Source organism: Heptranchias perlo, chromosome 9, assembly GCF_035084215.1.
Source record: "Heptranchias perlo isolate sHepPer1 chromosome 9, sHepPer1.hap1, whole genome shotgun sequence".
In the NCBI taxonomy this organism is placed as follows: Eukaryota; Metazoa; Chordata; class Chondrichthyes; order Hexanchiformes; family Hexanchidae; genus Heptranchias; species Heptranchias perlo.
This window is the reverse complement of record NC_090333.1, coordinates 56,723,674-56,854,630: the sequence shown is the minus strand read 5'-3', so window position 1 is coordinate 56,854,630 and position 130,957 is coordinate 56,723,674. Positions and strand designations below refer to the sequence as shown.

The 130,957-nt window shown below is 41.5% G+C and overlaps 1 protein-coding gene across 2 annotated transcripts; it reads left to right on the top strand.

Moving 5' to 3' along the window:
* Positions 1–11,848: 11,848 nt before the first annotated feature.
* On the top strand, positions 11,849–124,796 carry abl2 (c-abl oncogene 2, non-receptor tyrosine kinase). 2 transcript variants are annotated; one of them, XM_067990514.1, is made up of 12 exons: positions 11,849–12,443; positions 97,276–97,446; positions 101,872–102,167; positions 106,853–107,125; positions 109,932–110,016; positions 111,030–111,207; positions 111,481–111,665; positions 113,867–114,019; positions 114,729–114,818; positions 115,520–115,681; positions 116,523–116,756; positions 117,051–124,796. In XM_067990514.1, exons 1-12 carry the CDS (start codon positions 12,266–12,268, stop codon positions 118,241–118,243), a joined length of 3,198 nt encoding a protein of 1,065 aa, XP_067846615.1. In that variant the 5' UTR covers positions 11,849–12,265; the 3' UTR covers positions 118,244–124,796. The 2 variants fall into 2 exon arrangements, with proteins under 2 accessions (XP_067846615.1, XP_067846614.1); XM_067990513.1 differs by having other exon boundaries at positions 116,523–124,796.
* The last annotated feature ends 6,161 nt before the right edge of the window (positions 124,797–130,957 follow it).

The window sequence follows — 130,957 nt, the reverse complement described above, 5'->3', positions numbered from 1 at the left end:
GTGCATCCTGTGGATGGTACACACTGCAGCCACGGTGCGCCGGTGGTGAAGGGAGTGAAGGTTTAGGGTGGTGGATGGGGTGCCAATCAAGCGGGCTGCTTTGTCCTGGATGGTGTCAAGCTTCTTGAGTGTTGTTGGAGCTGCACTCATCCAGGCAAGTGGAGAGTATTCCATCACACTCCTGACTTGTGCCTTGTAGACGGTGGAAAGGCTTTGAGGAGTCAGGAGGTGAGTCATTCACCGCAGAATACCCAGTCTCTGACCTGTTCTTGTAAACAATTTTACAACACCAAGTTATAGTCCAACAATTTTTATTTGAAATCTACAAGCTTTCGGAGGCTTCCTCCTTCCTCAGGTAAATGAAGGAGGAAGGAGGAAGCCTCCGAAAGCTTGTAGATTTCAAATAAAAATTGTTGGACTATAACTTGGTGTTGTAAAATTGTTTACAATTGTCAACCCCAGTCCATCACCGGCATCTCCACATCTGTTCTTGTAGCCACTGTATTTATGTGGCTGGTCCAGTTAAGTTTCTGGTCAATGGTGACCCCCAGGATGTTGATGGTGGGGGATTCAGCGATGGTAATGCCGTTGAATGTCAAGGGGAGGTGGTTAGACTCTCTCTTGTTTGAGATGGTCTTTGCCTGGCACTTGTCTGGCACGAATGTTACTTGCCACTTATCAGCCCAAGCCTGGATGTTGTCCAGGTCTTGCTGCAAGTGGGCACGGACTGCTTCATTATCTGAGGGGTTGTGAATGGAACTGAACACTGTGTAATCACCAGTGAACATCCCCATTTCTGACCTTATGATGGAGGGAAGGTCATTAATGAAGCAGCTGAAGATGGTTGGGCCAAGGACACTGCCCTGAGGAACTCCTGCAGCAATGTCCTGGGGCTGAGATGATTGGCCTCCAACAACTATTACTACCTTCCTTTGTGCTAGCTATGACTCCAGCCACTGGAGAGTTTTCCCCCTGATTCCCATTGACTTCAATTTTACTCGGGCTCCTTGGTGCCACACTCGGTCAAATGCTGCCTTGATGTCAAGGGCAGTCACTCTCACCTCACCTCTGGAATTCAGCTCTTTTGTCCATGTTTGGACCAAGGCTGTAATAAGGTCTGGAGCCGAGTGGGCCTGGCGGAACCCAAACTGAGCATCCGGGAACAGGTTATTGGAGAGTAAGTGCCGCTTGATAGCACTGTCGATGACACCTTCCATCACTTTGCCGATGATTGAGAATAGACTGATAGGGCGGTAATAAGCTGGATTGGATTTGTCCTGCTTTTTGTGGACAGGACATACCTGGAACATGGCTGATCTTCTACCTCAATTCCACTTTCCCAGCCTATCCCCATATCCCTTGATTCTCTTCGTGTCCAAAAATCTATCAATCTCAGTCTTGAATATACTCAACGCAGAGTATCCACAGCCTTCTGGGGTGGAGAATTCCAAAGATTCACAACCCTCTGAGTGAAGAAATGTTTCCCCATCTCAGTCCTACATGGCCAACCCTTTATCTTGTGACTATGACCTGCCAGTTCTAGACTCTAGCCAGAGGAAACAGCCTCTCTGCATCTACCCGGTCAAGGCCTCCAAGAATTTTATAAGTCTTAATGAGATCACGATGCTTACACAACCGTGGTGACATTTCAGTGCATTGGGTGGGTCCTGACATCTATATTCAATGTACAAATCAACACAGAGCAATGTTGCCATGTTAGGTGCATGCCTCTTGGAGCCAGCTTTTAGATCTAATCTTTAGAATGGATGCCTTAAATCCCTGCAGAAAAAATTCACAGTTGTAAACATTGTATATGCCTAGCTACCCCTGTACCCTGTTCAGACAAGCCAAACCTACATGCAAACAGGGGGGAAAAAAATCTATTTTGCATCCTGATATGGATGAACTGTGTGTCTTGCTTAATCAAATTTTTTTCTTGTTTCTTATGCTGCTGGCAGAAAAGAGAAAAGACAGGAAAGTGCTTAATCAGTTTTTTTTCTGTCCTAAATCTCTGTCTGTTGCCAATATTTTTCTTTTGCCTTCTTCCCTCTGGCTATTTCAATTACTGTTTCTGTCTATCTCGCTCGTTATATCTGTAACTCTGACTCACTGTGTTGGATTCAGTCTTTCAGTCTCAAATATTCAGAGATTAATTTATAAGACAGGGAGACTGGCATGTGCCAGGCAGTGTGAACAGATGTGCCCTAAGGAACGAATTACCAGCTAGAAGAGTTTCAGGAAGGTGATGGGCAAGAACCAAATAGAGCAACAACTGCATCTCAAGAGATGGGTCCATGTCAAGTAAGTATTTGACCAGATGGCTAACCAAAGAGTGGGTAAGACAGGTGGAGAATATTTGGGCAGAAAAGCCAGTAATCAGAGGAGAGAAGCAGAGATCTGATACCATTGGAAGCCCAAAAGCTTGGAAGTTGGTAGTTGGTGCCACCCCCAGCATTTTTCCCTTCAATGTGTAATTGCCTTTTCAAAGTTCCTATGGAATCTGCTTCCACCACCCTTTCAGGTAGTGCGTTCCAGATCTTAAATAACCCTCTGTGCAAAAATATTTCTCCTATTTCCCCTCTAGTTCTTTTGCCAATTATTTTAAATCTATCACCTCTGGTTACTGACCAACTTGCCAGTGGAAACAGTTTCTCTACATTTGCTCTATCAAAACCCCTCAGTATTTTGAATACCTCTATTAGGTCTCCCCTTAAACTTCTCTGCTGTAAGAAATAGGATCAGGAGTAGGTCATACAGCCCCTCGAGCCTGCTCCGCCATTCAATAAGATCATGGCTGATCTTCGACCTCAACTCCACTTTCCCGCCCGATTTCCATATCTCCTGATTCCCCTAGAGTCCAAAAATCTATCGCTCTCAGTCTTGAAGGCCTTGACATCCTTCCTAAAGTGTGGTACCCAGAATTGTACACAATACTCCAGCTGGGGCCTAACTAGTGATTTGTAAAGGTGTAGCATGTCTTCCTTGTTTTTGTAGTCAATGCCCCTATTTACAAAGCCAAGTATCCTATACACTTTCTTAACCACCTTATCAACTTGTCTTCTGCTCTTGCACCCCCTTCAAAATAGTACCATTCAGATTTTACTGCCTCTCCATGTTTCCCCCACAGTGCATCAGTTCACTCTTACTGCATTAAATTGCATCTGCCATGTGTCTGCTCATTTCACCAGTCTGTCTGTGTCCTCCTGAAGTCTGCTACTACCCTCCTCATTATATACTGCATTGGCAAGTTTTGTATCATCTGCAAACTTTGAAATTGTACTCCCTATACCCAAATCCAGGTCATTTATATATAACACGAAAAGCAATGGTCCTAATACCGATCCCTGGGGGATCCCACTGCACATTTCTCTCCAGTCAGAAAAACATCCGATCACATCTACTCTCTGCCTCCTATCCCTTAGCCAATTACGTACCCACATTACCACCGTCCCTTTAATCCCACGTGCTTCTATTTTCCAAATAAGTCTGTTATGTGGTACTTTATCAAATGCCTTTTGAAAGTCCATATATACATCTACTGCACTTCTTCATCATTGGAATCAGGTGGAAGTAAAATCTGGTGTTTGGTTCATTGGGCACTGCCAGAAACTTGGGGACCAAGTTGCTCACGTGCATGTGTTGCCAATAGGATCTTTTCTATTGTCTTTAAATAGTTTGTTCATTGCTGCTAGGCCAAACATCTGCTGCTAATAGAAAATAGATAAAGGATAAAGTATATTGGGTCAAATCTTTCTGGAAAAATAACAGCGAGTTCACAATGCACACCGTTATTAATGCGCAAACCAGCCAGCAAGCTCAGCCAAAGAAGAGATGCGCCGTACGTTGTGCATCTCCAGAACTTGCTGGTCGATTTGCTTTGCGCAAATGGCATCTCGCTCTCAATCTCCCCATTATTTTTAAGAACTTGCTGGATTTGCACATTAATTGTCCATTAAACTTGCCGCAGAAAGTAAGGGCTCATACTTAACAGTGTAAGTACCATCTTAACAATGTGATAATTATTAATGCAATACCAATCAACCTCTCCGTCCCAGAAAGGGAACAATTTAAACTGTTGAGTCTCATTCCTGCATGTAGTAAATTCTTCTTAGAGATTAAAAAAATTTCTAATTTAGATTTTTTTTCTTACTTTTCCTTTCTGTTTCTTTTTTCTCTCACTCTTAATCCAATCTTTCCCTCTCTTTATTTCTCTTTCTGTACCTGATTTGACTCTAATTCACCATCCTTCTCAGTCATTCGTGTTTCTTTCTTAATCCTTAGATCTCATTGATTAAGCAGACACTGTTGGTCCTGTCATTCACTAAGGTCCCAGATGACCTTGCATCGTTATCAGCTCACACTTCCAACAATTTATGGTGCAAATCATAGTCGAGCTGGAGGATGCAGGAAAAGTCTAACAGTGCACATTAGATAATCTGAAACTATATACCTTTTTTACTGATATTTGGAGCTTGCTTTGGACTCCAGATAGGCCAGTTCCAACCTCTGCTTACCTTTCTAAGTGGGGGAATTGATTTTTTTTCTTTTTCAGTTTTCTCCCCTATTCATCTGAAGGTGCTGAATCATACTGGGGTATGGTTCCATAGGCACTGGTAGTCACTCAGGTACCATGTCCAAATAGTCATTGTTCATGTGTGAGCCTGGACAGTATCAGCTATGGCATCACTGCCAAGCCCAATCTTGTTTTACTTCTCTGATTATTCAATCATTCTGTGAAGTCAGGCTTTATTTCAAATGAGCACTTTACTTAAGAGCCTTTGCTGGCTCAGTCACTACTTGCTGACTCATGGATTTTTCTCAATTTCTAAAAATGCCTGCTGCTATAAAAACATAATTTATTATTGGTACAGGTAATTGTTCAGCCTGAGTACTAAATAGCTCTGTTCTTGGTGCCAATAACAAAGCTAATTGCCACTGCTTCAGTCTACCAATTCTCCTTGGTTCAGGAACCCTGGCTGATTTGTTTTACCATTCTCTAGCCCGGAAGCACCGAGGCCAATTGCAGAACTCCATACGTTGCCCTGTTGGGATGTGCTCACTCAGCACATGCCAGGAATCAGAATCTTGGGACCTTCTAGATCTGTATGGTTTAGTGTTGCACTGAACGATGCCTTTCACCACTGTGCCATCAGGAGTGCCATTGATACAATTACACCCACTTCAGAGACATTTACATTCTGGTGACAATTCATTGCACACCAGTAAAATGGGAATCTGACCGAAACCCACCCTCACCCGAGTAGTTCTGACTCCTGAATCCATCCTGTAATGCCATGACCTCTGTGCTGTTTCCCTTATCATTAATTCTGTCTATATTTTTTAATAGAAACAGACAAACATTGTTTTTATATGCATGTGGAGAAAGAAATATGCATTGCAAATATAGAGCTATCAGCAGTGATAGCTGAAAAGCCCCACTCAATCTATCCACTAGTCTATCTGGTGTTATAAATTGGATAGCCAAGAGGTAAAGGATAGATTACTAGAGCATAGTCTTCAGTTGCTTCCAAGCCTTTATTCACAGAAATCCGCCATACACACACACCACACCCCAGATAGGCTCTCATATAAAAAGGATACGAGAGTCCCCAATTGACACACACCACCTGAATACAATTAACACTAATTGATATAAATCACATGATACAATTAAAATCTGGAAGCTGATTTTGTATGTTGATCACAGCACTGTGGATTTCAGTCAAAATTTACATTTTACTAGTTTTAATCTGTGTCCCCTTGTCCAACTCATGGAATTTAATTTAAACTAATATTCCAGATTTTCCTTTTCCATTCCCTTAACTATCTTATAGAAACATAGAAACATTGAAGACAGGAGCAGGAGTAGGCCATTTGGCCCTTCAAGCCTGCTCCGCCATTCAGTATGATCATGGCTGATCCTCTATCCCAATACTATATTCCTGCTCTCTCCCCATACCCCTTGATTCCTTTTGTGTCTAGAAATCTATCTAACACCTTCTTAAATATATTCAGTGACTTGGCCTCCACAGCTTCCTATGGTAGAGAATTCCACAGGTTCACCACCCTCTTGAGTGAAGAAATTTCTCCTCATCTCAGTCCTAAATGTCCTACCCTGTATCCTGAAACTGTGACCCCCTCATTCTGGACCCCCCAGCCAGGGGAAACATCCTCCCTGCATCCAGTCTGTCTAGCCCTGTCAGAATTTTATATATTTCAATGAGATCCCCTTTCATTCTTCTAAACTTGAGTGAATACAAGCCGAGTCGACCCAATCTCTCCTCATACAACAGTCCTGCCATCACAGGAATCAGCCTGGTGAACCTTCGCTGCACTCCCTTTATGGCAAGTACATCCTTTCTTAGGTAAGGAGACCAAAACTGCACACAATCCTCCAGGTGTGTGGTCTGACCAAGGCCCTTTATAATTGCAGTAAGCCAACCTTGCTGCTGTACTCAAATCCTCTTGCAATGAAGGCCAACATACCATTTACCTTCCTTAACTGCTTGCTGCATCTGCATGTTTGCTTTCAGTGACTGGTGTACAAGGGCACCCAGGTCCCTTTGTACATCAACATTTCCCAATCTATCACCATTTAAATAATACGATGCCTTTCTGTTTTTCTTTCCGAAGTGGATAACTTCACATTTATCCACATTATGCTACATCTGCCATGTATTTGCCCACTCACTCAACTTGTCTAAATCGCCTTGAAGCCTCTTTGCATCCTCCTCACAACTCACAATCCCACCTAGTTTTGTGTCGTCAGCAAACTTGGAAATATTACATTTGGTTCCCTCATCCAAATCATTGATATATATTGTGAATAGCTGGGGACCAAGCACCGATCCCTGTGGTACCCCACTAGTCACTGCCTGCCACCCTGAAAAAGACCCATTTATTCCTACTCTCTGTTTCCTGTCTGTTAACCAATTTTCAATCCATGCCAATATATTACCACCAATCCCATGTGCTTTAATTTTGCACACTTAACCTCTTATGTGGGACTTTATCAAAGGCCTTCTCAAAATCCAAATAAACCACATCCACTGGTTCTCCCTTATCTATTCTACCAGTTACATCCTCAAAAAACTCCAGTAGGTTTGTCAAACATGATTTCCCTTTCATAAATCCATGTTGACTTTGTCTAATCCCATTGATATTTTCTAAGTGCCTTGTTAGCACATCCTTTATAATATACTCCAACATTTTCCCTACTATTGATGTTAGGCCAACCAGTCTTTAGTTCCCTGTTTTCTCTCTCCCTCCTTTTTTAAATAGTGTGGTTACATTTGCCACCCTCCAATCTGCAGGAATTATTCCAAAATCTATAGAAATTTGGAAGATGACAACCAATACATCCACTATTTCCATGGCTACCTCTTTTAGTACTCTGGGATGCAGATTATCAGGCCCTGGGGATTTATTGGCTTTCAGTCCCATTAATTTCTCCAGCACTATTTTTTTTACTAATACTAATTTCCTTTAATTCCTCCTTCTCACTAGTCCCTTGGTTCCCTAACATTTCTGGGAAGTTATTTGTGTCCTCTTCCGTGAAGACAGAACCAAAGTATTTGTTTCATTGCTCTGCCATTTCCTTGTTCCCCATTATAAATTCTCCCGTTTCTGACTGTAAGGGACCTACATTTGTCTTCACTCACCTTTTTCTTTTTACATACTTGTAAAAGCTTTTACAGTCCACTTTTACGTTCCTTGCAAGTTTACTCTCATACTCTATTTTTCCCCTCTCTTGGTCCTTTTTTGCTGAATTCTAAACTGCTCCCAATTCTCAGGCTTGCTACTTTTTCTGGCAACTTTATATGACTCCTCTTTGGATCTAATACTATCCTTAATTTCTTTTGTTAGCCATGGTTGGGCCGCTTTTCCTTTTGTGTTTTTGTGCCAGAAAGGAATGTATGATTGTTGCAATTCATGCATTCATTCCTTAAACGTTAGCCATTGCCTATCCACCATCATGCCTTTGAAGGAAGCTTCCCAATCTATCATGGCCAACTCACTCCTCATAACTTCGTAGTTTCCTTTGTTTAGATTTAGGACCCTAGTTTCAGATTGGACGACTTCACTTTCCATCTTAATGAAGAATTCTATCATGTTATGGTCACTCTTCCCTAAAGGACCCCGCACAACAAGATTATAAATTAACCCCTTCTCATTGCACAATACCCAATCCAGGATAGCCTGTTCCCCGGTTGGCTTCTCAACGTACTGGTCTAAAAAACCATCTCGTACACACTCCAGGAATTCATCCACCAGAGTATGATTGCTAATTTGGTTTGACCAGTCTCTATGTAGATTAAAGTCACCCATGATTACTGTAGTACCCTTGTTACATGCATTTCTAATTTCCTGTTTGATGCCGTCCCTCACATTACCACTACTGTATGGAGACCTATAGATGACTCCCACCAGTGTTTTCTGCCCCTTGGTGCTTCTTAACTCCACCCAGACTGATTCTACATCTTGATTTTCTGAGCCAATATCCTTTCTCAATATTGCTCTGATTTCATCCTTTACTAACAACGCCACCCCACCTTCTTTTCCTTTTTGCTTGTCCTTCCTAAATATCGAAAACCCTTGGTTATTCAGCTCCCAGCCTTGGTCACCCTTCAGCCATGTCTCTGTAATTGCAATTATATCATATCCGTTTACATCCATTTGCACTGTTAATTCGTCTAACTTTTTACGAATGCTTCATGCATTCAGATACAGTGCCTTTAGGTTTGTCTTATTAACATTTTTAGACATCTTAACATTTTTTTGTACAATGGCCCTATTTGTCTTATTACCATTTTTTCTTACCCGGATCTTATTTGTTAGTGTACTCTTATGTTTGTACGTTCTGTCCCTTCCTGACACAAACTGGTTATCCTTACCCCAATTACTTTCCTGCACTGCTTCTTTGTTATTTCTCTTTAGCATTCTAGATTTCTCTCCACTGGGACCCTCCCCCCCAACCTTATTTAGTTTAAAGTCCTATCTACCTCCCTAGTTATTCAATTCGCGAGAACTCTGGTCCCAGCATGGTTCAGGTGTTGTCCGTCCCAATAGAACAACTCTCTCTTTCCCCAGTACTGGTGCCAATGCCCCATGAATCGAAACCCACTTCTCCCACACCAATCTTTGAGCCACACATTCATCTCTCTGATCTGATTTACCCTATGCTAACTTGCTCGTGGATCAGGTAATAATCCAGAGATTATTACCTTTGTGGTTCTGCTTTTTAATTTAGCCACTAGCTGCTCAAACTCTCTCAGCAAAACCTTTTTCTTAGTCCTACTTATGTCGCTGGTACCTACGTGGACCATGACAACTGGATCCTCCCCCTCCCACTCCAAGTTCTTCTCCAGCCCAGAGATGTCCTTAACCCTGGCACCGGGTAGGCAACATAGCCTTTGGGATTCATGCTCCTGGCTGCAGAGAACAGTGTCTACAACCCTCCATTTAATAATGTCTCAAGCACTTCCTTTCCAGACTAAAAAGCCCAAGTTTCTCCAGACTTTCCCCTTAACTGAGATCGTTATCACTTGGAATCAGCCTTGTATTTCTTCTCTGTACTGTCTCCAATGCTTGAATGTCTCTCTGTAATTCAGTGACTAGAACTGGCCACAGTATTCAAAGTGAAGCCTGACCAGATTAAACTACAGTTTGGTTATGATTTATATTCTATTGTTTTGACTATGTAGTTCAACAGTCTATTGGCTTTGTTGATTATTGCTCAGTGTTGGTTGGACATATTTAGTGTTGAGTCGACTAAGATCCCCTCGGTCTCTTTCAGTTTCACCTGTGGCTATTTCAACACCATTCACGGAGTATTTGTGTCACTTGCTTTTCCTTCTTACATGCACTGCTTTACACTTATCTGCTTTGTTCTGCCCACTGGTATACCTCTGGTATTCTGTAATTTCTGAGCTGCTTCCTCTGATTCCCCCTATCACTTTGGCATCATCTGCAAATTTGACTACCTAGCATTGAGTTTCTGAATCCAGGTTATTTATATAAATTACAAGCAGTAAAAGCCCCAAAACCAAGTCCATGAGCACATCACACAGTACTATCCTCCGCCCTGGCAGAACTCCTCTAACGAGGTCTCATTTTTTACCCTTCAGACAGTTTCTTGTCCATTCCCAGGGCTTACCCTGTATCTCCACAGCTTTGAGTTTGACGAAGAGCTTTTCATGTTAAACTTTGTCAAATGTATTTTGAAAGTATTGGTACACTGTGTTGTATGGCTTTCCATACTCCACTTGGGATGTCACTTCCTCAAAGTCATTGAAGAGTTTATTCAGACAGAATTCTCTCCCCCAAATCCATGTTGACTCCTGCTAACTAGGTTGTTATTGTACAAATAATCATTAAGTTTACTGCTGATACATGGAATGGAAGTGAGACAAATTGGTCTGTACTTGCCATCTGTTTTGTCAACCTTTTTGAATATGAGTACCACGTGGCCTGTTTCTAATCTACTGGTACCTCCCCAGTGTTAAGTGACTCTCATAATGGTTGTCAGTGCCTCACAAATCTCCTCCCTATTTTCTTTCAGCACTTTTGGGATGAAAACTCTTGATCCCTGGTTTAATGTTTTGAGCGCTTTTATTATGTCCAGGACTTCCATCTCAATTATACTTGTAACTGTATCTCTCATTATTTGCTGTTCTCTCATTCTTTCTGTTTTGCTCTCTTAGTCTTTCTGTTTGTATTCCACTTTTTATCTCTGCTCGAAATGGCTTTTCTGCTTTCCATTTGTATTTTATTGTATCAAAATATTTCAACTATTTCAAATAACCAGTCACTAATCACCTTTCCTTCCCTCATCATCTTTCTTTCAGCTTGTTACGGTATCCATACCACACACTTGATTCCACTGTGATCTTCTCGTTTTTAAAAAAATTGTAATCAGGATAATGCAGATCTAACCTAATATGATACGAAATCGTGAAGGCGGACTTTGACAACTAAAGAGGTGACGCCTGGCAAATTATATCCAATATTACAGCTTTTGGACAATCAAAAACTGTTTTGAAACAGGAATGATTAATTTAATGTTCTGGTGATTTCATTAGTTTTATATACAGTTTTATCTTTACAAGTTAACAGTTATTGAAAACCTCCCTCACGAAAATGAATGAAACCAGGCTTAACTCATGGTCATTGTTTATCTCATATATCCCATCGATTAATCATCTCACTCAAAACGACATTCGAGACACTCAATTTTTAGATGGATGCACGGATGGCACAAATAAAAATGATGCCTGAGTGGAAGGTGTTCACTTTTTGGCAGCTGGTGCCACGCTTGCAATTGATGCCCACGACATTCAACTTTTGTCAATACAGCAACCGTCACTGCATTTCCAGAGCAATGACTTGCAAAGCTCTTTCAAATATTTCTGAGACGTGATAAGGTCAATACAAGTCTTTCATTCCATCGGCAAATGATTAACTCGAATTGAAATGTTACAGTTGCAAGATTTTGGGAGCTTAACTTGCTGCGAAATATTGTGAATTTACCACAGGTGAAATGTGCCCAGCTCAGCTCAGGCCGCATTTATCTGACTCCAAACCCTGCCCGCACCCAACATTTCAAACTTGAGTGTTCAGCGCTGTCCAGTCCATCGATTCCGCAGCTCCACCGACACTCAAGAGAAGTATTCCGTCCGCTCAAAGTCGGAAATATCCAGATTGATATTGTGAACCGGATTGATAAAGACCCCTGGTTTGGAGCAATATCGGCTCGGAGGACCAACAACGGACGATCAGCTTGGAGGACCATTCGGAGGAGCGGCTTGGTGGATCAGCGGCGGGGGAGTGGCTTGGAGGACCATCTTGGAGGACCGTGAGCAGAGCGCCTCGTTGTGGGTCGGGGCACAAGGCGGCCGCAGTGGGACAGCAGGACGGGGGCGGATACCGAGTTGGAGCGAGCGAGCGGCCGCTGTCTGAGAGCCCAAGGGTGACCGGGCCCCCCCGTCCCCTCCCCGGGCCGTAGTGCTTGAGCCGGTGCTTTGCGTTAGTGTTAAAGAGACAGCCGCCGCACGCCCTTCCCTCTCCCCTCCCCTCTAACCACCGAGGGAAGGGGCCCGGGACCCGACAGTAGACCCAACCTGTGAATCCACATCAGGAGTGGGGGCCGGGCAGAGAGCGACACAATAACCCCGCCGAGCAGCAGGAGAGGACAGCGAGGGAGGATGTAAAGGAAACGGCTCCGAAAGAGCGGGATTCGGGGCGGACGCTCTTGGAGAGGCCGGGGATGGGGCAACAGCAGGGCCGCGTCGGCGGGGCTGCTGGCGCTGGCGCTGGCGCGGGCGGGGAGGCAGTCCAGCCGGGCAGGGGTAGGGTTGGCACAGCGAGGCCCGGACACGGGGGAAGGAGGAGAGAAGCAGCAGCCAGGGGCAGTGAGGCCGCCTGTAACATCTTCACTCACCACGGTAAGTGAGCAGTTGTTAATAATAAACAGGGAAACGTGTCTCCGGCTTAGGGGCACATCCAACTGTCTTTAATTATAGCACAAATACAAGCAAACCCGTTCCCCTTTGTTTTTATTCCACGACTTTCTCCCTTCTCCATTTGTCTGGTACGTGGGGAAACAATAACACCCCGCACGAGCATTGTGGCTCATCTCAGAAGGTGATTGCAGTAAAAATATACAAAATGAATAGAGCTATAAGAATTTATTTTCTTTATAAATCTGAGATTCTTTATACCCCCACCTTTGGGCAGCCATTAATTTTACTTTTATTATTTGGTCACACAGGATTGCAGGTCACGGTGGCTGACTGGGATATGAAAAAAATATTACAAATGGATTAAGTTGTGGCCCAGATTGTCCTGTAACATATATTGTGGCCTTCTGTACATGTTGTTAACACCCTTGAATTATTGAGATAAGAATAATGCAGATGTTTTTATTTTACTTGATTTAAATTGTTTTGTTGAACATTCATTCCTGCACAGGACTGATGCCCACTTTTGATGATGGGACAATTATAAGCAGCCTAATGGAGTTTGTTGATGTGTGTTGTGCCGTAGATTGGTTGTATGTGGGTTCACATGGTGAGATGATATTGAAAAGAGGGAGGTATAACTTGAGTAGGCCAACTGTGCCTCTTGTGTGAATCCTAGAAGCTGAATCAAGAGGTTTAGAGACTGTGATGGTGGAGAAAGACAAAGTGGAAGTACTTAAGAGTAGTGTATTGCTGGACCTTGTTGAGTTAATCCAGCGGGTGTTGGTTTGCGGGACCACTTCCCTCGAGTAACTATTATTTGCTTAAAGCCTCTAAAATATCCAGTGTTTTTACAAAGTTGTAATTAGCCTTTGCTAAAAGTATGATATAAGAGATTGTGCTTCATTTAAACTTCAATTTAATGTGCATATTTGTAACAAATATACACTGAGTTACAATAGAGCATTATGGAGCCGTGTATCACTGTGATCCAGAATTGTATTTTATTTATACCAGTTTCCTGGTATGTCTTCTGCTTATGAATTTCTTATACTTTTATTAAGGAACAATGCCCTGCCCCATTTTGTCTTGATCTCCTTATGGATGAGGTGGTAGGCAAGCAACCTTGCTTGCAAATCTCTGTCAGTCATGAGAACAGGCCACGAGAAAGTGGCTAAGAAAGGCACAAGGATGACTGCTTCATCATCCAGCCATTTTTTATTCTGTCCTCTGCCTGTGGGAAGAACCAATCCTCTGCTTCGCGCAGGATGGCTGAGGTTGGACCCTTGATGTGCAGGAAATTGTTGATGCAAGCCCATGTTCAATCTCTACGTCATAAGACTGATAATTGGTTTATGTTTCCATGAAGGAGAGAATGGTAGATGGTTGGTGCTGCAGTGCCTGAAGTCGGCGTTGCTGAGAAATTCACTCTGATATCGGTCCACTGTTGACATTATGCAGCCCTGTACTAGAGAAAGCGATGGGGAGAAAGAAGGATTGAAGGGCGCAGACTTCCAAGTTAACATCCAAGAGCAATTGGGAAGGCGAGGATGATAGGGTTTGCCAGCAAACATCAAAAGCATTTCAGGCGGCAAATGACAACCTCAGTTGGACCTTTGCAGCTTCAGCTTCCAATTTTCCTTGATGGAGGGTGGATTGATGGGGAAGGAGTTAAGGAGGCAGAGCCAATGCTGATCAAAGTAAACAGTTTATTTGGAATAATGCTCAGTTCATAATGGACAAAATTTAAACCTTCTGCAAATGAGCCTTGTGATTCATACCGCAGCTCAGTGAGCAGGTGAGACAGGAAGGCCCCAGATGAACATGTTTTCAATAAGGACAGCTTTAGTTAACTGTGGCAGTCCTGAGTTAGGAAGAAAATCATCTGAGGTTCCCATGTCAGTTGAGGATAGGGTTGGCTGTGATTCATAACATGAAAACTTTCTCGCAGAAGGTATGGTTGATGCATTATTATCGAGAGAGACAGCTGACGAATATTTGAGCTTATGAACCATGAATTAACGTTTAAACATTTTCTTGGTCATATTCTGCACGTAGCAAGATGCATACTGGGTCGGACCGTTTTTGTTTACAAGCTTGCAATGAAATGACGTTGAGATGGAGGGGTGCTCTGCATCATGTGGCAGCTGATCTTGAGGGATGTTAGTGATAAGTTGTGACTGGGAGAAACTGAATATTTTGTGAAGTGGTGCGCATAGTACAGGTTGGTGGAAGGGACTTGGGTTGACTCGTTTATACTGGAGTGCCACCGGATCAGACCTGCCCTAGTGATGCTCATTTGGATGATGTAATTGAGTTAGTTTATAGTGGCAAGCATGGGCCTGATTTTTGGATGAATGTGGTGTCCTTTTGCTGCTACAAACTGGCAGATATTTTGAGATTATTTCAGGTCATTCAGTATTGTCACCTCTAGATTAACCAGTAACTCATTTACATAAATGTAATAGGCTGGGGTTGCTAATTAGAAAATCATAAGCACTCTATCCATGTTCTTGGCTAGGTTTTATTCTGCTTTGTTAATGGGGAATGAGCATTTTATTACAATGTCTAACAAATGTAAATCTGCAGACATATATGTTCTGTTGCAACTCATAATCTGCATCTGTCCATTGATTTCACAGTGACTTAAAGCTGCAATATTATACCGTTGCCCCAGAATGAACAGTTCCCTGTGAATGTGCAAGAGCTGCAAATGTGTACCTCAGTATTGTCCTTGCTGTTAAATTTCTCTTTTTCCATCTTCTCCCAAGGGCACTGCCTCAGAGTGCAGTATGATCCCACAGGTGCTGCCTGGTAAATTCACATGAGCCTGGACAATGCCTGTTAGGCTATTTTGTTGGCTGGGGGTGAGGAATGGGTGTCACAGCCGATCTTATCCTTGCTCACTTCACATTAAGGGTTAATTTGGCAATTACAAGTTGCAATCCTGCCTTTTTTTGCCCACCCCCTCCAGCCAATTATAGAGATCTACCATAACCCCAGTGGCGCTCAGCTTGAAGCTGCCTTGTATGTCTCTGGTCTATGCTAGGTTGTGCAGTAACTGAGCTGCCAGGGTAGCTCGACTATCCTTTTTATTGTGCAGATTGTCTAATTGTTCTTCTGTTTTCTGCCTGAAAATTTTTGATTTTATCACTGTGTGGAGGTCAGCTGCATTTACTGAATTTTTACTGTCTGACCTTCTGTTGTATGTGGACAGTATGAAGGTTTCTTCAGCTGTTAGCAGTAACCGAAGCATGTTTTAATTATGACCCATGTTGTGGATTGCAGTTTTGAAGCAGACCACTTAGTTTGTCACTGCAACATGCATGTCAAGAGGCATGCGCCCTGTTTCCAGGTTTCTGGACCATGGACCGGGAAACAGAGGTGCTTAATGGGATCCCTCCTTGTGCGTAAGCTTTGGGAATCGATTCAATTCCACTCCGATGGCAAGACTAAAGATTGAGAAGTCTACATATGAGCAAGTGAAGTGATTACATTGGGAGTTCCAAAGTATATTAGCTACCTTTTTAAAGAAATAGTGTGCCTTTTATATCCTAGCTATGTCCCAAATGTTTCAACCAATGAATAATTTTTGAAGCGCAGTTGCTATTGTTTGTAGGCAAACATAGCAGTCAAATTTGTGCTCATTAAGGTTCCACAAACAACAAATAAGATAAATGACCAGATACTCTGTTTTGGAAGTGATGGTTGAGGGATGAACATTGGCTAGGACACCAGGACAACACCCTGCTCTTCGAACAGTACTGTGGGATCTTTTACATCTACCTGAACTTGTGAACAGGGCCTTGGTTTAACACCTCTTCCAAAGGATGGAACCTCCAACTTCAGTAATGCATTAAAGTGGCAGCATAGATGATGTGCTCAAGTCCTGGAGTGAAGCTTGAATCCACAACTTTCTGACTTAGATTCAAGAGTGCTACCACTGAACCAAGCTGATACTTGTTTTAACAAGCCTTTATGAAGAGCTGCTGATTAGGGCAAGTGACATGCTATGGCACGACATCTTGTAAGAAATCCCATGAATTTCCACATGTAGTGCAGCTTCTCATAAGCCCCAGAGGAGAGAAAACGTTGGAACCTGCGTGATAAATCACTAGCTCTACTGCTATGTTCACTTCAAGCTTACACCATCAGTCTCAACAGAAGATAATCTTACTTTGGTTTCTCTGGTAAGAATAAAGAACAAGCAGTTCATAATACATTGAGAATGAAAAATAATCATTTTATACAATAAAATTGTAGCCTCCTGCTGTACTATAAAATTCTATTTGGGCCATTGCCCTGAAAGAGCTTTCCTCTTAGTCCCCTTCTCCCATATAAACAACATCCACTGCATTTGCTTTATCAATGCTTCTTGTTATTTCCTCAAAGAACTTTATTAAATTTGTCAGAAATGACTTGCCGTCTACAAATCCATGGTGGTTATTCTTGATTAACCCAATTTGTTCGAGAGTATTAATTTTATCCACTATTATGGCTTAAATAGAGGCTTAAATTGTCTATTGATAAAACAATTAATCCCATGTTTCAGGATTTGATACACCTTCTTTCATTTTTTTCCTTTTAAACCAGTTCAATCTGTGCAACTTTTGCTGTAGAATGTCCTCACACACGAGATCCAAGTATCTTAATTATGTCTCTATCCATACTAGTGTTTCCAGTCAGAATTTTTGCATTTTCTACTGATTGGCTGACTGGTCTGTAATTACATGATTTATCCCTATCTCCGTTTAGAAACAGCGACACAGCTTCCATATCCAAGAATGTTTGAAAGATTGTGGCAAAAGCCTTTGCTATTTCCTATCACTTATCTGAGAATTGTGGGATCATGCCATCAGGGCCCATTCATTACCTTTTCCACTTTTGAGCTCCACCAATTTTTAGTCCTACTTCCTTATCTATATTTATCCTATCTAACTGCTCCATCTTCTTTTCTTGCACCCCTTCATTCCCACTATGATACTCGTGAAAACTGAGGCAAACTTGGAGTGGGAGAGGGAGGATCCAGTTGTCGTGGTCCACATAGGTACCAACGACATAGGTAGGACTAAAAGAGGTTCTGTTGAGGGAGTTTGAGCAGCTAGGGACTAAATTAAAAAGCATAACCACAAAGGTGATAATCTCTATTATTACCTGAGCCACGAGCAAATTGGCACAGGGTGAATCAGATCAGAGATGAATGCGTGGCTCAAAGATTGGTATGGGAGAAGTGGGTTTTGATTCATGGGGCACTGTCACCAGTACTGGGGAAAGAGGGAGCTGTTACGTTGGGACGGGCTTCACCTGAACCATGCTGGGACCAGTGTTCTGGCGAGCTGAATAACTAGGGCGGTAGAGAAGGCTTTAAACTAAATAAAGGGGGGAGGGCTCAGGTGGGGCGAAGTTTAGATTGATAGAGAAAAGACAAGGAAGTAGTACAGGAAAGTGATGGTAATAAACAGGGTGTGTCAGGAAGGGACGGAGCGTGCAAACATAAGAGTGCACTAGCAAATGGGGCTGGGGTAGGAAAGAATGGTAAAAAGACAAAATTAAAGGTTCTTTATCTGTGTGCGCGCTGCATTCGTAATAAGATAGATGAATTGACGGCACAAATAGAAACAAGTGGGTATGATCTCGTGGCCATTACAGAGATGTGGTTGCAAGGTGACCAAGGTTGGGAGCTAAATATTCAGGGTTATTTAACATTTCGAAAGGATAGGAAAAAAGGTAAAGATAGTGGGGTAGCTCTGTTACTAACGGATGAAATTGGTATAATTGTGAGAAATGATCTTGGCTCAGAAGATCAAGATGTCGAATCAATTTGGGTGGAGGTAAGAAATGGCAAGGGAAAGAAATCACTGGTGGGAGTAGTATTTTGGCTCCCTAACAGTAGCTACACTGTAGGGCAAAATATAAATCAGGAAATAAGGGGGGCTTGTAAAAACGGTAATGCAATAATCATGGGCGATTTTAACTTTCACATGGATTGGACAAATCAAATTGGCAAAAATACCCCTGAGGAGGAGTCCATGGAGTGTATTAGGGACTGTTTCTTAGACCAATAGGTCAGGGAACCAACCAAGGAACAGGCTATTTTGGATCTGGTAATGGGTAACAAAACAGGATTAATTAATGATCTCAAAGTAAAGGATCCCTTGGGAAGCAGTGATCATAACATGATAGAATTTCACATCCAGTTTGAGAGCGAGGATCTTGGGTCTGAAACTATTGTATTAAACTGAAGTAAGGGCAATTATAAAGGAATGAGGGTGGAATTGGCTAAAGTGGACTGGGTAAACAGATTAGATGGTATGATGGTGGATAAGCAGTGGCAAACATTTAAAAAGATATTTTATGACTCGCAACAAAAATATATCCCTGTGAGGAGGAAAGACTCCACAAAAAGAGTGAACCAACCATGGCTAACTCAGGAAGTCAAGGAAGGTATCGGGTTAAAAGAAAAAGCATACAACATGGCAAAGATTACTGGTAAGCCGGAAGATTGGGAAAACTTTAAAAACAAGCAAAGGATGAGTAATAGAGGGAGAAAATAAATTGAGAGTAAGCTAGCAAGAAATATAAAAACTGACAGTAAAAGCTTTTACAAGCATATAAAAAGGAAGAGGGTAGCTAAAGTAAACATTGGTCCCTTGGAGGATAAGACTGGGGAAATAATAATGGAAAACAAGGAAATGGCAGAGGAATTGAACGGATATTTTGTATCTGTTTTCACAGTAGAAGACACTAATAACATACCAATAATAATAGAAAATCGAGGGAGGAACTAAAAAAACAATCACTATCACTAGAGGAAAAAGTACTAGGTAAACTAATGGGTCTATAGACTGACAAGTCCCTTGGACCTGATGGCTTGCATCCGAGGGTCTTAAAGGAAGTGGCTGCAGAGATAGTGGATGCATTGGTTGTAATCTTCCAGAATTCACTATATTTTGGAAAGGTCCCAACAGATTGGAAAACCACAAATGTAACACCCCTATTCAAGAAGGGAGTGAGATAGAAAGCAGGTAACTGTAGACCAGTTCGCCTAACATCTGTCATTGGGAAAATGCTAGAATCCATTATTAAGGAAGTAGTAGCAGGACATTTGGAGACTCATAATACAACCAAAGAGAATAAACATGGTTTTATGAAGGGGAAATCATGTCTGATAAGTTTATTAGAGTTCTTTGAGGAAGTAACTGGCAGGGTGGATAAAGGGGAACCAATGGATGCAGTATATTTGGATTTCTAAAAGGCATTCGATAAGGTGCCATATAAAAGATTACTGCACAAGATAAGAGATCATGGTGTTGGAGGTAATATACTGGCATGGATAGAGGATTGGCGAACTAACAGAAAACAGAGTCGGGATAAAAGGGTCATTTTCAAAATGGCAATCTGTAACTAGTGGGGTGCCGCAGGGCTCAGTGCTGGAGCCTCAACTATTTACAACATATAACAATGACTTAGATGAAGGACAGAGTGTCTTGTGGCCAAATTTGCTGATACAAAGATCGGTGGCAAAGTAAGTTGCGATGAGGACACAGTGTCTACAAAGGGATATTGACAGGTTAAGCGAATGGGCAAAAATTTGGCAGATGGAATATAATGTGGGAAAATATGAAGTCATCCACTTTGGGAGGAAAAATAAAAAAGCAAAATATTATTTGAATGGAGAAATACTACAAAAGGCTGTGGTACGGGGGGATCTGGGTGTCCTCGTACGTGAAACACAAAAAGTCAACATACAGGTGCAGCAGGTCATCCAGAAAGCAAATGGAATATTGGCCTTTATTTCTAGGGAGATGGAGTATAAAAGCAGGGAAGTCATGCTACAACTGTACAGGGTGCTGGTGAGACCACACCTGGAGTACTGCGTACAGTTCTGGTGCCCTTATTTAAGGAAGGACGTACTTGCATTGGAGGCAGTTCAAAGAAGGTTCACTAGGTTGATTTCGGGTATGGAAGGGTTTTCTTATGAGGAAAGATTGAACAGGTTGGGTCTATACTCATTGGAGTTTAGAAGAATGAGAGGAGATCTTATTGGAACATACAAGATTCTGAGGGGACTCGATAGGGTAGATGCTGAGGATGTTACCCCTCATGGGGGAATCTAAAACTAGGGGGCATATTCTCAGAATAAGGGGGTGCCCGTTTAAGACTGAAATGAGGAGGAATTTCTTCTCCCAGAGGGTTGGGAGTCTTTGGAATTCTTTACCCCAAAAAGCTGTGGAGGCTGAGTCATTGAATACATTCAAGGCTGAGTTGGACAAACTTTTGATCAGCAAGGGAGTCAAAGGATATGGGGAAAGGGCGGGAAAGTGGAGTTGAGGTAAAAAATCAGATCAGCCATGATCTCATTGAACGGTGGAGCAGGCTTGAGGGGCCGAATGGCCTACTCCTGCTCCTATCATCTGCTCTTGTATGTCTTAATTTCTGTGCTCATCCAAGGAAATCCCAGCACTACCTTTATTACTAATTGAAATATGCTTAGTCTGTACCCATGTCTCCTGCTTGAACATTTCCTATTTACATTTTATCTGGACTAGTTCCATAATTAAATGTTTTTTTCTAGTCAAGCACCCTCATCTCTGATTGTTCCATCTTCTTTTCACTTTTTATACTGAATTTAATTATCTACGGTTTGCTGTTTTCTTGGTATTCCCCTACCCTTACATTACCGACTTGGCCCACTTCATTTCCTGGAACTAGATCCAGAATGGCTTCTTCCCCTGTTGGATTGAAAATATATTGAAATAAAAAGCAGTCCGAGACACATTGTAAAAACATTATTCTCACCACCATATATCTATGGACAATTAAATTCACTCATTATTATCGTCCTGTTGTTCCTGCATTTTTTCTCATTTTTCTACATATCTCTAACTCTATCTCCTTTCCGCTATTCGTCGGCTTATAATGTACTCCCAACAGAGTAACAGTTTTCTTATTCCTTAATTCTAACTAAATCTTTCTTTTTTGGAGGAACTATTTTTACATAAGCAAAAGATGTTGGTGCTGTAGTGTTAATGTTTTTTTCCAATTTTATTGCATTGTCAGCACCAAGTACAGCAAGCTACTAAGTAAAGTTCCCTTTTGTCTTCCCTAGCAATGTGCCTTGAGCCCTAATTCTAGAAGAGTGCACTATTGTGACTTTCTCCATTCTTATACCAGCCATCCTGTGGCTTCTCTGAGCAAGATTCACAATTGTTTTGCCCCAGTTTGTGCCAAATTAAAGGCAATTTTGTGCTATTAGCTGCCCAAACTCATTTGAAACAGGATTCTTCCAACCATTAAACAGAGTAAAGAGACTTTAATCTCAACAAAAATTTGAACACCAGCTTCAGAGGTTAAAAGGTAGTCGGCTGACCCACTGCAATACCCAGACTGTCGAACTTAATTGCCAATGTTTGGTTTGATTTCCCATTCACATTAAGCAGGGGTCTGATGACCGTACATGAATTTGTGTTTGGCTTTGGAGTTTCATTGTGTTTTGTATTTCCCAACAATCTCATGTAGAAAATATCCTTGCAACATGCCTTCCTCTCATGGGATGTTATGTTTTCTTCACACTACTTGTCTTTTTTCCTGTCATGTGATGTCAACAGCACAATTGAAGATTCCACACCCAAGAAAATAAGCCAGGAATGTTTCTTAATTAAATTGGTCAAATTGTCTGTATTAAAAAATCTTGATGTATTTATAAGTCTAAGAAATTTGTGGATTTAACTGGACTTAGTAACTTGCTCTCATGCTTTGACTTCCTCTCGGTATCTAAGCTGTTTATGACTTTATAGTATAATGTAATGGACAAATAAGGCATTAGATGCTTATTAATTGTGATTGGTCCAAGTTTAAGCCCTGAACTCCAAGTTTTGAATCATCCTTTTTTGGGGTTTGGGTGTGGAGATAACTGCAAGTGGCTCATTTGGGAGTGTAAAAGGTTAAACTGTATTTAATATCTTCATACAATGTTTAGTGAGCAATTCACTGGAGAGCATTACAATTTGAATGGAATGTACTATCATTTGTTACACTACTGAAAACTTTATTTTTGACCTTTTTATTTTGGAAAAAAAAGTACATATAGACATGAGTTCCTGAAGGATTTTGCAGAATCATCCATGGGCTGGAATGTGGAATGAGGCAACAACACAAAAAGGGGTGGAAGCAGTCATAAAACACAGATGACGCTTGAGCAGTTTGCCATCATCTCAACTTCTTGGCATGTTATGATGAAACACACTCCAGCTTCTCTTTTTCATAAGTGTTTTAGGGTGATCAGTGGTACCGGTACCAGGAGGAGTTCAAGGCTCTAACTTTGGACCTGGCCTTGGGTAGTAACAGCAGTGAGGACTAGTGAATTGAAATAGCCTGGAAATGTTTTCTGAAAGATAAATGGAGGCAGAGCACATGAACAGAAGAATAAACTCTGCGCTTATGATGTATATGGACACTTGAAATGAAGATTTGGAATGTCAGCGGGACAAGACAGATTGTAAACATGGGATTCAGCATTCGCTTCACCTCGTGCACTAATCTGTACAGTTACTGACATTGTTGGTCAATATTCTTGTATACTGTTTGAGGTGTGTGAATCCAGAAAAATCTGATCATCCCACTGTTCGAATTAGAAAAATAAATTTGTTGCTGGTCGATGATCTGTAGAAGTTGTTATCTTTGCTGTTGTTATTCCAATCTTTGGTAGTTGCAGGGCTGAAAATAATATAGCACTGGACTGGATCCCTGCCACATCAGTAAAAGGGTGGTGTGAAAGCAAGCAAGAAAGACATGCGTTTATATAGCACCTTGTAAATCTTCAGGACATCTGTGTTTCAAAGCCAATTTATTATTTTTGATGTATAGTCAGTGTTATGTAGGCAAACATGACAGCCAATTTGTGCAGAGCAAGTCCCACAAACAGCCCTGAGGTAAATGACCAGTTAATCTGTTTGGTGTTGGTTGAGGGAGGAATGTTGGCCAGGCCACCTGGAGAATTCCCTGCTCTCAAATGTGTCATGGGAGCTTTTACATTTACCTGAACAGATGGTCCTTGGTTTAAAGTCTCATCCAAAGAATTGCATCTCTGATAATGCAGCATTTCCTCAGTACTGAACTGAAGTGCCACTCTAGATAGTGTGCTCAAGTCCTGGAATGAGGCTTGAACCCACAACTGCTGACTTGGGCGAGAGTGCTACCATTGAGTCAAGTTGACCAGGTGCTAGGTATTGTGCTGTACTATGTCTCTCTTGGACAAGAGCATGGCTGATTATTTAGTAGCTGTTACAAGAATTATGGGTGGCACAGAAGAGCCCTCATTACCTTGCCCAAGTGGTCATTATTTATGTGAACCTTGATGGTGTTAACACGCTACTTATCCATAGGGATCACAGCTGATCCAATCCTGTCCTTGCCTTATGTCATTGTACATAAACTGGATAGTGATCAGGACTGCCAACTTTGGCCTTTTTGTCCTCCCTAGCTCAGGCACTGAATTGTGGCTGACATCAGCCAACTTGGTAGAAACTTTCAACCTGGGACTATGCTTTATTTCTTTAGAGATGGTTATCTTGATTTCTCTTATTTCTCAAACACCTTTTCAATTTTCAATGTAATATATATGAGGGAGCCTTGAGACGTTCTCAAATTGAGAACTGTCCAACTTGCATTATATTAAAGAATAATTGAGAGGTTATGGGTAAAATAGGTTAATGTATACTTGAGAGTGATTTCAAGGCAATAATCTTAATTGAAGGATTTAGGTGATATGAACAGCTAGAATAGAGATTGAGCAGTTTGTAATTGTCACCTGCATCCTGCTGTTGGGTTTTGCCTTATAATTACTCCTATAATTAAAAAGTACTGTTTTACTATTGTGTGGGGGTTTAATACGCATTCTGAATCCTTTTCTGTACTGGCAGTGGTTGTCAATGGAAGCACTGACTGCATGTTCCATCTCACTGAATCGTAACAATCTGCCCACTGCAGGATTAACTGTCCCTGTAATCTGCAGTTGATTACTAGAAAACTAAGACTCGTATAATAAAAACTTCTCTCTAAACTTCAAGATTTTGTTACAAACTCTGGCACTATAATTTAATTTAAGTGAAATGCACTTTGGTTTAACATAATAAAAAGTCAGCCTTTTTTTTGTGTGTGTGTCAGCCTTGTGCTTGTTTTGTCATATGATGTGAGGAACATGTGGTGATAGCAAGTCCAGTGATTCAAGAGTATGTAATGGAAAGGAAATTGCTACAAGAATATGTCAATTTGATATTTTGTACATGCATTCTGGCAAAACAGAATAGAAGAAAGGATAAAACAAATTAAAATGCATTATGGAAAATATAATGCATCCTGCAAAGCTGTTTCAGCTGTCGTTCTGTGTGTGTGACATATAATGTGGAGGAAAATGTTGTCGTTCCCCTGCCCCCCTTCCAGGCAGCAGGTTGTCTCGAAAAGTTTGATTAAGGCTGAGGCGCAGTACAATTTCTGCCCCACGTGAAGCAACATTTTACCCAGGCAGTTCATGGGACCATCAGAGCACTTAATAAACTTATCAAAGTTTTAAATGTTGAGAGAAAGCAGATGCTCCTGCTTGCTCCCTAACTTAAAAAAAAATTAACCACCGAGGGAGAAGAGCTCTGTCCGTGCGTTTGCTGCCTGCCTGTATACTCCGTACGTACCAGATAACTAACCACCACGCTGCACTTGGTCGCTCCACTACACTATGACCCAAATCAGTGTGGCCTGCAGCACAGAGGGAGGTCATTCAGCGCATTGCATTTATATCACATAATCCTATTACCCTGCTCTTTTCCTCGTACCTTTTTTCTTTTTCAAATATTCATTTACATATTTTTTAAAAATGTGTTCAGGATTCTGCTTCCACCACTGATTCTGGTTTGAGCAGACATCCACATGATATATATATCTTTATCTATATCTATATATCTATATCAGTCTGGGTGGGGTTAAGAAGCAACAAGGGCCAGAAAACACTGGTGGGAGTTGTCTATAGGCCTCCAAACAGTAGTGGTAATGTAGGGGACGGCATCAAATAGGAAATTAGAGATGCATGTAACAAGGGTACTACAGTAATCATGGGTGACTTTAATCGACATAGCTTGTCAAACCAAATTAGCAATAATACTGTGGCAGATGAATTCCTGGAGTGTGTACGAGATGGTTTTTTGACCAGTACGTTGAGCCAACAAGGGAACAGGCTATCCTAGATTGGGTATTGTGCAATGAGAAGGGGTTAATTAATAATATTGTGCAGTGTCATTTAGGGAAGAGTGACCATAACTTGATGGAATCTTTCATTTAAGGTGGAAAGTGCAGTAGTCCAATCCGAAACTAGGGTCCTAATTCTTAAAAAAGGAATCTATGAAGGTATGAGGAATGAGTTGGCAATGATAGATTGGGGAGCATCATTAAAATGCATGACGGTGGATAGGCAATGCCTAACATTTAAGGAATGAATGCATGAATTGCAACAGTTATACATTCCTTTCTGGCGCAAAAACACAAAAGGAAAAGCGGCCCAACCATAGCTAACAAAAGAAATTAAGGATAGTATTCGATCCAAAGAGGAGTCATATAAAGTTGCCAGAAAAAGTAGCAAGGCTGAAGATTGGGAGCAGTTTAGAATTCAGCAAAAAAGGACCAAGAGATTGAATAAGAGGGGAAAAATAGAGTTCCATTCGCAACCCCTCAAATAATGAAGCAGTCCGAGCCCGCATGCAGCAAGACCTGGACAACAACAGAGGCTTGGGCTCATAAGTGGCAAGAAACATTTGCGCCACGCAACGACCATCTCCAACAAGAGAGAGTCCAACCACCTCCCCTTGACATTCAACGGCATTACCATCGCCGAATCCCTTACCATCAACATCCTGGGGGTCACCATTGACTAGAAACTTAATGGGACCAGCCATATAAATACTGTGGCTACAAGAGCAGGTCAGAGGCTGGGTATTCTGCGGCGAGTGACTCACCTCCTGACTCCCCAAAGCCTTTCCACCATCTACAAGGCACAAGTCAGGAGTGTGATGGAATACTCTCCACTTTGCCTGGATGAGTGCAGCTCCAACAACACTCAAGAAGCTCGACATCATCCAGGACAAAGCAGCCCGCTTGATTGGCACCCCATCCATCACCCTAAACATTCACTCCCTTCACCGGCGCACTGTGGCTGCAGTGTGTACCATCGACAGGATGCACTGCAGCAACTCACCAAGGCTTCTTCGACAGCACCTCCCAAACCCACGACCTGTACCACCTAAAAGGACAAGAGCAGCAGGTACATGGGAACAACACTACCTGCATGTTCCCCTCCAAGTCACACACCATCCCAACTTGGAAACATATCACCGTTCCTTCATTGTCGCTGGGTCAAAATCCTGGAACTCCCTTCCTAATAGCACTGTGGGAGAACCTTCACCACACGGACTGCAGCGGTTCAAGAAGGCGGCTCACCATCACCTTCTCAGCAATTAGGGATGGGCAATAAATGCTGGCCTCGCCAGTGACGCCCACTTTCCATGAACGAATATTTTTTTAAAAAGTAAACTTGCAAGGAACATAAAAGTGGACTGTAAAAGCTTCTACAAGTAAGTAAAAAGAAAGAGACTAGTGAAGACAAATGTAGGTCCCTTACGGTCAGAAGCAGGAGAATTTATAATGGGGAACAAGGAACTGGCAGAGCAACGAAACCAATACTTTGGTTCTGTCTTCACGGAAGAGGACACAAATAACTTCCTAGAAATGCTAGGGAACCAAGGGTCTAGTTTGAAGGAGGAATTAAAGGAAATTAGTATTAGTTAAAAAAAAGTGCTGGAGAAATTAATGGGATTGAAAGCCGATAAATCCCCAGGGCCTGATCATCTGCATCCCAGAGTATTGAGGTAGCCATGGAAATAGTAGATGCATTGATTGTCAACTTCCAAAATTCTATCGATTATGGAACAATTCCTGCAGATAACTCCACTATTTAAAAAAGGAGGGAGAGAGAAAACAGGGAACTAAGACCAGTAGTAGGGAAAATGCTGGAGTCTGTTATAAAGGATGTGATAAGAGACACTTAGAAAATATCAGTGGGATTAGACAAAGTCAACATGGATTTATGAAAGGGAAATCGTGTTTGACGAACCTACAGGTGTTTTTTTGAGGATGTAACTGGTAGAATAGATAAGGGAGAACCAGTGGATGTGGTTTTGGATTTTCAGAACGCCTTTGATGAAGTCCCACATAAGAGGTTCGTGTGAAAAATTAAAGCACATGGGATTGGGGGTAATATACTGGCATGGATTGAAAATTGGTTAACAGACAGGAAACAGAGAGTAGGAATAAATGGGTCTTTTTCGGGGTGGGAGGCAGTGACTAGTGGGGTACTGCAGGGATCAGTGCTTGGGCCCCAGCTATTCACAATATATATCAATGATTTGGATGAGGGAATCAAATCTAATATTTCCAAGTTTGCTGACGACACAAAACTAGGTGGGATCGTGAGTTGTGAGGAGGATGCAAAGAGGCTTCAAGGCAATTTAGACAAGTTGAGTGAGTGGGCAAATACATGGCAGATGCAGTGTAGTGTGGATAAATGTGAAGTTATCCACTTCGGAAGGAAAAACAGAAATGCAAAGTATTATTTAAATGGTGATAGATTGGGAAATGTTGATGTACGAAGGGACCTGGGTGTCCTTTTACTGAAAGCAAACATGCAGGTGCAGCAAGCAGTTAAGAAGGCAAATGGTATGTTGGCCTTCATTGCAAGAGGATTTGAGTACAGGAGCAAGGATGTCTTACTTCAATTATATAGGGCCTTGGTGAGACCGCACCTGGAGTATTAGGTAAGGAGACCAAAACTGTACACAAGAGAGGATATACTTGCCGTAGAGGGAGTGCAGTGAAGGTTCACCAGGATGATTCCTGTGATGGCAGGACTGTCGCATGAGGAGAGATTGGGTCGACTCGGCCTGTCCTCACGAGAGTTTCGATGAATGAGAGGGGATCTCATTGAAACGTATAAAATTCTGACAGGATGCAGGGAGGATGTTTCCCGTGGCAGGGGGGCGGGGGTGGGTCGAGAATGAGGGGTCACAGTCTCAGGATATGGGGTAGGACTGAGATGAGGAGAAATTTCTTCGCTCAGAGGGTGGTGAACCTGTGGAATTCTCTACCACAGAAGGCTGTGGAGGCCAAGTCGCTGAATATATTTAAGAAGGAGCTAGATAGATTTCCAGACACACAAGGCATCAGGGGGTATGGGGAGAGAGCGGGAATATGGTATTGAGAGAGAGGATCAGCCATGATCATGTTGAATGGTGGAGCAGGTTCGAAGGGCCAAATGGCCCACTCCTATTTCCTATGTTTCTATGACCACTTGGGGGTTTTAAACAATAATGGGTTCGTTCCTATGGTAATGTTCACTCCTGTTAAGTAAAAATAAACTTTTATAAAATATTAAAAGAAATTATCGGCTCTGAAGTCATCTCTCATAATTCTATGATTAATTTTTAAAATAATTTGATTGCCATAGTATAATCAGCTGTAACTGGTGTAGAACTTCCAATATATTCAGTGCTCATTTCAAATTTAAATTCTCTATTTTAGGTACCTGTCACAACTGTTCTTGAATCATTTCTATGTACTTTTTTAAAAAAAAAGTTGGAACAAAATATGAAGTTAAAAATCGTAATACTAAATGACAGGTGTGTAATTTTTAAAACCAACTTTCTGATCTTTGTACTGGGACTTGCCCTGTGCTAGTGAAGTGTACTAAACCAATAATGTGTACAATTCCTGTATTCAAATGTGCAAAAATGACTTTAGCTTTAAGAAACAAGTAAGAAAGAGTGTGCATTTAAATAGCACCTTTCAGTCCTCAGGATATCCCAAAGCACTTCACAACCAAAGAGGTACTTTTGACATGTAATCACTGTTATGAAGGCTAACAGTCCAGACAATTTGCGCATAGAGGTCTCACAACCAACAATGAGATAGATAATCAGATAATCTATTTCCCTGATATTTGTTGAAGGATAAATTTTTGGCGAGGACATCGGGAGAACTCCCTTGATCATCGAATAGTGCCATGGGATCTTTTATGTCCATCTGTGCAGGCAGATGGGGCCTTCGTTTAACATCTCATCTCGAAGACAGAACCTCTGACAATGCTCAACTCTCTGAAGTGAGACTTGGACCTATGACCTTTTGAATCAGAGGTTTATGTGCTACCACTGAGCCAACGCTGATACCGTACAATACAGTATCTCAATGTTCAAAAAAGAGGCTGCATGTAAATGTTTACAGGTTTTCTCTCACCAATTTCCCCCACCCCCCATCTTGCCAGAAGGAATTGATTTTGCCGAAATAAAGTTCAGTAGGGCCTGGCTGTGCCCCAAGAACTCACCCAAGTGCCCATTATTTACATGTGAAACTTTTCAACTGATGCCATCTCAACTGAGCCTGATCCTGTCTTTCACCAGCTATCGCTGGATAGAGATCAAGACTTGGGACCCTAGATTTTTGTTTTCTTGCCACTTTTGTGACTTCGAGTACTGATACCAATTGTAGTGCTTCAGTTGCCTCTGTGGCTGAGATAAGTTAACGAAGCACAGTTGGGGATTATATCTGGAATCTTGTTGGCTGCAGTATGTACTGTCCATAGAATGCGCTGCACCATGCTTAATACAAGCCCTGTGAGCTTTATCACCAAGGACCAATATCATCACCTCCAAGTTACACACTATTTTGATGTGAACATGTATTGTCATTCCCTTATCACTGGGTCAATAGTGTTCACCATCATGGGACCACCATCAGCCTGGTTCAATAAGAAGGTCCACCAGTCCTTCTTCACGGGAACTAAGGATGGGTAATAATATAGCCTTGTGGTCACCCACATCGTGAGAATTTGGCGGTGGGAGGGAAGAGAGGACTTTTTTTTGTCTGCATGGCTCAGCTGTTTTTTTTTATTAACTCAATAATCCATTTTGAATGGGGAAGGAACAAGCCTAAGTGTTTACCAATTTGAAATGATGTCAATGATAAATTTATTTTCCTCTGTCTGCTCTCTCATTGTTTATTTTTTGCTACTTCTTGGCTTTACATTGTCACCAGCTAATGTGAAATGCTGGCTAGAATGCTTTTATCGTTTCTTGCCTTATCTTAATATCTTAGCTAAGCATCAATAACTCTGTTGTAAAATGCTCTTTGGACTTCAGTTTACTGCAATTATATATTGTCAGATGAATGTGATGTATAGTCGACTGGCTGAATGTTTGTGTTAGAATTTGCATGTAAAATGTGAGGGCATTAGATGCCTTATTACAAGTGAACGAGTAGACTTCCAAGTTGCAAAGCAATCTGTGCACAAATCTCCCAATATTGGTTCTTCAAAAAAGAAAACAGTTTATATATTCCCAGCAAAGAGGGCCATAAGACCTTCTTCCACTCTGGTCAGACCCTTTCTGTGACCAGCCACCAGGAAGTTCCTTGGAATGACCTGTAAAATAGTCAGCTGTTTTTTCTTTCCACCTCTATCCTCTGTTAGTCACAAACCAGTTGAGGTTAGATTTTCATCCTACTGGACAGTGATGAGATGGTCCATTACTGGAAACAGCAAGGCAAGGAGTGCAGTAAGTCAGTATACTACTCTTTCACCTCTGTGACCTGAGTTTGAATCTTTGCCAGACTGATGGATGGAAGTTTGCACTGTCTGCCAGCTTTAAGGTTTCCACTGAAATTGGTTTTGTCATTTTCAGGCCAATTCCAAGTTGACCTCAACCACAGCATAAACTGCTCCAATTTTGGCAATAATTAGCACTAAATTGGCAATCTTGATCAGAAAGCTGATGAGGATAGTGGGTTTAAAGCTGCTGCATTAGGCAGTGATCTTTTGATGGGAATAGAGTACAAGGTGCTTTAGTCTGCATGTGACCTGTGCTATAGTTGGTGTAAAAATGCTGGATTGGGATCCTGAAATCAAAATGTTCTGCTTCCCAATGGTGCTATCTCTCTCCTTGGTCACAAAAAAATCAACATTTGTTTTCATGCTTTTTTAGAAAAACAAACTGGTTCTTCTGTGTTGTGAAGTGGGTGTATCACCCATATCAAATCGGGATTTTAATCCCTGACATGTTAATACAGAGAAACCAAGACCTTGCAGGGAACAACAGGTTGCCTCTCATTGTTGTAGCTTGTAATTTTTTTTTAACATATATTTTCTTGCCTGGAAGGCTTCAAATGGGAATTGGATAAATACTTGAAGGGAAGAAATTTGCAGGGCTATGGGGAATGAGCAGGGGAGTGGGACTAATTGGATAGCTCTTTCAAAGAGCCGGTACAGGCACGATGGGCCAAATGGCGGCCTCCTGTGCTGTATCATTCCATGATTCTACATGTTCGGTACATTTGAATGGCATTGTTCTGCAAACATACTTGAGAACCAACAGACTCTTACCTAATGTGTGATATTACTAGTGTCTAGTTCATTCACTGCAAATTTAATTGTTGGAGTATACGGAGTTATACTGCTGTAGGTCTGACTTAAATATATCTTAATACTGTGTATCCATGTGTGAACTTAGACTGAATGTTGGCAGGGCATTTGATGATGCCCCATTGCAACGGCACCTGACCCAGTCCTTGTATGATCTCCACATGTAAACATGCATGCATGTGCCCATACATTTCAGCAGGGGTCACGGGTCAGCATTTGCTGTTTAAGCTCTGTAGCTTAGGCCAAATTTACTGCCCCAGCTGCCAACTGGACTGTTACTGAGCAGAGTACAAAGGTCTCTGGTTCGTCCTAGCTCTGATCGAGTTAAATTATCTCAGCTGGAGTAGTATAAGTGTGCCGCAACTAGCCTTGGTGCTTCGGACTTAGGAAAAGGCATGAGGGCTCACTCCTGCTGGTGAAACCTTTTTGGGTTATCATGTGTATCACATTGAGGTTTTTGCGTCCATATTGTCCATCAAATTTGTCATTCCGCAGTGAAGCCATATGTATATTTTTTTAATGGATTGGATGCACTGGATCATGTTCCCCCTCAATCATCTTTTCATTAAAAGCAGGTTCATAACTTCCAGCTTCTCTGTTCTTTGAACACTCTCCATTGTATAAGTACTCTAGGAAGTGCCCAAAATTGCACATAGTATTCCAGATGCAGTTTTATAAGTGAGTTATATACAATTACATGAAAATATTTTGATAAACAATAAAATATATGCATCAGTACTTCTAATAATAGCTTCACTTGACTGGATACTTTGTGAATGGCCAGTAATCACTCCCAAACCTTCTCCACTTTTGCGAGTGGGCATATTTAATTCATGCTTCATAATTTTTAAAACTTTTTTCCTTCATCAATTTTGTGCTTCTGAAACTGCAGATGTTGGTGCTGGGTATTGGAATTTTGGGCAGTCCTGTCGCATTGTTACTGCAGATAAACGCCCAAACATTTCATCGCCTTAGGATTGAAATCACTTCCCAAAGGTGAAAGGGCAGTGTTTAACCCACAGCACCACTCTTTTTTTGTTATTGATTCTTGAACCTGTTTGGATTTGGAATTTACTCAATGTTTTCATTTCATAGTATTGTAGTATAGTACAGCATAGGAGGAGGCCATTCGGCCCATCATGCCTATTCCAGCTCTTTGAAAGAGCGATCCATCAGTCCCACTCCCCTGCTTTTTCCCCATAGCCCTGTAAATTTTTTCCCTTCAAGTATTTATCCAATTCCCTTTTGAAAGTTATTATTGAATCTGCTTCCACCACCGTTTCAGGCAGTGCAGTTCAGATCATAACTCACTGTTATTTAAAAAAAAAGTTTTCTCATGTCACCTCTGGTTCTTTTGCCAATTACCTTAAATCTATGTCCTCGGTTACTGACCCTTCTGCCACTGGAAACAGTTTTTCCTTCTTTATTCTATCAAAACCGTTCATGATTTTGAACAGGGGTGGCAAATCTCCTCTTAACCTTCTCTGCTCTAAGGAGAACAATCCCAAATTCTCCTGTCTCTTCACATAACAGAACTCCCTCATCCCTGGTACCATTTGTCAAGACTGATGTGAAAAAGTTCATTTGAATATATCTGCCCATTGCTGTTGTGTCCATAATATTTTCCAATGCCCCATTCCTTAAAGTGGAGGTATCTGAGACATGGCCTGCAGGTCAAATACAGTCCATGAGCTTCTTGAATCTGGCTCATGTAGTTCCTGTGAGTTGTATGAGTTCTACATCTGTGAGTTCTTCTGTGAGTATTGCCGAAAACAATACTTCATGGAACTAACCAGGGAACAGGATAGTTTAGATCTTGTACTGTGTAATGAGACAGGGTTATTTAGTAATCTCACCGTAATGGAACCCCTGGGGAAGAGTGATCATAATAGAATTTCACATTGAGTTTGAGTGTAACGTACTTAAGTCAGAAACTAGTCTTAACCTGAAATTACATAGGTTTGAGGGGCGAGTTGGCAAAGGTCGGTTGGGAAAATAGATTAAAGGATATGACTGTAAATACGCAATGGCAAACATTTAAAGAAATATTTCAATATTCTCAACAAATATACATTCCATTGGGAAATAAAAACTCCACGGGAAAAATGATTTCATCTGTGGCTAACTGAAGAAGTTAAGGATAGTATTAGATTAAAAGAAGAGGCCTATAATGTTGCCAAGAAGAGTAGTAAGCCTGAGGGTTGGGAGAGTTTTAGAAACCAGCAAAGGATTACCAAAAAATTGATGATAAGGGAGAAAATAGAATATAAAGTAAACTAGCAAGAAATATATAAACGGATTGTGGGGCCATTCTACAAGTATGTAAAAAGGTAGAGAGTAGCAAAAGTAAACATTTGTCCCTTAGAGGCTGAGACAAGAGAAATTATAATGGATATTAAGGAAATGGCAGAGACATTAAACAAATACTTTATATCTGTCTTCTCGCTAGAAGACGCAAAAAGCATACCAGAAATAGTAAGGAACCAAAGGGCTAATGAGTGAAGAACTTGAAGTAATTAATCACTAGAGAAAAAGTATTGGAGAAACTAATGGGACTAAAAGCCGGTAAATCCCCTGGACCTGATGGCCTACATCCAAGGGTTCTAAAAGAGGTGACTGCAGAGATAGTGGATGCATTGGTTGTGATCTTCCTAAATTCCCGAGATTCTCGAATGGTCCCAGCAGATTGGAAGGTAGCAAATGTAACCCCGTTATTCAAGAAAGGAGGGAGTGAGAAAACAGGGAACTACAGACCAGTTAGCTTGACATCAGTTGTTGGGAAAATGCTGGAATCCATTATTAAGGAAGTGGTAACAGGGCACTGAGAAAATCATAATATGATTCAGCAGAGTCAACGTGGTTTTATGAAAGGGAAATCATGTTTGACAATTTTTTTAAGAGTTTTTTTGAGGATGTAACTAGCAGGGTAGATAAAGGGGAACGAGTGGATGGTAGTATATTTGGATTTTCAAAAGGCATTCAATAAGGTGCCACATAAAAAATTGTTACACAACATAAGGGCTCATGCAGTTGGGGGTAATGTATTAGCATGGATAGAGGACTGGTTAACGGATAGAGAACAGAGTAGGGATGAACGGGTCATTTTAAGATTGGCAGGCTGCAACTAGTGGGGTGCTGCAAGGATCAGTGCTTGGGCCTCAGCTATTTACAATCTATATTAATGACTTGGATGAAGGGACCGAGTATAATATAATCAAGTTTGCTGACGGTACAAAGCTAGGTGGGAGAGTAAGCTGAGAGGAGGACAGAGTCTGCAAACTGATATAGATAGATTAAATGAGTGGGCAAGAAGGTGGCAGATGGAGTATAATGTGGGGAAATGTGAGGTTATTCACTTTGGCAGGAAGAATAGAAAAACAAAATACTTTTTAAATGGTGAGAAACTATTAAATGTTGGTGTTCAGAGAGATTTGGATGTCCTCGTACAAGAAACACAAAGTTAACATACAGGTACAGCAAGCAATTAGGAAGGCAATTAGCATGTTGACCTTTATCGCAAGGGGGTTGGAGTACAAGAGTAAGGAAGTCTTACTATTGTACAAGGCATTGGTGAGCCCACACCTGGAGTACTGTACAGTTTTGGTCTCCTTAACTAAGGAAGGTTATACATGCCTCGGAGGCAGTGCAAAAAAGGTTCACTTGATTGATTCTTGGGATGCGAGGGTTGCCCTATGAGGAGAAATTAAGTAGAATGGGCCTATACTTTCTGGAGTTTAGAAGAATGAGAGGTGATCTCATTGAAACATGCAAGATTCTGAAGGGGCTTGACAGTGTAGATGCTGAGGCTTTTTCCCCTGTCTGGAGAATCTAGAACAAGGGGTGGCATAGTCGCAGGATAAGGGGTCGGCCGTTTAGGACTGAGATGAGGAATTTCCTCACTCAGAGGGTTGTGAATCTTTGGAATTCTCTACCCCAGATGGCTGTGGATGCTGAGCCGTTGAGTATATTCAAGATGTGGAGATGCCGGTGATGGACTGGGGTTGACAATTGTAAACAATTTTACAACACCAAGTTATAGTCCAACGATTTTTATTTGAAATCTACAAGCTTTCGGAGGCTTCCTCCTTCCTCTGGTAAATGTCAAGAGCTCCTTGAAGCCTACGCATTTATACATATAGAACAATACATGGTGTTTACAGACTGCCCCTGCAACTGCCCGTTGCCAAGGCAATCACCGTGTTCAGACAGAGAGGTTTCACCGACAGAACCCCCGAATACACATTCAACAAAAAAACAAACAGGCTGAGATCGATAAATTTTTGGACTCCAGGGAAATCAAGGGATATGGGGATCGGGCGGGAAAGTGTAGCTGAGGCCCAAGATCAGCCATGATCTTATTGAACGGCGAAACAGGCTCAAGGGGCCATGTGGCCTACTCCTCCTATGTTCTTATGTAGGCATAAAGCCAACTTTTGCAGCTTTGGATTTCAGCTCTTTAAATTTCCTTGCCCTGCAGGATTGGTGAAGGCTGCTACCTGATTAGTCAAAATCCACCAATCAAGGAGCAACCTTTATCAGTCCCCCAGACTTGAAAGCTTCAGCTCGTTAAAGTTCCCATGTTTTCAAGCTTCGGGTGAAAGAAGGATGGGTGGGGGAGGGGGTTCACTTTCCTTGTGTATGGCAAGGTTTTGTTTTTTTCCAGGCAGGGGATGATCTTGCTTTTTGTATGTTCAGGGGCTCGCATTGCATAATCAGATGTAGCCCATTCACTGGCTTTGACCTGCATAACTGGCTGCAGCTTTAAAAGATTGGACATCCCTGCCCTAAAGAACTTGCCTAGTCTTTAATACTCTTGTTGACTGCTTACTTAGTTTAAAACAAGGTTTACTGTGATGGAAAAAAGCTGCATGTTCCTTTTGGACAATTGAAGCTTTCCTGTCTGTTGGTTGGCATGTCTGATCCAGTAGATGTGTACTTTGAAAACAAAGATCTATGTTTTTGAATTCTCTCTAGCATTTTGGAGAATTTGAAGATTATGCTTGCAAAGCTGTATTTTATTTTTGTAGCGTTAGCTAGTCCGATCATATCTTGGCATGAGAATTAAGGGAGATCAGATAAGTTGATGTTTCAGGTGTGAACCCTTCATCAGAAACTTGTCTGTTCTTTCCACAGATGCTGCCTGACCTTTCCAGCATTTTCTGTTTTTGTTTGATTTCCAGCATCAGCAGATTTTTTTGGTTTTTGTTTGAGAATTAAGTAGTCTGCTATTTTCTGTCTTAATGACTTGGGTAATGAGGTGCAGTGGGGGGAGTGGGGTCAACTATCCAGGGAAAATTAATCTTGTTTTAATAACTGCTCAGAGAGGACGATTTGCATTCTGTTGAATGTTGCTTTTTCGTTTGTATCCTGAGTTACTCTATTGCAGCTCATTTTAGATATTGCGTATAAATGTCAGAACTAATCTATATACATTGTTCAGATTTGAAGCGAGGTATGATGCTCCAGTCTCTTTGGACAGCTTTTTACACTTTTGGAGTCCGACTGGCATTGAGCCCATGGCTGGTAATGGCACCTTTTGGTGGTGAATGGCAGTGGAGCTGATGCTTCAGTGGGTTTTCCAGTTTTTGGTGTTGATATGGAGTTGAATTCGTACTCGTGTCATTTGATACAAGAACTGAATGGTTTCCAGAAAGGAAAGCTGGTGAAGGACCATTCATCGCTGATAGTTTTATTTTTGCATTTACACATGAATGGGATTTTTAAAAACTTTAAAAAAAATGTTTTTCCTCCTCCTATTTATTGAGTGACCCTAGCCAACCATCATCCCTGCCAGAAAGCTGATAAATCTGATCCCAGGACTTTGCCATTGCCATTTTAAGATTGGCAATGAAGAAATAGGTAAGTATGGTTCAAGGTGATATTCCCTTCAATTTTTCTCTGTTTAGAAGCAGCTAGCCCTCCTTTTTTGTACTTTTTTGTAGCAAAATCAGTAATGTCGCAATGTAGATCATCCTATGTTTCTCGTAATTAGAACAATTAGGGGAACAGATACGCGTTTCTGCGGCCGCAAACGTGACGCCAGGATGGAATGTTGCCTCCCTGGTGCTAGGGTCAAGGATGTCACTGAGCGGCTGCAGGGCATTCTGGAGGGGGAGGGTGAACAGCGAGTAGTCGTGGTCCATATCTGTACCAACGACATAGGTTTAAAAAAAAAGGGATGAGGTCCTGCAAGGTGAATTTAAGGAGTTAGGAGATAAATTAAAAAGCAGGACTTCAAAGGTAGTGATCTCTGGATTACTACCAGTGCCACGTGCTAGTGAGTATAGGAACAGGAGAATAGACAGGATGAATGCGTGGCTGCAGGGATGGTGTAGGAGGGAGGGATTGAGATTCCTGGGACATTGGGACCGGTTCTGGGGAAGGTGGGACCTGTACAAGTGGGACGGGTTACACCCGAGCAAGACCGGGACCAGTGTCCTCGCGGGGGTGTTTGCTCGTGCTGTTGGGGAAGGTTTAAACTAGAGTGGCAGGGGGATGTGAACCTGAGCGGGGAGTCAGAAGGGAATAAAGTTGAGAGCAGCAAGAGAGGGGAAGACCCAGGGGAAATCTACAATACAAATAGTACAAACAGTTGTTCAAGAACAAGTGAAAGGGAAAAGCGTAGAGCAGCAGAAAGGAAGTGTACTTTAGGCACGACAGATAAAGTGAAAACTAGAAGGTGTAAGGCGATTAACCCAGCATCAAAGCTGAAGGTCAGGCTAGGGTGTGTGGCCCAACTAAGAATTCTATATACAAATGCACGGAGTATAAGGAATAAATTAAATGAACGACAGGTTCAAATTCAAATTGGAGGGTATGACATGATAGCTATTACTGAGACTTGGCTGCAGGATGGTCAGGATTGGGAACTAATTATACCAGGTTATAAGGTCGACAGGAGAGATAGGGAAAATGGAAGAGGGGGAGGAGTAGCCTTAGTGATTAGAGATGAAATCACTTCAATGATAAAGGAGGATATAACGAGAGGTAATCAGCAAACAGAGACCTTATGGGTTGAATTGAGAAATAGGAAAGGATCTAAGACTATAGTGGGAGTTGTGTATAGGACCCTTGGCAGCAGCTCTGAAGTGCTAGATTGTATAAATGAAGAGATTAGACAAGCGTGCAAGAAAGGCATAGTGGTCTTAAAGGGGGACTTTAACCTTCACATAGATTGGGAAAAGCAGACTAGCAACTGTCAGAAAGGTAGTGAATTTCTTGAGTGTGTCCGGGATAGTTTTCTATAGCAGTATGTCCTAGAGGCAACAAGGGAGCAAGCCATATTAGATTTGGTAATAAGTAATGAATCAGATTTAGTTAACGGCTTAACTGTGCGTGAACATCTATCCAATAGCGATCATAACATGATCAAGTTCAATGTAGAGTTTGAAAGGGAAAAAAGTGAATCAGCTGCTAAGATTCTAGACTTGGGCAAGGCCGACTTCAATGGGATGAGACAGAGACTATCCACAATAAACTGGGCAAATCTGTTAATAGGTAAAACGACTGATGATCAGTGGGAAATGTTAAAGAAACATTTAACGTGATACAGAATTGGTTTATACCCGAGGGGCAAGAACTCTACTTGCCAAAAAAAACAGCCATGGACAACTAAAGAGGTAAGGGACAGTATAAGACATAAGGAAAGGGCATACAAAAAGGCAAAAAATGGTGCAGATCCTGGCGAATGGGAAAGATAAGATGATCAACAAAGGGTCACAACACAGATAGTAAGGGCGACAAAAAGAGAGTATGAAAAGAAACTCGCAAGGGATATCAAAACCAATACGAAGAACTTTTATAGTTAAGTTAGGAAAAAGAGGGTGGTCAGGAGCAGCATTGGCCCCTTAAAAACTGAAAGTGGGGATATTGTCATTGACAATGGGGAAATGGCGGACATGTTGAACAATTACTTTGCGTCAGTATTTACAGTGGAAAAAGAGGATAGCATGCCGGAAATCCCAAGAAAACTTGTATTGAATCGGGGACAGGGACTCGATAAAATTAACATAAGTAAAGCAACTGTAATGAAGAAAATAATAGCACTAAAGAGTGACAAATCCCCAGGACCAGATGGTGTCCATCCCAGGGTTTTAAAGGAAGTAGGTGGTGAGCACATTGCGAATGCCCTAACAATAATCTTTCAAAGTTCCTGAATCTAGAGAACTGTCCCTCTAGATTGGAAAATTGCACAATATCACTCTGCTTTCTAAGAAAGGAGAGAGAGGGAAACCAGGGAATTATAGACCAGTTAGCCGAACATCTGTTGTGGGGAAAATGCTGGAGTCTATAATTAAGGATAGGGTGACTGAACACCTTGAGAATTTTCAGTTAATCAGAGAGAGCCAGCATGGATTTGTGAAAGGTAGGTCGTGCCTGACAAACCTGATTGAATTTTTTGAAGAGGTGACTAAAGTAGTGGACAGGGGAATGTCAATGGATGTTATTTATATGGACTTTCCAGAAGGCATTTGATAAGGCCCCACACAAGAGACTGTTAGCTAAGATAGAAGCCCATGGAATCGAGGGGAAAAATACGGACTTGGTTAGGAAGTTGGCTGAGTGAAAGGCGACAGAGAGTAGGGATAATGGGTAGGTACTCACATTGGCAGGATGTGACTAGTGGTGTCCCGCAGGGATCTGTCTTGTGGCCTCAATTATTCACAATATTTATTAACGACTTAGATGAAGGCGTAGAAAGTCTCATATCTAAGTTTGTCGATGACACAAAGATTGGTGGCGTTGTAAGCAGTGTAGATGAAAACATAAAATTACAAAGCGATATTGATAGATTAGGTGAATGGGCAAGACTGTGGCAAATGGAATTCAGTGTAGACAAATGTGAGGTCATCCACTTTGGATCAAAAAAGGATAGAACAGGGTACTTTCTAAATGGTAAAAAGTTAAAAAATAGTGGATGTCCAAAGGGACTTAGGGGTTCAGGTACATAGATCTTTGAAGTGTCATGAACAGGTGCAGAAAATAATCAAGAAGGCAAATGGAATGTTGGCCTTTATATCTGGAGGACTGGAGTACAAGGGGGCAGAAGTTATGCTGCAGCTATAGAAAACCCTGGTTAGACCGCACCTGGAGTACTGTGAGCAGTTCTGGGCACCGCACCTTCGGAAGGACATATTGGCCTTGGAGGGAGTGCAGCGTAGGTTTACTAGAATGACACCCGGACTTCAAGGGTTAAATTACGAGGAGAGATTACACAAATTGGGGTTGTATTCTCTGGAATTTCGAAGGTTATGGGGTGATCTGATCGAAGTTTATAAGATATTAAGGGGAACAGATAGGGTGGATAGAGAGAAACTATTTCTGCTGGTTGGGGATTCTAGGAGTAGGGGGCACAGTCTAAAAATTAGAGCCAGACCTTTCAGGAGCGAGATTAGAAAACATTTCGACACACAAAGGGTTGTCGAAGTTTGGAACTCTCTTCCGCAAATGGCAATTGATACTAGCTCAATTGCTAAATTTAAATGCGAGATAGATAGCTTTTTGGCAACCAAAGGTATTAAGGGATATGGACCAAAGGCAGGTATATGGAGTTAGATCACAGATCAGCCATGATCTTATCAAATGGCGGAGCAGGCACGAGGGGCTGAATGGCCTACTCCTGTTCCTATGTAATATCTTGGCCGAGCCTGGACAATGAATTGGGAAATAATATGAATTTAAACAACTCAGCAGAGCATAACTTTTCAGTCATATTTCAGGATATATTTGCAAAACATGGACCCCAAAGGTTAATTCTTTTATTTTGGACTTCGCTCTGGTAAATAATTTTTAATGGTGTTTCGGCCTCTGCTGTTTCACCACGGATTGCTGTGTAATTCCTTCACCTTGGTGCTGTTCATTTTCACTTCATAGTATGAGCTTGGTCTCTGGCTCAGGTCGGTAGAATAGCTTTGGCCACAAACACAAATGTTATTTACCACAGAGGATTGTATTAATAATAGTGTGTATAAACTGTCTGTTGCACAGCATGCTGTCTACTTAAGAACACTGAGCTTTGTATGTAAAATGTCCGAACCAGTGATACAGCCATTGTGTGCCTCCCTCTATGTTTGTTCTGGGAACATTAACTATGGAGTCCTGCAGAGCGGCTTAATCCTTTAAACCTGAAGTTGTTACTTGTAGCCTGTTAACCTTTGACTGCTTTTTCTCCACTGTAAATAAAAGGCTGTACTTTTCCATTAAAACGGGCATGGTAGATTAACAAAGTACACCGTTTTGCACAAAGATTACATAGAGGTATTAGAATTGTTGAGTGGCTATGTATGGAAATGAAATTGTACTTTTGTTATTTGGAAAACTTGGGAGTATTTGACCACTGATTAATTTGAGTGACATGAGATGTTTTTATTTTAAAACTCTTATCAATAAATTAGCAATTTTCTGTAAAGTGCATTTTGATGTATTCAGTAACCACGACAGTAAATTCTTTGGAAATGCAATGAGGTTCAGTAACAAAATTGCTTTTGAATGAATGGAATGGGAATAATGAATTTAAGCCAATTGATGTGTATTAATAAGAAGAGTAATTTAGAGAATCAAGCGCAGCAAAGTTCAAAACGAACATGTTAGTGCTGTACTATGGTATGCACAGAGTAAGATTGGGATCCTCCCGCCATCATCGTAGGATATATTCCCAAACTAGAATAGACTTCTCCCCTGTCCAGTTGAGGAAAAGTCAATTTGGGAGTTAGTGAACTAGACTCTTGCACATCTCATTAGGCATTTTTATATTGAAGGTGCTCCATCAATGGCAGGTACATGGTACTTACGTCACCAACCACACAGTCTAAAGGAGGGAACTACATTTCATGGGCAGCTTGAGGTGCAGTTGGGTCATCACTTAAATCTAGAAGTGCAGAGCTGAATTTTGAAGCTTCCTACCCAACAGCTGAGTCATCAGCCTCGAATGGGTATTGATTCAACCATTGACTTTGGAATGATGGCAGGAAGAAAGATCCATTGTGCAGATCTCTATTTGAGCCCCATCTCCTGGGACCTTTGCTTAAATATGAAATTCATATAGTGGACAATTAGGAAGCAACATTAGCAGAGGGTTGGTAGATGGTTGCATGTTTAGTAGCTTGGCTGGAAAATGGCATGGGGGCTTGGGGTGAAAAATATATTGTAAAGTAGAGTCAAAGAAGAGGAAGCAAACATGATGGTGTCTCTTCTCCCCCCCCCCCCCCCCCCCCAAACAAATTGATCATTGGCATGCACTGTACATAAAGAAAAAATAAAGTTGTTAAAGCAAGCAACTGACTCTAAACAGGAATTTGAGGCTGCAGGAAAAGTAATGGATGAATAATTGGGCAACTTGCCTTGCGATGTGCCATCATTTCTTTTTTTAATCGATTAGTTCCATACAGTGAAGCAAGCAAGTAGTGTTGTGATGTGTGGCTAAGAGTATAAGTTAAGTCTAAAGAGGTAACATTGAAGTTGTCAGTCCGTGGTGAGATTGCATCTGGCCTGTGTTAGGAAAGATATACCAAAAAGCAGCATGACGTAGTTACATTTATATAGCACCGTCAGAAAAGCATTTAAAGGTGCTTCAAAGAGAAAAATGCACACTGAGCATAAATTATGGGGGTCAGATAAAGTGGAGCCTGCTTTCATGCCGGCCAGTTCCAGAAATGAAAACCCATGGATGCGCAGGTTGCCTCTGTTGCTGTAAATGTTTACGCCCTGCTGAGGGACAACAGGTGAACATTTTTGGAAATCTGGGGTTGAGCCTGTCCTGTGGATCAGCATGCCAGAATCATAATGCCACTTCAGCTGGGACAGGAAATGTGTAACCTTGGCATGCTGCTTAATCCTGAGTTCAGCTTTTTTCCTCCATGTTCACTCCATTACCAACGCCACTTTCTTCTACTAAAGCCCCTGTGTGACTGCCTGGCCACCAAACCTCTCATCCACATTTTCATCACTTTGATAGTTCACTTCTCTGTTCTCCGAGATAGCTTTTTGCCTCAACCCTCCATAAGCTTCATCTCATCAAAAATACTGCAGCCTGTGTCTCAATCAGCACCTAGTCCTGAATTCCCTTACACATGTGCTCTTCAAGCTTTACTGGTTCCCCATGTCTTAATGAGTTGACTTCAGACTTCTTGTCCTCATTCTTAAATCTCTCCATGGTCTTCGCTTGTCTTATCTTAGTGCCTGTCTAAGGCCTCTGTATAAACCTTCTCCTCCTCTAACAGTGGACTTCACCGTCTCCCCACTCCCTCTGTTCCACCATTGGTATCTGCTTGTCCAACTGCTATGCTTTGGCCCTGATGTGGAGATGCTGGTGATGGACTGGGGTTGACAAATGTAAAGAATCTTACAACACCAGGTTATAGTCCAACAATTTTATTTGAAAATCACAAGCTTTCGGAGGCTTTCTCCTTCGTCAGGTGAAACTTGGCCCTGTAAAACTTCCTGTCCTGTTCCCTCAGTGCTCCTTGTTTTTTAAAACCTCCTCAAACCTTTTTCTCTGTGCCTTATGGTTTCTCCCACTCTCACCATTTTTCTCTTCCCCTTTTTGTTTAGTGTCTTCTGTTTTGTCGTCTAAATAAGTGCATGTGAACCCTGCTGTACAAATGCAAGCACTTCAGAATTGGTCTGATCTCGGTTTGTCAGTGAAATTGGGGCTTTTGATCCCATGGAGACAAATGATTGGAAAGAAAGATAGCAGAAGAAGAATGCTTTTGTAACTGAAACCTTAAAATGTGGAATTGCCTCGGGTCTCACTGCATAGCTTGGAGTTGATAGGTCGTGGTGCGTCTTTAGTGTGCATTAGGTTAAAGGAGCTGTGAGGAAGAAAACTGATTGGATTGGTGAGCTTATGATGTAGTATACTAATCTGAATTACAAACCAAGCTGGAAATTGAAGCTACAGCTGACAGTGTCACTGAGCTTGGCTAAAGACACAAACATTCAAAAAACTTGTTTGGAGTGATTTGTAAGAAATTGAACAGAAAAATTGCCAAATGTACAGCCTGCATATATGCGTGACAGGATGAACGTGGGGGTCAGCATCAGTCATGTTCCCACTTTCTTCCTTGGCTGAATTTACAGGTTTTGATCTAGGGAACTGTTTTTTGTTAAGTTTTGTACCCCTATAACCAGAAAAGGCAGTATTGCTGCAGGACACTTGCGTGCTATATTTGATGTGGAGATGCCGGTGATGGACTGGGGTTGACAATTGTAAACAATTTTACAACACCAAGTTATAGTCCAGCAATTTTATTTTAAATTCACAAGCTTTCGGAGATTTTCTCCTTCCTCAGGCAAATGTTTCAAGAGCTCCTTGAAGCCTACGCATTTATACATATTGAACAATACATGGTGTTTACAGACTGCCCCTGCAACTGCCCGTTGCCAAGGCAATCACCGTGTTCAGACAGAGAGGTGTCACCTGCAGAACCCCCGAATACACATTCAACAAAAAAACAAACAGGGAAAAAAAACAGAGAAAAAAAAACACAGTGTTTTTTTCTGTGTTTTTTTTTCTCTTTTTTTCCCTGTTTGTTTTTTTGTTGAATGTGTATTCGGGGGTTCTGCAGGTGACACCTCTCTGTCTGAACACGGTGATTGCCTTGGCAACGGGCAGTTGCAGGGGCAGTCTGTAAACACCATGTATTGTTCAATATGTATAAATGCGTAGGCTTCAAGGAGCTCTTGAAACATTTGCCTGAGGAAGGAGAAAATCTCCGAAAGCTTGTGAATTTAAAATAAAATTGCTGGACTATAACTTGGTGTTGTAAAATTGTTTACAATTGCTATATTTGAGGCAGTGATTGGAAGTTGCACGTTTATCCAGGAAACTCTTTGAAACAGGAAGCAGCCTTAGCACAGGCAAAACAGTGCAAAGTTTAAGGTCAGGGACAACAGTAGTGGAAAAAGTTTTGATGTTTTTCACATGCAATGGCAAAGCGGGCCCCATTTTAGAATCCATTGTAAATCTGCTAACTTTGTTAATGACTGTCAGCAAAGTTTAAAAGAAAACATTTAAATTCTGGTTGGTGGATCCTAGAGAAAATAGTTACTGAGGAATGTTCTGTGCTGCGAGGTGATCACAGTGGGGGTTAACTACAGACAGACTTAATATCCAGAGCGGAAGTTACAATCTTGGTTACTCAAGTGGAACTGGTGGATTAATGAGAAGAATACATTTAGCCCCTTTGATGTAAGATGTGAACACTTAAAACCAACAATCTCATGAGATTTTTGAGTATAGCAAGTAGCGAGAGGTAGGACAACAGGAGGAGCGGAAACACAAAGACCAACTGTAACAGGTTGGACCGTGGTTGGAGGCAAAACTTCAAGCTAACCTGTGGGCAGGAAGAGGAAATTGGTTGAGTGGCAGAGATGGTGAAGATATGCAAAGTCAACTGGAAAATTGTTTCCTCTAACTTGCCCATGAATCCTATCTTTTATGTTTTGCCTTATTACTCAGAGAAGATCAAGAGGAAGAAAGAACTTTCATTGAGTTTTTTTTCTTCTACATTAATAAAAAATTGGAAAGCTGTAGCTCTGTTTTTAAAACCTGGAGGATTTAGCTAAGCAGTGACCTTTTCAGACTTTTAGGAACAGTATACTTGAACACACACAACAGTCTTTTAGCTTTCTTATTCACTGAGTGGTGGTTGAGGTCTTCCATTCCCTAGCATTAATCACATGACTTGCCCTTCAAAGAAAAGGACAAGCCATGCAGTAAATGAAACTAAATTGATCCAGGGCAATTATCTTGGCTAATAATGTAAGGTTAATGCTGAGAAGTGACCTAGGTCTGTAACTTGCATGTTTCCAATGTTTTTTTTATATTGCCAAAAATTTTAAACATTCTTTCTCAGGCTGTGGGCATTGCTGGTAAAGCTGGCATTTATTGCCCATCCCTAGTTGCCCTGAGAAGGTGGTGGGCCAACTGAGGTGGTAGTAAGCCACTTCAGAGGGCAATTAAGAGTCAACCACGCTGGTGTGGAGTCAGAGGCCAGACCTGGTATGAACAGGTTTCATTCTCTAAAGGGCATTATTGAACTAGTTGCGTTTTATGACAATCCGACAACTTCATGGTCACTTTAACTGATACCAGCTTTTAATTTCTAGTTTTATTTTAATTTTCAGTTTAACTTTTTAAACTGAATTCAAATCCTAGGTGGGATTTGAACTTCTATTTTCTGGATTATTGGTCCAGGGCTTTGGATTACTAGTCCAGTAGTATAACCAGTACAGTACCTTACCCTCTATGCAGGTATTACTGTTTTTTATTGAGCAGCAATTTCTTGGTCTGATCACATGCTGTCAGAAGGTGATCTGTGATATTGCTAAAAAGATTTCCACGGATGGTCCATCCCCACCTGGCATTTTTCTTGTAGACAGTGCCCATTTCACATTTTGTATTGCTCCTGCATTACCTGAAGGAGCTATAAACTACTGATCAGTATATTCGATGTTTCAAGTTTAGCGGCACACAGAATAGCTTCAAAACAGTGAGTTCATCTTAATAGGTTTATTTTTCTGCACCATCTACTTCTACAGGAGTTTCTCCAGGTTGCGTTTGAATGAAGTCATAAATGGCAACCATTTTTAAAAAATAAAATAATGTATCTTGATGTTTAGCCAAAAGAACGAGATCGCAGTTCCAATGTAGGGCCTGTAGTATCTTGGAGAAAACTCTCATCTGTGTCATTTGGTTAGTTGCTGATTGCAATTTCACATTTTCAGTTGCCCAACAAGCATTCTTCTTATCTCCACTTCCATAGTTTTAAGCTTGTGTTTTGCAGTGCAAATTCTGCCAATTTCATTTTTGAAGAAATGTGTCCATACCTGTTCATTCTTGCTGTATTTGTGCAGTAGGATTTGCTTCTCAATCCTCCATCCTCTTTGCCCCTACCATCTCTTCATAGCATCCCGTTCAATCTGTTCAAAATATGAAGGAAGACTTTCTATAAATAGTCAGTGGTTAGGCTCAGCACACAGGCTGTCACTGCAGTTTGACACAATTATTGCAAAGCATGATAGTTGTAGAGTATAGCTATACTTTGAGCATGTAGATCAATCAAAGTATAAAAGATGAATGCAGCCGACCCTTTATGTAGCACCAGTGTTTGCTTTGTCGATTTAAGGGGTTGAATTTACAAATAAAATGTATCTTTTTCTAATAGGAAGTTATCCAGTTCATATATTTAGAAATATCCAATAGGCTTCTTCCTTATTTATGCTTCACTACTTGTCATGTAGGATCAACCAGAATGCTTCAAGAATCAACATTATGAATGTAACATTTTCCCACTCTCACTTAATGCATATTTATGGAACTGCCGGGTCTATAGGCACGTCAGCTGATCTTAAAGGCTTTTAAAGGCCCATCGCTTAAAGCATGATAACTAACATCTCAGTGAAGCGTGAAAAGATATCCATTGCAGAGATTCATGAAGACGTCTTGGTTTGTTGATCTGCAAGAGCCTTTTTTTTTATGCCTAATTTCAAACGTATTAGATGGAGCTGCTGTTATGAACATATTGATGTTGAGCAACACGACTATTTTGACACCTTTGCATGTCATTTTAGTCAGTTATTTACGAGTGCTCAATTACTTTGACTCCTCCTTTATTCCTACTCATTTTCCCTTTCTGATCAATTTGAAGTTTTTTTTGGTGGTTGTAAGGATTATTGATTAGGATACAACTGTTTCAGTTACTTGCTGAGTGTTCTATTTGTATACATGCTATTTAAAATAAATAATTGAGTTCAAAAGCTGAATCTAAAGCAAACTAGTGCAACCTGCCGGCCGACTTGCAGTGCTACATTACACATTAAACCTTATAAGAAAGGGATTTATGGTAAGGCAATGCTAGGAGTAAAATTTTATGGTATTAACTCCTGTTTGTATGGTTCCATGGGGTACGAGTTGCCCCAGTACCTCACCCAGCAGCCCATTCATCATGTATGAAATTAGTTGTTGTTGGAATGCTATTCAACCTTGAGGGCATGCTCCATGCATGCAAGGATACATACACACGCACATGTGGAGGAGGGTAAGGATCAGAGTTTGTAACATGTCAGAAAATAATGCTGCAAGTTAGAATGGGTCTTAATTCTGAAAGACATGAAAATTTTCAAGGTTAGGAGGTAAAAGTTGGTTAACCCTGTGTCAACTATGGGTGGCCTTTTTTGTGTAGTTATCCAGTTTTCTTCATTTTTGACAGCATTTTTGCATGGTTTGCTGAATTAATACTATTCCAAACAAGGACTGAACCTACTATGATGTTCGACTGTGATAAATTATAGTTTTAAATCAAGATGAAACCTTGTCTGGTCTATAGGACCCAGGAGGGTGAGCTGTTACAGCGTTAATCAAACTGTAATATAATCCTAACGTCACATATTGGAGCTCATCATTCCAGCCATTCCCATGACCTGATCAGGTTGCCAAAAAGGTTGTCCGAATCCATACCACCAGTCACGTGGGACTTATTGGAATTACCCAGCCACCAGAGCATCTCAAGTATTACCATTTACATGAAAATCAGCGGTGGTAACTGGAATCGTAGCAAAGTCTAAAAGCTGTGTTCCTTCTTTCCTTTCTTCTTCAATTTAGTGTCCCCCTCAAACTCCCATAGTTGTAATGTCCCTGTCTGGAGTCGATGGGAGTGGCTTGACGAATTCATTTGTCCGTGGTCCACTCGTAGAGTTTTTGGGAGAAGAATGATGCATCAACCCAACAACATTGTACCAACTGATTATTGTAGTCATTTGGTTCACCAAATCTTCAAGCCTTTTGAAAGCAATGCTAATTTTTTTTGGCTAGATGCAGACTGAATTACATTTAATTGAGCATTGTTCTGAATGCTATCCTGCTCCTTGTGAGTGTGTTTTTGGGATGTTTACATAACAAGTTGAGCATCTCACTCCTCTTTGCTTTGGAGTCAGTTCTGGTCCTGACTCCAGATTTGCACTTCAATTTTAGTGTAGGTGCAAAGCAAAACCACTGTATTGTAAATGCACCCTTGTACTATAGCTTTTGTGTTGGTATGAAGCGGTAACCACTTGGAAGAGGTTATCTCTGCTGCTTTGGTTTGACAATATGTGAAAGGTATCTCCATTGCACCATCAAACTGAGACTTCCCTTCAACTTCCTGAACACTTTTTTTAAAACCTCCCTTCAATTAGTTTGAATGTTTACACAATGCTGCTTGCATTGTCTAAACATTTAAAATGTAACTCCTGGGCGAGGAACCTCTAAGCAGAACTCCTGGGCAGCAGAATTGAAGTTTCAGCCAGGCATTATAGTTGGCCGAAACCCAACCTGCAACCACTGGTCTTGGAACACGAGCTGACATCCAGATGCGCCCTTGAGCCAATACATAGTCCTTATTAAGCAATTGGATCAAGAAACGATGCCAGGGAATGATCATCATTATTATTCTGTTTCTTTTTTTGTTTCCTTCTGATTTGTGTGAGCACTAGTGAGAGCAGATCAGGAGCACAATGAAACTTAAGACATTCTGATCCAAGGTTATTAACCTACTGCATTAAGATTTCCTGTTCCAGGCTTCCTCTTTCAGTTGGCAGTATCGTGGACCATTATCAGTGATTCACCAACAGGGAGGATGATGGTGTCAGATTCCTCTTCTGCATTTTGGCCAAGATATTTATTGCTGTGCTGGCTGCATACTCTGGGACTTGTCTGAATGTCAGTGCTGGCTGCTACATATGGGAGATATCATTATTTCTAAGTGGCTGCCTAAATTCCTGTAGGTGGCTGGAAGTAAATCACTCAATCCTATTTAATTCTTGTACATTGATAGGATTGTGCATACTTTGTCAGAATCTAGTTTAAAAGCGGAGAAAAATGGTATCACAAAAGCTGGTAAATTAGCAGGGATTTGCTATTTTACCTTGACCATCAATGTAAGAGACCTAGTTTTTCAGTTGAAAGTTGGGAATTCCTATAAATGCAGGAGTGCTGACAACATTACAGCGTATATTGGTTATGCCCGTATTAGGTGCTGCTTTCTTTTTGTAAACTATATGCATTTGGGTCCATTTTATGTATAGTGTTGAACCATGCCCATCTGATTTTTAAAAAAAGGTTTTAAATAAACTCATGTGGCACAGTTAAGTAGCAGAAGAGTGATGCCCATCACAGTCAAATAGCTTGCCGATGCTAACCATCTCAGCTCACAAGGAAAAACAGAGTTCAGCAAATTATTAAGAGAATAGTGGAGAACTATGGAATCAACCCCCAGTGGGAGACAACACCCTTAGAAGTAGGGAGAAAATAGCAAAAAATGGATTTTCATCTTGCTGCCTTGGCCCAGTTTACTGTTCTAATCCTTGTTCAAAGTGCTTTGTGGCAGCCTTCAACAAAGTGACCAAAGACAATGATTTTGTACTTGTCTAATAGATCATGGGTGCTGAGATCCAATGTTTTCACTGTCCATCATTTCAATGGGATAAACTATAGCTGAGTCTACAAAGCATAGCGGATGTGGAACAAATTCATTTGAATTCAGAATAGCTTAGGATTCACTTAATGCCTTTATTTGCTTTGTGAGGATTCATAACAATGAATAATCTATCTTTAAACTGGAGTGTCCTCTTCACACTTTGTTAAACTGTTGGGTGGAAATTGATAGATGATCTTGCACCAATCTTCAAGATCAGTGATTTGATACCTGAAATTGAGAAGAATAAAATGGAAAAATGCTTGAAATGCACTGCTGGTCAGTCAGCATCTGAAAGCAAAAGAATGGTTAACGTTTTGAGTGTGTTCTTAAGAACTAAGTTGAGATGAAGGGTCCCATCCAGCAAATTAAACTAACTTTCTCATGGATGCTGATTGACCTTTTATGCATTTCCAACATTTGCTATTTGTTTTTTGCTTTTCTAGCATTCATATTCACTCAACCTCTTGAATAATGTAAAGTTTTGAGACAGTGTAACGTGTACTCAAATTTAATTTGTGAAATGTAGTGGTTGAGCAGATATTGCCCCTAAGGTGTCAGCTTTGGCTCAGGGTTAGCGCTCGCATCTGAATCCGAAGGTTATGGGCTCAAGCCCCACTCCAGAGACTTAAGCATATAATCCAGGCTGACACATCAGTGCAATACTGAGGCACTGCTGCACTGTCTGAAATGCCCTCTTTCAGTTGAGACATTAAATCGTCTGCCCTCTTGGGTGGACGTAAATGACCCCATGGTACTATTCAAAGAAGAGCAGGGGAATTCTCCTGGTATCCTGGCCAATATTTATCCCTCAACCAATATTACTAAAACATGGTCATGTACCTCATTGCTCTTTGTGGGACCTTGCTGTGGGCAAATTGGCTGCTGTGTTTCCCAAAGTAAAAGTGACTGCACTTGTAAAGTACTTAATTGGCTGTGAAGTACTTTTAGACACCCTGAGGTCGTTAAAAAGCGCTATATAAAAGCAAGTTTGTTCTTTTTCTTTTTTTGTTTTCCTTAGTGATTCATGTGCAGATTTGTACTTGTGCTCTGGGATGAATAGGCAATGTTGATGTTATAATTGAATCCTATAAATACAGGGCAAGGATGTCAGGATAGCGTAACATGGTGCAGGCAACAGCAAAATGCTGGAACTCTGCATTGTCCATTTGATTTGTATTACAGTTTAGCCAGCTAATGAAGCCCACCTGGTTGGAGTAACCCTTGCCATGTGTTTCAGGCCTGGACCTTTTCAGTGTGGTGGACGAACAGAACTGTGGCTCAATGCAAGCATGCACCAGCATTGACTCCGTGCTTAATGTGACTTCATATATTTTACCAGCACTCCACTCTTCTGCAATGATTTAAGCTGAGGACTTGGCACCATGTGGATGCGCTATTTCAACTGTCACTCATGACGCTGCCAGTCCTGCTCCCTTTTCTTATCAGGAAACAGAGATTGGCTCAAGCTCATCAGATTGCAGCAGGTGGTAATCCAGAATCCATTCCAATTCAGCAATTTTCTGCTTGATGCCTGAAGCCAGCAATAATTCCTGTTAGATCCAGAATTAACTCTTGACTCCAGTTTGCTCACCTTAGTTTCCCATACGAAAGAACTTGAATAATACATGTTGAATTGCCTGAGAACACTGAGATCAAGACATTGCTATGGTGGTTGCATAATGCAGTTTTGTAAAAATACTGGGAACTTCAATGACCATCACATTACAATCTTTTTTAGTTTATTAGGGGGTCCTCAATTTATATATTCTAGTCAATCACTTCGGTAAGTTCAACAATCAGTTTAATTTGTCATTTAATAATCAAAGTAAGAATTTACTGGGAGTAGTGAAAAGTGCGTGTGTTTCTTTCCCATGTCAGTGACTGCTTCGTCTCCTGTGCAAACTATCCCTGGCATGGTAAATCCAGGGTATGTGCAAAGTTCATTGCTGCTTAATGAAGGCAGCGGGATAGAAATTGCGGGAGATGTCTGCCTCAGATTGCCAGTGGAGCACAGTCCGGGGCAGTTGTCTCCTGATTCCTGTGAGAAGAATTCTGGGTGGTTACCATTTCAGAAACTAGTTGTGCAAGTATTTTTTTGTGAAGTTGTGATTCAATGATTATCTCTTGTTCTTGAACATGATTTCACGATTCAGGAGCTGTGTCATGGTTTTCGTACATCAGAGTAGATAAGGCCCTGGCTTTTCAGAGTAAGATTTAAATCTTGAACTAAATTTACAAGTAAGCCTTTAATATGAAAATCAAAAAAACAGGAATGTACAAACTTCCATTATTGCTATAAATAATAGTTACTAAGCTACCCCTGTGACTTGGGGTTGATAAGTGTACTCCTTGTTGTGATACTGAACTGTACTATCAGGGAGGATTCCAGGTGTGATTCTCCAGCCTACACGACACTATTACATTATCCCAGCTGAAACAACAATTGAAAGTGCTGAAGTTAGGCTCAATTTCCCAGGGCTGAGGAGGGGGAAACATTAGTCTGCCCCTGCTTGTTACACAGTAACTTTTGAGAAATGTAGTTGGGTGAGGATCATATCAGGCTTCGTTGTGGTACCTCCTGTAGTCAAATAACTTCCCAGCACTCAGTATCTGGGCTCTGACATAAAGACAGCGGAAGGATCCTGATACTAAAGTTCCTAGGTTAGAGTTACCCAACAAGAGTAAATACATTTAGGACAAGTCGGGAGAAAAATGGGGGTCAGCTGCTGCTGCCAGCTGCAGCAGATACAGCTTTAAAGGCTGATGTTTTTATATTGAGCTCAGCATTGTTCATGTTGCTGGCCCTCTATGTGCAGGTGTCACACATTAGCAGCAGCAATCCTAAAGTCAATCGCAAAGGCTGATCACCAGAAATGCCTGATTTTTTTTAAAAAAAGAAGTCTCCCCAGTAATGTGCATTTGCAAATTCCATAAGCTTATTAGTGGGTTTGCGCAGGCTGAGCAAGACCCGTGCGTAGGGAAGTCGCAGCACTAGCATAAGTCTTGCTCAATCAGGACGAGTGTTCATCTGAGGTGCAGGATTTGTGGTTGCTCTTGGTTTGCCCTCAGTTGGAAGTGTTAGGACTCAAATTCTCATTTTGTTAGGCCAGGAAAGGTTAAATTTGACTACATGACTCTTGTAACTTTAGGTGGGGAGTCAGTTGTTTTTATTCCTGTTTGTGCAGCTGTTCAACAGGTTAAACACACTGTACAGGATTCCCTGGCCTTATAGTGCCTCTTAAAGGAGGTCAGTTACTTGATCGGAGGTGTCTGCCGTGTATGTTCACTAACATTCTGTGCTCAGACAATCTGGAAGAATTTTCCAGTCTACTGTTCTGCAAATATAAAACTGTTTAATTAATCAAACTTAGTTAGTTGCCCACAGGACTATGGTTGCTTTGTGTCATCCATATTGCGTTCACGTTTGGTTTAAAGTGGTAAAAATGTCAGATTGTTGGGCAGTCCTTATGGGCAACTGGTTAATTAGTTAATGCAGAGCCATACCGGCAGGAATGTCCCAGGTCAAGTCTCCGACTGCATTGAGTTAACTGATCTCAGCCAGGGCAGAGAGAACTGTACCAAAACTGGGCTTGGCATTCCTGGTTAGGGAAGGGAAAATGGGTCAGCGTGCCTGCTCCTGGTCATTTGTTGAAGTACATGTTGGGTGAGGGCAGTACCAGGCTTGGCTGTTCAGACCACAACAATGTAATAGCCTGGCAAGTGAGTGTCAGTGGGTTGACAACAAAAACTTGCATTTATATAGCATCTTCAATGTGGAAAAATGTCCCAAGGCACTTCACAGAGGCTTAAGGGAGAAAGAATGGACACGAAAGGAGGAGATCTTAGCAGGGGTGACCAAATACTTGGTTGAAGAGGTGGGTTTTTAAAGATGGTCTTAAAGGAAAAGGGGGAGGTCAAGAGGCAGAGGAGTTTTAGGATGGAATTCCAGGGAGTGGAACATCAGCTGAAAGCACAGCTATTGGTGTTGAAGGGAGGGGTGATTCACAACAGGTGGGAGTCGGATGAACAGAGTTGGAGGAGGGATCCTAACGCTGGAGGATGTTACAGAAGTTGGGGAGGGGAAAGCCTATGGAAGATTTGAACAAATTCTAAATTTGAAGCGCTGGGGGACTGGGAGTCAGTATAGCTCAGTGAGGGCAGGTGTGATAGCTGAGTGGAACTTGGTGTGGAATAGAATATGGGCAGCAAGGTTTTTGAAGTGCTGAAGTTTATGGAGGGTGGCGGATGGGAGTCTGGCTGGGAGAGCATTGGAGTAGTCATCTGAAGGTGACAAAACTATGGATGAGGGTTTTAGAGCAGATGGGCTGAGGTAGGTTGGAGACAGAGGATGTTATGAAGCTGGAAGTAGGTGGTCTTTGCAATTGAGAAGATATGAGGTCAGCAGCTCAGCTCGGTTGAACAGGACACTGAGTTGGCAAACTGTCTGGTACAGCCTTTTGGTCTTCCCAATATTTACCTGGAGAAAATTGTGGCTCATCCAAAACTGGGTGTTGGACATGTAGTTTAACAGAGGCTGTGCCTGCATCAAGAGGTGGTGGAGAGGTAGAGCTGAGTGTCATTGGCATAGATCTGGCAGCTAATCTTACATTTGTAGCTAATGTCGCCAAGGGGCAGCATGTGGATGAGGAAGAGCAAAGAGCAAAGAGCCAAGGATGGATCCTTGAAGGATTCCTCAGGTGACAGTGCGTGGACGTGGAAAAGTCATTGGTTCCATTTTAGTGTATCTTAGCGTAGCTAGAGCAGCTCTCCCAAACGAGGACAGTATCACCGAGCTGGACAATAAAGGAGGTGTTGGGGGAGGAATATGCAGTCAACCATGTCAAAGGCTGTGGAAAATATGAGCAGGAATGGTGCACCATGGTCATAGTCACATAGTATGTTTGTGACTTTGGTTAGGGTCATTTCGGTGTTGAAAGGCTGGAAACCTGATTGGGGAGATTCAAATGGAGTTACAGGAGAGATGGCTGTGAATCTGGAAGGCAACAATGCATACAAGGACTTAGGAGACTAAAGGGAGGTTGGAGATGTGGCAGTTGTTTGCAAGGGCCGATGGGTTGAGGATGGGTTTTTGACTAGGGGGGCTGATGGTAGTTTTGAAAGGGAGGAGAAGCCATTTACAATGTGAGCTTGCCAGGTGGGGAAGTTGGATGGTCAGTTTAGTGGGAAAGGGATCAAGAGGTGGGTCTCATGGACGAGATGAGCTCGGAGAGGGCACAAGGAGAGATTGGAAAGAAACTGTAGAGATATGGAGGGGTTCAGGGCTATGGTGGTGTGGGGCGGTGGGGGGAGGTTTGGCTTAGTGGGCAAAGGGAAAGGGGCGGGGGAGCAGCAGAGTGATGGTCTATATCTTGGTGACAAAGTAGTACATGAGTTTCTTACAATTATTACAGCTGAGGGTGTTTGAGGCAGGGGAGAGAGGTGCAAGGAGGCGATTGGTAGTGGAGAAAAGAAGCTGGGGATAATCTTTGCTTTCCGGGTTGATCCTAGTCATGGGCAATTGTGCCAGAGAGTGAAGCCTGGTAGAGTTTGATGTGGTGCAGTGAGACTTGGTCATGAATGGCTATGCCAGTTGATGTATAAAGAATGGCCATGTGGAAGATGTGCATGAGCACGATTTTAGCAGTATTAGTAGGGGGAGATTGTCATAAAAAGAGGAAGGAACAAAACTATTAAAATCCAGTCCATATAATTTTAATTCACTGGTACGGATGGTTTGTATGGTGCTCATGAGTTAGGCAAATAGTGACATGATAGCTTATGGGGATGGTATACCTCTATTCAGTACCCTCTTGATCCATATTTTGATTTTTGTGAACTTGACCTAAATTGCAAATACAGTTTTTCTCTACAGACGATAGGTTTAAGTATTTCTGCTCAATTAGAACAGTGCTGAAAGGCTAAAAGCATTGGTGTACCCAGTACCAACTGGCTAACACCTTGCACCGTTGGTTTTGGAGTCTGATAAATGCGTACATTGGACTGTTGCTCTACTAAAATATTTATCATATTCATCCCAAGTTTTTACATTAATAATTGGGCTGCAATCATATTTGTGCAGTATTCTATGCAATACGCAGTTTGTAAAGTTTTCGTTCTTAAATCTTATGCTTTCAATAATTTTACGGAAAAACTACTTTATGAACATTGTCCCAAAAATCTAAATCTGCATGAAAACCTGACTGGTGACTGTCCAGATTGTGTATCCTAATTCCACACCACAGTCTGTTAATAACATGAGTTCACCACTGCTTCAGTGTTTTGAGATATTATTTTGAAACATAATCTTGATCACCCTGTCTCCTGGTCACATCTGTCTAATTTGCTTACCAGTAATTAAACTAAAGTTTTTAGTGACCATGTGTTAAAATCGATTTTGACTCCTATCTTGAAAAAAGTATCTATTTTGAGCATTGATGTACATTCTTCCTTTTAATCCCTTTGTTCATGCTTTTCATTCCTAAATCACAGAACTTGTATTTTTTTGCTTTATAATCAATATAGAGCTATTTCCACACTCCCATTACAACCTTGTCTTTCCTGTGGACGGTGACTCATGCTGGGGTGGGATGTGTGTTTTCAAGTGTAGTCGTCACTTTCTATGACTTACCCAAGTGACCTTTCCCTAATGTGAGCTTGAATAGTGAGTATTGGGGGATATTCAATTGTGTGCATGGGACAGCTTCACCAATCCTGTCCACATTGCAGCATTGCCTTTAGTGGGGATCATTGGTCGCACCCTCGAACAAGTACCCTGGTTGAAATTCATATGCTTGTACTTTCAAAAATAAATTCAGCTGACTTCAGTGGTAGCTTCTCACATCTGATTCAGGTGGATAAAGATTCCATGGTAATATTTTAGAGGAGCTGGGAGTTCTCCTGGTGTGTTAGCTGACATTCCTCCCTGAACAACACCTTTCTCTCCCTCCCCCCCCCCCCCACCCCCCAAAAAAAAACTGGTCATTGCCTCATTTGCTGTTTGTGGGACCTTGCTGTGCATTAAAATGGCTGCTGCATTTACCCACAAAACAAAAGTGACTGCACTTCAAAGGTAATTCATTGTTAACTGTTAGGTTTTGAGGACATGATAGGACTTTGTATAACTTTGTCCTTCCTATGGACCATGGTTAATAACTACAGTTGCTAATGTGTTCTATGGAATAATTGAACCCACTCTTCCTTTATTTTGAAACATGAGTAATAGCAATTTATATAAAAAAAGAAAAACTTGCATTTATATAGTGCTTTCCACAACCACAGGACGTCCCAAAGCACTTAATAGCCAATGAAGTACCTTTTGAAGTGTTGTCACACTTTTAATTTAGTGTATCATTTATATTTGTGTCCAAGAAAGAAAGAACTTGCAGTTATGTAGCACTGTTATCTATTGTCTTGTTGGCAAATGCAGTAGCAAACTTGTGCACATCAGGCTTCCCACAAATATCAATGAAATGAATGACCAGTTAATCTGTGTTTGGTGGTGGTCTTGATTAAGGGATAAATGTTTTCCGAGGATGCCAGGAGAACTCCGCCCATCATCTTTTGAATAGTGTTGTGGGATCTTAAACATCCGCCTGAGAAGACGGACAGAGCCTCTGTTTAATGTCTCACCTTTGATAATGAAGTACACCCTTAGTACTGCACTGAAGTGTCCACGTGGATTATGTACTCCAGTCCTGCAGTCGGGCTTGAACCTACGACCTTTGACTTGGAGGTGAGATTGCCATCACTGAGCAAAGGTTGACACCCTGGATAGCAGATAAACAGACAGCGAGCTCCCTGTTGAATTTGTATCAATTCCAGCAGATCAGATGCTGCTGTTTTAGTACCCTTATGCAGTTTGTGTGTTTACAATATGAATGGATGAGAGAGGTATTTTAAGATCTGGCTTGAACATATTTTGTCAGTAAATAATGCTGTGTGTGTTAGCCAACCAGTGAGATGTCCATGTGACCACTACCCAGGTACTTGTGTTAGGCAAAGAAGCAATGTCCACAGATTAGTTCCTCACATGCCCTGCATATATGACATTCATGCACTCATGCTTGTTCAGCCACTGTAGCCGTGGTGTCTTTGCCTGTCAGTCTTTGCTGACAACTGTGTGTGAAGATATTGCATTCTATGGCATTAAGGGTTTTGTTCCACTCGTGTGTGACTTGGCATTAATAGGAGTTTCGACGATATTCTGTAACAGGAATACCATGTGCTTGGCTGTGATTACTTTACAGAGTAGTTTAATAGGCTGGGGGAAAATCCACAAGCTTAGCATCTCGGGACAGCTGTAGAAAGTGGGCTGTTTGGCTGTCTGTCCCATGCCCTGCTCGTAGGCTGTTACCAAGAAACATGAATACTAGCAACCACCTTCAGCCAGAAGTGCCGAGTGGATGATCCATCTCTGCCTCCTCCCGACATCCCCACCATCACAGAAGCCAGTCTTCAGCCAATTCGATTCACTCCACGTAATATCAAGAAACGGCTGAGTGCACTGGATACAGGAAAGGCTATGGACCCCGACAACATCCCAGCTGTAGTGCTGAAGACTTGTGCTCCAGAACTAGCCGCGCCTCTAGCCAAGCTGTTCCAGTACAGCTACAACACTGGCATCTACCCGACAATGTGGAAAATTGCCCAGGTATGTCCTGTCCACAAAAAGCAGGACAAATCCAATCCGGCCAATTACCGCCCCATCAGTCTATTCTCAATCATCAGCAAAGTGATAGAAGGTGTCGTCGACAGTGCTATCAAGCGGCACTTGTTCACCAATAACCTGCTCACCAATGCTCAGTTTGGGTTCCGCCAGGACCACTCTGCTCCAGACCTCATTACAGCCTTGGTCCAAACAAGGACAAAGGAGCTGAATTCCAGAGGTGAGGTGAGGTGAGAGTGACTGCCCTTGACATCAAGGCAGCATTTGACCGAGTGTGGCACCAAGGAGCCCTAGTAAAATTGAACTCAATGAGAATCAGGAGGAAAACTCTCCAGTGACTGGAGTCATACCTAACGCAAAGGAAGATGATAGTGGTTGTTGGAGGCCAATCATCTCAGCCCCAGGACATTGCTGCAGGAGTTCCTCAAGGCAGTGTCCTAGGCCCAACCATGTTCAGCTGCTTCATCAATGACCGTCCCTCATCATAAGGTCAGAAATGGGGATGTTCGCTGATGATTGCAGAGTGTTCCGTTCCATTCGCAACCCCTCAAATAATGAAGCAGTCCGAGCCCGCATGCAGCAAGACCTGGACAACATCCAGGCTTGGGCTCGTAAGTGGCAAGTAACATTCGAGCCAGATAAGTGCCAGGCAATGACCATCTCCAACAAGAGAGAGTCTAACCACCTCCCCTTGACATTCAACGGCATTACCATCGCCGAATTCCCCACCATCAACATCCTGGGGGTCACCATTAACCAGATACTTAACTGGACCAGCCACATAAATACTGTGGCTACGAGAGCAGGTCAGAGGCTGGGTATTCTGCGGCGAGTGACTCACCTCCTGACTCCCCAAAGCCTTTCCACCATCTACAAGGCACAAGTCAGGAGTGTGATGGAATACTCTCCACTTGCTTGGATGAGTGCAGCTCCAACAACACTCAAGAAGCTCGACACCATCCAAGATAAAGCAGCCCGCTTGATTGGCACCCCATCCACCACCCTAAACATTGACTCCCTTCACCACCGGCGCACTGTGGCTGCAGTGTGTACCATCCACAGGATGCACTGCAGCAACTCGCCAAGGCTTCTTCGACAGCACCTCCCAAACCCGCGACCTCTACCACCGAGAAGGACAAGAGCAGCAGGCACATGGGAACAACACCACCTGCACGTTCCCCTCCAAGTCACACACCATCCCGACTTGGAAAAATATCGCCGTTCCTTCATCGTCGCTGGGTCAAAATCCTGGAACTCCCTTCCTAACAGCACAGTGGGAGAACCGTCACCACACGGACTGCAGCGGTTCAAGAAAGTGGCTCAGCACTACCTTCTCTAGGGCAATTAGGGATGGGCAATAAATGCCGGCCTCGCCAGCGACGCCCACATCCCATGAACGAATTTTTTTTTTAAAAGCAAGAAAAATAATCTTTTCTATCTTTTGAGGCTCTGAGCCTGAAAATGTAAAAGCTTTTTAGTAAAGTGTAAGTAAACTAACCCTGTATTAATTTTGTTAAGTATGGTTCCTGATGTTCCAGGAATTTTTTTTCAATTGGGGGGTGCTCAACAAGTTTTTTTTTGCTCCCATCGTGCACTTAGCAATTAACAAAAAGCTGATTATGACAGATTTTATGGCCCCCTTCAAGATAAAAATGTAGTTCAAATTTGGCAAATAAATGATTTGACATCACAAAATTAAATGGGGAACTGCAGTTGATGTAAAATATAAACTCTAAATAAGTCTGCTGAAGCCTGTGGGATCTCCTGTGATCGGTTGTGATACCGTGCTCCCGATTATTCCACCCGGCTGCTTCAGAATTTCTTGTTCGGAGGCACTGAATGGAAGCCAAGTGCTTCCCAGCACAAGGAGGAAATCTGCAGCGCCCGTCACTCCTGGCCAGGTGCAGAGGAGTGTTAAGTCAGCCCTTCCACAGCCCATGCTCTTAGTGTGTGGTTTGGGAAAGACTTCAAATGGAAAGAGAAATTAAAAATAATTGACAGAATTGAAGTGCTCCAAATGTTGAAGGTACCAAAGGAGTACTAGAGAAGTGCCAGATTTCAAACATTCACTGATGTTTCGAGCACTTGGATTTGTGCTGGCAGCGGCATTTCAGGCTGCAAGGTTATTTGAACATGGGAGCTAATTCACTTGTCCTCCACGCACATGTAGTGCTCCCTGCACAGACCACGGACCAAAACTAGGACATTCTTGGTCAGTTCCGCCCCATGCAGTGTGTTTACCCAGTGACCAAGTGGGGCGCCTGCCTCGGGATTTATACTCGGTTGTAACTTTTAAAAAAATTCTTGAGATGTGGGCATCGCTGGCAAGGCGATTTATTGTCCATCTCTAGTTGCCCTTGAGAAGGTGGTGGTGGGCCGCCGCCATGAGCTGCTGCAATCCATGTGGTGAAGGTATTTTCACAATGCTGCCGGGTAGGGATCCAGGATTTTAACCAGTCTTGATGAAGGAATGGTGATATATTTCCAAGCTGTGACTTGGATGGTGTTGCCATGTTCCTGCTGCCCTTCTAGGTGGATGGAGGTTACAGGTTTGGGATGTTGTTGGGGCCCATAGCCTTTGCTGTGTCCAGTGCATACAACTGTTTCTTCTGGTCACATTGAATCGAATTGGCTGAAGACTGGTATCTATGATGGTGGGGACTTCAGGAGGTGGCTGAGAAGGATTGTCCATTCAGCACTTCTGGCTGAAGCTGGTTGTGAGCAATTCAGCTTTGCCTTTTGCACTTGTGCTAGGCTCCTCCATCATTGAAGATGAGGATGTTCGTGGAACCAACTACTTGCATTAGTTGTTTAATTGTCCACCACCATTCACGACTGGATGTGACAGGGTTGCAGAGCTTTGACCTGATCCGATGGTTGTGAGATTGCTTACCTGTCTAGAGCAAGCTACTTCTGTTTAGCATGCATGTAGTCCTGTGTCATAGCTTGGCACCTCATTTTCAGGAATGTTTGGTGTTGCTCCTTGCATGCTCTTTTACACCCTTCTGCCTTAATGGTGATGGAGCGTGAGATATGCTGGGCCATGAGGGTACAGATTGCTGCAGCTGATGGGCCACAGTGCCTCATGGATGCTCAGTTTTGAGTTGCTAGATCTGTTCTTACTCTATCCCACTTAACAAGGTGCTAGTGTCACATGACACAATGGAGGATGTCCTCAGTGCGATGACAGGACTTGCTTTCCACGAGGAGATCATTCCTACCAATGCTGTCATGGGTAGGTGCATCTGCAACTGGTAGCTTGGTGAGGATAAAGTCAAGTAAGTTACTCCCTCATGTTGATTCTCTCACTACTTGCCCAGTCTGGCAGTTGTCCTTTCGGACTTGGCCAGCTTGGTCAGTGGTGGTATTATCAAGCCATTCTTGGTGATTGACGTTGAAGTCTCCCACCCAGAGTACGTTTTGTGCCCTTGCTATCCTTTGTACTTCCTCCCAAGTGATGTTCAACATGGAATACTGATTTATTAGTTGAGGGGGCCGCGTGGGTGGTGATCAGTCGGAGAATTCTGAGCCAATGTTTACCTGAAGCCATGGGTCTTCATGGGGTCCGGAGTCAATGTTGAGGATTCCCAGTGCCATTCCCACTCAACTGTGTACCACTGTGCCCCCAACTCTGGTGAGTTTGTCCTGCCGATGGGACAGGATGTACCCAAGGATGGTAATGGAGGAGTCTAGAACATTGGCTGATAGGTATGATTCTGTGAGTATAATTATCAGGCTGTTGCTTGACAGCTCTCCCAACTTTAACACCAGTCCCCAGACGTTAGTGAGGAGGACTTTATAGGGTCGACTGGGCTGGGTGCGCTGATCGCTGCTCAGGTTGCAGCCGAGCAGTCCATCCGGCTTGATTCTCGTTTTTCTTTCTAGTGTTTTGTTACAACAGAGTGGCTTGTTCGGCCACCTCATGAGACAGTTAAGTGGCAACCAGGTTGGTTTGTGATTGGAGTCAAAAATAGACCAGACTGGGTAAAGACAACAGGTTTCCTTCCCTAAAGGACAGAAGTGAATCAATTGGGTTTTTACGACAATTCAACAGCTTCATGATCACTTTTACTGGTACCAGATTTTAATAAACTACCCAAATTCTCAAACTGCCAGGGTGGGATTTAAACTAGTGTTTTCTGGATTATTAGTCTAGGCCTCTGGATTACTAGTCCAGTAACATAACGACTGTGCGACCATACCCATGGTTGTAAATCTGTTTGCTTGTGTATTTTGTTTTTTTTTGGTTCACAAATGGTGCAAAGTAGTATATCAAACCAACTTGTATTCAGGTGTATTATTTGCATTAAAATAATAGAGTAAAGAAGATTTATAAAGTGCCAAAAAGTAAATGTTTATGCTTTTGTCCCATCTCTCATAAATCAGTCATTCAGTAGCAGCTGTTTAATATATAAAATATTTTCAGCTCTGGTTAACCTTCTGTGAAAGCCAATAAAGGAACAGAGCACCCAGTGCTGAGATGGCTCATTGAGTTTTAAGGTTGAATGCTTGACTTGGATTGAGCCTGTGGTGAGTTACGAATCCCAACTGGAAGTGTTCACTCTTGCCTATCTTCCATCCCCCTCAGCTGAGGGAATCTCCCCAGAGTTATGCTTTCAGCCCTCTCCCACTGAGTTGGTTTCTTTGCTTTTTCCTGGTTGAGGTTGTTTTGTTGTCCTCCCCACACCCCAGGTGAGGGGTTTTCCCATTACTTCCCACCTGCCCACCAAATGGAGATTATTTTCTTGCTCTTTCACTCCTCCCCCAGCCCTTTAATCCAGCTTGACCTGAAGACTTGCACTCATTGACTCTCGCTGCACAACACCATGAGAGATAGACCAGTAGCTTTTAAGAGGATAGTGGATAAATATTTGAAGAAAAATTTAAATGGCAAAGAGATGGGCTTAACTGGATAGGTATTAGAGAGCTTGCACTGGTGCGATGGCCAGTGGCTGCCTGCTGTGCTGTATAATTTTTACATTCTTACATACACTATTCTGACACCTCCATTTGGCACAACTGACATCCTTGTGGTGCTGGAGTGAGGTGGTCCATTTAATGCAAATTTGTTGCTGAATTGAGTTTTGTTCTGTGTTCTTGTTTCTGGGAATTGGATAGATGGAGACTTCCCTCAAATTCCCTTTGTACCTGGATGGCGACGGCCCCAAATCCCCTTTGATTAGGAACCTTAAATTAATAGGATGAAAGCCTCCCGTCTCTAACGCTTTGTTCTGGATTCAAGCACAGGTCTCAGGTGAAAGGGCTAGTATGTGACTAGTCCATCTGCCTAGTCTGCTTCATAACTAACTTTGGATTTTTATATTTTGCCCAAACACTTCCTTTTAAAAATGGGTTCAAATTTTTAGTGCTTTTGTTCACAGAATTGACAAAGTTAGTGATTTGCAGATATCTGTTCCCTTCTGCAGTTCTGTTGAACAGAATTGTTATTGCTGAGCTGTGGAATCAGGTACAAGCTACAGTATAAAACACTTAAACTAAATTTTTTTCTCTTCCCTCCCCAAAACAGAATCCCCCTGAATGTTTTGTATTTAAGGAAGGTAGCAGCTGAGTTGGTGCTAGTTCTGTCAGACTGTTTGCTTGCACTTGAGAAGGTGGCCTCTGGTAATTCATATGTTGACTTTGTTTTGGCTTTTTCTTGCCAGTCCCATGGGCATAGCTGTACTTGTCACTTTAATGGTTTGTGTGATGCTGGATTGGGAATTCACAATGTAAGAAATGAGGCATTTTGGAAGCTTGCATCATTCTAAGACTCAAAATGTTTTTCAGTCATCTTTGCTACATTAAAAACCTGTAAAATACACAAGTTTCCTGCAGATGCTCACATTTCTTGTGCATATTTAAGGTGGCCTCAGCATGTTAGCTGTGTAAGATCTGAAATTATTTTGTGGAAGTTTGCCATTGTGCGATTCACTGGTACAGTTTTCAATGAAGAAAGGTGCGACATGTGTGAAGATCTAGCCTTTTTAAATTGTCATAATTAAGTGTGCTTTCCATTAGTGTACAGAATGTGTTAAGTAACGGTGTAGTTGATCACAATGTGTTCTTACAGCATGTTTGCAATATTGTGCGTTCAAATTGCGCTTTCCTGTCCTATTTTCAATTGATTAGGTTTTGATTATATTAATAGGAGTGAGAGGCTCTTTGTGCCATTCTTTATGTAATTTTGCAGGCCTATCCAGCAGTGTGAATATTCTGCCTGATACAGTGATGCTCGTACTGAATAGAATCATGAGTGCGGCTGCCTGTTCTTTCATGAATTGCAGCATGATGGTGCTGTTCCCCATCAAATTTCACATGAGCAAAGTACTGTATTACAATTAGGCTGAACAGTGAAGTTCATTTGCTAAAACATCATGGAAACATTGGCAATTATATTAATTAAAATGGCATCATGTTTATGGAATGTATGCATGTACTATCCATATTTCACCCTGGTCATTTCCACCCACCATCTATAAGTTGGGGTTGGAGAATTTCACATTTTGTGGGACAAAGCAGTTTTGACGTATTCCCGGTTGATGGATAGTGGGCCTTAATCAATCTTATCTGCAATATCGATACCTCTTTGATTTAGTGACTTTTACCAATATCCCCCTACCCGCTGTTTAAACTGTCATTTTTTTCTATTTGATTTGGAGATTTAAACGTTTTTAAGATTATCATTTTTAAATTTCTGTTACCCAGTGTGTGAGTAAGGCTGAAGGGAGAATGAAGTTCTCTCCTCCCCTTCTTGCTGGGGCATAGATCCAGGGGCGCAGTTTTCCTTTCAGTAACTTCTCTGTGGCTATTCTTGATGTGTAATCCTTGATGGTGGGTATCAACAGATTGTCTGTTTGACTGTGGGAGTGTCACAGCCAGGGCTAATTCTGCCCTCACTTGATGTCTATATGTACACATTTCCACTAGGAACCATAAGATAGCTATCAAGAGTTGTGACCACTTGGTCCCTTCCCTCACTAACCCAAGGCCGACTGTAGTGCCCCCAACCGCTGAACTGACTCACCAAAGACAAGAGATCGAAGCTGGGATCTCTCTGTGGCTCAGGTACTCTGTGGATAAACTAGCCAAGCCATTGGCAACTCCTAACTTCTATTCCAAGTATCCCTCGTTGTCCGTTGAGGGGGAAAAAAATCGCAAGTCTCCACTGCAGAAACATAGACTGTGGAGAGCTTCGAGCATCCCAGAGCGGTTCCATTGATTGGAAGAAAGCTGTGAATTGGAAAATGCCTGTGAGCTGATCTCGTGCTGCCTGACCTTAGGACAGCACGTGTCCACTGGGCACTCTGTTTGTTCCTGTACCATTTTTTAAAAAAAAACACACACAAGCTGCAGCCTTTATTTAGACCCATTCTGTTGCCACTGCTGTCATGACGGAGATGATCAGCTGTTACCTGAACATGTGTTGGAGCACCTTGGTCAATCTGGTCTGTCTGTGCTTTGTTGACTTTGAACAGACAGCATTCAGTCAGTGCATTATAGTTTTGAGCACTTTAATCAAATTGCATGTGAGGTATTTAACTGAATAATCCACTAATTCTGTTCACACACCAATTGTTGTATCCCAGTGAAAATTAGTCATTTTTTTCTGGGATTATCCTGGAACTTGCCCCATGAAAGTGCTTTCATAGCAATTTTACTGAAGTGCAATTTGGAGATTTTTTTTTTAAAAAAACATTTTTTAGTAGAAACTTACTTACATAGAACTTATCAGCCAGCTTTGTGAGGATTTGTCAATCGTGAATTCTTTCACGTGACTATTTAATCATTGACATGGACTTGATATTTAAACAGACCCAAATTAAACAAAATCTTAGATACCCACACAATCTAATTTTATCAATCTATCTACTAATATGTTATATCTGTGCACACTTCTTGTCAACTTTTTGTGTTATATATTCTTGTGTCCCCATTTGTAATGGAAACTGAATGTGGAAATGTGTCATGCTGTAATTGCACCCTCCTGCCAGCAGAGATGTGGCAATGCCACCACTAACAGAATATGTTGTAATAACAGCGTGACAAGTTGACACGGGCAGTTTCCAGTATCAATATGGACATAGAAATTTATAATAGTAATACAAAAATTAGGATGGAATGAATGCCCTAGTCCAATGATCTCTTTCGTCACCCCAATCCTCTCACCCTTCTTCACTTGAACAATTACATTTGGTCCTGCATCTCCGTGTGTAACACCACGGGAGATCAACGAGTAATACAATAACAGCGTGTCTTATGCGTTTCCTGTCTGTCAGCCTTTTCCCACAGTCTTTGTGTTGCACTCACATTTGTCATATTTCAAAAGAAAAAGCATGAGGAACCAAAGGTAGTCATTTGACATACGAGCCAGAATGTATCTAACCTTTGAGAGACCTTACCAATTACACTTTTTTTTAAAAAATGAAGAAAGCCAGGCTTGTGACCTGTAGCCGTAAGAACAATTAACCCCTGACTTTACTCAGCAATTGGACTTTGAGGCTTTTAAGGGATGCAGTTTCACCGTAACAGCAAGTAATACATGTGCATTATAAATTTTTTTAAAAAGTGATTTTAAAGGCAATTTTTTTTGGAATACTGATCATAAATTGCCAGAGCTTTGATCTGGTAATTGGTTACCATAAGAGATAGGAGCAGGAGTAGGCCAATCGGCCCCTTGAGCCTGCTCCGCCATTTCATGAGATCACAGCTGATCTGATTTTTTACCTCAACTCCACTTTCCCGCCGTTTCCACTTATCCCTTGACTCCCTTGCTGATCAAAAATTTGTCTAACTCAGCCTTGAATGTATTCAATGACGCAGCCTCCACAGCTTTTTGGGGTAAAGAATTCCAAAGATTCCCAACCCTCTGGGAGAAGAAATTCCTCCTCATTTCCGTCTTAAATGGGTGACCCCTTATTCTGGGACTATGCCCCCTAGTTTTAGATTCCCCCATGAGGGGTAACATCCTCTCCGCATCTACCCTGTCGAGTCCCCTCAGAATCTTGTATGTTTCAATAAGATCTCCTCTCATTCTTCTAAACTCCAATGAGTATAGACCCAACCTGTTCAATCTTTCCTCATAAGACAGCCCTTCCATACCCGAAATCAACCTAGTGAACCTTCTCTGAACTGCCTCCAATGCAAGTATGTTCTTCCTTAAATAAGGGCACCAGAACTGTACGCAGTCGTGGTCTCACCAGCACCCTGTACAGTTGTAGCATGACTTCCCTGCTTTTATACTCCATCCCTCTAGGAATAAAGGCCAATATTCCATTTGCCTTCCGGATTACCTGCTGCACCTGTATGTTGACTTTTTGTGTTTCATGTACGAGGACACCCAGATCCCTCTGTACCGCAGCATTTTGTAGTATTTCTCCATTCAAATAATATTTTGCTTTTTTATTTTTCCTCCCAAAGTATTTTGAGAGTTCACATCTCTGGGACTTCACATTTTCCCACATTATATTCCATCTGCCAAATTTTTGCCCATTCGCTTAACCTGTCAATATCCCTTTGCAGACACTTTGTGTCCTCATCGCAACTTGCTTTTCCACCTATCTTTGTATCATCAGCAAATTTGGTCACAAGATGCTCTGTTCCTTCATCCAAGCCATTGATATATATTGTAAATAGTTGAGGCCCCAGCACTGATCCCACCAGTTACAGATTGCCATTTTGAAAATGACCCTTTTATCCTGACTCTCTTTTCTGTTAGTTAGCCAATCCTCTATCCATGCCACTATATTACCCCCAACACCATAAGCTCTTATCTTGTGCAGTAATCTTTTATATGGCACCTTATCGAATGCCTTTTGGAAATCCAAATATACTGCATCCATTGGTTCCCCTTTATCCATTCTGCCCTTTACATAAGAACTAGGAGCAGGAGTAGGCCAATCGGCCCCTCGAGCCTGCTCTGCCATTCAATAAGATCATGGCTGATCTGATCCTAACCTCAAATCTAAATTCATGTCCAATTTCCTGCCGCTCCCCGTAACCCCTAATTCCCTTTACTTCTAGGAAACTGTCTATTTCTGTTTTAAATTTATTTAATGATGTAGCTTCCACAGCTTCCTGGGGCAGCAAATTCCACAGACCTACTACCCTCTGAGTGAAGAAGTTTCTCCTCATCTCAGTTTTGAAAGAGCAGCCCCTTATTCTAAGATTATGCCCCCCAGTTCTAGTTTCACCCATCCTTGGGAACATCCTTACCGCATCCACCTGATCAAGCCCCTTCACAATCTTATATGTTTCAATAAGATTGCCTCTCATTCTTCTGAACTCCAATGAGTAGAGTCCCAATCTACTCAACCTCTCCTCATATGTCCGCCCCCTCATCCCCGGGATTAACCGAGTGAACCTTCTTTGTACTGCCTCGAGAGCAAGTATGGACACCAAAACTGTATGCAGTATTCCAGGTGCGGTCTCACCGATACCTTATATAACTGCAGCAATACCTCCCTGTTTTTATATTCTATCCCCCTAGCAATAAAAGCCAACATTCCATTGGCCTTCTTGATCACCTGCTGCACCTGCACACTAACTTTTTGATCTTCTTGCACTAGGACCCCCGGATCCCTTTGTACTGCAGTACTTTCCAGTTTCTCGCCATTAAGATAATAACTTGCTCTCTGATTTTTCCTGCCAAAGTGCATAACCTCACATTTTCCAATATTGTATTGCATCTGCCAAATCTCCGCCCACTCACCCAGCCTGTCTATATCCCCTTGTAGGTTTTTTATGTCCTCCTCACTTTCTACTTTCCCTCCCATCTTTGTATCATCTGCAAACTTTGATATGTTACACTCAGTCCCCTCCTCCAAATCGTTAATATAGATTGTAAAGAGTTGGGGACCCAGCACCCGTAACTTAGGTTACCTCCTAAGTCTATGCTGCTCTAAAGTAAATAGAACAAGGTCCTTTAGCCTATCTGAGTAGCTGAGACTCTTCAAGCTTGGAATCATTCTTGCAGCTCTCCTCTGGACCTTTTCCAAAGCTGCTATGTCACCCACCATGTGGAGGGACCAAAACTGGGCACAGTACTCTAGATGCGGTCTGACCAACGATCAATATAGTGTCAAAATGGTGTCCTTCGATTTATACTGAGAGGCCCTATTAATAGAACCAAATACCTTGTTAGCTTTAGCTACAGTTTGTCCACATTGGTCATGAAGTTTTAGTGATCTGTACACAATACCACCAAGATCGTCTTGTTGCTCAACCACTTTCAGTATTGTTCCCTGCAAATGATGCATGTTGGCACTAATTTATCTAAATTAAATGCCATTTGCCAATGTGTGGCCCACTCCCCAAGCACATCTTGATCTTTTTGGATTTGAATGCCCTCCTCTACCGCCTCAACCCTTGCACAGACTTTGGTGTCATCTGCAAAATTACTTGCCGTACTCCGAACACCACTCTCCAGGCCATTATTAAAGACTGTGAGGAGTAGCATGCCGAGGACCGATCCCTGGGGGACACCACTAGAAACATGTCTGCAAACTGAACCACATCCGTTAACTACAACTTTTTGGCTGCGGGATTGGAACCAATTCCTAATCCAACTTGTCAAATTTCTACTGATACCGCAAGATAGTATCTTGCGAAGTAACCTAATGTGAGGTACCTTCATCAAAGGCTTTCTGAAAGTCATTGAACTATTAAAGATATGGGCAAGGGGCTCACAGAGCACCTGTCCTTATCACTTTAATCACCCTTGGATGGATATTATCCGGACATGGAGCCCTAGCAATTTTGAGCTTTCTTAACCTATCCAAGATGACTACTATCTATTTTAATAAAAATGCTATTCAATTCTAAGCACCCCTCATCTGGAACATAAGCATTGTAGAAAATAGAAACCATAGAAAAGATACAGCACAGAAGGGGGCCGTTTAGCCCATCATATCCACGCTAGCTCGAAGAACAACCAGGTGTCCATTCTAATCCTACCTTCCAGCACCCGGTCCGTAGCCCTGCAGCTTGCAGCACTTTAGGTGCAGGTCCAGGTACTTTTTAAAAGAGTTGAGGGTCCCTGCCTCTACCACCAATTCGGACAGCAAATTCCATACTCCCACCACCCTCTGGGTAAAAACGTTTTTCCTCATGTCCCCTCTAATCCTTCCGCCAATCAGCTTAAATCTATGTCCTCTAGTTCTTGAACTCTCCGCTGGGGGAAACAGGTACTTCCTGTCTACTCTATTTGGGCCCCTCACAATTTTGTACACCTCAGTCAAGTCTCCCCTCAGCCTCCTCTGCTCCAAGGCAAACAACCCCAGCCTATCCAATCTCTCCTCGTAGCTGCAATTTTCAAGCCCTGGCAACATGCTTGTAAATCTTCTCTGCACACGCTCCAGAGCAATTACGTCCTTCCTGTAATGTGGTGACCAGAACTGCGCACAGTACTCCAGCTGTGGCCTTATCTGCGTTTTATACAGTTCCATCATTACATCCTTGCTTTTGTATTCTATACCTCGGCGAATAACGGAGAGCATTCCATATGCCTTCTTCACAACCTTATCAACCTGTACTGCCACCTTCAGGGACCTGTGCACATGCACTCCAAGGTCTCTCACTTCCTCTACCCCTCAATATATTCCTGTTTACTGCGTATTCCCTTTTACTGTTTGCCCTCCCTCAGTGCATTACCCCTCACTTCTCCGGGTTGAACTCCATTTGCCACTTTTCCACCCATTCCACCAACCCATTGATATCTTCTTGGAGTCCACAGCTAACCTCTTCACTATCAACTACATGGCCAATTTTTGTGTCGTCTGTAAATTTACCAATCATGCCCTCTACATTCAAATCCAAATCATTAATATATACCACAAACGGCAAGGGACCCAACACTGAGCCCTGTGGCACACCAGTGGAAACGGATTTCCATTCGCAAAGACATCCATTTACTTTTACCCTTTGTTTCCTGTTACTGAGCCAATTTTGGATCCAATTCGCCACATTTCCCTGTACCCATGGGCTTTTACCTTTCTGATCAGTCTGCCGTGTGGGACCTTGTCAAATGCCTCCCTAAAATCCATGTAGACAACATCCACTGCACTACCCTCATTAATCCTCCTTGTCACTTCCTCAAAGAATTCAATCAGATTTGTAAGGCATGACCTTCCCTGAACTAATCCATGCTGACTATCCCTGATTAAACCATGCCTTTCCAAGTTACAGTTTATCCTATCTCTCAGTATTGATTCTAATAGTTTGCCCACCACAGAGGTAAAACTGACCGGCCTATAATTGTTCGGCCTTTCCCTCGTACCCTTTTTAAACAATGGTACTATGTTTGCAGTCTTCCAGTCCTCCGCTACATCCCCTGTATCTAGTGAGGGTTGGAAAATGATCCTCGGAGCATCCGCTATTTCCTCCCTGGCTTCCTTCAATAGCCTAGGAAACAATCCATCCGGCCCTGGTGACTTATCAACTTTCAAGGATTTCAGTCCCTCTAGTACTTCCTCTCTCGTTATGTTTACCTTATCCAATATTTCACACTTTCCTCTTTAAAGACTACGTCCGGATCATCCCTTTCCTTTGTGAATACGGAGACAAAATATTCATTTAAAACCCTACCCACATCCTCTACTTCTACACACAAGTTACCCTTATCATCCCTGATAGGTTCCACCTTTTCCTTAGCTATCCTCTTGTTCTAAATGTACTGATAAAACATCTTTGGGTTTTCTTTAATCTTACTAGCTAATATTTTTTCATGCCCTCTCTCTGCTTTCCTTATTTCCTTTTTTCCACCATTCCTGTACTTTCTATACTCCTCTAGGCTTTCTGCAGTATTTAGTTTTCTGTGACGGTCATAAGCTTTCTTTTTCTGCTTTATCTTGCCCCATATACTTCTAGACAACCAGGGGGCTCCAAATTTGGCAGTGCCACCCTTTTTCTTTGAGGGGACGTGTCTGCATTGTACCCGTAGAATTTCACTTTTTAGTGCCTCCCACTGGCTTGCCACTGATTTCTCCTAGTAGTTGTGTCCTGTCCACTTCTGCCAAATCACCTTAGTTCTGTAAAATTTGCCTTCCCCCAATTTAAAACATTTACTCCTGATTTAACTCTGTCCTTTTCCATATTAATGCTAAAACTAACTGAATTGTGGTCACCTAACTGAATTGTCTACAGAAGTATAGACTGATGCAAAGTAGTCATTTAGCAACTCTGCCATAACCTGAGAATAAGTTTGAATCTGCCCTGCAGTATACTTTAGTGGCCCTATACAGCCCTTTATGGACATAGCTAAAAATGCTTTTGCTATTACTGCCACAATTACGCACCATCTTCTTTTCCAGAGATCTCTTGGCTAATCTTATGGCTGTTTTTATCTTAATTGCATGCAATACTGTTCTCCTGTGAGTCAATTGCCTTGAGAGTAGAATGCCTTCTGTTTTGTTCGAATTTGCCTCTGTACATTCTTTGTCAACCATAATGGTTTTGTTTTACCATGTGCCTTTCTTTTAACCATTGGGGCATATATGGCTTCATTCTGTTTGAGTATGGTTTTAAAGAGTACCGATTTGTCCTCTGTACTTGCCGATCTAGTAGGGTTGCCCAGTCAACTTTTGCCAGTTCTTCAGCCATTTTTGTAAAGTTAGCCCTCTTTAAAATCTAAGACCAGCATTGGATTGGTTGCAGCCTTGGGTTGGCCAGTAAGATTAAACCTAATTATAATGTTAAACATTTCAGATGTCACAACAAGAAAATGGAGAACTAGCAGAATAATTAAGGATGGACTCAAAAGACAGGTCACAAAAAGACGTGTTGCAGTACTGAGCCTCACACATTAAAATTTTGGGTTTTCCACTGGTCTATGCTGAGTTAACAGATCCCAGCTGAGCAGCAGCAGTGATGCTACAATTGGTCATACTGTCTGTGAACTGTGGCGGTTGGGTGAGGGGGTTCCCACTCCTCATGGCAATCCAATGACCAATGTTGGAATGTGTTTGAATACCCAAGGAAGGTGAGGTCAGGCTTTGATGTGTTAGCCCACTCGCATGATTCAATTACCTGCTGGTACTCACTGCTTATAACTGCAGAATGTCCTTGAGATACCAGAGCCATACCCAGCATGAGTCAGTACCTTTTGGGAGGGAAGGGAGAGAAAGGTACAAGTACAAAATAATTTTTTTTAAATAATTGAAATAGTGGTAAAAGATTAACAGAACTTTTATAGTTAAAGAACAAGTGCATTTTGACAGTTTTTATCTTATGAAAACTTAGGCTTATGTTAAATAATCTGGTGCTTATCTTGTCATAACCCATATGGGATGTGAATGTTGTAAGATAGAACAACATAAAGATTGAAGGATTTTTAAAACAGCTCTTCAAGTATTAAAGGCAGAATTGAAGAACTAAATGTGCCTCACACATAGTTATTAAAGGACACTTTTCTGGTTTGTTATAAATCTTGTGTTACAAAATGAATGCCTGTTTAATTTATAAACGTTATAAGAAATCTAACCTCTAATTGGTTACCGAGTGATTGGTGAGAGCAGCCAGGCTTAACCTGATTGCATTTGTTCCCTGAGACATAAGGGAAGCAAAGAAAATAGCATCATACCTTTGACCGTAAGTTTGACATCAATTCTCAGCTGCTGGGAAGCTAACATTTTTTTAAAGAACATCCAGAAGAGAAGGCATAACTTAAGTGCACACTGAAATTTGTGACGAAATGGGACACGTTGCCATTTTGGAGTTGGCATGAACAGGATCAAAAATTATCCATTTTAAAAAAAAATTGTTCTGCCTTTCTGTCCTGAAGTGCAGCCTCTTATTGGAGTACGATTCCATGGGTATCACATGACCTCCGGCACTTTGCCCAAGCAGCCATTCTTCATATAGGAACTTGGATGATGTGTGTTGGCAGGTTATTCAACCATGTAGGAATTGCATGTGAGTCTGATCCTGTTCTCACTACTTCCACACGTGAGTACCATCCAGAAGAGTTGCTGGACAGTAATTGAGATAACACATTCTGTTTTTGTCCCTATTCTAAGATAACTGCGGCTAGCTTCCGTAGCCCAGCTGGTGTTGCTGACTCGGTATAGAATGGGGCTTTGACCTAGGACTTTCCTGCCCTGCACAGCTCAGTACAATACTGGGTGATGTATTTTCTCACCAATAGGAGCTCCTTAAAGATTACACACAATCTTAAGGAAAGTTGAACCTAACATGTAATCTTTGGGCAAGATTTATTTTTACTTGAAACATTAATGCCCTCCTCAGAGGCTGACACCTTTATTTCAGATACAGTAGTTAAAATATTTTGCGGAGTGTATGTCATGACTGGAAATCGCCACTTGCGAGTACAGGCCCAGCACAAAAAACTGCACACTACTGACAGCAACGCTGGTCTTTCGTTTCCACCATGTGATAATGATGGCTGCTTCCAGGTTTAGTAACCCTTACATAAAAAAATAAATATAAATTACCAGCTACCTAATTATGATGACACTAAAGAGTTATTGACCTTTATCCGCATTCCTTGAGACTGCATAAAGCATTTTCTATTTAGTTTCACCACATTTTAAAGGTTGTATGACAGATATTTTTAAATTCAACTCCTTGACTTGGTAATTACATGCAAACTGTTGTGGCTAACAAGTGTTGTAGGTGGAAAGAAAACTTGTGAAAAAGTGGGAAATTTGGGGGGAGCTCTGCCCTAATGTCACTGTTTGGAGAAAACACAACTCTTGGACCCCAAAGATTGGAGTTGATGAGGGTCTACTCACAAACTCTGCTCCCCTACCACTGAATCCATGCCCCACCTTAGCGAGTGTCTCGGGCTGAACCAGACTTTTCGCTATCTTGGCGTTCTGTTAAATCTTAAGTTGAGCTTCAGATCTAATATCCTGTTAATCATGGAGACCATTTATTTCCACCTCTGCAACTGTGCATGTCTCCACTCTAGCCTCATATATGGCTTTGTCACCACCAGACTCGATTTCTCCAACATTCTTCTTGCTGGCTTGCCATCCTTCACCCTCCATAAAGTCTAACTTGTCCAAATCTTGCTGCACATAACCTGTTGTGCACTAAGTTTTTAAAAATTCGTTCATGGAATGTGGGCATCGCTGGCGAGGCCAGCATTTACTGCCCATCCCTAATTGCCCTCGATAAGGTGGTGGTGAGCCGCCGCCTTGAACCTCTGCAGTCTGTGTGGTGAAGGTTCTCCTACAGTGCTGTGAGGAAGGGAGTTCCAGGATTTCCAAGTCGGGATGCTGTGAGACTTGGAGGGAAACGGGCAGGTGGTGTTCCCATGTGCCTGCTGCCCTTGTCCTTCTAGGTGGTAGAGGTCGCGGGTTTGGGAGGTGCTGTCGAAGAATCCTTGACGAGTTGCTGCAGTGCATTTTGTGGATGGAACACACTGCAGCCACGATGTGCCGGTGGTGGAGGGAGTGAATGTTTAGGGTGGTGGATGGGGTGCCAATCAAGTGGGCTGCTTTGTCCTGGATGGTGTTGAGTTTCTGGAGTGTTGTTGGAGCTGCACTCATCCAGGCAAGTGGAGAGTATTCCATCACACTCCTGACTTGTGCCTTGTAGATGGTGGAAAATTCTGCTTGCCCATCACTTCTATCCTCAATGACTCTCTCCCCAATACCTCAAAGCCTCAAATTTAAAAGTTTTCTATAAATCACTCCATGTCCTTGGCCCACAATACTGCATTATCTCCCAACCGCTCCTTCAAATTGTTTCTCTGACTCCAGCCTTTTGTGCATTCGCCTTCCCTTCACCTCAACTCTGGTGGCAGATTTTTTAGCCACCTGTGTCCTACTGTTTGGAATTCCCTCCCTAAGCCAATCTGCCTCTCCAGCTTGCCTTCAAAACAAAAACTCCAACTTTTTCACCCCTCCTAATCACTCACTTCCTGCTTGGCACCTGTGTTCTATACACTGATGTGAGAGGTGCCATGGTACATTTTTTATGTTGAAGGTGCTATATAAATGGAAATACTTCATCAGAGAGTTGTCTGTCCTCTTCCAGGTTGATAATTGGACCAGAACAATACGCTGCTGGGTTTTTGCTACATCTCCATATTTGTGCCAAGAAAAGCCACCGCACCTCAATATTCCACATAATGCCAAAGATTCAGCATGGAACACCAACTGTTCAATGTACAATTTTAAGTGCACAGTAATTATCATTTGCTGAACCTGGATTGTTACTCTCAGAAATCTTGTCATCTGTCCAGTGGTATCCCAGTATGATTTCTCAGTTTTAGACTCTCAGCAATCAAACAAGATCAAATTTGTTAGCTGTTAGTTACCTCCAGATAATAGACCTGCCTTTGTGCCTCATGAACAAGAAAAAGTTAACTTTGTTGCAGTAATTCAGGTGGTTCAAGAATGGGACAAGTGTACCATTGTTTCAAGTAGAACAAATAGAAACTGTAAGGAGTCAATATGAAACTGTTTGTCTGGTTGTAAAATTTTAATATGCTATTGTAACTATCATCAACTTCTGCTGGAAAAGGACCTTTTTAAATGGATATCGTCTGAGGACGAGATTAAGTTTGCCCTTTCCCCCATACGGTTAAATATCTGTCCACGTTCACTGTGTGCACATGTGAAGGATTGACTTAAGTGAGTACCAGAGGAAACTATTAAATTGTCCTCCGCCCTCTTTCCCCCTCCCAGCACGAGTTGAGGAGAGGATAAATCGGAACGGAAATTTTTGTGTGGCTTGGATGTCGGAAAACTGTTTCAAGTACTCGTGGCAGCTGTCTAATGAACAAACCTGTTCAGAGGCAAACCTTCCACTAAAAGATGAATTTCCACAGGTTTGATTTGCTAACAAGTGCTGTACAATAGAAACATTTCCCCTTTCATAAACAGGCCCTTTAAAAGCATTGTACTGTGCATTAAGTTTGTGGTTGCAGTATAATGAAATTGTTTGGTGTGATTACTGTACATTCACATGTTAATTGTGTGATGTAAATTGACACATTGTTCAACCTGAAAGGAATGTCCTGAAGCATGCCAAATGTACCCTATCTAAGGGTGTTGTCTGCATCAGTCATCTACTCATGCCGTTTCAGAACTGCTTTTTAAATACAACCATGCTGGTTTAATGGATTACAAGATAATTACAGATGAGGATAGCCTTTTGGCCCCTCTAAATTCATCCATCCAATGAGATCCCAACATTCCCCTATTATAGCATCCAATTGCTAAATGACTCTTCAATTCCGAACTACTCCCCATAATTGGACTATTTCTAACCACCCAAATGGCCTCTTGCACAAACTTGGTCTATTTTGGTTTAGTTGACGCACCCTATTCGCCAAACTTCTGCTGTTATAACAGCTTGAGCTTGTGGCTGTACCAGAATTCAGATCACCTACAGGGTGCATGATTTGGAGCCTATACTTAGTGATTTGTGTAACTGACCAATTGTAATGTCAATATTTCAGAATTTGATATTTTATCATATTGGTTTTTATTTCTGCCACATTTGCAAAAACATAATTAAATATTGGTGTTCCTTGTTGTGCGGGGTCCCTTAGGGAAGAGCAACCATAACATGATAGAATTCCTCATTAAGATGGAAGAGTAAAGTCGTTGAATCCGAAACTAGGATCCTGAATCTAAATAAAGCAAATTACAAAAGTATGAGGTACAAGTTGGTGGTGATAGATTGGGGAACTTTACTAAAAGGGATGACGGTGGATAGGCAATGGCTAATATTTAAAGAACGTGAGCAGGAATTACAACAATTATTCATTCCTGTCTGGCACAAAAATAAAACAGGAAAGATGGCTCAACCGTGGCTTACAAAAGAAATTAGGGATAGTATTAGATCCAAAGAGGAGACATATAAAATTGCCAGAAAAAGCGGCAAGCCTGAGGATTGGGAACAGTTCAGAATTCAGCAAAGGAGAACAAAGAGATTGATTAAGAGGGGAAAAATAGAGTATGAGAGTAAACTAGCAGGGAACATAAAAATTGACTAAAAGCTTCTATAAATATGTCAAGAGAAAAAGATTAGTGAAGACAAATGGAGGTCCCTTACAGTCAGAAATGGGAGTAATTATAATGGGGAACAAAGAAATGGCAGAACAATTAAATACATGCTTTGGTTCTGTCTTCACAAAGGAGGACACAAATAACCTCCCAGAAATGTTAGGGAACCAAGAGTGTAGTGAGAGGGAGGAACTGAAGGAAACCAGCATTAGTTAAAAAAAAAGTGCTCGGGAAATTAATGGGCTAAAGGCTGACAAATCCTCAGGGCCTGATGACCTACATCCCAGAGTACTAAAGGAAGTGGCCCTGGAAATAGTGGATGCATTGGTGATCATCTTCCAAAATTCTATAGACTCTGGAACAGTTCCGACAGATTGGAGGGTGGCAAACGTAACCCCACTATTTAAAAAAGGAGGGAGAGAAAAAACAGGGAATTACAGACCAGTTAGCTTAACATCAGTAGTGGGGAAAATGCTAGAGTCTATTATAAAATGTGATAACAGAACACTTGGAGGGCATTAACGGGATTGGACTAAGTCAGCATGGGTTTATGAAAGGGAAATCATGCTTAACAAATCTACTGGAGTTTTTTGAGGATGTAACTAATAGATGGGGGAGAACCAGTGGATGTGTATTTAGATTTTCATAAGGCTTTTGATAAGGTCCCACACAAGAGGTTAGTGTGCAAAATTAAAGCACATGGGATTGGGGGGAATATACTGGCATGGATTGAGAATTGGTTGACAGACATGAAACAGAGAGTAGGAATAAACGGGTGGCAGGCAGTGACTAGTGGGGTACCGCAGGGATCAGTGCTTGGGCCTCAGGTATTCACACTATATATCAATGATTTGGATGAGGGAACTAAATGCAACATTTCCAAGTTTGCAGACGACACAAAGCTGGGGTGGAATGTGAGCTGTGAGGAGGATGCAGAGAGGCTCCAATGTGATTTAGACAAGTTGGGTGAGTGGGCAAGAACATGGCAGATGCAGTATAACGTGGATAAATGCGAGGTTATCCACTTTGGTTGTAAAAACAGGCAGATTATTATCCGAATGGTGATCGATTGGGAAAAGGGGAGGTGCAACGAGACCTGGGTGTCCTTGTACACCAGTCGCTGAAAGCGAGCATTCAGGTGCAGCAAGCAGTTAGGAAGGCGAATGGTATATTGGCCTTCATTGCAAGAGGATTTGAGTACAGTAGCAGGGATGTTTTACTGCAGTTATACAGGGCCTTGGTCAGACCACATCTGGAGTATTGTGTGCAGTTTTGATCTCATCTGAGGAAGGATGTCCTTGCCATGGAGGGAGTGCAACGAAGGTTTACCATACTGATTCCTGGGATGGCAGGACTGACGTATGAGGAGAGATTGGGTCGACTAGGGCTAACTTCACTAGAGTTTAGAAGAATGAGAGGTGATCTCATCGAAACACATAAAATTCTAACAGGACTAGACAGACTAGTTGCAGGGAAGATGTTCCCGATGGCTGGGGAGTCCAGAACCAGGGGTCTCAGTCTCAGGATACGGGGTAGGACATTTAGGACTGAGATGAGGAGGAATTTCTTCACTCAGAGGGTGGTGAACCTATGGAATTCTCTACCACAGAAGGCAGTGGAGGATAAGTCATTAGATGTATTCAAGAAAGAGATTGATATTTTTCTTAATGCTAAAGGGATCAAGGGATAGTGGGACAAAGCGGGAACACGGTACTGAGTTAAATGATCAGCTACGATCATTTTGAATGGCAGAGCAGGCCTGAAGGGCCGAATGGCCGCCTCTTGCTCCTATTTTCTATGTTTCTATGTAGGTGCCTAGAAGTAGCTTCCAACTCAAGATATATTGTAAGAAAGTATTAAGATGCTACTTCAATTATCATTATCATTATTAATATTTAGAAAGTGTGATTGGAAGTGTTTGTGCTCTCTGAACATTTAAATCAACTCTAGGTAAGCTTATAAAGTGACCACGAGGTCTAAGGAATTCTTGGGTTTGACACAAACTGAAGTTGTTCTCAATGCAGTATCGGGTTTACTACTCCAGGCACTGTTCTAGAACCAGGTGGTTGTGACTATAGTTATACTGCAACTTAAACACAGACATTACTGCAAAATTGTAACAATGCTAAAGTATAAAAGTACTCTCAGAAACCCACCTCTCAGATGTTGGAATAAATAGGAATCTGGGCCTTGTATTCTGCTCCAATGTGAACAGGAAGCAGCACTTAAGGCAAAGGCAGTAGAGTAGCAATTGAGGAAATGTCATTTCCCACTAGAGTGGGGGAAGTTCGAGCAAAAATAATTAGAGGAATATTCTTTTCAAATAACTGCACAAACAGCGGCGTTTTGGGCAAATGCAGTCGCTTTTAAAATTTATTTTAAAACTGTATTCCTGCCTCTTTCCCCTCCCCTGCCCCCTCCTCCAATTTCACTGGGTCATGCACCAATTGAAGTCAAAAGGACAAAACATCCTCCCAGGCCTCCATCAGTGTTGCTGTGAACTAGTCACTGGTAAGTCCACAAGAGTGGGCCCGTGACTTCAATTGATGATCCTCCCCCTCAAGAGGATGGGGATGGCTAAAACATCTGGCCCTTGCTCAGCATTCCGCACATTACCACAGCTGAGATCAGGCACTCAGTGGTCTGGATTATAGGCATAAATCTCTCATCACTTCGTGTAAGGTATATTATCCCATTCTTTGCAGATTACCCCATTCTATGCTATGATGTTAAACATTCCTCCTGCTTTTGCAGATATTCATGTTGGAGAATCACAGAGCAGTATTGATTGCCATCTGGAACTTCATCATCCTGGACTCTCCTAACCATTTACCTAAAGGAAGCTGCCTGAAGTTGAGCAATTCCTTTGGTATAAAAATGGAAAGTCTCAGGGCAATGTATTTTTCTTTTAAAAATTGCACGTCTTTAAAAAAAACAAGTAAAATACTGCAGATGCTGGAAATCTGAAAAAAGAACTGAAAATGCTGAAAACGCTCAGCAGGTCAGGCAGCATCTATGGAGAGACGAAGGTAGGGTTAATGTTTCAGGTTGTTAATCTTTCGTCGAAAGGTCATAGACCTGAAAAGTTAACCCCATTTTCCCCTCTCCACAGATGCTCCCTGACCTGTTGTGTTATCAGCTATTCTGTTTTTATTTCACACCTAAATATCTGTGAATACATAAGTGTTGTCTGCTGAATGTACAACCACCCGCTTCCAAAAAAGGATCTGCATTGTGCAGCTATGACCGAAATGCTTGTGAGGAAGTGTCCAATTGCCTTCTGTGTTTGTTTTTCTCCATAGTAACCAAGATGTGTACAAGTTTATACACTGGGTTGGGTTAAGAATCTTTCCATGAAATGGGGGAAGCGAGTGCTTAGAAATTATTTTTTTCATATTTTATCATTTGTTGAAATCTATAGTGACTGCACATTCTAGCGGATTGGCAAGAATTGTTTTTTTCATTGTTTCCAAGAAAATTACTCTGTGCATGTGCCCTGGTAATTTTTTTGTGTTTTTTGTTAAGAAAATAGCTCTTTTGTGCAGTCACTCTACAGATATGCCACACATTGAAGAAAAGTACATTGGTACAAGAACTGTTAAAATGGTTGTGCATGTCCTGGGGCAGCATACTGTTTGGGGACCAAGATAGTCTGCTGTTGATCTATGGAATTCAAGTAGGTCACAGATATTAATGGGCCCACCGAATTTGAAGTAATGATCTTGTTGGTTTTTGTCTTCTGGTCTGAGGGACAGAGAGGAGCTGGGTCACGTCGGCTTTCAGGACAGGGCCTACTTATGTGCACAGTTGAGAGGCTGGGGTATGACGCGCGTTAAGTCCTGTACATTGCTGGTAGTTGGTACATTGGTTTAAAGCTGGAGTTCTGAAGAGCAGGGATGTGTGCAAAGTTTTGTGAAAGGAGAGCAAATTGAGGGAAGAAACGGTTAGCAATGTCTTGACAGTTTAGATGTGACATGCCATTAACAGCATTATTATTTTGAAGCTGGTTCATTTTTGTAAAAAAAAGAGAAGCCTGATCAGCATGAGATGGACAGCCTGCTGTCTACGTGTACCAAAATGTGAGCATAAAATGCATGAGAGGAACAGGTGGTAATCTCGAATTAATGCAGCCAGCAGAGCTTGGTGTGCAGTGTCATTTCACTTAAAATGTTTAGCCATGGTTATTGGTTGTAATCTAAAGTGAAGTGGAAATGTGTACATGAAGTTTCAAAATGAATCACTAAATCCATCCACTTCCTGAGAGAGCTCATGGAGTTTGAAATAGCCAGATGAATAAAGAAACCTTTCTACTCAGCTGAAAATTGCTGTGAACTCTGGCCTAGTCATGTGCTGTGGGAATCCAACTTCGACTGAGCAGACCAGACCTGGAAATGTGAGTATATGTGTCTGGGTCAGAGGAGGTGGACTCGGGCAGGACTTTAAGGAAAACCACAACAGTGATGGTGTCTCATATTCTGAATGTTCCATTTGATTTAATTTGAGAAATCTAGGTGAAAGGCCAAGACTCTTAACACCAGACACTGCCAAGTTTCAAGAGTGGAAGAGGGGAAGAGGTCAATCAAGAAGTAGTTATTAGGTGATAATTTGTTGTATCTTATCCATGCTAGAATGTTGAGAGCTAGGATAAGAAAGTGTGCAAATAAATTGCAGGGGGAGCTTAATGTTATTAAATATTTCTAATAAATCCCGGTAGTTTATCGATCGGCAATTATGTATCAAGTAGACGTAACTTTATCATGCATATCAGTTTAGTAGATTTGAAGTATTTTTATGTAATGATGGTTAACACCAGAATTTCAAATGTGGAGCATTTAACAGAAATTTGAGCTTCAGCTGAAGTTCATGGGGATGCATGATCATATTAATCAAAGTGACACTAAGTTTGATTTGTTTGTTTAATTTACTTATGAGAACAAAGGGGTTCATTTCCCTGCTTTAATTAAGTGTTCTTTTGACAAGGAACTTGTTTGTTCCAGTGTCTGGTTTTGCATATTTGGAGACATTCCTTTGATACAGAAATCCTCTGACAAGTTAACAATACTTGGTGCATACATACAAATAAATATGGAGAAACAGATGCAACAAATAGAATGGTTCATGCTTCTGAAGATATTACCAAGTATTGACTTATCAGAAGATTATTTTTATCAAAGGAATTAACGGAAGTGTCGGGATTGGCATCCAAGTGAAAAAATTCAAGTTTGAAATGGTTCCAGAGCGCTCTTAAATTGTACACGAGGTCTCAGAAATGGGTCACGTTTGAAGATGAACAGATTCAAATAGGAGAGGACAATAACAGGCTGAATCTTCCATCAAAGATGGTACTTAGTTCAATATTCATCAGACTCTTCTCAAAACAAGGGTTACACAGGGTAATGAACCAATTACAGACGTGTGTGTAGTATACTTTTAGTTGCAAATTTTTGTACTTGCATTTTAGTTGTAAATTTAAATGTTAGTTTATTCTATAAGCTTTTGGTCTGTTTGCTAATTTGGGCACCCTCTCTGCTCTTTACTTGTGCTGAACACAAATGTCGGCTTCCACAGGTGAGTCAGCACTTTTGATGAACCAAAGCTTGACCTTAAGTGAAGTGGGATTGAATAAATGAGCAGATCATTCATTTAATTAACTCCTCTTCTCTGGCCTCTGACATACTCTGCCTCCCCCACCCTCTAAACCTGTTGTACTTTTTTTCTTTTGCCAACCCGACAACTTGTACCCTGACCCACCATGTATCGTAGCCTCTGTCCAGTTCTCACCTCCTATCTTCACAGTCCTATCTCTGCCCTAGTGTAATTATTTTCCACCCTCCTTGACTTGATGACTGCACTTAGTCTTGATTCTCTGTGCGCAACACCACAGGAGATCGATGAGTGGATTTATGAAAGGAAAATTGTGTCTGACAATAATTAATGTTCTTTAAGGCAATAATGAGTGTATTGATTAAAGGAAATGCTGTGACGATTGTGTATATGGAGTCTTAAAGCTGTTTCATAAGATGCCGCATTGGAGTCATCTTGATTAAAAGTAAGGCATACAGTATAAAGGGAGTGTGGCAGCAAGATGGTTAAAGGACAGAAAACAGGACTAGCGAATGGATGCTAATCAGACTGGTGAGTGGTGAAGTCGTGGGATCATCGTTCTCTACTTTTATATATCAATGATCTGGACTTGTGCTTTGGGAGCACAAAATCAATATTTGTAGTGAACAAAAAAGAGACAACAGTTAACTGAAGAGGATTGTAAACAACTTCAGGAGCATGTAGACAGGTCAGTAGATTGGGCAGATATGTTGGATGTATTTTAAGTGGGAAAAATGCGAGATGATACTTTTGTAAGGATGAAGGTATATATACTGTACTACATGGAAAACTTTTATAAGTGGTAAAGGAGCTGACTGCCTTGGGTGGGGGGTGTGCTTCAGATATACAAATCTTTAAAATCTTGAGTACTTGATGCATTGAACTGCATTTATCTTTCACTGATCCAGTAACTCAAATGATCCAAACTCCTGTGAATCTAGTTTGATTGTTCATTATTTACCTTGCTGTCTATTTTTGCATCATATAAAAATTTGGACATAACACTTACAACACCCTCATCCACGTTACTTAACTCAAATTTGCGCACTTGTTGTTGCACACTGACAGTGGAATCACTTATTTATTGAACTTTAGTCCTTGCTCAACAGGATGTTTTCTTTCAATTACATTTCTGGTTATTACACTGAACAGAGCAAGCTTTAATAGTAGTAGAAAAGAAGAAAATCTAGGTTGTTTAAAACCTGGGTACTTTGATGCAATATATGAAGAGTATGCACAATGGAGACTGTTTCTCTGCATTATTCTTTCCTTTTCTGAAATTGACTCCCTCTCTGGAGCAGGTTTCCATGTGCACCGCACTCCAATGCTTTAGTCGGATGTTCAGTGTTTGTGTAAGCCTTGATGGTGAGTGCCAGCAGACATCACAGCTGAGTCGAATCTTGTTCTGATCTTGTGTCCACATGCGCACCCTTAAAGTAAGAGTTGTAGTATGGAGATTAGGGAGGGAAACCCTAGCTGATGACTTTCCCAGATCCAGGAGCAAGGCTGTCAATTGTAGCACTCCTACTGCTGACCTGTCTGAGAGAGGCTAACTCAGCACAGACAGGGCCACAATGAGATGCTCCAATAGGCTGCCAGATTTGAACGTAGGACTTTCATTGTCTTAATGGCTCAGAGATAGAGACTTCTCTTTGACAGGTAGCATTTGTTCAAATAGTTAGGTTAGTACATGGACCTGATTTGAACATTGACGATGAGTTCACATTTTTGATTATTATATCTAGTAGATTCCTGACTTGTACCTTTACCTAATGTGGAGTGTGCTTCCCATTTTTGCTGTGAGTGTCTGCCGAATGCACTAAACTTGCTGCAACTCTTGCAAACGCAGTCAGTCAGTGCTCTTCATGACTGTGACCATGTGTCAAATTTCACATCTCTTGACTTTGCATATTAAATAAGAGTGTCACACTCTTAAAAGAGCATTAGTGGGGTGGGAGTCAGGAGTTGCAGGAAGAACCTGGAGGCATTCAACATAGTGTTTGTCATGATGGCATCACGTGCCTGCAATGCTAATCATGTATTTGTATGCTGAGAAAGCTATACCCACAATAATTCCAATGTTTACACATCCCCTTTCAAGCTGAAATCATAAACCCTAACGAAAGCCACGATTGTATGAGTTTTGTAAATGAAAATTTGGGTAATTTGAAGCATATTTTAATGGATAATTACTCGTGCTAAAGATACTGTGAACTGAAGAAAAAAGGACTACTGTTAGTGCAAGCCCGCACTTGTCCTTAGCAGCTGGGCAGAGTGGGGGCCTCTGAGAATTTACATGATTAGTCCAATTGAAGGGTTATCAGGTGTTAGCTGCTGTTTGGAGATGTCTGGGTCTGGTTGTAGTAGTTCGGGCATATGGTATCAGTATTGCATCAGGCTGTGACCAGCTGTTAGGAGTCAGAGGCTATGAAAGATCCCGTTGTTAAGTTGCGGCGCCAGGCTGGGTAGGTCATCAAAGAGGCAGGAAGTAGTGCTTAAACTTCCTAAGTATAGACTTGTGCAGATATCCCGAGTCCATGCTTTTTGAGAACTGAGGAGCTCCTCGGACAGACTTGGTGTTCCAACATCAGCTCAATTGAAATGGACTGGCATTACTTGTACTTTAGTGTTCTTTCAAAATGGATTTGACACTTTAAGATTTGCTGGGAAAGGTTAAATGCTTCCATAAACATCTAGGATCTGTGGACTTCTCGGTTCTGGAGTGATGTACTGGAAGCTGATGTTGTGTGAACTTACTGGAACAGGGCTCTTTTCTTCTCCTTTTTGCAGAGGAGGTAAAAGTTACTTGTTCTTGTAATTGTTTTGATTATAATTATGATTTTTGTATGTTGAAACTTGGCAACGTTTTACTTGTAATCCTCATGCTGTGAATGTAGTGATGCTTCTGTTAATGAAAAGGCTTTTGGTGTTAATCTTTGCTCAATCAAGATTTTCCCCATTAATTTTTTTCCTGTTGATTTTTCTCCTTCCTCTTCTCCTGAAGCTGTTGATGACTTGCACAGGTACAGTTCAACAGGCACTGGAAAGCCTTCGATACCTCGCACAAATGTCTGTTTTTTACTTGTAAACCTTGAGGGTGAGTGTTGACAGGTTATCCAACTGTGAAGGCATCACAGCTGAGCCTGATCGTGCTCCCAGCCAATATTCATTCACATGCATTCCAGCAAGATGCAGCGCTCATTTTTCACCCATCTGACCTGGGGTGCTGAGGCCAATTGTATCTCACCCGTGCCCTGCTGAGGTGAGCTCCATTTAAGGTTATTATGGTGAGCACTTTTCCTTCCTATCCCCTTCTGCATCAAATTAAAAGAAATTCTTCCATGTTTAAAAATAATTTTTTAAACAAAGCACTAAATAATGTTTTTGGATTTCATTATAGTAAATTTAATCGGTACTCCATACTTACATCTGTCTTTTAGATGAGATCTAAAACTGACCAAATGAACATAAGATCCCATGGCATTTTTTTTGAAGAAAAGAGAGTTCCCTCATTGTCCTGCCAACATTCATTCCTTGACCAACACTACCAAAATAGATTAACCGGTCATTTGTGTCTCCTCCCTCTCTCTTTCCCGCCCCCCCCCCCCCCCAATCTCCCCTGTCTCTTTCCATCTCCTTTCTCTCTTCCATCACCTCCTTTCTCTCTCTCTCTCGCCCCATCACCACCTTTCTCCAAAATAACACTCTCAAAAATGCAGGCGCAACCACTTTATACTGAGTTAGCTGAATTGACAGTAACAATGCTGTAATTGGTCACACCAGCCAGTCCTGGAGAGGGGGGTGGAATTCATCCAAGGTTCCTGCACCTTGATTGCTTTGCTTCCCAGTGACCCATGCTGGAAAGTGTAGTTGTATGGGCGTTAATAGATGAGGACAGGATCAAGTTCAGTGATGTTGCCTCTCTCCCTTCCATATAGTTAAATAGCTTGCTGACATTCATTGTCTGGACTTCACATAAACACATAGTGGAGTACAGCATCTGTGGGACTGTACAAGTTTTGAGAATGGGTCCTCTCATTATAAAGGCTATTAGTTCACTCCTCTGCTAAAGTTCTAAAATTCTTTTGAATACACAAGGATAGGTTGAGCACCACATCAGGGATGTGACAGTTTACTCATTCATTGTTTAAACTGTCACTGCTGTTAAAAGAAAGCAACCACTGTATTTAATTGAGCAAGTATGGACCTAATTGCAACTATGAATGGAACATATATGAATCCTGACCTGCGCTGAATAATGGTGACGCACCAAAGGCATAAAAGTTAATTTACAGTTTAATGTGATTGGCTGTTGGCAGCATTGCTCAGCTGTTCAGCACTGCTTGCTGGTCATTTAAATAGCTGAGAGTGCTGCTCAGAGTTGGCTTTACAGTTGACAGCTGCTCTGCAGGGCTCCTTAAGATTGCCACCTCGCTTTCCCAAAATTGGCAGCTTCTGATTTGTATTTACAACATGTAATGATCGATACTGCCCAAGGATAATGTACAGGTTTAATGTAAATATGTTTGGTGAGCAGGATTTGATCACTGCAAGCAGATTCTATTGTTGCACTATCTCCGTTATGTATCCAGCCTCTTACAGGACTGTTGACCTCACTCTCTCTGGTGCTACTTTAATACTGCGTCATGAGATACAGTATCACACACCTCATTATCACACAAAAGCCTCGACAGTCAAAGTCGATGTTAAAATGTGGATGGAGTGTAGTGTCAAAATGAAGGTAAAATACTTCAATTGGGCAAATCAGATGAAGTAGAATCCTGATCTGCAGTATATTATGGGATTCAGACAGAGAAAAGGAATCTGTTGCCTATAACTTGATTTTGCATTTACTGTTGTGGAAATAGCTTTTCTATTACCCAGCCAGGAACACAATTTACGCTTGGCAAAGACTTCCTTATGGAGTTGAAGCCTATTAACTGAGATGCCACCAGCATCTTACTGGAAGTTTATTTATTGGGTTCCAAGAGAGGCAGCAATTTGTGGTCCTTGTGAAAAACCAATAGGAACAAAGTGTTGGACACACATTTATTCATGTAACTTTGAAATCAAAGGTGCACAGGAACTTGTGGTGACTATTACACCAATAATGCTGACTGCATCAGAAGGAAAAGCAGTACTTATTTGCTATGTCTTAATTAATCTTCAGTTCCACCTGATTCATTTGTTTCAAGGTTAGGTTATTTATTGAAGGCAAGTCCTGTTTTACAAATGTGATGGTTTTTTTTGAAGAAGTGAGAGACTAGGTCATTGGAATGCAGCGCATATTGGAGGTGATTTTAAACCCCAAGAACGGGTGGGTTGGGGGCTGGTGGGAGTTGAAAGTAGTTGTTTTTTGGGTCATGACCCCAACCCGGCTTTATTTCCAGGTTTAACGTCAGTGCATAAAAGTACAGGCTTCCTACTGGGAATGCAAAGTCCAAATATTTTGCGGTTGTGACCCAAAAAAACCAACTTTTCAGCCCCCAACCTGCCTTTTCTTGGGGTTTAAAATCACCCCCACTGTGTCTGTTCTTCAGTAGGCAGTCAATGAGGTGTCTCACAGGAGGCTTGCTACAAAAATTCAGGTGTGTGGTGTAAGAGGGAATATAATAGCATGAATGGAAAGAAGAGAAAGAGCTTGCATTTATGTGGTGCCTTTCATGACCTCAATGTCTCAAAGCTAATGAAGTACTTTTGAAGTGTAGCCACAGTTAGGGACCATGATCAAACAGCAGTAAGGTAAATGACCAGGTTTTCTGTTTTTGATCTTGGTTGAGGGATAAATGTTGGCTGGGATACCTGGAGAACTCACCTGCTCTTCAAATCGTGCCATGGGATCTTTTATATCCACCTGAGAAAGCAAACTTGGCTTAACATTTCATCCATAGGACAGTACCTCAGACAGTGTAGCACTTCCTCAGTACTGCATTGAAATGTTAGCCTAGATTATGTGTTGAGGTCTCTGGATTGGGGCTTGCACCCATGTCCTTCTGACTGAGGTGAGAGTGCTACCCCTGAACCATGGCTGACACTTGGTTGATGGACAGGAAATCAAGTTAGGGTAAATGAGTGTTGCTTAGATTTGAGAAGGGTTGAAAGTGGTATACCCCTGAGATTAGTGCTGGAACCAATTTTGCTCAGTGTTACCTATAGATGGTTTGGACTTGTGCAGAGGAAGCAGAAACTCAATTTGCCGACAACACCAAAATAGGGGGTTTGGCACCCATTGATGAGGACTGTAAAAGACTTTAGGAAGACAGGTTAGGAGAATGGGCAGAGAGGTAGCAGATGCAGTTTAATGTGAAAAGACTAAAGAAGGATGTGCATGAACAGAGACTTAATGGTTCAAAATATAATTCTTTGAAAATGCCAGAGCAGATAGATAAAGTCATAAAAAGGCTAACCGGATTCTTGGTTTTATAATTAGAGGGATAGAGTACAAGAGTAAAGTGCAACATTGATACAACGCTTTGTTTAGGCTACAGTTTGACTACTGTGTGTTATTTTGGACTCCCAGTACAGAAAGGACTTTAGGGCCATTGAGTGCAGACAAAGTAGATTCATCAGGTTGAAGCCAGGGATGGTAAACTATAATTATGAGGAGAGACTTGAGACACTGGGACTTTCCACTGGAGCACAGAAGGCTAAGAGGAGATTTAGTACAAATTTTACAAATTAAGGGTTTTGATTGGGTAAATATTGACAGACTCTTTTCTCTGGTTGGTGAGTCAGTGATGAGGGATGCCAATTTGAATTGAAATTTTGTTCTGAGAAGTGTTGTTGGATGTGGAATCCTCTGCCACAAGAAGTGGTTGAAACAGAGACCATTGTATCTTTAAACACAAAATCTGATAAATAGTTGAAACAGAGGAAGATAGAGAGCTATGGGCAGAGCAGGACAGCAAAATGACTTTTGAATTGTACCAGATAAATGCTAGCACAGACCTGACAGGCTAAATGGGTTCTTTCTGTGCTGTAAACTTCTATGGTTATTTTGGGAAGTTTTACATTGCTTGGGTCTTGGTGTTTTTCATTTGTAATACCATATAAAATGTATTAACCATTATACTTGAAGTCCAGCAGTCATTATGAATGTTGTTAGCTTTGTGATACTTTCTGGTGTTGTGGGTGAGGATATCCCTGGCAGGTTAGGTTTGCATGGGTGTATTTATGTGAATCCTTTTTCAAAAATTGGATTGCTTCCTGGAAATTTGCAATGGCCTGCACTGAATTACAGCATTAAAAAAAAATAACTGATTTATCCAGCCAGTTTTTAAAAAAATTTCGTTCTTGGGATTTGGTAATGCTTGCAATTGTTTTTGCCCTCTCTTTAGTTGCCCTGAGAAAGTAGAGGTAGGCCTTCTGCTTGAACCACTGAAGTCTTCGTGCTAAATGTGCTCCCATGGTGGTAGGTAAGGAATTCCTGGATTTTGACCCAGTGACCATGAATGAATGGCAACATATGTCCAAGTCAGGATGTTATGTGACTTGGAGGTGATGGTGTTCCCATGATTTCACTGCTCTTGTGCTGCTTGGTGGTAGAGGTCATGGTACTGGGAGGTGCTGTTCAAGTCAGTTTGAGTTGTTGCAGTGCAACCTGTAGAGTGGTACCTTACCATTCTGAGTTGTTATAGGAACATGAGTGGTCCATTTATCCCCTCGAGCCTGTTCTGCTATTCAGTGAGATCATGGCTGATGTGTGACCTAACTCCATGTACCCGCCTTAGCCTCATATCCCTTAATACCTTTGGTTAACAAAAGTCTTTCAATCTCAGATTTAAAATTAATAATTGAGCTAGCATCAACTGCTGTTTGCAGAAAAGAGCTCCATACTTCTACTACCCTTTTGTGTGTAGAAGTGTTTCCTAACTTCACTCTTGAAAGTCCTGGCTCTAATTTTTAGGCTATGTCTCCTAGTCCTAGACTCCCCAACCAGCAGAAATAGGGTAGATAGAGAGAAACTATCAGTTCCCCTTAATATCTTGAAAACTTCGATCAAATCACCCCTTAATCTTCTAAATTCCAGGGAATACAACCCTAGTTTGTTTAATCGCTCCTTGTAATTTAACCCTTGGAGTCCAGGTATCATTCTAGTAAATCTACGCTGCACTCCTTCCAAGGTCAATATATCATTCCTAAGGCCCAGAACTGAACACAGTACTCCAGGTGTGGTCTAACCATGGCTTTGTATAGCTGTGGCATAACTTCTACCCCCTTGTGTTCTAGTCCTCTGGATATTAAGGCCAGCATTCCATTATCCTTTTCGATTATTTTCTGTATCTGTCCATGACATTTTAATGATCCATGTACATGAACCCCTAAGTCTCTTTGGACCTTCATTGTTTTGAGCTTTTCACCATTTAGAAAGTACCCTGTTCTATCCTTTCTTGATCCAAAGTGGATGACCTCACACTTGCCTACATTGAAATCCATTTGCCACAGTTTTGCCTATTCACTTAAGCTATTGATATTTCTGTAATTTTATGCTCCCATCTACACTGCTTACAATGCTGCCTATCTTTGTTTCATTGGTAAACTTGGATATGTGGCTCTCTAACCCATCATCTAAGTCATTAATAAACAGTGAATAGTTGAGGCCCCAATTCAGATCCCTGTGGGACGCCCCTGGTCACATCCTGCCAATTTGAGTACCTGCCCGTTATCCCTGGTCTCTGTCTCCTGCCGTTCAGCGAATTTTCTAACCGGGTCAATAATTTGCCCTCAATTCCATGAGTTACAACTTTAGCTAACAGTCTCTTATGAGTTGTTGAACAAACAAATAATTTCAGCATGCCTTGTGTATTATTGCAAACCATGAGAAAGGATAGGACACACCAAATTGTGTACTTGCTTCCACCAAACTGGTTTTTACAATCACCTCATCGCATTGTAATAATTCAACCATTCAGCTAGAGGAAATTTTGCAAACTGCAGAATTCTTCCTTTTAAAGTAGTTGGAAAGACCTCCATGTAATATGATTAGTTTCATAGCCGCACCAGTCATGAATGCAATTTGAAATAGATACTAAGGGAAGTTTTTAAAAAGGTAATTGCTGGAAATCAGAACTAAAAACAGAGCTATAAATAGGCAACAGGTTGATCAGCTGAAAGAAAAAAATGGGATTATAGCCAAAACATTACTCTAACTGCACTTCCAGCATTTTCTGTTTTAGTTCCTATGGAAAGTGCTGTATACAATAAAAAGTGAGGTGTGAAGAACTGGAGAAAAGACATTAGTAACATACTGCACTTAGACTTTTTCTTAAGTGACTGACAGGCTATGCCTGAAAGGGTTAACCATGTCTGTTAAAGGTAGTTTGGTGACCATTCTGCTGCAGAAAAGCCTTTCTGATGTATACAGTTCTTTGCTATTGTGTGACTATCCACTGAGGAATGTTCTCTGCACAGTTAATTTAGCTGGGCGGCAGGCATTTGTGTGTAAAATGGAATCTGTTTCGACATGTCTGTCTTCCCACGTGATGCTAATTTCTACATGGCACTGATCCAATGGGATAGGATTTGACCAGCCCAAACGTTCTTTCTGTGGATTCTTGAGAATCTTACACCCACACATCTGTTGTCAAAATTGCACTCCTGAGTGATGCAAGTGAATGTTTTTGCGCTATAACTTGAAACACAATTGGATTAGTGATAGAACAAACGAATATGAGCTCCGGAGCAGTTCTGCTGCCGTCTAGTAGTTTTGAAGAAGACAGGCGTGGGCTAACCAGCTCCTTCCTTGAGGATGCTTCTGAGCCCTTACCCTCCCCTTCTGAATTCTATATTGTTAAAGGTACGGTATGAAGATGTAACTGTAAAAAGCATTGTAGTTGGCACAATTGTTTTTACTTAACTTGAAACGCTAAATTAACAGAACTGCACAAAATGTAAGGAAATGGCAGGTATGAAGTGGAGAAATGCATAACATTGGAACTATTTTGATATTTAACTATGGATTTGTTTTTTGCAAAGCTGAAAGTGTTACGTGAGGCATGTTAAACTTAATATGATAGGTTTTGCTTTATCCATGTCTGATCAGGGATTGTCTTTTCAGAGACACGGTGATGTGATTGGGAGAGGGTCAAGAGACTCTTAGATGAATGGGCTGAATGGCCTTTATTATCTGTGTTGATCTTGTGATCCGGTGGAGCAGGAATCAACTGTGTCGTCATGTTTTCACTAACTGTGTACGGGTTCTTTGGTTGTGATGAACTGCTGTATACAGATCTCCTTTTCTGAATCGTAAATCGAATTGCCCAGCATTTCAAAATGCAGAATGCTGTAACTTCTTGGATAGAAACTCTTCAATCATTTGTCCATAATTTATTTTAATTTCACTGTTAGACCATTTGTGTCACCAGTGAGTAGAAGTTAAAGCATTGTTCGATTTTACTTGACTTTTTAATAAAAAGAAGTCCCTTGGTTTCAATGCTAGCTCTTCAACTACAGCAATCAATTCCACTTCAGTTTCCCTGAGTACTTTCATATTCTTAGCAGTCAAGGAAGGAGAGACAAGAAAAGATGAATAGATAGTTGTCTCCATGTCTGCCAGTAACCATCTCTCACATCTCCTCGCAGAGGCCAAGAGGAGGCCATTTGCTTGTGTTCCTGGCCACAAGTGGTACATAGTCCAGATGATAAATCCTGGAAAACTTAAAGGGATTTTGAACCCCAAAATATACACAAACTTGCCCAATGAATGACAACAGAGCTCTATTGAGCGCCAATCAACAAAACCCCAACATGCAAATCTTACAGGTGTAACTGTGCCCCAGAGACAAATTTAATCCTATCTGGTTAATTTGTGGTCATTTCATGCTAAAGCTAAGGTGTAAGTGTTGGTGTTTTTAGAAAATTTAGATTTAGAAGTTAGCAGTATTGTGTTTTAAATGGAGTGAATTTGTTTTTCTGGTCAAATTTGTCTTCTGTTGTTAAAGACTTCTTTTTCCTCCTCTTTTCCCCCCCTCCCCCAACAAATGTCATAACCTCCCAGCTGTTCTTTCTCCAATCTTCCCAAGAAAGGGTGTTTTGATTTTGCAGACCATTAACAATGTATATCAGATTGGGAATGTGAATGGAGCTCGAATACTGGAGAGCCCTCACGTGCACTTCTTTCTATTTGGTGTTTGGATTCTAGGGAAAGTTTGTCTTTATATCTTTAGCCGAGAAAGTGTTTTTTTTAGGTTAATACCTACATTGAACAGAATCTTTTATTTTCTTGAACCTTATGGATGTCTTTTTGTATGAAATATGTAAATCTGATGTCAGTTTTAACATTTGACTCGATTACTGTGTTGACTGAGTTTGCAGGGTATTTTGCTTTTGAGCTTGTGGTTCTCCATCTCCCCTCCCTCCCCATACAAATCCATTCATGCTGAAACGGTCATTCACAGCACTGCAATAAGGATAATCTAAATCATTGTGAGTTGCCTCAGACTCTTGATGGCAGATATTGCACGTTTGGGCATAAAAACTTGTTAAAATGCTATTTTTACCAGAAATTGAGTTACTCTTTTAAAGTCACTGCACTAATTGCATTGCTTGACTGTGTTAGTTGATGTGCTTGTTTGTGTATTGCTCATGAGTACTCAAATTTCTCTCCTTACAGAAGCTTTGCACCGTCCATTTGGTTCTGACATTGACTCTCAGACTCTGAACGAAGCAGTGAGGTGGAGCTCAAAGGAGAACCTCCTTGGAGCTGCTGAAAGTGATCCTAATCTATTTGTTGCACTTTATGACTTTGTTGCGAGTGGTGACAACACTCTAAGCATTACGAAAGGTAAGCAGCAACATCTCTCCATTAACTGCATGAATAGCCACATCTCTAGATACATTCCCATGAGGGGGAGAGGAAGGGCAACCAAAGCCAGAGCTCCCTGGATGACAAAAGAGAGAGTAAGATGCAGCAGAAAAAGGGAGCATATGACAGATGTCAGGTTGATAAAACAAGGGAGAACCAGGCTGAATATAGAAAGTACAGAGAAGTGCAAAAGGAAATAAGAGGGACAAAGAGATAGTGTGAGACTAGACTGGCAGCTAACATAAAAGGGAATATAAAAGTCTTCTATAGGTATATAAATAGTAAATGGGTAGTAAGAGGAGGGGTGGGGCCAATTAGGGACCAAAAAGTAGATCTACGCATGGAGGCAGAGGGCATGGCTGAGGTACTAAATGAGTACTTTGCATCTGTCCTTACCAAGGAAAAAGATGCTGCCAAAGTCACCTTAAAAGAGGGTGTAGTTGAGATACTGGATGGGCTAAAAATTGATAGAGGAGGTACTAGAAAGGCTGGCTGTACTTGAAGTAGATAAGTCACCCGTTCCGGATGGGATGCATCCTCGGTTGCTGAGGGAAGTAAGGGTGGAAATTGCAGAGATGCTGGTCATAATCTTCCCATCCTCCTTAGATGTGATGCCAGAGGACTAGAGAATTGCAAATGTTACACCCTTGTTCAAAAAAGGCTGTAAGGATAAACCCGGGAACGAGAGGCCAGTCAGTTTAACCTTTATGGTGGTGAGCTTTTAGAAACGATAACCCGGGACAGAATCAATAGTCACTTGGATAAGTGTGGATTAATAAAGGAAAGTGAACACTGATTTGTTAAGGGAAAATAGTGTTTAACTAACTTGATTGACTTTTTTGATGAGGGCAATGCGGTTGGTGATGTATATATGGACTTTCAAAAGGCGTTTGATAAAGTGCCACATAATAGGCTTGTCAGCAAAATTGAAGCCCGTGGAATAAAAGGGGCAGTGGCAGAATGGATATAGAATTGGCTAAGTGACAGGAAACAGAGTAGTGGTGAACAGTTGTTTTTCGGATTGGAGGAAGGTATACAGTGGTGTTTCTCGGGTCAGTATTAGGACCACTGCTTTTTTATATATATATATATATATATATTGTCTTAGGTGTACAGGGCACAATTTCAAAATTTGCAGATGACACAAAACTTGGAAGTGTAGTAAACAGCAAGGAGGATAGTAATAGACTTCAAATGGATGCACACATGGCAGATGAAATTTAATGCAGAGAAGTGTGAAGTGATACGTTTTGGTAGGAAGGACAAAGAGAGGCAATATAAACTAAGTAGTACAATTCTAAAGGGCGTGCAGGAACAGAGACACCTGGGGTATATGAGCACAAATCTCTGAAGGTGGCAGGACAGGTTGAGAAAGTGGTTTTAAAAAAAAAAGCACACTGGATCCTGGGCTTTATAAATAGAGGCATAGAGCATAAAAGCAAGGAAGTTATGTTGAACCTTTATAAAACACTGGTTCGGCCACAACTGGTGTATTGTGTCCAATTCTGGGCACTGTACTTTAGGATGTGAAGGCCTTAGAGAGGGTGTAGAAAAGATTTACTGGAATGATTCCAGGGATGAGGGACTTCAGTTACGTGGATAGACTGGAGAAGCTGGGGTTGTTCTCCTTAGAGCAGAGAAGGTTGAGAGATTTGATAGAAGTGTTCAAAATCCCGAAGGGGTTAGATAAAGTAAATAGAAACTGTTCCCATTGGCAGAAGGATCGAGAACCAGAGGACACAGAATTAAGGTGATTGGTTCTTTTGCCAAAGGCACGATGAGGAATAACTTTTTTACGCAGTGAGTGGTTATGATCTGGAATGCGCTGCCTGAAAGGGTGGTGGAAGCAGATTCAATTGTGGCTTTCAAAAAGGAATTGGATAAATACTTGAAGGGAAAAAATTTGCATGGCCACGAGGAAAGAGCGGGGGAATGGGACTAACTGGATTGCCCTAACAAAGAGCCGGCACGGGCTCGATGGGCCTTCTGTGCTGTAACCATTTTATGATTCTATCTGTTGATGGAGTTTGACACTGACCCAAGACCAACACGTTAGCACTTAGCGATGCATCAATGAACGTGGGTGTATGGCTAGTCTGAATGATCAGTGGATACTGTAACAACAACTAGCACTTATATAGTGCCTTTTAAGCGAGTAAAAACATCCCAAGGCGCTTCATAGGAGTGTTATCCGACAAAATTTAACACTGAGCAACATAGAGATGTTAGGACAGGTGACTAAAAGCTTGGTCAAAGAGGTAGGTTTTTAGGAGTGACTAAAGAGGAGAGTGGGGTGCAGCCGTTTAGGGAGGGAATTCCAGCACTTAGGGCCTAAGCAACTGAAGGTACAGCTGCCAATGGTGGAGTGATCAAAATCGAGGATGTGCAAGAGGCCAGAACTGGTGGAGTGCAGAGGTCTGAGGGTTGTAGGGCTGGCAGAGGTTACAGAGATAGGGAGGGGCGAGGCCATGGAGGGATTTGAAAACAAGGATGAGAATTTTAAAATCAAGGTGTTGCCGGATGCATTGAAGAACAAATTTATTCTAACTAGATTTATTCTGCAATGTGGTCACTGATCTGCCCAACCTCCTCCACTCACCGCTTAGTCATCTCAAATACTTATATACACATGGGTCTTTGAAGATAATTTTCCCAAGCCAACTCCAGTAAGGACCCGTGTATAAGTAATTGGGAGGACTGACATGCTCCACCACCATGCCATTTGTTGTAGAAATTTATTGTACTTTTGGATTTCCTCTCAGGAAAATTTACTGGCATTTCTTCTATTATTGATGGCAGTAAAGTTGAATGTGTGTGGTTTTCCTGCTCTTGATGGTACTTCAGTATAAAGCTTGTGACCTTTGGACACTTGACATTAGAAGTCCCAAATTTTCGTGGGACTCATGAGTTGCCATTGGTCTCCATTTCTGATATTTTTTTGAGTAAGGACATCAGCATTAAACCTAATCAGGGAGAGCGACACATCGGGTTGCAGATAAGTGCTGCTTAATTCATTTGAACAGTTTAGATGATTGGAAAAATGAATTGCTCACAATGTACAAATGCCAATAGAGCCAGGAGATTGAATTGCATCTTGAGCTAACTGGCAGAAGTTTATTTATACACCTTTTTATTAAGTGTATCCTTCAGTTTAGTCAAGGTGGCTGGATGTACGTTTGAAGATATGGTCCATTAAGTTACATGGTGAAAGGGACTGAATGGCTCAGTAGGTTAGATAAGGGCCGTACGTCTCTGGGACCTGAGTTTAAATTGAGCCTCGACTGATGGAATGTAAAGCTCTACTAGTGTTCTAAGGGTCCTGTGTCAATTGAGTCTAATCCAGTTACTTTTGGACATGGGCCTACAGCACAAAATTGCCCCTATTACAGTATAAAGTTAGCAACCTTCAAAATGGCAGGAGTTCCATTGCCCTGGTAACAACATTAAAAGTTCACACAAAATTAGTGACACGACAAAGGACCTGGCTGTTATAGTGCACAGGCACAGGCCCATGACTAGAGCTGCAAGGCTGTTGCTAAAGGAAATAGGGTGTTGGATGTATTACCAGGACAATTATACACAAAATGAGATATTATTTTGTCCCTGTATAAAGCCATGGTCAGGCTTCATCATAAAACGCTATGTTGGCTTTTAGTCTCCTCACGTAGTTGGGTGGTAGAGAGGCCCTGGAAAAGGTCAGAGGAGGGCCACTGGGTTAATGCCTTGTTTAAAGGTTGTCGGTTACCATGATCGTCTTAGAGAGCTGGGGCTTTTTACTCCAGAAAAGTATTTGGTTTGTGGAAATTTGATCAAGGTCTTCAACATTATGAAAGGATTAGACTTGCTCCATGTGGATAGACTATTCGAGGTGATACTATTCAAAGAGTCGTCAACCTTTGGAGCAAGTTGCTGGCATGTGCAATGACTGTAGATTCACTGTGAGCATTCAGAAGAGAATTGATGAGTCCCTGAGTGTGGCTAAATAGGTGGGTGTTGGAGGGGGTGTCTCCCAGTCAAAGTGATATCCTGAAACTTGTTTGATCAACTTTTGGGCATCAGAGTAATTGCCCATTTATTCCCCCCTAAATTGGCCTAAGACTTTTGCTCTTTTTTACCTCTCTCAGGTGGTTGCACGGCTGGTGGGTGGGAGGGAGTGCTGGAGAGTTGTAGATGGGAGTGATGGTATGCAGAAGTTACACCATGTCAGTTTAGAAAAGGCTCAGTCAACCAGCTGGTCTTCTCCTGTCTTTCAATTTCATATGTTTGTATTGCATGATTGGAATTAATTTTCCTTTTCTTGCACTGGATGACTGCAGGGTTGCACAGAGAAATAAAGAAAAAATTATTGGGGTGCTATGAAGCTATCGGAAATTTTGATTGATGAGGGCTCTGCTAATTCAACAGGTGAAAAGCTACGCGTGCTGTGCTATAACCAGAATGGCGAATGGTGTGAGGTGCGCTCGAAGAATGGGCAGGGATGGGTCCCCAGCAATTATATTACACCTGTTAATAGCCTGGAAAAGCACTCCTGGTACCATGGTCCTGTCTCACGTAGTGCAGCTGAGTACCTGCTGAGCAGTCTCATCAATGGCAGCTTTCTTGTGCGAGAAAGTGAGAGCAGTCCAGGACAACTTTCAATATCCCTCCGCTACGAGGGTCGAGTTTACCACTACAGAATCAACACTACACATGATGCCAAGGTAAGCAGTGAAAACTGTTTGTGCCTCCTCTCTCCTTTATTTTGAAAGTTCACTCTCTTTCCCCTGCTCACCTTGCCCTTTCCAATGGAAATTTACTTAGGTGGGCAGCCACTCTATTGGTACCAGTCAGCCTTCCATACCTCAAATGGTCATTCTTCATGTCTGAGCGTTGATAGGCTCCTGGGAAGAATCTCAAGGAGCCCAATCCTGTCCTTGCCATCAAAACACACACACTTCCTAACAGAGGTCACTGGATAGGGATCAGGAGTGGAAACCATTATCCTAGCTCAGTGGTGTTGAACTTAATTCAAGCACCCCTTACTACTACAACTGTGATCAGCCAGCTCGGCACAGACCAGCGATTGAATCTCAAACCTTATGATTTATGCGTTTCAGTTAGATGTTAGCTTTCAAACTTAATTATTTTAACTTATTTGCTCTTAAAGCCCCCCACTTTCCCAAAGTGGAACTCTATCCTGACACTCGAGTTAGAGTTAGTCATCCATAACTCTCCCATCTGAGTTCTTTGATCAGTTTAAGGAGGTGTGAATGAATGACTGGCTGGCTCGTTGTGTTTGTTCTTCTGAAGTAATGCCTCTTGTTTACACTTTGACTTTTGCTTGCCAAGCTGAGATTGTAAACCTGTTCATTTGAAAAAACTTGAATAATCATAATATCATGAGGAGAATCTACCTACATTAATCTGGGACACCTTCGAAGTGGCAAAGTTAAAATACCGGATTACATAGTATTCTGAAATAGTGTCATTAAAAGGTTCTGATGGGCAGATGGAATGAAATGACCAGCTTTTCTTTGGAGTAATTGTAGTCGTCAATGTCACCCTGAAAAATGTTTTTTTTTGTTGAACTCTTGTATCCTGAGAATTTTTGGATGCCTCTTTGACTTAATTCATGTCTCTCATGAAACAAAAGTGCATCAGATTACCGATGCAGCCCCTATTACACAAATCAGGGCAAAGGACATGAGGTAACGACACAGTATCATTAAAATATTACAAAATACTGGCACTCCCTAAGTTACACCTACGTGCATACATTCAAAAAGGCAGGTGATCTGTTACTATTTGTAATTAATGCTGCATGTGTATTATAAATTCCTGCCCTGAACTGGCTTCTGGCAGCAGCTCCAGTTGATGTGGAAATTGCCCAGTTTATGTGATAGGCAGTTGCTACAACAGACAGTTTTACATAGAAACCATTGCTTACACACGTTTTTATATGTGCCAATGTTTCAAATTTGCAAAAAGCTGCTATTTTCCAGAGGCTACTGCCATCCCAATTTGGTGGGGGTGTCAGAGACCGTTAAAAATATCACCTGAAAAGATTAAACATTCAGCCGATAATACAGCCGGCAATAACTAAGGAAGTTATGCTAAATCTTCAATATTCACTGATTAGGCCTCAGCTCTGGAGTATTGTGTTCAATTCTGGGCACCACACTTTTGGAAGGGTGCCAAGGCCTTGGAGAGGGTGCAGAGGAGATTTACTAGAATGATACCAGGAATGAAGGACTTCAGTTACGTGGCAAGATGGGAGAAGCTGGGATTGCTCTCCTTTGAGTAGAGAAGGTTAAGGGGAGATTTGATAAAGATATTCAAAATCATGAAGGGTTTTGATGGAGTAAATAAGGAGAAACTGTTTCTACTGGAGGGTTGGTAACGAGAGGATGCAGATTTAAAATAATAGGCAAAAGAACCTGGGGGGGGGGGGAGGGGGAGATGAGAATTTTTTGACGCAGCGAGTTATGATCTGGAATGCACTGCCTGAAAGGGTGGTGGAAACATTCAGTAGTAACTTTCAAAAGGGAATTGGATATATGCTTGAAAAGGAAAGATTTGCAGCGGCATGGGGAAAGAGCAGGGGAGTGGAACTAATTTGATAGCTCTTTCAAAGAGCCAGCACAGGCATGATGTCATCCTTCTGTGCTGTAAGATTCTATGATTCTAAGAACAGTTAAAGCATACAAAGCAGTGGGGTCAAATTTCTCTCATGGTGAATAGAAGATGGGTGTGAACATGATGCAGGTTAGTTCACTGACTGCCTCTTTCAGCGGCCCACTTTGAACTTTTGTTGCTTTTGGGCTGGCACTGAACACACAAGTTGAAGCTATCTCTTTTTTGTTCAAGACACAAGTGTTGCCTTGTTCATAATGCTGGGTTGCTGCAGACTGTAAAGCTGCTGTTCACAGCGACCAGGCAATGTAAATACACAGAATGCTGCTTTGGTGCACTTTTCAGCCAGTTGTGAGGCATCAATCATTGAAACAAAACTACAGCTACTAAAAGTATTCAGGTGTCTTGAGTTCTTGACTCGCAGCCATGCAACTGTGGGTTTAAATCCTGGAGAAGTAGTCATTTGAACTTTATTATAGCTGGGCCAAGTCAGTCGAGGGAAGTGGGTATGGTATGCTGGAAGGAGCTATGAGGTAGGCGTCCAAAACTGGGATCCATCCCAATTTTCATTACTCAATAGCAATTTACGTAATAATTGGAATGATAATGAGTCAGCTGCTTTGCTGTATTAAGAAAGTTTTTTTAAAAAAGGCAAACCGAAATTATCATTGTGATATGTACACTTGTCCCACCCAGATGCTGTTGCTAGTGGGGCTCAGCTACTATAGCAGGCTTTCATGTGATTAGCCATTGTAGATTCTGAGAATTGTAAACTCCGTACTCACTTAAAAATCACAGTAAATCAGATCCTTATTACTGATTGAAAAACTTTGACCTGCTTAACGAGGCAAATGATGTACACCAATTTCCACGTATAATTTCTGATCTTAGCTCAGCTGGTAGCACTGCTGCTTTTGTGTCAACAAGTTGTTGGTTTCAGCCCTATTTTAGGACTCAAACACATGTAATCTAGGATATTTCAGAGCAGTACTAAAGAAATGCTAAATTATTGGCGATGTCATTTTTCAGATGAGATGTTAAGTTGAAGCCCTATTTGCCTTTTGAGCTGGGTGCAAAAGTTCTCATGGTACATTTGAAGAAGAGCAAGGGGGTTCTCCCCGATGCTGCCAGCATTCTTGCTGTAACCAACATCAACAGAAAAAAACAGATTAGCTGGCAGTTCCTTATTTGCTGTTTTTGGAATCTTGCTGCACACAAATTGGCTGCTGTATTTGCCTTTAGGTATAAGTCATTAACTGTGAAGTGTTTTGGGATGTGATATGGCGATATATAAATGCAACTCCTTTTATCTCAAATGAAAATAAAATTTAAAACTTTTTTTCTGTCCAATTATCATTGTGTTGCATACCTCCTGTAGCTGGCAGGACAAATTGGGCTGGATTACATTTCTTCTCTATCATTAGCAGTCCCCTTTTTAAGGGTGAGTGGAGTGACAGGTAGCATTTACAAGGGAGTTGGGCAGGGAGCTACCGGGCTGTTCCTTTTTAAATTTTAATTTGAAATAATATCACTGGTACCAATGAGTGGCAGAATTTGGAAAAGTGAAGGGAACTATATGCCTCAAATAATCTTTAATGATTTATCAAGTTTAGAAATAGTGCCATGTCCTAAATAGAAACTCTGTTAAACTTGGTGTCTAGCCAGAAAAAAAAACTTAACTTGACGTAGTTTGACATGATGGAAAAATCTGTAATCTCAGTTGCTTCATGAGTCAGTTTCTGCAGAAAAATTTGATTTGTATTGAAGTTTCGTTGGTTAGAAGCAATTCACAGGTAAAACAGATTTTCAGTGCCATATTGCCAGCTATGCCTTTCACCTTATTGTAAAACCGGTTATAAACTAAACAGTTTATTCATAGTTGAACTCTGCTAAATTCTGAATTAATTTGCCAATAAATGTTTTGTCAAAATCAGCCCAGTTATATGATACTGAATTTACTGCCCGAGTAAAGGTGGATTTCTGTATAAAGCGATAACTTGTCAAAATGTGAAATGGTTCCCTTTTTTAGGTTGACAGCAATGATTGGTAATCTTTTAGTTTGCCGATGAAAGGGGTTAAACACTCCAGCATTAGCCGGGGGGCGGGGGGACGGTGGCTGTGTGGTTAGTGCTGTATTTTACAAATACTTAACCCTTTGGCTTTTTTAACACCCACAATGCAAATCAGAACGGATTTATTTTGAGATACCATGACCCTATAAGGAGCTTACTGGGGAATATGTTTTAATGCATGACATCTGTTCTAATGAAGGGGGATAAACTGCTGTGCTAAGATATATTTTCTCCCGTATGTTCAGCATTGTTTTCTTCCCATTTTCTTTCTTTTCCTCATCATTTTTTCTCGCTCCCTTAGTCTGTATAGCTCAGGTAATCATTGAGCTGTACAGACTAGGAGGGGAGAAAACTGGAGAGGGAAAAAAATGAAAGGACAATAATCCTTGATTTTTTTTCTTGCAGAAACCAACTATCTTTCAACTGGAATAAAATTAAAGCGTGGATTATTTTCAGTTTTTAAAAAAATTATACCGCAGAGCAGCCACAATCTTCCTGCATTATTTCATCCGACTATACATAGTGCATCAAAATGCAGTTTGGGGGCATCTTCAGTGGATCTTGTCATTTGCTATCTCACGTAAATTGTCCACAAGTTTTAGGGAAACAAATAGTATTACAAAAGTGCTGGAGTTTGTTTTAACTACTTTGCTCTTTGTGGAAAAAGCAGTCCCAGAAGTAGTTGTGTTTTCTTTCCTCAGGTGTATGTGACAGCAGAGAGCCGGTTTAACACATTGGCAGAGCTTGTTCATCACCATTCCACCGTGGCCGACGGGCTGGTCACGACCCTGCACTACCCTGCTCCAAAATGCAACAAGCCCACTGTTTACGGAGTCTCTCCCATACATGACAAGTGGGAGATGGAGCGCACTGACATCACAATGAAACACAAGCTGGGCGGAGGGCAGTACGGGGAGGTGTACGTTGGACTCTGGAAGAAGTACAGCCTTACTGTAGCAGTAAAAACACTGAAGGTACATATTAGATGTCACAGGCAACAGTGTGCTGAGATACAGATTTATTGTCGGTAGTCCTTTTGACAACATATCACCCCCACCTTAGATTTGTTTAACTTTGTGCCATCTGCTCTATGTGAAAGCAAACAAAATGAAACTGGAGGAATTAATTTTCCCAGGGCTCATTTTTGCTGTATAAGTGTTCACTTGGTTAGGGGCACCAAAGTAGTGTGTTGTGTTATGTAGCCATATCTCAAATCATATGGATCTCCAGGATTTCTAAAGAATTATACTAGTCTGATATAGATTAGATGGGGTTGATGGCTCCAGCATGAGGAAGTGTGGCCAGAAATGCAACAGTCTGTTCTGGCTAAAATGCAGTTGTTTTTAAGGAATGCTTCACGTTAAGGCTGCTCTTTATTGTAGGTTTCAGACACATGGAGAGCAACCCAGGCTTAAAATTTTTTATCCAGTTGAAGATGAAGGGTAATCTGTGAACTAATAATTCAGTGTTTATAGATGTCTTAAAGCAAAGAACATGGGTGGCCATCATCATTCAGGGTGTTAGAATTCTCTGTCATGCCACAGGACGGTAGGGTGCTGGTTTGTGGTACTGATTTCCCGCACATTCAGTACCCAGTCTTAACCACAGTGTGCTTCAGTGCCACGCAGAAGCCAGGCACTTTCCCGTAGGGAATGAAGGGAGAACAGGGAGAAGAGGCAGCTCCTGCAAGCCTCTTTGTGGGTGGTTACAGAGCATTATTATTGGGAGAGGCCTGGAAAGTGATCTCCACACCTGTCTCTGTGAGGACAATAGGTGATGTGGAGAGACTAGAAGGGCAGAAAACAAGTGGTGTGGGAAAGTAACTTTAAGGTGAATTTTCTGCACTGATAACCTTGGTTTAATAGGATTGCCCATGTAATTAGAAAATGTGCATATTTCTGATTTTCTGTATCTTGTTGTTCAATTTGAATATTGGACAAATAGAATTTAATTTCATTTTTTTTAAGTGTCTTTTCTGTAGGACTTTTTTTTCTCTAACCCACCTGCTTTTAATGGCCAGGCAGTCTCAAATTTTATTTGAGCTGAATGGTCAGATGATAAGAACTCCCCAGGTATTTAACAAAATCAAGGTCTGCTTTTTTCAAAACAAAATTGTAATTTTTTTATATGTTTAGTTAATTTCTAATTAATTTTATTAATTGCAATAAAGCTGTTGTTTGAGGAAGGAGTTATGGCTCCATCTAGTGGTAATTACACCTCCTCAATTCTTATCCTCCATGCACCATAACATTAGCAGAATGAGAAGGATGGGGTTTGAGATGACTCCAGTGTTTTTAAAAATGCTTACGATATCAGGACATTGACCACGTGACTTTCTTATTCCTACTTATCAGTGTTGTTCCCATGGGCTTTGTTCCCAACAGTCAGCTGCAGCACCTTGCTACATGAAGAAATTTTTGTCAACTTATATTTTGCCCATGAAGTTCCATTGATGGTTTGTGTGCTTCAAATTTTCTAACTAGTGCAGCTGAATGTTGCAGTATCACGGCAACTTGCGTACCCAATGTTTTTCAACCGTCTCAGATTTGAGTGTGCAAAATCTGTCGAGGATAGTCTCAAAAATTGGAAGCCACTTGACAAAGATGAGTCCAAACCCTAAAGTGATATTAATACCAGAGGAGCAAGCCGAAAGACACCAGTTCTCAAGGGCAAGGGATCAGCCATCACTTCATTTAACCGGAGATCTGTTGTTCACGAGCTTGCCCACTCCCACCTGGGCTCCACTACCTCAACATCAACTGATAGCAAGAGTGAAGTGGAGGGTGTCAGCAACAGATTACCAGCACCAAGAACCGTGTGGCAACACTGTTGGCTGATAGGGGATTGGCATCAGAGAAAAGTCCATATGAGTTTTAAAAACATTTTGAATAAATTTGCACAGGGAAGTAAGAATTTTAACAGCCTTTCAAACTGACTAAAATGGCAAGTAGAAACTGTTCCTGCAGTTCGGGGAGGGGCTGTGCCAATACGCGTTGAGACAATATTTCTGACAACTTGCTGCCAAATTTTTCTCCTTTGTACTGGTGCTGTAAACCATGCTGGTGTAAAAACCAACAGATATTGGATTTACTGGTGCCTTTAGTAAATAGAATGTAATTTGACCCAAGAATGCAGCCACCAATCAAAAGTGGGGCAGGAAGCATGATCTTTCAGCACCTGACCTTGATCTTGCTGTGCCTCCGTACGGAGGGACTGAGCAGAGTCCAGACACTTACCCACAAGGAGCAAAAGGAAAATAAGAGAGCATGTTATCGCTTCGTCATGTTCATGCACTTGCTGGTTTTAGAGTAGCTTTGAGGGAGGCCTGGAAGCAGGCTGTCCAGCCCACGTACTCATCACACGGATTAACTAGCCCACACTTTTGGCGTGGATTGTGTGCATGACATGCAGCATATCCAACTGCTACTCTTGCCAAGGTGAATGTATGACACACAGATTATCTAGCCCACGTTCTTAGCTAGGGCTAGTACTTGATACATGGAAGACCAAGAGAGCAGAGGAAGAATACCTGTTTTTTTAAAAACTGTTAGAACAAAAAAGCTGCTGCAGAAGGTAGTGATATAAACAATTAAGGTGTTGAATTAAGTTTGTGCTAGAAAAAGTAGATTCAACATTATCTGTAGCATGCTAGGTTTTATCTTCAGTGCTGAGTAAGAATGGCCAATGCTGATTCATTGACGCTGCAAAAATTTGCAAATTTATGGCAAGTATGGTGCAACTGGCTAATTATTAACAGATTGTCTACCTTTTTTTTTGAAGGAGGACACAATGGAAGTGGAGGAATTCCTGAAAGAAGCTGCTGTAATGAAAGAAATTAAACATCCAAACTTAGTCCAGCTACTAGGCAAGTGTTTCTGGAATCTGTTCTAGTCTGATGAGAACTAGTCCTGTGTTGACAGCAGCGCAGTTCACTGTGATAATCTGACTTAAAAACGCCTCTTCACAGATTTATAAAAGTTGCTCCATTAGCTTACATTGTCCATAATGTAAGGCTTTTGAGTCTAGCTTGTTCTTGAACATTTCTTTTATCCATCCTCCCAGCCCCTTCCCCGAAAAAGGCCAACTGACACCACGTGAATTGTCAATCCATCGCGTGTGATCATATCTGAGTTACTAAAATATATATTCTGCTTGTGCTGCATGTTAAATGTTAAATCTTGCAAAAATTTCAAGCTGTGGCTTGATTTCAGCGTAGTTTGAGGCAGTGAGAGTGCTAATTGAGCCATTGATGTGGGGGTAGAATATTAACGCTGTGAATAATCTCTCCAAATGTATGCTGTAACAGCCTTGGCTCCGTGGTAACATTCTTGTCCCTGAGTCAGAAGGTCGTAGGTTCAAGTCACTCCAGAGACTTGAGTATATAATCTAGGCTGTCACTCCAGTGCAGTACAACGTGAGTGCTGCACTGTCTGAGGTGCCGTCTTTCGTATGAGACGTTAAACCGAGGCACATCTGCCCCCTATTCAAAGAAGAGCAAGGCAGTTCTCCCCGATGTCCTGGCCAGTATTTATCCCTCAACCAACATGTCCAAAAACAGATCATCTGGACATTGTTTCATTGTTTTTTGTGGGGCCTTGCTGTGTGCAAATTGGCTGCCGCATTTCCTACATTACAATGATAGCTGCACTTCAAAAAGTACTTAATTGGCTGTAAAGCGTTTTGGGACATCCTGAGGTCATGAAAGGTGTTATATAAATGCAAGTCTTTTTCCTTTTAAATAATCATTTTGAGATGGGTTATCAATAGTGTGTGTGAACTGGTACCAAACAAAAACTAGGTAGTTTGTGCTACTGTTCACCTGGTAAGTGTGTGCACATCGATTATAGTCTGAAATAATGTGCAATTCTGTGTCTTCAGGTGTCTGTACTTTGGAACCTCCCTTTTACATTGTAACTGAGTACATGCCCCATGGGAATTTGCTGGACTATCTGCGTGAGTGCAACCGGGAGGAGGTGAATGCCGTGGTGCTCTTGTACATGGCCACACAGATCTCCTCTGCCATGGAGTACCTGGAGAAAAAGAACTTCATTCACAGGTCAGGCACTTTAAAGAATACAAAGTACACTGTTAGAATGGCACTGATATGACTGGCTGGGGTTTCTCCCAGATATGTTGACAGGATCGATAACTCTTGAGCGTTGCATAAAGATAATTTTAAAATATCTCTGAAAATCCTTTTTTTAAAAAAAGATTAATACTTATTTTAGCATTTGGGTGTTATTTGTCATGCTGCTGAATCAATTAATTATTCACTTATGTAGACATTGAGTGGCCATTTTGACATGTTGATTTTGTTTCTTCGTTTCAGAGACCTGGCTGCTCGTAACTGCCTGGTTGGTGAGAATCACGTGGTGAAAGTTGCAGACTTCGGTTTGAGCAGGTTAATGACTGGTGATACGTACACCGCCCATGCTGGAGCTAAATTCCCAATTAAATGGACTGCACCAGAAAGCCTTGCCTACAATACCTTCTCAATAAAATCTGACGTGTGGGGTAAGTACTGCATGAGGATTTAATGAGCATTGGAGTCTGTAACAAAGTGCAGTATCATTAATCAGAGGAAGTGAGCTGAACTCAAATTTGTCTTTCGCCTCTGGACCCCAGGTAAAAATCCAAATAGGTATTTTGTTGGCAGGGTGGGAAAAGAAAAGCAATAATTTTTTAATTCTTGAATTCTGCACCTCTCATTCTACCCAATTCCACCCCTGTTGGAAGAACATATTGTCACAGTTTAGTTCCTTGGATGCATGATGTGTTTCTTGCAGAAAATGAGGAAAGATAGTAAAACGCTGTAATGTGTTAAATCTTGCAGCACTTCCAATCACTTTTTTTCTATATTTGGATGGGCGTAATTCCTGCATGTCAAATTTTTGTGGGGCAGTTTACATTTTAAAATTCTCATTCTTGAGTGAGTTATCTATTTTATGGATTTAGTCTTCAATCAAAAAGGCTGCAGAGTGTTTTGTTCTGAAGTATAATAGTTTTATTAAGAACTTATCATACATAACAAAGATGTTAAAATACAAGAGTACAATTAAACATACTATTAAGATGAATACAACCGTACAAAATTTATCACTAAAAGGCCTCGAAGTGCACTTTTGACGATCCTTGTTACCAGTTGAGCTATCCAGCCTCACTCCGAGAACGTTCTAATCAATACAAAGATGAACTCATATACGTTTTAGACACATTAGCACTACATGGGCCTCCCATCAGTCATCCTCTGTGTCTTCTGGATTGCCATCTGTGCTACTCCCTTATACACACAACATCTGACTATACCACCTCCCTTATGATTAATTACCTCCGAGTTATCAAGAATCATAGAAGTTTACAACATGGAAACAGGCCCTTCGGCCCAACATGTCCATGTCGCCCAGTTTATACCACTAAGCTAGTCCCAATTGCCTGCACTTATAGAATCATAGAACTCTTGGTCCAAAGCATCTCGCAATCTTACCAAAGTATGGGTAACTCCCTTTACCCATATTATGAACAGGAGATGAGAATGACACCAGATGCTCATTACTCAAAGGAGCCCTCTCTGCCAAAGGTCATAAGCTTGTTTTGGATGAACAGAAAGCCGATGTTCACAGGGAAAACTAACCTTGCTTTTCCCTAACAAGGTTAGCAATATTATAGAAAGCTTGTATAATGCTTTGCTTACACTTGTTTTCGAATCACTCCCTATCTCTATAACCTCCTTCAGCCCTATGACCCTCCAAGATCTCTGGGCTCCTCCAATCCTGGCATCCTCCAATCCTGGCCTCTTGTGCATCCCTGATTTTAATTGCTCCATCATTGGCGGCCGTGCCTTCAGCTGCCAAGGCCCTAAACTCTGGAATTCCCTTAAAACCTCTCTACCTCTCTCAACAGCAACTTGCATTTATATAGTCTTTAACTTGGTAAAATGTCCCAAGGCACTTGACGAGCGTTATCAAACAAAATTTGACACTGAGTTACATGAGGTATTAGGACAGGTGACCAAATGCTTGGTCAAAGAGGTAGGTTTTAAGGAGAGTCTTAAAGGAGGAGAGAGAGGCAGAGAGGTCCAGAGCTTAGGGCCTCAGCAGCTGAAGGCACAGCCACCAATAGTGGAGCGCATCTCCGATTTTAATTGCAAGAGGCCAGAATTGGAGGAGCTCAGAGATCTCGGAGAGTTGTAGGGCTGGATGAAGTTAGAGATAGGGAGGGGTAAGGCCATGGAGGGATTTGAAAACAAGGATGAGAATTTTAAAATCAAGGCATTCCCTGACTGGGAGCTGATGTAGGTCCATAAAACCTACCTCTCACCTGTCCTAATACCTCCTTATGTGGCTCGATCTCAAATTTTGTCTGATAACACTCCCGTGAAGTGCCTTGGGACATTTTACTACGTCAAAGGCGCTATATAAATACAAGTTGTTGTAAATGTGGAATTAAGAATTTCTAATAGAAATATGTAAATAAGGACAGAATGTATGACTTTAAAATGGGGACTGAATTAAGTCTTCACACCTTGGTTGAATTATTCTCTCCCTTTACATGAGAGACAAGAAAATAGAGTAATTTTTGAAAACTGATGCTTGTACGGCATTGAACATCTCATGAAAATTTTATTGTCAATGGATGCAGGTCTTACAAGTGATGGTTCATGGCATATTAGGAACTTTAGATGGTGTTTTATCAAATTCTATATCTCCATCTCTTAGCATTTGGAGTGCTACTGTGGGAAATTGCCACATACGGGATGTCTCCATACCCAGGAATCGATCTGTCTCAGGTATATGATCTACTTGAGAAGGGGTACAGAATGGAACAACCTGAGGGCTGTCCACCCAAAGTCTACGAACTGATGAGATCATGTAAGTAACAATGTGCCAATTTTCACAATGGTTGTGACAGGTCTTCCAACAAACCTTTTTGTGTGTGTTTAACAATGCAAATATATTTTGAATAATTAGTGGGAATCACATTTTATTCACATGTCACATAGTTCTTCAGCTCAATCCAAGTGAAAGTAACTCTAATAATGATGCCATTATAAAGCAATGATCCTTAAAGTTTGATGAATTCAAGTAGCCGCATCTTTGTTTAAACGTTACTTGTATTACGATATTGTGACCTAGGTTTCCTGGTCATAACACTAATAGTCACCCATTTTAAATGAATGGATACAGGTGACATTACGGTTGGAAAACCTAGGCCCATTTCTGATTGGTAACCCTACTCCTAATGCAGAGGTTGAGTTGCCATTTTTATTTTAAACAAAAAAAAATCCGCTAATCATTCTGTAACGCTGTGAACAGTTTTGCCTGATCACAATTTCAAATAGAGGATGAGTACAGTGTTGTGCTGCGACTGTACTTGGCAAATTCATCATTAAGGTTTGGAGCAGCTTGCCATGAATTTAACTTTGAGGACGGCAGTAACATCTTATATTTGTCTAACTATTGTATTGTACATGTACCTTTTGAAAACCAAATTCAAATGCTACTCCAAAAGTGAGAAAACTTCCTTGTGGAGAGATGGCATGGATCAAAGCTGCTTCACGTGTCTGTTTTCCTCCCTTAGGTTGGCAGTGGAATCCTATGGAGCGTCCATCATTTGCTGAGATCCATCAGGCATTTGAGACCATGTTCCACGACTCCAGTATTTCAGAAGGTAAAAGATCAATGAATTTTGTTCTTAATGTTTTTCAGTAGTATACTCCTTACTCCAGTTATGGTGACAGCCAGTTCCTCTTTGTTATTGAAAGAACAAACAATCTTGCTGTCTGGTGTCATGAATGGGAGATTCACATGTGGATCAAACTTGCTTTTAGATAGAACTTTGTCTCTTCCTGCTGTGCTGCAAAATTTAGAAGCTTTTTGATCCTTAAAGGAAACAGCAAAACCAAGTCACTAATGCCACAGTGAGGCAGACAAACTGCTTCCAAGTCCTGAATTGGCAATTTGCAAGCAGAACAGTAAGGGTCTTTTTGAAAGAAGCAGCTGTGACGTATTGACAGGCTGTCACCTTGTACTCAGTGGCTATATACATGAGCCTTTTGAGGGCTGCTGAACCAAGTTAAAGCGCTAAATTAATATTTTTTTTAAACCACAGAATGAAGTGAAATTAGAACAGCTAAGTATACACAAGAAAGGGGTGTGAAAAGACAGTCAAGTCCATCCACGCTCACCCTATTCATTAGATGGTGCATTTTCAGATAAACTACGTCCAACCGCTCCAATGCTTGTTCGTGTGCGCTCGCTCTCGTTCTCCGCCTCTCTCTCTCCTCTATCTCATTTATTTTTATATTTTTATAAGTTTTGAAGACTAAAACCAGAAATTCAAACTTGTCAGTGCTCCTTTTCCTCTGGCAGAAGTTGCAGAAGAACTTGGAAAAACTGCTTCTTCAACTGTGATCACCCACCAGCTTCAGTTACCCCTGCTCCCAACAAAAACTCGAACACTAAAGAAAAATGCAGAAAATAAGGAAAACATGGACATGGATCATCCTGCTGTAGCTCAAACCACGGTGCCAGGTACTTGTGTCACTTTTTGATTGTTTTTTGCATTTTGTCCTTTTAAGTTTGCCCCTCTGTTAGCCCTTCTCCCCTTGGTTGCTATCTTCTCTGAAGCTCCCTTTAGCTAGGGTGGTAGGTGAACAAGTCACAGACACGCCACCGCCCCCTCCCCACCCCCCCTCCCCCCCCACCCCAGTGATTGCCAACACATCATTGTTGTATTGTGTAATGGACCAAATTGGTCCAAATGGCAGACCTCTCATTTCCCCCAATAATTAAAAAAAATCCTGGCTAAAGTCTCTCAAAGCTTTTAATGTGCAATTAAACACGAGACGCAGTTGGTGAAGTGAGCATCTTAACCACAATTCTTGGCCATTTACTTCATGTTTAACTCTGAGGTACTGCAACAAATCTGTAAGATGGACTTTCAAAAGCCACACTTTTCTGGAGAAATTGCCAGTCAAATATGATATAATTGCAGACTGTAAAAAATAACTGAACCAATAAATAGTGCATTCACTAGACCATATGTACAGAGAGACTTCCATGCAGAGTCGTTTTTCCCCTTTCAGCTTCAATGTTAGTAGTATTAGAAACTTAATTTAAAGATAATCAGTTATAAAGAACAAAGCAGGCAATATTACGAAGTGAGTGTTTGTGAAGTAGGAAAATTTAGAAGCTAGAAAATAAACTCAAGCTTGCAAGATTGCAGGAAAAGAAAAAAAACTGCAAAGGAGGAAAATGAGAACGTAAACTGCAGCTGGAGACAGAACAAGAAGATGAACAAGCATTGATCATACAGTTAAATGCTTCCTTTTAATCTGGAGTTACATTAATTTTGTTTTTCTTTTCCCAATAGGAATGGGAACAAGCACAGTCCCATGTAGCATCTCCCCAGCATTGCCTCGTAAGCAGAGAGATAAATCACCCAGTGGACTCCTGGACGATAGCAAAGAGACCCTGTTCACTAGAGATAGAAAAGCTGGCTTCTTCAGTTCCTTTATGAAGAAGAAGACTGTCCCTATGCCTCCTAAGCGCAGCAGCTCCTTCCGAGAGATGGAGAACCACCCACACAAAAAATACGAGATAACGGGTAACTTTTCTTCTTTCTCGTCTTTTCAGCACTCAGATGGTCTTACATTTGTCCAATCACACGCTGATGGGAATCACGCACAGGCTCGATGCTGTGGCAGGGGTTCTGTGCAAAGAAACTCTAATGGTGGTGTAACTACTGGAGGGTGGGCAGGATTTGCTGGGTTTTTCACTCCACGCTTAATAAAAAAGACACTTGGCTTAAAAGCTGGGAAGCCTTCGAGTAATGATGATTCAAGCTTGGAAGCCACCAAACCTTTCCCTAGGTCAAATTCTACTTCTTCCATGTCTTCAGGGCTGCAGGAGCTGGATCGACTAGCCTTGACTCTTCCCAGAAATTGTCACCGCAACAGAATTCAACTAGATCATCCCGTGCCCATCAACTCTAAAGAGGAGGGAGCAGGGAGGTTAACAGATCCACTACATAGAAAAGCAGAAGATGGAGTTTCTTCATTGAGAGACAAATCAAAAGCAAAGCTCTTGGCAAGGGGTGCTGCATCACCACCTCTCAGGGCCCATGCAGGCAATGGAGACAGTGATCTTCCACAGAGCCTGAACTCAGTACCAGTTGGGCGTGGAGAAACCAATAGTAGCCATTCCGGACCTATGGGCTTGAAAGAGGATGTGGAAAAGATGGGTTGGTCCTCTCCAGTGAAGATTTCTGCCACACTCCCAGCAACTCATAATCACAAAGTACCTGTTCTGATATCTCCAACTTTGAAGCATGCTCCTGCAGAAGTTCAGTTGATTGGAACAGATTCTCTGGGAAACAAATTCAAACTCCTGTCAGAGCACCAGGTTGCATCTGAAAGGGAGAGGCCAAGGCTTGTGAAACCGAAATGTGCACCACCCCCACCCCCTCCACCTCCACCGTCTCTAAAACTATTGCAGCCTCCTCCTAGCACCAGTCTCAACAGCACAGAAACAGCAGAGGACTGTGAGAGCACATCAGCGGCACAGCAGGAGTTTGAGATTAACGGTGAAAGTGGCAAAAGGCCAACGATGGCAGTGTTTGGAAAGATCTCCAGACCATCCATGCCACCCCCCCAAGTGCCTCCAGCTTTATCCATTCCCATGGCAGCTTCTTCCAAACTTGCAAATGGTGCCTCTGTAACTACAGGCGCTAGAATTTCCTTGCGCAAAACCAAGCTGCCACCAGAGAAGGTGCCATCAGAAAAAATCAGCAAAGAAGCACTGTTAGAGTGTGCCGAGCTTCTCTCCAGTGTCATTGACAGTGGCTCAGAGTCCACCTCCAACAGCCAATTAGTTGAAGCAGGACATCAATTGCTAGATCATTGCTCTGGTTACGTGGACTGCATTACGCAGATGAGGAACAAGTTTGCTTTCCGTGAAGCTGTAAGCAAATTAGAACAGAGCCTGCATGAGCTCCAGGTATCCTCCACAGCTTCGACTGGACTTCCTACAAACCCTGTGCTCAGTAACTTACTGACGTGTGTTAAAGAGCTAAGTGATATTGTGCAGAGGTAGCTGAGAAGGCCTTACTGTTTGTGCGAGGATTAGTGACTCGAGTTTATTATCTGAAGTACCTCAGCAAATGTTCAGCTCTTCAATGTTTACAGATTCATCTCTTTCAGTCAATTGAGTCCTGGTTAGAGCTGTCTGTGCATAGTGAGATTGCGGGAGGGGGGGAAACACTATCTCTACCATTTACTGGGTGGAGTGCTACTCCTGATATTAGATACATTTTATGGAAAAGGTCCAAAACCAACTATTTTGGGTCATGACCCAGGTAAGTTTTTTTATCCCCCCTACTGGACAGTCCTAAGGGACACTTCCCTTTTGAAGAGGAAATCAAGCCTAACCGTTTCAGTATACCCAATAGCATTGAGCTCCAATCACAGTAGTTATGATCAATTATTTAAGTGCAAAACACAACAGTCTTGTTACTAGGTTTATTTCGAGTACTTGTATCAATACACTATCAAAAAATTACACTTAAGCCAGTTTGCTTTAATGTTGTCAATGTGCTGCTTGTGAGGTACTGTTAACTCATCACCAATTATTCCCATCACAATCACCAGTGGTGATAAACCTGCAGCCACCAACACTTCATCCTATTGGAGCATTGTGCAAAACTCTGTCCAGACACACCCAAATGTGGAAGGACAAATATACAATCTGTTGTGCCAGGTGTTTTTCATAGTTCAAGTGGACATAGTATGAAAAATCATGCACCTACTGTTAATCTTTACTGAAATGCTAGTGACAAGACTGCAAAATAAAGCATGGGCATGTTGGCTTCCTCTTCACGTTTGGTGATATTGCTGATAGCAGTTTCCTCTTGGGAAACACTGTTCAGGGGCAGCAGCCAAACAAAACTCTAATCTCAGCTGACCCGTAAATTTAATTCAGATTGATAATTTTTTCTATAATCTCCAATGAAGCAGTATTGTCCCCTTTGCAACGTCCTGTGTTTTTGGCAGCAAGTATTGGAATTCCATAGGCACACTACTTCAGAAAGTCCCTCAGAACTGTCATGGGGTTAAAGACACACCTCTGTAATGTTGCTTCTCAGAATGGACCTCATGTTTATATTTTTGGTGAATGGAAAAAAAAACGTTATGTGGCAGGGTCTGCCATGACTTCAGAATGACAATGTGAATTGTATTACCTTGGGATTGCTAAGTGAATCTACTGTGTTTGCTGTGAGTGTAGAAAATGACATCCCTGAATCATGCACACAGTCAAGTCACAGCTTTACCGCAGTCAATATTTATGACAGGGAACCCCCTCTCTCTCCGCCCATGTACTCACCCTGTGGTGCTGGAGCATCTTGAAAGTCCCACAGGAATATTGCATCTGTTTTTTCTCTGTTCACAGCAAAAGATTATAAAAAGAAAAATGCACACATTTTGGAATCACTTCTAAAGCCATTTGTCCTGTATAGATACTGTAATTTCTGTGGTAAAAGAAATTTAGTCAGTGACAAATACTGGTGTTTCACACCATGTACTTCAGCCATTTTTCCATTGTGATTGTGACTGTTAAAGAAAAGCTCTTAATCCAAGTTCCTGACTATAAATTAGAAACAGTTAGTTCTGAGAAACAGTTGCTTGTCTAATCAGTGGTCAGGAGGATAATTTTTACACTCTCCCTGAAAAACCTTCCCGTTGTGTTTACACCTTAACCTTCCAGCACGTGGAAACTTTACCATGAATTTAATTAGTTTTTAAAATGTCTTTAAATACAAGACCAATGAGTGGCCAGTAACCCTGTTCTTATGACCACGTGTTTCCCCCCTCATATTACTGTTCCTGAATGCGTGCTCGGTTCCTATGAAGCATTCCAATTATTCTCATGCCACCACAGAATTAATTTTTCCATCTTTACTGTTGTCCTCCCCCATACACATTGCTGCCTCCAACAATAGCCATATAGCATGTGCACTGGTGCTGCACAAAATAATTTCTGGTAAGGCCATATATTTAATGAGAGCAACTTTTATTTCCTATGAAGAAAAAATAGTGAAGCTTAAGCTGTGCCCAGCCCAAGGAGGTAACGGTATGAATTAGAACATAAGAACATAAGAAATAGGAGCAGGGATAGGCCATACAACCCCTCGAGCCTGCTTCGCCATTCAATAAGACCATGGCTGATCTTCGACCTCAACTCCACTTCCGCCCTATCCCCATATCCCTTGATTCCCCTAGAGTCCAAAAATCTATCGATCTCAGTCTTTGAATATACTCAACGACTGAGCATCCACAGCCCTCTGGGGTGGAGAGTTCCAAATATTCACGACCCTCTGAGTAAAGAAATTCTTCCTCATCTCAGTCCTAAATGTCTGACCCCTTATCCTGAGATTATGCCTCCTAGTTCTAGACTCTCCAGCCAAGGAAACATCCTTTCAGCGTCTACTCTGTCAAGCCCTCTTAGAATCTTATCTGTCTCAATGAGATCACCTCTCATTCATCTAAATTAGAGAACATAGGCCCATTCTACTCAATCTTTCCTCATAGGACAACCCTCTCATCCCAAGCATCAATCTAGTGAACCTTCATTGCACCACCTCTCGACAAGTATATCCTTCCTTAGGTAAGGAGACCAAAACTCTACACAGTACACCAGGTGTGGTCTCACCAAAACCCTATACAATTGCTGCAAGACTTCCTTACTCTTGTACTCCAACCCCCTTGCAGTAAAGGCCAACATACCATTTGCCTTCCTAATTGCTTGCTGTACCTGCATGTTAACTTTGTGTTTCGTGTACAAGGACACCTAAATCTCTCTAAACATCAACATTTAATAGTTTCTCACCATTTAAAAAAATTCTGCTTTTCTGTTCTTCCTACCAAAGTGAATAACCTCACATTTCCCCACTTTATACTCCATCTGCCACCTTCTTGCCCATTCACTTAACCTGTTGATATCCCTTTGCAGACTACTTGTGTCCTCTTAACAGCTTACTTTTTCACCTAGCTTTGTGTCATCAGCAAACTTGAATACGTTACACTCGGTCCCTTCGTCTAATCATTAATATTGCTGCCAAGGGCGCATTTTATCAATGTTGGGATCTGGAGTCATGATTGTATGTGCACTAGTTAATACCAAGGCAACACTATGTAATACATGGTGTCGGAGTTTTAAAGAAAGGTGCATCTCTTTGCACCATAGAGACAGATCATAAGGAGCGTGACAACAACCCCTCACGCCACACCATTGTTTCTGGTAGGATGAGGGAAGATACTGTTTTTCTGACAACACTAAAGTAACCTTGCTGTGTCCAGTGAAATGCAGATTTTTATTATTTTTTATTTTTGAGTGCTGTGACCGTCCGATCGTGTTTGCATTATTACCTGTGGACTGTCATTTCAGACTGTTTGCTGCTGATTATTTGCAGAAATACTCTGTGTGCATTTATACCAAAGGCCACTTGGTTCAATCATTTTTTAGTGCAATTTAGGCTGGGTCAAACTCATTTCTGGTTTCATGGGCAGATCTGCAATTAAGATTTATATTTATAGCAAAGATTGTTTGGTCTACTCTAATAAATGACCCAACAGCATGTGAGACAAAATCCAGTCTTGCTGATTTTGAAACATACCGTGAAGTCACATTGTCTCATACCATGACTTTTTAGTTAGTCCCTCACTTACTCTTCAGATACTGTCTGTGACTTCTCATTTGACTCCCTCGCCATAACTTTGCTGGCACAGTCCTCCTCATCATGTTAAATTGCTTGGGAGAAGAACATCAAAGCATTTCTCAGTGTTGCTCAGTCCAAAGTGGGTATGGTTTTGGAAACCACTGATTCAGCTTTTCAGCTGTATCAGGGATCCGTTAGGTTTGTGGTACACAAGGACTGGAACCCCCATGGTTTGTGCTTTTGGCTGACCTCAGCTAGATAATGGTAGAAGTGCTGCATTTGGCCTCAGCCAGGGTTCAGATCCTGATTGCTGCTCCTTCTTGGAAAATATGCATATGAAGTTGAGCTTAGCACAGAATTGAACGCTACTGTGATGCATACTGCAGTTTGGAGACTAAAGATGAAGCCATAAGACCTCATGGTTTAACACAGGCAAAATACAATTTGGCTTGCCCCAATATGTTCTTTTTAAATATCGTATTTCTAATGCAACTGGGATAATATATGTTCTGGAGAGAGTGGTCACGATTGGAGCTCAGGGTGTTTTATAGTCTATCCATTAATTCTGCGCAATATTTCAAAGAGAAGGAATGTCTTATTTGTTCTAAGCAATACCACGAACCATCGTCCGTTCCCCCCCCCCCCCCAAACCTCAGAGAAAATAGGTATGCTTCCAAAAGAAAAAATAATTTAGTTATATGGCTTTCTGCACCCATTGAGCAATCAAACTATTCAGACCAGGAAGATCCCAGATGCAATCCTTGTTTTGTGCTGGTGCAGCAGAGATGGGAATATTAGCCAAGGATTTTGGCCCTGATTGCTGGAAATGCTGGTATGTCAATGTTGGAGGAGGACACAATTAGGTTTTGGTTGTGTTTCTCCCTCAGGATGGAATAGGTTGTAATCATCCATGGTTAAGGCTGGACTTTAGTTGAGGTATAGGAGAGTGACTGGATTCCATGGAAACTTATTCCCAGCATGAAAACAATGCATTCATTGTAGAAGGGGAGGGACAAAATTGGTGAATTTTTTTCCAACAATATTCTGAGCTGCAAATTGAGGTCACTCTTTGCATCACTGACTAGGAGTATCCCACATGTTCTAGAGTGGCTCTGTTTAAAGCTATGAAGGCCACAATTTCAAACCAGTCTAAATGCTGCTTCACCCAGATTCCTTCGGTTCCCTGGTTGGTCTCAGGTCATGGCTCATGTTTTCAATGGAGTCACCGATATTGAGTGTGATCGTGCAGGCTCCTAGGTCAATCACCATTTGAAAGAGAAAGATCCATTAACATTTTGAGTGGTTCTTCAGAGCTCAAGTATTTTGTGTGCTTTATATCTTGTATGCAATAAATCACACAATTTAGAATCCCATATCTTATCCTTCTCCAGTGATAAAACCTTGTGTTATCTTCATTGCATTTCGATATTCTGTCACAATCGCACTGTGTGTGATGTATGTAAGTTAAGGGCAGAATGGGGTCCTTTTTAATCTGGACTACAAATTCACATTACCAGAAAATCTTTCAAGTTTGCGATCTGAGTCTGTAATGAATATAACCAGTGGACCATATATTTTAAAAACTATTAGTGTACAGTCAAATCATACTGTGAAATCCTTAATGGGTAATCGACAATCAGTGTCAGCCTTGGCTCAGTTGTGGCACTCTCGTCTCTGAATCAGAAGGTTGTGGGTTCAAGCCCCATTCCAGAGATTTGAGTTCGTAACCTAGGCTGACACTTCAGTGCAATACTGAAGGAGAGCTGCACTCTGAGGTACCGTCTTTCAAATAAGACGGTAAAACGAGAACCTGCCCGCTCCATCAGTGGACATGAAAGATCCCATAGCACTATTCGAAGAGCAGGGTTCTCCTGGTGTCTTGGGCTATGTTAATCCTTCAACCAACATTGCTAAAACAGATTATCTGGTCATGTGGGACTTCACTGTGCACACACTGGCTACCGCGTTTCCCTACATTACAACAGAGACTACACTTCAAAAGTACTTAATTGGCTGTAAAGCGCTTTGGGACATCCTGAGATCATGAAAGTCGCTATATAAATGCAAGTCCTTTACAATGAGGTGTAGGGAAGCTATCGCAAGATGGGTGGGGTTTGGATTTATCTTCCCCATGATCAAATTATTTTCCTTTTGCATTAGAAATGAAAAGCAAAAATCTTAAGTGCATGGGCACAAGAGTTCTGTTGGCCTTTTAACTTCATTTTTTGGATTTAACTGCAAAACAAAAGTATCTGAAGTTGATTGCCATTTTATAAGTTATCCAGCTAGCTATGCTGAGAATTGGAAACATATTGAAGAACACTTCCTTTATCCTCTCTTAGCATTTGTGAACATCACTCAGACTTGTTGGAGACATGTCTGTAGATTTACTGAAGTGAAGAACAGCATTAAGGAAATGTTTGACCATGAATGTTGGTGGGTTACTGCTGAAAATGTTCTAATTTTTTTTAAGCAGCGTTTCTTACTGAGTGTAGCTGTGTAGTACTGTACCTTCATGTGTCTGAAGGTTTAATGATTCACTCCAACACAGATGCAACCTTATCTATCCCCAAATGTTCAAGGAATGGGTTAACCTTCAATTCAGAACTGCAAACTGATCTGTGAGGTGAACCCTAGAACCTGGTTCGTCCCAGATTGACTAAAATACCTCTTTTTATTGGGGTTGGGGTGGGGGTGGAGCAAAAGATTGTTTTGTTAAACATGGGTGTATGTCAGGTTTTGCAAGAAAGCAGAAATGAATTTATCCAAGCCTTTAAAACACTCTAAGATGTGTAAATATGTGAATTAACAGGGGTTTGAGGGATGGCAGAACTACCAGAATGAACACTCTAAATGACACGAGCAGTATTTTGTTCTTTTTGTACTATAAATATGTTTGAGTTTGTAATTAAATTATCACAGAATTATGGTTCAGTGGAGTGTTTTTGGCAGTGTTGGCTTGTTGTAAGTACTTTTGATGTATCCACATGGTCAGGATCATAAATAACACATCATTCTCCATTCCACAGTTAAACAAAAATTATCAGCATTTAAAATATTTTACAATGATATGCTTTATAGCCAGTGGAGAAGGACTTCATGTTTTCATTGATAGTAAGCTTTTGCAACGCACAAAAAAAGTTGTTAAATATTTAAATCTATGCTGAGTTCAAGGTGCTGGAAACTAATTTATTTTTCATTATGGCTGCAATGATCAGACCCCCACCCACATGTGAAAGCACTTTACTGTAATACATGATTATTTCTAAAGTGCATCTGCCTGAAATGTGTTTTTTCTGGAGAAAACTTATTAGAAATTTTAAATTGATATTTTGTTAATCTGTTTTATGCTTAAAAGATTTTTTCTAAGATGTAAGTTGTGCTGGTGCTATTAAAGATTTCTCCTAATTATGTAAAAGCTGTTGGGACACCATACCATCGATGAGGATCTTTCTGCACCCTATGTTTAAGAATGCCAATGAAATTGGTTACAAGAATCACATGACCAAGGCTACTGCTGAATCCCACAGTGAAACATTTCTAATTTGTCCCACCCAGGTACGTGATTTGGACTCCTCGTCTGCTATATTGCAATATCCAGCAGAATATGTCTTGAGACATTACATCAAATATATATCAAACCATTTTCCAGATACATATTGCCACATTTTATGCAGAATAAAAGATCTTGGAGGAGATTTTAGGGGCACTCTTGTATGTTACAATGACGTTTCCAAAATATTATCTCTTGAAACAATTGGCACACATTTAAACATGTTAAAGGAACAGGAGCTTCTACAACACTGCTTTATGATGAATGCACATTGCTCAGCCGAAAACGAGACATGTTACATTCCAGTAATAGCAATGAAATACATTCTTGGTCCAACTTTGACCAGACAGATGGCTGCAAAAGTAGACTGAATTAAATGTAGTTTCATTCAGAATAATAACACCAAAAATAGCTCAAATTCTGAATCATAGATTTAAGCAGGAAGTTGTGCTACCTTTGAGGTAGCTTGGTTGAATTGGAGTAAGCAATGGAATACTCAGTTACCAAACATCTGCTGACATAGGTTTGAATTCAGATCCCTAATGTGCTGCACTGCTACATAATGCTGATAGCTGTTGTGTTTGACAGGTTGCTGTGTGGTATTAAGTGTTTGTGTTCCATTGCTGCACATCTATCCAGATATGTAACAGTCTTGCGTCTAGCTTGTGTCTGTAACACTGCCATGTCACGCTTATTGATTCAAAATAATCTTATAAATTTAAAAAGTCATTGCACTGGAACTTTAAATTTAGAAGCAGTTACAACTGTGCCGTGAATGTGACATTACCAGCTATACGTACCTGGATCTGCCTACTTAGAACAGTAGCCTTTAGGGACAGACAGCGTTTGCAGCTTAAAATCGTAACCATGTACCAGATGACCGATGATTGATGCCAAGGAGATCTGCTAGTTTTCTGAAGTTTTACCTCAGCTGGAATTAGATTTGGGACTCCAGAATAATACAGATCTTTAATAGGTTTCATTGACTCAATGGGAGAGCCTTTGGTACAATATTAGCATTTATTGGGGAGGTGGTGGGGGGCAGAAGAAGAAAAGAGGGAATTTTGTAATAGTAGAGGTGGGGGAAGTCTATACTGAGGAATGGATCCATACCTTTCTTACGCTGCTAGTTTTTTTAAAAAAAACACAAGCTTGCCGATAACCGCCCATTGCATTATCATGACAAGAAGGTACATCAGCGCAAAATATGATGCAGCCAAATAAATATATATTGGATGGGGAGGGAACAAGTTTGGAAAGAGCCTCCTTTATCCCAATCATTTTGAATATTTTTATTCTCCATTAAATTGAACACTTCAGTGCACTAATGTCATTGGATTCTTGGAATATGCTGTTACATGATTGACACAGTATAAGGTTAGAAAAAAATGCATGCACAACAGCAGTGGTCAATACCATTTTTAAAACCCCTCAGTACTAAGCTTCAGTTCATTTTAAGCAATTACAGTTTTAAAACTAGTCACCCAAAGATTAATCTTCCCCTCCCAACCTGTGAGAAGCCTTACTGCTGGCAGAGGTCATTGGAGAATTAACACCCGGTGCCAAAAGATGGGTGGCGGAGGTCCTGGACCCAACAGCCTGCCTTTTGACAACAGTTGTGAATCCAGCTGGAGTTTGAGAGATGGGTAATGCATAGATTTGTTTTTGGAAGCCCTTCTATTGGAAAAAAAAATTAACATTTCTTAATGTTGTCCAGTTTGAAATTCTTTTCATTTGCAGCATATCTGTGATGGTCAGGAATTGTGCGAAGAACAAAGATCAGTGGCATCATCAATACTCAGAAAAAAGCAGCCTTCAACATCAAACTTCAATATTTTGTCACCAGATAAGAATTACATTAATTTTAAATGGCTATCCCTTCACCCTATACACTAGTTAAATTTAATTTTGCAGCAACTATAGTGCAATTCATGTTTTAAGATGGAAAATGTTCGATTGTGTGTCGTAAGAATGGTAATCTGCATTGGTTGTGTAGTAAAATCACCATGTACCAATGGCTAGGCCAATTCCCGGGTGTAGGGGGTGAGAGTTAAGAGTTGGGTTCCTGCCCTTTTTTGATTTTGATTCCACACAGAAGTAATCTTGATCCAGTCGTTTTTTCTACCGTTGTATTTGGTGCCTCATTCCTTTTGTCCTTCGAAAAGAAGATAGCATCACAGAGTTAACTTTGAGAACTGAGGCTACATATTGTTAGAATCTCCAAGTGCATCACTGTACCTGAGTCAGGTCGAGAGCTGAGGGGCAGGTAGGGAGGGAGATTTGACAAGATGATTGATCTGTGCTCAAGGAATGAGTGGGATCTAACCTTTTGATGTGCAGTGCAAGTATTTTTTCATTTTCCAATTCTTTTCTGAGGACACTGATTCCCACTGTACTGCGCAGCCCTTCAGTACCTTGCCCAAGTGGCCATTGTTAATGTGTGATCCTAGACAATCAGCGTAAGCAGGCTAATCAATCACAGAGATATTAGTGCCGAGCTAGATTCTGTCCTCAACTGAAAATGGGGTTCTCTGACATGATTGGGCCAACTTGGTTGCTGAACCTTCATTTGCTTTCTGTTTCCCTTCTCGTGTTTGCTCTGTACTTGCTTAAAAACGTTAACTCTTTAACTTCTTCCAGTTCTGACGAAAGGTCTTCGACCTGAAACGTCGACTCTTTTTCTTTCTCCATGGATGCTGCCTCACTTACTGAGCTTTTCCAGCATTTTCTGTTTTAATTTCAGATTTCCAGCATCCGCAGTATTTTGCTTTTGGTTGCTGAAATGTTCATCAGCTTATTTGTCAGATTGAGGCAGTGCATTGCACAAGTATGCGTATTACATGCAGCCGCCTTGTTAGTGGCATTAACGGAAACCCTTTTGAATGTTGCCCCGTGGTGCGGCCATGGCATGAGTACAATGAGCCTCAACCTTTCTTGGTGTAGCAAGCCACCTAAAGGGAGAGAAAGAAGGTGGTGTTTGCAAACCAAAGAAATGTCTGATTCACTTGGCAAATGTCCTTAGCTTCATCTAAATAGAAAGTTCAGGCTCTAAACATCGCTAAAGTGATCACACCGTTACAATGAGAAAAAGAACAATTGTGGGTAAAATTTCACCACTATGAATTTGGTGGAGACAAACTTAGGTACAATTTTAGGCATAAGCAGATGTAGTTTTAGGTTGGCTTGGTCAGCACGCCAAATAATGAGGTAGAGCTATCATTCGAGCCTGCAGCTCACCAACCCCGCAAGGAGCATAAACGTTTTAAAAGCATGAAACTAAAGATTGCTAGGAACCATGTGCATTTAGATGTTTCTGGCTGTACTAACAGCTTAATTTTCCAAGTGCCTTCATGAGTCTGGAAACTACTGATGTTTTCCAGCTGATTTTCCTACCAGATGCTTTCAGAGCACTGCAACAGAATCCACATTAAGCCTCAATGAATTGGATAATAGATCCTTAATAAATAAAGGTTGCAAAGTCAGAACACATCACATTTAAGAAATTCTCCAAGTTGCCCTCACCACTGAGTGCTTCTGATTGTTGCATTTAGCTTTGAGTGGTACTTTTGTGTTCTACACAAAGTGGAAAACCATGTATAGCTAGAACTAGGTAGGTCCCCTCATTAGTCTCTAATGAGCACTGCACCATTTCTGGTCCTTTCTCAGAGAATGTGTCCTATATCTGTTTGGTATGGGTTGATCAGTGCTCGGACCTGACTATGGAATTGCCAGGATTACCGTCTTCTGAGTCTTGTGAAACTGGTTTTGTTTTCAAACCCAATTTCCTGCCCACCCACAAAATTAAGAGACTGTCATCCAACAGGCTGACTGTTTAAACTCTTTAATAAACTTAGGCACATTTTTTGTTCTGGAACATTAATGATAGGTTGGGTTATCTGGAAACATGTCAGACATCAGTCTGCTTCTTTCAAGGTGAAAAGCCCACTTGTTTGATTAACTTTGCACATGTTAAGGATGAATTAGAACATTCTGCACCAATGTGAGGTGTTGAGTGCAATGACTTATAAGGTTCAGTGCCATGGTATGGCAATCAGACGTGGGGTGGGAATGAGTGTATGCACCTCCATTCAGCAGTGAACTGTATCCGGACTCGCCAGTTTCCTGTAGGCTCAGTCGTTTTAAGTATCCAAGCTAGCCACTCTGCTTAAAGCGGTAGTCTGTTTGTATATTGCAGTGAGTTGCTTATGCACACACTTCAGTTCTATCCTACCAGGAGATGGGCAACCTTTCATATTAAAGTTTTGTTCACCAGGCCAGAGGCAGCTGAAGTCCTCAGAAGGTGAGGCTCGACTACTGTTTCAAGGCACTGACTGTCTCCTGCTTGACCTTGATACCTCAATGACTATTGATTTGAGATGGGTTTGGTTGCTGTAATCTCAAATTCTCTCATTTTCCTATTTTCTTTCAGATAACAAAGATGGCTGTTGTATTAGCCTCATGATCTGCAAGTATTGTGTAGCCTGTATCCTGAGGCAAGGTGAGGTGTTTGAGCTGTGTGATCCAGTTGTTGTAAAACTGTACCCAGAGTTGCATGGAACTGGGAATCTATAAATCTTGTGCTAGTCCCAGTTGAGTTTTCTTTCAAGCCTTCCTAGTACACTTTGCTGGATTGCAATCTGTGCAATGTTGAGAGCGCGCCCTGGCGAGCAGTCTTTTATGTACAGATAAGTATGACTGTCTCATGGTAGAAGGAAAGTTACCACAATGGAGAAGCATATTGTGAACATCCAGATGCTGAAGTTAAGCCAAATTGGAGAAGTTTGCGCTACAACAGCTGCGTTTATGTTGTTCCAATTCACCTAACAAAAAATGCCAAAATGCTTTCCAGGAGGAGCAATGGCACCAAACGGAGTTGAGAGACTGGTCATTTACTCCAGCTGCATTGAACCTTTGGTACTGATGGAACTGGTGGTGTAGTGGGTTAACACCATGTGCTTTCACTCCTGGGCTCAAATCTAGTCTAGACCAATGGGATTAAGCCTCTTGTATTTGATGGGTCCTATGTCAAATGAGAACGGACAGCTTCCAGTTTCTAGTGGGCATAAAACTGCTCCTGAACTGTCAATTTGATTGGGAGAGGTGCCAGTCAAGTAAGTAACAGTCCAGTAAGCATAGCTCCTTTGAGGTTGGAGCACAGTGCTGGGTCTGGATGGAAGAATCTACAGCAGAAAAGTAAGAAAAGCATACTAACAGTTGACAAAAAAGCAGCTAAGAGAAGCAACTCTGAGTTTAAAAAAAACCCGATGCACAGGGCTGAGAACATAACTAAAATTATGCCAACAACTTATTTGTTTCTGTGCATTCTTTATGCAGTGGAAGCACATTTGGGTGTCGACAGGAAGAATTCAACGGAAATATTGGGGACAAGTGTGATGTACAGGAAAAGTGTGATCAGGATATTGCAGCACTGATCTATAACAGGGATGGAAAAGTCCCATTTGAACAGCCTGGCTGCAGTGTGGTGTCAGATCCTTTAAAGGCATAGTGTCCCACTGGGTTGCCAGTGCTGACTGACTGCTTG

Bases quoted from the DNA above. Each gene is read 5' to 3' on its own strand.
- abl2 (XM_067990513.1), top strand. From the start codon at position 12,266: ATGGGGCAACAGCAGGGCCGCGTCGGCGGGGCTGCTGGCGCTGGCGCT. The intron at 110,017-111,029 runs GCAAGTGTTTCT...CTGTGTCTTCAG, and splicing joins AAACTTAGTCCAGCTACTAG to GTGTCTGTACTTTGGAACCT. The intron at 114,819-115,519 runs GTAAAAGATCAA...TTCCTCTGGCAG, and splicing joins CGACTCCAGTATTTCAGAAG to AAGTTGCAGAAGAACTTGGA.